This window comes from Rutilus rutilus (genome assembly GCF_951802725.1).
Source record: "Rutilus rutilus genome assembly, chromosome: 1".
Lineage (NCBI taxonomy): Eukaryota > Metazoa > Chordata > Actinopteri > Cypriniformes > Leuciscidae > Rutilus > Rutilus rutilus.
The window spans coordinates 52,430,599-52,574,777 of record NC_140209.1 but is presented as its reverse complement, the minus strand read 5'-3'; the positions used below and the strand labels follow the sequence as shown (position 1 = coordinate 52,574,777).

Here is a 144,179-nt window from a genome sequence, read left to right as displayed (position 1 = left end):
AGGTCAAATAAATATTTAACTTCATGATGGAATTGTTAACCTAAACAACTGATGTGTATTTTAACTATTTTTAATATAATAAATATAATACAATACCATCTATCATCAGTCAGATACTTATTCACCATATTTTTTAAACCTTGCCGGTCTCCATGCGCATGACATGAAAGTTTACACATTAAATATTCACGGAACGTTCTCAAACATCATGCCTCTAACCTGTGATATTGTGCAAACGTGGTGTTAATGTCATCATTGGCAGTGAGTAACTGCTCTATGAGCTTCTCCTCGGTCAGTCGGGGTATGAGCTCCACCATCCGGCCCTGCATGTCCTTGCTCATGGAGTACAGCTGCTACTGGCCGTCAGAGAGAGTAGAGAAACAGCAACAGCCCTTCACATTTATACACTGGAGGACGAGTGTGTACATGCAGGAGAAAGTAACGGTGTGTGTGTGTTTGTGTCCGTGTCTGATTCCAACCTGTAGCAGCTCTGTGTCTGTCGGCTCGAGACTTCCAGGCTCCATCTGACTCATCATGTCTGACATCACAGATATATTATTACGCGCCACCTCCAGTTCAGCCTTCAGTGTCTTCATCTGAAACCAGCAGTATTCAATATTATAGTAATACAAACAACAATTTTACAGCATTCACATACTTTTAGTTAGAACAAACAAGAATTACAATGAGCAATAGTATGTTTATTTATAAATGAACATGAACCCATTTTGATAAATGCTAAAAAGTTACTTAATGATATATAATACATTAATTAATGGCAACAAATTAATATTAATTTAATATTTAACCACCATAATTCTTAATTGGTCAGTCACAGAATTCATAATATATATATATATACAGTGCTATGCATAAGTTAAGACACCCATGCTAAAGTTGACTAAAAAGAGGAATAAAAAATCATCTTTTGGAAACTGAACTTAATGCCTTAATTTAAAAAATTAGGAAAAATCCAACCTTTAAGGACACCAATTTTCTTTGTGAATGAATAATGTATCGTGAATAAATAAATGTTCTTCCTTAAAATACAGGGTGCATAAGTTTGGACACCCCTATGTTAAATTCCCATAGAGGCAGGCAGATTTTTTTTTTTAAAGGCCAGTTACTTCATGGATCCAGGATACTATGCATCCTGATAAAGTTCCCTTGGCCTTTGGAATTAAAATAGCCCCACATCATCACATAGCCTTCACCATACCTAGAGATTGGCATGGTTTTATTTCAGTTAGCCTAATAGCTAGTTTGATTTGCATTGAGAGATGATCTTATGGAAAGTACCCCATGCCAATCTCTAGGTATGGTGAAGGCTATGTGATGATGTGGGGCTATTTTAATTCCAAAGGCCAAGCGAACTTTATCAGGATGCATAGTATCCTAAAAAAAAAAAAAAAAAAAAAAAAAAAAACACCTTTAAAATAAAAATCTGCCTGCCTCTATGGGAATTTAACATAGGGGTGTCCAAACTTATGCACCCTGTATTTTAAGGAAGAACATTTATTTATTTACAATACATTATTCATTCACAAAGAAAATTGGTGTCCTTAAAGGTTGGATTTTTCCTAATTTTTTAAATTAAGGCATTAAGTTCAAATTCCAAAAGAAGTTTTTTTAATTTTTTATTCCTCTTTTTAGTCAACTTTAGCATGGGTGTCTAAACTTATGCATAGCACTGTGTATATATATATACAATTTTCAAATAAATTTAATAAATAAATTTGAGCATGACTGTGTATCACGATGTTGCCAAAGCATTAACATGTATATATAAAAACATGTATAGATCATGTTGTGTAGCATAGTAAATAAATAAGTAAAATCCATCTAAATAAACTGGTTGGAGGTTATTTTTGCAGTGACCATCACACCATGTAATATGCAAATTACTATGTATATATAAATTATTAAATAATATTAACATTAAACAAAGTATTTATTTATCTGAGGCCCTCTGGCGGGTTACTTTTGTAGTCTGTTTAGCCAGTTCAGTCAATCCATAACAATTTGTTCATTTCTAAAATCTTTAAGAGCAAGTAGAGAAAATGTAAGAAATATATTGAAGGGAATATGTCAGTATGTTCTCTAAATGTGAATGTCTAGGGAGAAAAATAATGAGTTGTGTTAGCAAAACTTTATAGTTTGAAAATACAACTTCCGACAGCCATTACTTTAAGATTGATTTTACAAAATATTATACTCACAACCAATAGAATATGCACATAACTTTTACTGTACCTTCTGATCACACACTGCACAAACGTGACATTCTTCCTCAGTACAATTGTCAAAAGATTCTTAAATCAAGATGCATTTGATAAATTGAGTTTATGCTTAAAACAAGAACAAATATCTGACAATGGGCTCAGAAAAATCAACTTAATTCAAAGGGAAGTTTTAATAACTCATTGACTGATATTTGCATAAACTCACTCCATTTTGTTAAACTTTTCAAGACTTAATTTTACATTTGCATCTCAAATAAATGTATCAAAGATGTTTAGATATTTGTATTGGAAAACAGGACAAAAATACTGAGGAAGATATACAGTTTGTTCTGATTTTTCTCATGACTTAAAGGGACAGTTCACCCAAAAATGAAAATTCTGTCATCATTTACTCTCCCTCAAGTTGTTTCGAACCTGTATGAATTTCTTTTTTCTGCTGAACACAAAATAAGATATTTTGAAAAATGTCTGTAACCAACAGCTGATGGACCCCATTGACTTCCATAGTATTTTTTTTCCTACTATGGAAGTCAATGGGGTCCATCAACTGTTTGGTTACCGAAATTCTTCAAAATATCTTCCTTTGTGTTCAACAGAAGAAAGAACTTAATACAGGTTTGAAACAACTTTAGAGTGAGTAAATTATGAACATTTTCATTTTGAAGTGAACTATTCCTTTAAGTGTGACATGCTAGTTAGCTTTGCTATGTGCGTGTGTTACCTGTTGAGGTGACAGCGTGACGGGCGTCTCTGTATTCTGTGGCTGTGAGGATTTGACGAAGTGACTTTCTGTACGCGCTGTTACCGAAGGCACGGACTCAACAGTCTGTTGGCATCAAGCATTAATTAATAAATAAAAAAATAAGCAAAAGCAGTGCATGCTAACTCTCTAGAGATGATCTACTGTGTGCAGCTTTTTTTGTGCATTCATAATTGTTTATAAAAAGCTGCTTCAACAAGTATTTGAAAATGCAGCAGTTATACCCTGTTGGGAGTGTGAATAGGGGAATACCCATTCAGTTCAGTCATGGGAAACTCCAGGCCTTTTCTCCTGAGATCCTCATACACGGTTACAACACCCGTCAAATCTGGAGAGCTGCGGAAGGCATCGGACCACGCCTAGTGAGAGAGAAAGACACACACACACACACACACACACACACACACACACACACACACACACACACACACACACACACAGCTCTGTCTGAATACTTCACACTGCACCACACAGGCACAGAGCCACATACTGAGCCAAACCTTTCAATGCCAGTGGAAGAGTTTTCTTTGAAAGAAATTAATACTTTTATTCAGCAAGAATGCGTTAAATTGACCGTAAAGATAATAATGTTGCAAATAAATGCTGTTCTGTCATGAAAACTCTCAGAGTGTTTGGCATGGTAATGGATATGTTTGTTTTTTGCAATAGATGCCGCTGCTGTTGGTTATTGCTTCTGTTGCAGAGCAAGTACGGGACTTGCTACTACCAATACATACACAGACACTTTACTGTGAGCAAGTAATGCCGGTACACAATGTACGATTTTGGGCTGACCCAGACGAAAGATGACCAATCGTGGCGATTTCTGAGGTCGTGGCTCCTAAACGGTGGTCCTACGTTGTCGTTGTTATGATCTTGCGACAAAAAGACAGCCTGCGATAATTTTCTGACGGTGTCGAATTCATCTTGTTCTATTTGTTTTCCACTAGTGCATGTAACAAATACTTGACAAATGCATTCACAGCCTTCCAACTATGCTATTGAACATTAATACATAAAGTAATACATCCTTTCCTTTCAACTTTTGGCCTGCAACATTAGTATACTAACAAACAAATAAAAAATTGTTTAGCTTTTAACAGCTTTTACATGACGATACTGTTTCTTTTCATGGCCATAGCCATAGCTAAAATAAAATAAAAAAATCCCACTATTTCAGTAAAAAATTATTTCAGTCCTCCAGATGGTCTCTTGTATACTTTCCTTATGTAGGCTTCTAGGTCACTAGCACCTTTATTTGACACTGACACGTTCGTGCCAGCTTTGCAGGTCATGCATTCGGCTTCATACGGATCCCGACCGAGACGAAAACAAAGGAAAATTTCTCTGTAAATCATCTGTGAATTTACATTTGGGCTTTTTTTTACGTTGTTCAGGAGCCACTGTTGACAAGCAAGCGCTGCTCTGTCTCTAGGCTGTTGCTGTGGTGCTGAGGGTAATGATTGACATGCAGTTTGACCAATGTTTGCGTTACGTACATGAACGACCGACCAATGGTGGCGTGCGAGAAGGCGGGGGGGGGGGGGTCAACGGAGTAAGGGGGGTCAACGGAGTAAGAGACCTACCCATCTCCACCCCCTGATCCCTAAACCCACCCCTAAACCTAGCAATCTCACCCCTTATATCTGGATCCAACTCCACCCCCTGGATCTTGTGTGCAGTGAGGTGCTACTGACTGTAGAAAGCAAAAGCCGAATCCCGAAACATTTTGGGCGATTTTCCGGCCGGACGCATTATTTTAGGTCCAAAAAGAGGACATGTCTGGGAAAAAGAGGACGTATGGTCACCCTATCTATACTAACTTGCGTCATAGCCTATGATTCAATAGGTATCATCATCGTACAGTCTACATACATGTCGTTAATTAGATCCATGTCGTACAGTGTGACTTCTAATGATCTTATAGGATTGCCGAAATCGTACAGTCTGTTAGCCTGACGTCGTCATACTCAGATTCTAGTCAGAATGTGAGTCTGATACTGCTCCATTGAGCTTTGATTATGGGGCGTGTTTTCAACCGAACCAGGAAGGAAAATGCCTCTGCACTCAATTGGATAGACCTACAACCAATCAGAGCAACGGAGTAAGTGACGTATGTTTTTCATTCATGTTTCCGATCGACAAATGCCTTGATCGCGGTTCTCTGTTCCTCTTTTAAAATGCATGCGCTGTCGATATCTTCTATAACAGACGCGATGGCGGAATCTACACATGATGTTTCATAAAGTTCGAGAGGAGCACGTTCAAATAATCAATCCAATCAACCGTCTACGGTCTACACTATCTGCATGAGAGGAAGCATATATTTATTCACACTGTCAACTCACCTAACATTCCTTGACAGTTTTCAGCATCCCTCCACTCACTCTCACGCCCGGAGCCTCTCCTCGGACAGCACGCCAAATATGCATTTATTCTATCTGACTTATTTGTAAGTGTGAACTCGTGAAATCTCAATTCTCCAGCAGCAGCAGTCATCTTTGTTCTAAACAAATTCAACCCAAGCGCTCGTTGGTGACGTGGATGATTACGTTACGTTGCTCATCTGTCCATCATCGTATAAAGCCCGCCCTGACAATTTGATTGGTCAGAACAATTTTTGTTCGGGCATAATAGCTCCTCAACGGATCGAGTCCAGACCGAACTTCCCGACCTAAAAATGTTGTGGGCGGGGCTAAGTTCGGCTGGCACCCAGGCTAACAGTCTGTAGCAGACATAAGACATGCTGCTGCTGCTGTACAATATAACATGTATGAATTACCCGTGGCAGATCTATACAGGTGGAGCTGGGGAAGGTGGAGGGTTTCTGAAGGCGCACTGCAACTGCTACAGCAAATGCTTACAAGTATTTGAAGGTTGAGCAGCGAGCTCATTGGCTACTGATACAGCAAGAACCAATCAGCTGTGCCCTATGGAGAATGATGTGATTGCTAGCAGATTGAGTTAAAGTCAGCCTGCGCCATTTTCATGTCAGTTTCATGACAGAACTTTGTATTTGTTTTTTTTTGTACTTTCTATTGATAAAAGAATTTGTGAGCAGCAAATTAGCATATTAGAATGGTTTCTGAAGGATCATGTGACACTATTTACTCTGAGCACTAGCTGAGATGACAAAGGGTTTATTTGCACCTGTATCATGCTCAAGACTCTGTCCTGAAGAGTCACTGGTGCGTTGTTTTTAGGCAGGATCGTTTGGACCAAAACGTTCTCCACAAAGTCTCTGGTGGACACGTAGATGTGGAACTTGTGCCCGCAGTTCTTCACACACGCCTCCAACACCTGCAGCAAAAACCAAAGCGGATACTGAAGAATACACAATTCAAAACGTAATGTGAATTATTAATGTGTAAACATGAGGAAGAGGCTTTGATGGTATTGACAATATGTTTGACACTTACACTCAAAGCCAGCATGACCTCTTTGAAATTCCTATTACCCAGAATTCTCTTCTTTATTGCCCTGACTGCATCTTTAGGTCTGCAAACAGAGCAGCATAACAAAAATTATGTTAAACAATGTATGTTATACAATCTAGAAACTCAAAGTTGAATGAACTATTTCGTTTTGGACACTATTATTTTATGCAAATAATGACAGCTTACGCAAAATTAGAGGTTTTAAATGTTAAAACATTAGCTATACAGCTCAAAATAAAGCATGTGTTGTTCAATTTTTGAAATGTCAACCTGAAAATCTCGGACAACAATTGTGGGAATCCTTGGTCTAATACGACATTCAGATGTTTTAAGTGTAGTTTAGGTGTCCAAATACATTTGGGAAAGACTTTTAAGAAAAAATCCATTGTCATGACTACTTAAACAGAAATCTGTTGTCTCTGACAACATACACACCCTTCGTCTGTTTCATTGACAATGTCACAGATCTCCATGTTGAGGCCCCAGTCCTCTGACGGGAGAGAAGAACTGGTGGCATGTTCTGAGAAAGAGACCAAGAAACAGTCAAACAGTCATAAAGGGTTCACCCTAAAATAACTGGATACAACATGCTGTAGTTATATAATAATAGCTATTACATGCATACTTTGATCTCATACTTATCATTCCTTTTTTTTTTAAAGCATAACTGAACAAAATGCAGATGAACTCAAAGCAATTATGTAGATGTTTGCAAGCTAACTAGTACTGTTCTTTATCAACAGAATCCACAGCACAAAATAAACTTTAGGATAAAATCACTGAACTGTCTGTCTGCTGAATGCCCTGCTATTACACCAGGACATTATTGTTATCTTACTCATCAGCCGAGCGCTTTATGATTCACAGCAACACTATCAAAGTTACAAGCACTGAACTTGTGTTGACATAATAGCTGCTTATTATCATGAAGAGCCCAGACTAACTTTATAAAGAGGTCTCATATTTACACTCCACTCATTCTGGATTAGTGAAATCCCACCCATATGCTGAATTGGAAGTTTTAACTAGCTAACTAGTTAGTTAAGTAACGAACAAGCTAGTTTAACATGACTTGTCGCATTGTTTACAATGCTTAAGGCTCCACACCTGGGCACCTGGGCAGGGAAAACAGGCTTTTCAACAGTTTGAAAGGGCAAGCTCCATTACATAAGATGACTATCCGTCTTTAAAGTCACCATGAAATCAAAATGGACATTTCTGGAATTTTCTGGAATATTGCTGTATTTATTATAAATGATTTATCCATGCATAGGGTTTATCAGATTTAAATTCATGAGCACTCATAATTTTTAATCAAAATAACTTGTAACTATCAAGTTGTGCATTTTTACTTGTTTGAGAAGCCGTTTCACTCGGATATACATCACAATAGGGAAAACGCTAAAGGAGATTATGATGTGGATTACAGTTCTTTTAAAATGTTCCACAGAAAAATATTTAGACAATCTGACAATTCGAAGGATAAATCTGGGATGAGCAGAACATTGCAGAGATAATTTAGCTGCTAATGCATAATTACGGCGTTTGGCAGAAACAAACAGTTCCTCCCCAACTAATTGCTCTGTGCTGAGATGAGACTAGTCTAGTGCACAGCAGAACAAGAGGCCACCCCTTAAAATGAATGAAAAGTAGCCCTATTATTGTATTTCTTACGAAAACAGCATTAACATCGGGACTAGGTTACATAACCGTTTTAATTCTCAGATGTAAATAGTTCTTTTCTAAACAAGAGCTACAAATAAATGGGTCAAAACGTTATTAGGATGCACTGAGACGTGCAAGCAACATCAAACAAGCCTCCTCGTCTCTATTGGCAGATGGCGTTTGATTGACACGCGGCTCCGCCAATCACGAACGCGTTGATGGGGCGCCTCCGATTCTGGTTCGCACGAACATGGTGTCAATCTTAGTTTAATCGTATCATTTGCTGTCATCCGTAATTAAACGATGTATACGTGTTCTGTTCATGTGTGTCTTGCAATAAAACCAGAAGCGAATATACAGATATATGTGATGTAGGCTAAACATCAAGCAGTCGTATTCCATACATCAAGTTAAAGTGCACTTGCTGATCTGTGCTAAACTGACGCCCGCTTAAACATACTGCCAGTTATTTGCGACCTCATCCAGCGTGTTACTCACCTATAAGTTGACCCACGGGTGAAGAAAAAGGGTTTCCTATGAAAAACTCCATCCTCCGAGTGTCTCTGCTGCTCAGTGTTTCGGCTTCGGTCTAACCAGCTGGAGAGCTAAACAAACTTAACCGATTACATCATCTCTTAAAGTGACAGTAGCACTATGAGAATACGGGGCTCTCCCAGGTGTTTACTGTATTCTGCGTACTGTTTTCATTTGTATGCGAAACAGAATGCGTTATGCAACAATAAACGTTTTAAACTGTCTTAAACAGATTACAGCAAGCATGCATGTTTAGTCCAAGTAGGCATGTTCTTATCTTTCTTAAAGGGACAGTTCACCCAAAAATAAATTTTAAAATTTCACGTTTAGTCATCACTCAAGTTATTGCAAACCTGTATGAATTTCTTTCTTATGCTGAACATAAAAGAAGTTTGGTTATCCAATTTCTTTATATGTTGAACAGCATAACTTGTTTGGATACTTGAGTGGCCTATGTCACGAAAAAATTGAAGACCGGAAGTACGTCTTTTAGTAGGGATTCTATGGTAACAGCGAGTTGGACCAATCAGCAGACGTTGCTGCTACGCTTAGGATTGTGGGTAGTGTAGTTTTTTTTCCATAAGATCGCAGATAAAACATGTTTTTCTTAAAACAAGGTTGATTTCATACGAACTTATAGCTTCTACAGGAGCAAAAACCTTCGTTTCACAACCTCATAGCTCGTGGTCTGTCTACCTCGGATGGTTTAGACATTATGGCTGATAATCTAAATCCTTATCGAGAAATACTGTTGACCGGAAGTTCTGAATCCCTACTCCGCGTTCCGGAAGCAGGAAGTATGACATAGGCCTATTGTCATTTTTGGGTGAATTATCCTTTTAAATTGGATTTTAACTCAGTTTTGTATTGTTTTAATCTAATTAAATAATTAAAAATGAAAACTGCCACTGATATTACTCACTGATCACAATTGGAAATGGGAAGATGTGCACGTCAGGCATTGCATTGTGGGATGCAGTATTCCATGCTCTTTAAATATGTTGTCATCCATATATTCAATGCATAAAAAACAATTCACGCATTATACACCTATAAATACTGCATATTGCATACTGTAGTATGATTAGCATGGTTGAACACTATTCTGAACATAGCCATGGAAAAACACAACCAACATTCTTGTCATTTGGAACTGCGTAAATGATAAGGTGTGGTGCTCTTTAACCAACTAAAATACAGGCCCTGCCCTAGAGTGACTTGTTCCCTTTAGTGATGCATTCATTATTCCATAAGATGGACTTGTGTGGAGAAAAGTTGTGAGAATGACATAGTTTCCAGGCCAGAAGAGCTTGTTGATCAAACTGGGATAGTTTTAGCAGCAATTTAGTAATATTGTTACATTTCAATAAAAATGTTAGGCCTCCTACACTCTTAAAATGTTGTTGGGGATAAAGTGCCATAAGAGAGTATAGGGCACTATATGTCACTTTTGAGTGATTTATTGCCCCAATAAAAAGATTCACACGATCCACATTTGAAGTTGTACTTTTCACAATCACATATAAAAAGACATTAAAACAATGTATATCATTAAAATACAACAGGTGGTACACACACACACACACACACACACACACGCGCGCGCGCGCACACACACACGCACATTTGTAAAATGTAAAAAATTGTATAAAGTTCGAATTGCAACCATGTTCTAGAATTAAAACATCTGAAACAACATGTATTAAAATTATATCAAGCAAATAGTTCTATTTTCTAACATACATTTGAAGAAAAGTTGTACTTACACAATTACATAGTGTTTAAAGGTGTATAAAAACGTTGTATAAAGTTAAAATACACGTCTTTAGCGTTCATACATTTGTAAAATGTTACAACATTAATGAAAAAGTTTAAATTGCATTTTCTTAAAGTTATCAAAATGTGTTAGTATTAAAACATCTAAAACAACATTTTATGTTAAAACATAAATGTTAAAACATAAATAAATACGTTTACTGTCTATGTTTCAACCCAAGCCGTCAAACTGACGTCATCAGAAAAGGAACGCCATTCCAGACCTAACAAAGTAAATAGGGTACATTTTGATTTCATGTCGACTCTAAAAATAGCTTTCATTAATTTCTTGTAGAGAAAACCAAAAGTTTACAGTATCACCCAAAGCTCACAATGCCATTCAGAGTTCACAAGAGATCATTTCTCGTTATCTAGGCATAACACATCATGGTACAAAGTGATGTTCTCTCACTATGATGTCGTAAAAGTTTAGACGTTCATCCGTGTGTGTTTTTCTCATTTTCTCAAACTATTTGACACATTCCTTAAACTAAATGTATTGCTTAGAAAATAATTAAACAGATCCAGAAGATAAAATATGATGCCCTCTGACAACATGCTATGTGCATTTTTACATTATGACTACTTCAGATATTTGTGTTCATTGTTTTAAAATTAGCTTGGATTGAAGCAGTCAATGTGTAGTTTTTTAAAGAACCTAATATAACAGTTAACTCAGTCAATATGTACACAATACATGGTGAGATGGATTTGTTTGTTCAAAGCATTAATCATTTTTGAGAAATCTGTAAACTCATCTTACAAAAGCTAATGTGAATGTTCTGTAAATATTGAATCTTTTTTGTTGATCATGTGTAAAGTCCTGTCACATGTAGAGTGGTCTATTTAGCTTTTTTAAAATGTTTATAATTTATATGATCTAGGTGTCGGGAAGAGGACTGTGTGGTGCATCACACTGATTCAAACTTTTCTTTCAAAGAGGACATAGATGTTGTGCATCAACTGGGAAAGCTGAATGAGCAGGCCAATAGACCAAGACCATTGATCATTCGCTTCGTAAGAAGATCTACGCGGGACCTGATCTGGCGGCAGGCCAAGCAATCTGAATATCTGAGGTGTCACAAGCTGAGATTCATTGATCACTTTTCCCTCTGAACTGTTCTAGGCCAACTTGTAAGTTTGCGCTAATGTTTTGCCTAATGCAAGTTAATTGTGGGTGAATGTTATCTATAGTTTCATAACTGGGTTTATTCTTTTTTTATTTAATTTTAATTCGTTTCTTTTGTTCATCATATATTCATGTCGTTTTCGTTAGTTACACTTAATGTCAGGGGTTTAAGGTTTAATGTTAAACGTAAAGCTTTGTTTTTATTTGCTAAACAGCAGAAATGTGTTTTTTGTTTTTTTCAAGAAGTTCATTCAACTCCTAAAGATGTACATTTCTGGAAAGCTCAATGGGGTAATGATGCTTGGTTTGCTCATGGGTCTGAGCGTACAGCTGGTGTTGCAATTTTAAAAAACAAATTTTCTGGGGACATTTGATTTTCTGAGGGGGATCCCCTTGGTCATTTCATTATTTTAGTTATTAAACTAGATCTGGTGACTATAATTAGTATACATTTTTATGGGTACAATTCTAAAATTGAAAATGATGCTCTACTCAAAAAGTTAGAGAGTCGTATTACACACTGTTTATCTAAATTCCCAAATTCACTTGTTATTATAGGAGGAGATTTTAATATCACCTTAGACAACTCCCTTGACCGATGGCCACACTGAAGGCCTTTATGCTGAAATTTAGTGTAATAGACATTTGGAGAGAGAAATTCCCGGGTATTCGTTCTTTCACGTGGAATAATAAGGCATGTATCGTTATGTCTCGTATTGACTACTGGTTAACTCCCTGCAATTTACATAAAGATATTTCTGTTAATATTCTTTAAGATATTGAAAGATGACCATTCGCAGTTTGATTGCACAATATTGGAATATAGCTCAGATTAGTAATAACTATTACACCAATTGGGAGTTATTTAAATTTGAAGCTTGTAAATTTCTTAGAAAATTTGGTAGTCTATTATCTAAAGCTAAAAAACTTGAAGAGGAGATGATGATTTCTAAAATTATGTCTTTTACTCATAAATCTCCTCCAAATTTGTCGGATAGTGAATATCTTGAGTTATACACGCTTCAAAGCCAAGATGATAGTTTTAAAAGGAAGGCAGAGGGGGCTTTCATTAGATCTAGACAGAGATGGTTGGAAAAAGGTGAACAGAATTCAGCATATTTCTTTCAATTAGAAAAATTCCATGCAAAAACAAATACAATTTTGCATTTGAATATTAATGGTACGATAACACATGATTCAAAGGTGATTGGTGAATCACCTTTTATAGCACTCTTTATAAATCAGGATTTAATGAAATTTATTCCTCTGTTTTTATAGATAGTTTTTCAATTAGTAAGACTATCAATGAAGATCAAAAAGAACACTGTGATAGTCCAATATGTATAAAAGAAGTCAGAAGAGAATGAAGCAGAGGTTTGATCAGAGGGCTGTTTCCCGAAGTTTCAGTCCTGGTGATAAAGTTCTTGTGTTGATTCCTGTGATGGGCTCTGCTTTGCAGGCTCGTTACAGCGGGCCTTATCGTGTTGAACGGCGAGTGAATGATTTGAATTATGTCATCTCCACTCCAGATCGAAGGAGAAAGACCACACTATGTCATATTAACCGTTTGAAGTTATATTGTGATCGAGAAGGTTCAATTTCTGAACTTAAATCTCCTTGCACTTCAACTGTCATAAATGATGATGCTCGCGCAACGAAAGTGACGCTGTCCAAGAAGTGTGGTGCTGAAGTTGTTTCTTCGCTGGTGGTTACGGCACCAAAGCAAAACAAAAAAAGCCTACAAAATCGAGGAGGTCAAAGGGCATGCTTCCTGCTATAGCTCTACCCAAAGTCTGTTCATGCGGCCACCAGACAGATTTTAAACACCGGATTTAAACAAATATATTTTGAGTAGATAGTATATCGTCAGTAAAGGGTTTCACCCTGTGTGATTCCACACTGATTAAGGATAGTTCGGGAGATACAAGTAATAATTATCTTATACGATCTTATACTTATACTTTGAATTAAGACGAGTAAAATTAAATATTCGCTCAAGACCAACTTTACTTATGCCGCGTCCGGACCATCAGCATCTCTGAAAAATGTGTGGTGATTTTCTAAAAGATACAAACTTAGTCTAAATAAGAGCAATGTGGAGTCCTCGGATTTCTTAAAAACAACAAAACATTGTGACAAACTTTGACAACATGTTGTATGGACAAAAATACTGTTTGAAATATTTTTGTATAAATAAGATCTAAGACGACTAAGTACAGTTTTTCAACATTCTAAAGTTTTTGAACAGACGCTGTTTAGTAAAAATAATACCTTAGGTTAAATTTAAGCAAAATCATTACAGAAGTCTTCTAAGAAGATAAATAGAAGATATGATTTTAATAAAACTTTAAAGATTTGACTTAAACAATCTTTTAAATTTGAATTTGAACAGTCTTTTAAATGAATTTAGGATAAAACTCTGGATATACTCTGGAACGCAGACTAGATTTACTGTGACATTGTCCCCCGAGACTCATCTGGTCTGTAACTACTCTCGTCTCTGGACGGGTCTGAAGCTTCAGTTCACACTGTAGTTTATCCCTGAAGGATCTGGGGGTGTTTTGTTTATGAAAATCTAAACTATTTGCTTTTTGGATTGTTTTTTATTGTTGCATAAAAAACTACTTCACCTCTCTGGAAATGTAAGGTGTTTTTATTTATATATTTATATAGCTAAAACTTTGTTTACATTTTAGTAACATAATATGTTATTATTCATTGGTTATATATTTTATTAATAATAATTTAATTTAAAATAGAGATTAGTTAATTTTTTAAACCGTGTGTGTGTGCACACACTCAAAACAGCTTAGAAATATTTATTTATTTCATTTTTTTTTTTAAATGTACAAATGTAGTTTTCTGTGATGGTCGTGTTTAGGTGTACGGATAGAATATACAGTTACGGTACAAAAATCATTATGGATATGGAAAGTCCCCGCCATAAAAATTTAAACCCCGCATGGACAAAAAATGCTGATTGAATCTTTTCATATAAATGAGATTTAAGACGCCTAAGTACAGTTTTTCAACAATCTAAATTTTTTTGAACAGACATTGTTTAATAACAATTATAATTTAGGTCACCGTTAAGACTAACATTACATACACTCTGACATGATGCACAGAGGCCCCTCTGAGTCAGAGAACGACAGATGGAGCTGAGAGAGAGAGAGAGAGAGAGAGAGAGAGAACCACTCTGTGATTTTATATTATAAGCAATTTATTTATATACTTTTAAAGAACAGAATGTTTTTCAACTTTAGTTAAATTAGCAATATAATTATTTTATATATATTTTAATTTATATACTTTTAAAGAATAGAATGTTTTATGTAATATAATTTTTATTCTTTTGTTTATCTAAAACTGAATTAAATGGTTTCAGTAGATTTTTAGTAAGATATTATTGTATATTATTTGTGTGAAATATAAAACATGATTAGGGCAACTCTCTTTTTTCTCACTTTCGCTGTTACCTCAGGAATGTGGAGGGGATCATGTCAGAGGACGCGTGCACAAACACAAACAAACACACAGACAGACACATACACCCACACACACACCCACACACACACTACTCTGGCTGGTGAGGCATTCAGGAAAAACAGTCTTTTTCTTCTCACTTTCCACAGGGGCCCACAATGCTCTGGAATGCGGAGGATATGCTGACACATATCCTATATATATATATATATATATACTGTATATATATATATATATATATATATATATATATGTCCTATACTAACTTCAAAAGCCCAAAGCTTCTGTCATAACCACATGATCTAGGGCTAAAAAGGTTCAAATAGGGCAAAAGCTTCTGTCAAAACCACATGATCTAGGGATAGGTAGGTCAATAGGGCAAACCATAACAACATATGCCGGAAAGACACCGGAAGGTCAATCTGTCAAAACACATGATCGAAGGGATAGGTAGGGTCAATAGGTCAATCCATAACAATATAGGCCGGAAGGTCAACCGGAAGCCATCAATCATTTTGACACATGGTATAGAGTATCACTACTCATCGGGTAGCCATTTTTCCAGGAAAGCAGCTGCATCGCCCTTTTCAACTTTCTCCGGGAGATTCACCAGTCTGAGATTTGAACGACGGCTCCTGTTTTCCAGGTCATCTACCTTAGAGGTGAGCTCAGACACCTGCTTCTCCAGTATCGTGATTCTGGTTTTCTCATTGGCAATATCATCTTCCATGTCACCAATACGGTTCTCTGCTTGTTCCAGTCTCCATGAGAAAAGTCTTTAAAGTCTGACTTAATCTCGTTGATTGCGGTCAGAACTCCGTCAAATTTGGAGCTGAAGTAATTTTTCAGGGATGCAATAGCCTCTAAAATCCCCGCGGCTCCGGGAGCGTGCACATCAGTGGTTAGCATGCTAGCATCTTCCCCTGTTTCTTCTAGCCGGTCGGCCTTATTCTGAGCCTTTTTTTGGTGGCCCGAGTTGGTTTTAGATTGTTTGGTCGACATGTCTTAGATTACAGATGCACTAAACTTAAGTTTGATGAAGGAGTGCGTTCGCTTTTAACTCAGGATAAGTAAATTTAGCCGATTCCTACGGAGAGATCGAGAATGCGACCGCTGCTCTCTTCTCTGAGCTCACGGCCAGCTTTCTTATGTACAGAAAGCGAACCCGCCCTTCGCGCCTTCCCGTTCACATGGCGGGGCTCGAGTATTATGAGCGTTTTAAACAAATGAGTCCACGCCGGCCCTGCTCCGCGTGGCTCACTTTTTACAGAGATGGACTCTAAAACATGACGCTCTCTTCTGCACCCGCTAACTGAAAGCTTATGTCATTTCCCCCTGTGGCGAAATCTAAGGCTTTCGCGCCAGAGACCCGTGTTTGAATCCTGGCTCTGGCGGCAGATAAAAATTATACTGTGCTCTTCTCTGAGCTCGCGGCCAGCTTTCTTACGTACAGAAAGCGAACCCGCCCCTCGCGGCCTCCCGTTCACATGGCGGGGCTCGAGTACTTATGAGCGTTTAAACATATGAGCCCACACCAGCCCTGCTCCGCGTGGCTCATTTTTTACAGAGACAGACTTTATTCTCCTGTGCTTATCCACACACCTTCTGTGGCTCAGTGGTGGAATCTGAGACTTTTGCGCCAGAGACCCGGGTTCAATATCCATATCCAAATATCGCCTCATCACAAGCAATTTCTGAGATTCGCTTTCGAGGGACAGGCCTTCCAGTACACGGTTCTACCGTTCGGCCTATCGTTGGCTCCCCGTACATTCACGAAGTGTATGGATGCAGCACTTTCCCCCCTGAGACAGCAGGGAGTGTGCTGAACTACCTCGACGATTGGCTGGTTATAGCACAATCAGAGGCACAGTTAATAACGCACAGATCTTGGATCATCAGCCATCTAGAACTTATCCAAGAGCACACTATCTCCCAGCCAGAATATCTCCTTTCTGGGTATAGTAATAGACTCTACGCATATGAAAGCGCGCTCTCTATTCGGCGCCTAGCGGCATCTTTCAGAGCGGGCACCCATGCCCCCCTCAAAAGATTCCAGAGGATGTTGGGTCTTATAGCCTCATCATCAGCGGTACTCCAGCTCGGATTACTGCACATGCGCCCTCTCCAACGCTGACTAAACAGCCGTGTCCCAGCTCACGCGTGGCCACTTACTGATCAAGGCGAGTCAAGGCTGCATCAAAGCCCTGACTCCCTGGAAAGCTGTCGACTGGTACCAGTCGGGTGTGAGTTTAGGTGTGATTTCGAGGAGAAAGGTGGTCACGACAGACACCTCCAACCCAGGTTGGGGAGCCCTTTGGTCAAGCCCAGAGAAGCGCTTACACATAAACTGTCTGGAGATGAGAGCTGTGACAATGGTGGCTTACATAAATCACCAGGGCGGCTTCAGGTCGAACACCTTGCACGCCATGGCCAAGAGTCTTATTCTATGGGCTCAGCATAACCTGCGCTCGCTGAGGGCAGCGCACGTGCCAGGCATTCTGAGCCAGGGTGCGGATATGTTATCCAGAGGCAAGGTTTCCCCAGGGGAATGGTCTCTCCACCCTCAGACGGTTTAGCTAATATGGAGCATCTTCGGCGAGGCAGAGGTCCACGAATGGCTGAATCGTCCGCTGTATGCTTTTCCCCTGGTCACGATGCTACCTCAGGTCATCAAACAGATCAGAGAAAGCAAATGTGCAGTGCTTCTTATAGCCCCTCTCTGGAGGAACCGGCTCTGGTCCTCCGAGTTGAAACAACTGCTGAAATCATCCCCGTGGCCGATTCTGCTGAGGAGAGATCTCCTCATGCAGGCGAACGGGAAAATCTGGCATCCCCGTCCCGACTTATGGGCCCTTCATGTATGGCCCCTCAACGGGTACCCGGGTGCATCCCGGATAGGGTGCTGAAAACCATCACTGAAGCAAGAGCACCCCCTAAACCAGGCGCCTCAATGCTCAGAAATGGAGGGTGTTCTCTAGCTGGTGCGCCGCTAGAAACCTGAACTCCCACTCTTGCGAGATACCGAGTGTACTCGCCTTTTTACAAGAGCTTTTGGACGCGGGTCGCACTCCCTCCATGCTTAAAGTATATGTGGCGGCCATAGCAGCATCATAGGCTGCCCTTCATCTGCATGCCATGTAGGCTAGAATTGCGAAACATTATTGGATAATTCTTATAATTGACATTTCTCTGGGCCAATCGGAAACTTAGCACTTGCGTCAGAATCTTTAAGCACACAGCGTCAACTGAGCTCACCATTGGATGAGACGCCTGGCTACCACGCGAGTCTGATGGAAACTCATAACGTGAAGAAATCTTATGTTAAATTCGAGGTAAGTCAAGCTTTTTGGAGTGAAAACAACAGCTATTTGTTTGCTTGATTCAATTAAAGGGATAGTTCACCCAAAAATGAAAATGCTGTCATCATTTACCCTTCCTCAAGTTGTTCCAAACCTGTATGACTTTTTTTTTCTTCTGCTGAACACAAGAGAAGATATTTTGAAGAAAGTCGGTAACCAGACGACTGATGGACCCCATTGACTTCCATAGTAGAAAAAAAAAAATCCTATGGAAGTCAATGGGGACCAGCAACTGTTTAATTACCAACCTTCTTCAAAATATTTTCTTTTGTGTTCAGCAGAAGAAAGAAAGTCATACAGGTTTGGAACAACTTGAGGAAGAGTAAATTATGAGAGCATTTTCATTTTTGGGTGAACTATCCCTTTAATTGAATCAAGCAAACAAATAGCTGTTGTTTTCGCTCCAAAAAGCTTGACTTACCTCGAATTTAACATAAGATTTCTTCACGTTATGAGTTTCCATCAGACTCGCGTGGTTAATGGTCTGTTCCCAACAACTTCCACTCCAATATATATATATATATCAAAATGTTCCTTCACTTAAAAGAGCTTAATTATCATATAGAGACAATTACATCCAATCTCAGTAATATGTAAATAGTATCACAGAGGGCAACCAACAACCATCTTGATTACAGGGACTTCAAATAGCTTGTCACCTTAAACATTTGACCGTTCTGTTTTAACAGAAGATCAAAGATGTGACCACTACAGATAGATCTTATCACCTAAAACATTTGACCGTTTTGTTTTAACAGAAGATCCACTTCAGATAGATTTGATCACCTTAACCTTTTGCTTTTCTGATTTCACAGAACATCAAAGATGTGGGCACAGAGGAAATATCCTCAATTTACATTTAAGACAGAGTTTCAGCCTCATGTTGAGAGGGAAGACGAATCTGTTATTCTTAAATTACACTTAAAAACAGAGCTTCATTTACATGCTGAAGGGAAAGACAATGTGCTTAATTTACATGTAGAGGGGGAAGACAAACGAAATAGAGGATAAATGTTTGAGCTGAGAGGATGAGATTCATTCTGTTTGACTCCGAAGTGCTGTCTGTATTTTGTTACTACTTTGCTGTAATAAACTTCATTTTTGAGATCTTCGACGTCCACATCATTTTCATTTCACATCATTACAAGAGCGAGAGTCTGGACATTCAAAATACCAGCAGATTTGATTTCATCACCCATTTAATTCCTCGGTTCCTTCCTGCCTGCTGTAATAAGGAACCTGTCAATAAAGCCACACACTCAGTGACCTTGGCTTATTAAAGCTGGTGCACAAGATGAGATTTGTTGGCACTTTTCCTGGGCTATGGAGACTTCACGAATGTGAAATCAACATAAAATCAGAACATTTTTTTCAACAAATGGTCAATAAATGTTCACATTCAAACTTAAAAGTGCAGAATATTCTACAGTATGTTTTATTGTTTTATTGCATTCATAGTTTTGTTATTTGTATAGCAATAAAAGATCTAAAAGGCAATGAAGCATTGGTTCATTCATCAGAATTCCTTTTTATTCATTAGTGGAAAAATATCATTTAGAGGCATGAAAATAACAATAGAAGCATCAGCACACATAAACTAAGCAGCATTACACATGTCAAGTGTCTGTGAGCATTATATTAATACACATTTCTCAGTTTCACAATTTGATTTCTTTTGTAAAGATAAAATACTTTCATAACTGTTCTTGCATAAACGCTATTTAGTCAAAACGATGCATCACAAACACACTACCATTTAAAAGTTTAGGGTCGGTAATTTTTTAAAATGTATTTATAAGTCTCTTCAACAAGACTGCATTAATCTGATCAAAAATACAGTGGAAGCAGTAATATTGTGAAATAATATAACAATTTGAAATAAACTGTTTTCTATTTGAATATATTTGAATATGTACTTTATTCCTGTGATGGCAAAGCTGTATTTTCAGCATCATTACTCCAGTCTTCAGTGTCACATGATCCTTCAGAAATCATTCTGATATGATGATTTAATGCTCAAGAAACATTTCTGATTATTATCAGTGTTGAAAACAGTTGTGCTGCTTCATATTTTTTTTGGAAACTGTGATACATTTTTATTCAGGAATCTTTAATGAATGGAAAGTTCAAAAGACCATGCAGCACTTATTTGAAATATCTTTTGTAATATTATAAAAGTTTATACTGTCACTTCAGATCAATTCAGTTCATCTTGTTGTATAAAAGTATTAATTCCTGAAAACATCTTACTGACCCCAAACTTTTAAACAGCAGTGGACATGATTTATACATAAATAATATGCTAAAGCACTCAACAGTGGGCAAAGATAAACAAACTAAAACTGGGTGAAATATAAATATATCTACTTTAACTTTCAAACTGCATTTATATTGTGTCAAGCTGGGCACCACAAAACTATAAAGCTTTCATCAACATTGTAGTTAAAAATGCAGATGTAAAATGTGAAAGTAAAAGCAATGGTGCATATTCACCTAGTACGCAGATCTTCTGGCTGTCTCTGTTGTTCAACTGTATGGCATAATTTTGCTTCAGTAGATCTAAATTTATGAAACATTAGGGAAGGTTTATTACTGTATCTCTAGTCACTTGCTGTATTACTTTAGACGATGCATAACAGCGCCCCCTACCGTTTAACAGTGAAACCTGGGATTTCCGGAAAAACTTGTTGGCTGCATCCAAAATCGCATACTTCCCCACTATATAGAAGGCGAAAAACAGTATGTGACAGAGGAAGAATGTCTGAATTGCCAGTACTCATAAAAGAGTAGGCAAAAAGTATCCGGATGACCTACTTCCAGCGAGAATAAAGTGTGCATACGATGGATTGGACATATGGACATATCCCATGAGGCCACGGGAGACGATTTGTAAATGGCAGTGAAGCGACGCAACTGTAGGTCACATGATAATGACAGCATGGCGAATGTAGTACGTAGTCCGGATTACATTCATACTACACACATGCATACTATATAGAACGTCCTTTTCTATATATAATCGAAAAGTATATTTCTATCTAGAAGTCGTGAATAACTTATTCAAAGTAAGGACCAACTCAAGAGAGTATGCGATTTTAATTATAATTGACGAAAATCTCGTAAATGGCGAGGACAGAGTTAAAGGAACCGTATGTAAGATTGTGGCCAAAACTGGTACTGCAATCACTTTCAAATGACTGTAGAGCGGTGTATCCCCTCCCCCTCCCCCCTGACTCGACGTTGCCAGCTAGGCTGCAGGATCCAGCAGGAACGTAGGCTGCTACAAGGAGCTTCCAATAGCAAGTGACGAGTCCTACACAGTACGTTTTTTTTCTGTTAATTATGTTTATGCTTCATGAGAGATGTTTTGCGAAGTAATTATGTATCGCAAAAATGTACTAATGGCGATTAGCCAAATATAATCGTAAAGATGTACGCTCGTCGTTTCAGCCGTCTCCATCTTTCAAAGGCATCTCCTATACAAATCCTTGTTTTATTTCGGACTTTGTCACGACGGTTTTTAGGTTTCGTAACTTTAGACATTTTTTATCCGACACGTTTGTAGCTGCAGCTGTGGTAACTAGAGCAGAGCTGGCAACCCGGATGCCGAAACACTACTGACTTCGTGATTGGTAGATAGGTGGAGGGTGGCGCATCAGGCCAAAACACAACATGACAACATCAACATCAGCTGAGGGCTGCAACTTCACTTTTAAATGACAATGTCCTGGCCGGACTACTGTTGTCAGGGATATAACTATTTGAAATGAACATGATTTCTTAATGTCTAGTGACCTATCAGGGCCATTTTATGATTCATTGAAATACATTTCTTACATACGGTTCCTTTAATATTTTGAATTAGTATTTATTTGTCCATTTTCCATTTTCATTTAATCTTAGTTAAAGTTTTAGTAATTAATTTGTGTGAAATGTGTTTAATGCAAATGAGAAATGTCACCTTGGTTTAAATAAATAATATTAACTACTTTTAGGTTTTTTATAGTTTATTTAATTTAACATTTATTTTATTTTAAGTACCTACATATATTTTGTTTATCAATTCTCAAAGCTTATCTGGTGATTTACCCTGTCCAAAATCTGCTTATCATCGTCCTTCTCATCAAACACTGACTACATTTTTGGGTGAACTATTCCTTAAAAACCTAAGGACGACGTCAGTGTTTTTGGTGACACACTTTGTGGTTGGCAGGTGGAGCAACCCCACAACAGATAATTTGCTCTTTTGCAAGAAGGAAGGGAGAAAATAATGTGCTAGCAAGCGAAAGAGTTACAATTTAACAAGTGCTCATGGGAATCCAGCACTTGAGTCTGACGTTAGTCTTGTGATTTTAGACAGCTCAGTGTTAATTGTGGAAATGAGGAACCGTACCATCTAATCACACTCCTCATTTTGGATATCATCTCCATTAGGTTAATGCAATAATTCTGCATAATATGCACATCAGTTGGGCACCCATGTACTGCCGTCTGTTATGAAATGAATGTGAAAGAGTGTGGGTCTGAGGGCTTGTTTACTTGTCACTCTGCTCTACTCTCTCCTGTTTTACACCGGCGTGTCTACATGACGGAGCAGGTGAAGCCGCAGCACTCTTTCAGCAGGGTGACGCCTGTCTTTGTCACATAAGGAGACGAGGTCTGCTGGGCTCTGGACGTCATTCTCTTGTCCTTGGTTTGACCTGAAAAACAGAGAGAGAGAGAGCGAGAGAAATGCAGTGACCTTCTCTGAATCATTCTCAGCATCTCTTAACACCATCGAGCACGAGCGCTCCGCTGAGGTGTTTAATGTGCGATGCAGAACATTTGCAAATATACGGTGTTGTGCTGAAATCCATCATCCAGTTTTTTTTTTTATATTAATTTAAAATGATTTCTAATCATCTGTGTATAGTGAAAAGTGCTACACAAATACAACTGAATTTAACTGAGGAACAGAGTTGAGTTGAGTACTTTAGTAAAACTGAAGTGACTGAATTGAATTTAGAAGTCAGTAGAACAGAGTTGAATTGAACTGGACTGATTTGAGGAGCACAGTTAAAGGTGCAGTAAGCGATCTCTGAGAAACGATGTTGAAAGTGGATCGGACTGAGCAGCACAACACTTGCAGCCAATCAGCAGTAAGGTACGCGTATACACTCATTAGGGGGCGGGGCTATCAAGATAGGGGTGTGATCCTTTTGGGACCACATCCTTTTGTGTGATTTCAAATAATCAACAGCATTTTTCAGAAATCGCTCACTGCACCTTTAAAGGGATAGTTCACCCAAAAATGAAAATTCTATCATTGTTTACTCACCCTCAAAAGTTGTTCCAAACCTGTATGAGTTTCTTTGTTCTGCTGAACACAAAGGAAGATATTTGGAAGAATGTTTGTAACCAAACAGATCTCGGTCCCCATTGACTACCATAGTATATTTTTTTCCTACTATGGTAGACAATGGGGACCGAGATCTGTTGATTACAAACATTCTTCCAAATATCTTCTTTTGTGTTCAGCAGAACAAAGAAACTCATACAGGTTTGGAACAACTTGAGGGTGAGTAAATGATGACAGAATTTTAATTTTTGGGTGAACTGTCCCTTTAAGATGATTTGAGTTCAGTTAATTTGAGTTGAACTGAACTGATTTTAGGAACATAGTTCAGAGGAACAGTTCAGCTCAGTCTGATTTGAACTGAATCAGTGAAGTTCAATCAAGCAGTTGAGAAACACAAATATGAGTTACTTTTTCAAATAAGTAATGCAAGTTACTTTGTTTTCCCATTTATTGACTGACACGTCTCCTGTCCCAATGTTGAGAAAAATCATGAGTAAGTGCAGAGTTAAATTACACAAATATACTTTATGTATTTAATCTCACTATATAAACCAATGTCTTTGCTGTTGACTTTCGATGATCTAATTCAACCATACTAATAAGAAAAAATGTAAACAATATTATCGCCCAACGATGAAAAGTCCTAATTTACCTGCATACATAAATCTATAATATGTTTATTTGGGTGGAAAGCTCAGTTTGTACACTTTTATAAAGCAGCACTAAAGATTATGAAAGATTTTTGTGAGAAGTTTCAAATTCTCACCATAACACTAATTAGTATTTGACTGTTCTTTCTAATTTAGTCAAACATTCCCAATTCTATTGACATTCATGTACTTCTGCACTATTTATCCCAGTTTTGAATTAGCTCATTAGTTGTGAACTAAAAGAAGACAGCTTATTAACACCCTGAGAACAGAATTAACATTCACACAGGTTCCTTATTAAGTTCTATAGTTTCAAAGAATGTAGGCTATTATTATGTTAATTCATGTAGAGGTTTAAGAGACTGGCCTTGAGCTCTCACACACTCACACACACACACACACACACACACACACACTTTTACATACTTTTCATGCAGCACCTGTTGGGAAATTTTGTCTGTAGGAAGTCAGCCATCTCCTTGTCTTCCTCTCGCTCTCTGTGTGAAGAACAGCATGTATCAGAGGGAGGCAAAAGCACAAACACATACATAAGTCAGGATTCTGGGAGCCCCTTTCACACAGAGATTCCGGAAAATACACGGATAAAGTGACCCGGGATTTGACCCGGGTTCATTTGATTTTGGTTCATTCACACTGCCAGTGATTTTCCGGAATCAGAGAGCGCGTTCACACACAACCCGTGTATGTCCCGGAAAGACACGTGACATCGATGTGACTTGTAATGTCTCAGCAGCATCTTCAGTTTGCTTATGAGCTGCGATTTCTCTCTCGAGAAACCACGCTTGTGCATTTATTTCTCTGATTCGATCATAAAATTGCGCATTTCGTACCGTTTCACAGCTGGCGAACGATCCCGGCTTCAGCGTCATCACTACGACACGGCATTATTACAGCTTTTGTTCACACAGCGCGCGTTCCGGGACTGAACACGGCAATGTTACTAGGTCCCCAACCCGGCATCGATCCCGGCATTAAACCCGGGTCGTGTTTGCGTTCACACAGAAGGCGTTCCGGCAATTTGCCGGCAATCTCCCAGGTTCAATGCGCTGTGTGAAAGGGGCTCCAAGCCAAGCTCCAAGGTTTGTTCAGAAGTTTGAGATCGGTACGATTTTTGTTTTTGGAAAAAAGTTTCTAAAGCTCACTATATTTATTTGATTAAAAACAGTAAAACAGTGATATTGTGAAATATTATTATAAGAACTATTTTCTGTTTTAATATAGGCTATTTTAAATGTAATTTATTCCTGTGATGTCAAAGCTGAATTTTCAGCATCATTACTTCAGACTTCAGTGTCACATGATCTGTCAGAAATTATTCTGATATGATGATTTGCTGCTCATTTATTATAAAAGCTATATTATTAATAAGTTTGAGTTTTTGCTACTTATTATTTTTGTGGAAACTGCAATACATTTTTCTTTCATTGATGCATAGAACTTAAGACTCAAAGAGCCTAAAAAAACAACTTTTTTTAAAATAATATTTTATAACATTATAAATGACTTTACTGTTTCTTTTGGTAAATTTAATGCATCCTTGCAGAATAAAAGTATTAAAAAATTCTAATAAAAAATATCGGTTACACTTTATTTTAAGGTGTCATTGTTACAGTGTAATATATTTAAGTATTGTGTAATATTAAGTAACAACGTACAACCCCAAATCAGAAAAAGTTGGGACACTGTACAAATTGTGAATAAAAACAGAATGCAATGATGTGGAAGTTTCAAATTTCAATATTTTATTCAAAATACAACATAGATGACATATCAAATGTTTAAACTGAGAAAATGTATAATTTTAAGGGAAAAATAAGTTGATTTTAAATTTCATGGCATCAACACATCTCAAAAAAGTCGGGACAAGGCCATGTTTACCACTGTGTGGCATCCCCTCTTCTTTTTATAACAGTCTGCAAACGTCTGGGGACTGAGGAGACGAGTTGCTCAAGTTTAGGAATAGGAATGTTGTCCCATTCTTGTCTAATACAGGCTTCTAGTTGCTCAACTGTCTTAGGTCTTCTTTGTTGCATCTTCCTCTTTATGATGCACCAAATGTTTTCTATGGGTGAAAGATCTGGACTGCAGGCTGGCCATTTCAGTACCCGGATCCTTCTTCTACGCAGCCATGATATTGTAATTGATGCAGTATATGGTCTAGCATTGTCATGTTGGAAAATGGAAGGTCTTCCCTGAAAGAGACGACGTCTGGATGGGAGCATATGTTGTTCTAGAACTTGGATATACCTTTCAGCATTGATGGTGCCTTTCCAGATGTGTAAGCTGCCCATGCCACACGCACTCATGCAACCCCATACCATCAGAGATGCAGGCTTCTGAACTGAGCGCTGATAACAGCTTGGGTTGTCCTTGTCCTCTTTAGTCTGGATGACATGGCGTCCCAGTTTTCCAAAAAGAACTTAAAATTTAGATTTGTCTGACCCCAGAACAGTTTTCCACTTTGCCACAGTCCATTTTAAATGAGCCTTGGCCCAGAGAAAACGCCTGCGCTTCTAGATCCTGTTTAGATATGGCTTCTTTTTTGACCTATAGAGTTTTAGCTGGCAACGGCGAATGGCAATGTGGATTGTGTTCACCGACAATGTTTTCTGGAAGTGTTCCTGAGCCCATGTTGTGATTTCCATTACAGTAGCATTCCTGTATGTGATGCAGTGCCGTCTAAGGGCCTGAAGATCACGGGCATCCAGTATGGTTTTCCGGCCTTGACCCTTACGCACAGAGATTGTTCCAGATTCTCTGAATCTTTGGATGATATTATGCACTGTAGATGATGATAACTTCAAACTCTTTGCAATTTTTCTCTGAGAAACTCCTTTCTGATATTGCTCCACTATTTTTCGCCGCAGCATTGGGGAAATTGATGATCCTCTGCCCATCTTGACTTCTGAGAGACACTGCCACTCTGAGAGGCTCTTTTTAAACCCAATCATGTTGCCAATTGACCTAATAAGTTGCAAATTGGTCCTCCAGCTGTTCCTTATATGTACATTTAAATTTTCCAGCCTCTTATTGCTACCTGTCCCAACTTTTTTGGAATGTGTAGCTCTCATGAAATCCAAAATGAGCCAATATTTGGCATGACATTTCAAAATGTCTCACTTTCAACATTTGATATGTTATCTATATTCTATTGTGAATAAAATATAAGTTTATGAGATTTGTAAATTATTCCATTCCTTTTTTACTCATAATTTGTACAGTGTCCCAACTTTTTCTGATTTGGGGTACTTTCTATTGGGTTAGGGAAGGATTAGGATTTGGTTGAGGGCTATTTGCATGTAATTATGCATAATTTACTTATTACTATGGTAAGTACATGTAACATATGTAACAAAGACACTGTAAAATAAAGTGTTACCAAAATATCTTACTGACCACAAACATTTGAATGGTATACAAGAGAAAACGACAATTTAAATACTCTGTTAAAATAGTCCTCATAAAAGGTAGTCTAAATGTGCGCTGTTATCATTTTGAGGACAAACTGCCCCGAACTTCACCAGATCAGGATCTGTATGTAGGATATGAGCACACATCTGTTTTCAGTGTCTAACATCAGGCAGCTTCATGTCATCTACTCACTCACTCGTTATATTCTAAGCTCGAAATGATGCTAATTTGAATAGAAACACCAGAAATGTAAAGGATAGTACCGCCGGTACGAGACTTCCACATTCAGGAATAAGGTAGGTGTCAACTCTGTTTCATAACAATATTATTAAAAAAAACATTATAATACAGGATTTGTGAATAAAACAGAATCTTATTACTGAATTTCTTCTTATTTTATTATATTGCTGATCTAAAAGATTTAAATTAACACTCATTCTTGAAGCTATGGATACAAAATCATTGCAAATGATCCTATATACAGTTATTGTATTGGCACATCCACTACATTAAAATGGATGTGCCAATACAAGTACAGCAAAACATACTGCTAGTCACTTAAGCACATCTGGATCACACACACACACACACACACACACACACACACACACACACACACACACACACACACACACATATATGCATATATATATATATATATATATATATATATACACTCACCTAAAGGATTATTGGGAACACCATACTAATACTGTGTTTGACCCCCTTTCGCCTTCAGAACTGCCTTAATTCTACGTGGCATTGATTCAACAAGGTGCTGAAAGCATACTTTAGAAATGTTGGCCCATATTGATAGGATAGCATCTTGCAGTTGATGGAGATTTGTGGGATGCACATCCAGGGCACGAAGCTCCCGTTCCACCACATCCCAAAGATGCTCTATTGGGTTGAGATCTGGTGACTGTGGGGGCCATTTTAGTACAGTGAACTCATTGTCATGTTCAAGAAACCAATTTGAAATGATTTGAGCTTTGTGACATGGTGCATTATCCTGCTGAAAGTAGCCATCAGAGGATGGGTACATGGTGGTCATAAAGGGATGGACATGGTCAGAAACAATGCTCAGGTAGGCCGTGGCATTTAAACGATGCCCAATTGGCACTAAGGGGCCTAAAGTGTGCCAAGAAAACATCCCCCACACCATTACACCACCACCACCAGCCTGCACAGTGGTAACAAGGCATGATGGATCCATGTTCTCATTCTGTTTACGCCAAATTCTGACTCTACCATCTGAATGTCTCAACAGAAATCGAGACTCATCAGACCAGGCAACATTTTTCCAGTCTTCAACTGTCCAATTTTGGTGAGCTCGTGCAACTTGTAGCCTCTTTTTCCTATTTGTAGTGGAGATGAGTGGTACCCGGTGGGGTCTTCTGCTGTTGTAGCCCATCCGCCTCAAGGTTTCACAAATGCTTTGCTGTATACCTCGGTTGTAACGAGTGGTTATTTCAGTCAAAGTTGCTCTTCTATCAGCTTGAATCAGTCGGCCCATTCTCCTCTGACCTCCAGCATCAACAAGGCATTTTCGCCCACAGGACTGCCGCATACTGGATGTTTTTCCCTTTTCACACCATTCTTTGTAAACCCTAGAAATGGCTGTGCGTGAAAATCCCAGTAACTGAGCAGATTGTGAAATACTCAGACCAGCCCGTCTGGCACCAACAACCATGCCATGCTCAAAATTGCTTAAATCACCTTTCTTTCCCATTCTGACATTCAGTTTGGAGTTCAGGAGATTGTCTTGACCAGGGCCACACCCCTAAATGCATTGAAGCAACTGCCATGTGTTTGGTTGATTAGATAATTGCATTAATGAGAAATTTAACAGGTGTTCCTAATAATCCTTTAGGTGAGTGTATATACTGTATATATATATACAGTATATATCCCCTAATTTGAAACCTAACCATTACACTAAGCTTTATGTATTTTTATATTTTCATTAAGATATTTAGTGTTTATTAAGCCATTTTTCTTGTTCAGTTTTTGCCCAAATTGCAGCAAGATGTACTATTTTTCCACTCCCTGCAATGTCAAACTAGACCCACACACAAACATCTGTGAAGTGAGACACTGAACATTCACCAAACATTCACACCCAAACTCCAAACAATCAGTTATTCTCTTAGCACATGGGTTTAGTGTGCAAACTAAGAGTGTTGGACAGTTTTTCGCGGTCTCTCTCTCTCTCGCTCCACCATCCACCCGTGTAATAGCGGCTTGTCATGTGGGTGACAGTGGCTCATTTATCCCATGAATAAACTGTGAGGACTTAATTCGTGTTGGGTTCTGATGCGTGCGTCACTCATGATTAAACACACACACACACACACACACACACAGTCGTGAGATCTTGGCAGATGACAATCAGCCCAACCCATCGAAAAAAACATCTCTTTTCTTCTTTCCATTTCTTTCTTGCCTGCAAATCAATCTCTCATTTCTCAGAATCAGAGCCACTGGGACCATCTGTGAGTGTGATGTGAGGTGTGTGTGTGTGTGACGGCCGTGGTGAGGTAAGGGTGGATTATTGGCTTCAAGAGGAGGGTAATTGGATTGCAGTGTCTTCACAGATGAGGGAACAGCCACAAGAGGGACAAAACACATTCTTGGGGCAGATAGTCACGCATGCTAGCCGGCAATCTAAAGGGTTGTGGCCCACGTTCCTGTCCCTGAAGGCTGGCGACTCTTTAAAACTGACCTGAGCCTCTCAAACTCCATGTCATCCACTAGAAAGTCCCGCGTCTCCACCAGCTTCTGGATCTGTTGAAGTAGTTCCTCCTCACGCTGTCTGTCCTCATTAGACTTTTCTTTGTCTGCAGAAAGGAGACACGTGTGGAACGGTTAACCCAAAATCAAAATGATCATTCACTAATCCTTATGTCATTCCAAACCTGTATGATGCTCATCCATGCAACACAAAAGAAGATATTTTACAGAATCTCCTGACTGCTGTTGACTTCAAACTTGGTCTGACACTCTTAGAATATACATATTTTAATATATAATGCAACCGTTCAAAAGTTTGGGGTCAGTAAGATTTGAATTTTAAATGGGTGGTATAATACCCTTTTCACAAGATGTAAAATAAGTCTCTGTTGTCCCCAGAGTGTGTATGTGAAGTTTTAGCTCAAAATATCCCACAGATATTTTTATATAGCATGTTAAAATTGTCACTTCTTGAGGGTGAGCAAAAACGCACCGTTTTGTGTCTTTTAAATGCAAATGAGCTGCTGCTCCCGGGACACAGAGGGTGGAGATACAAGAGCTCATGTGTTAGCAGCTCTGATTACCTCACACAGACACGCACTGAAAATTTCAAAAACGTTTAGCCTTTTTATGTTCAAACCGGAGAAAGTGTCTTTATGTTCATCGGACAAAGATGGAGAGACTCAAGAAAAAGTGACAACGTAGTAATGCAGTGGTTCTCAGCGGGCGAGGGAGATCAGCAGAAATAAACAACCCAAAAAATGCCGTTTCAGCAGCGTTCAAGTGCGTGAATAGCAGTTAGCGCTCTGCCGTAATAAAGCAGCTTTGAACAGCAATTTCACTAAAATCGTTCTTCTTCAGACCATTGATTGTCGCTATTGGAACAAGCCCAACGTAGAAGTTGCTCGCCATAGAAAAGCAGCTCTTCAGTGGACCGAATCACAAGCTGCTATTGTGAACGGGCAAACAACTCTGTTACTGTGCGCGTTCCGGTGAGAAGACGAACAAGAAGCTGAGCTTGTGACGTGAGGCGCTGTCAAAATCTGTTATATATTGGCGCTTTTAATCTTTTATATATTGTTCATCCAAAGCATAACTGAAATATTTAAATGTTTTTGTCAATTTAAATTAAAAGTTAAGCTCTGATCTATTATTTTCTCTTACTGTTATATGAATTAATGACATTACAAAGTGAAACTATTTTGAAAAAAAAATTTCAATTTAAAAAATCTTTCCGTTTTTAGATTTTTTTAAAGGTTTAAAGGGCCACGAAAAAAGTTTGAGAACCACTGTAGTAATGCAACAGGACATTTCTGAATGGTTAGTTGATGAATTTATGTAGCTGATGTGGAGTTAACTATCTTCTAGTCATTGATTATCATATTCTGTCATGATAATCCAAAAATTCCCGGGGGCGGGGTTTATGTACATTTTAGGGTTAGTGATGTCACCAGCCGTTTGTTGTAAAATTACATTTTAAAGTATATTCAAATAGAAAACAGTTATTTTAAATTGTAATAATATATCAAAATATTGCTGTTTTTACTGTATTTTTAATTAAATATATGCAGCCATGGTGAGACTTCTTTAAAAAAAAACAAAGACACATTTCAGAGATTAGCGTGTCCTTTGTGGAGATTTTCAGTATCAATGTCTGCTATTTTGCTATATGGAAAATAAGAACCTTCTTCAAAATATCAGTTTTTGTTGTTACATTGAAGAAGGGAAATCATTCTGGTCTGGATTAACATGAATAAATGATGACAGATATGAGTTGATACCAAAGCATATCAAAATCCTGACTCCATAGATGAACCAGAAAGAACCTGAAGGTCTCAGAATAAATGGACATCACTAGTACTGGAATGTGATTTGTTTCCTGCTTTGATGGAACTGTATAAGACAATATTATCTGCCGGTTTGGATAAATAACCTCTTCAGCTTTGTATGCACTTGCGATATGAGGTTTCAGCAGTAAACAAAACGTGGTGTACGCTTCTTCATTCGTGCATCTCCTTGGAAACAGGAGACCTATAGTGAAGTATGTCACAAGCATGTGCTGAAAAGAGGCTGACATGAAAGAAGTAACTATAAATGATGCAATTAAAGAGAACCAGAAGAGAATGCAGAAATTAAAAAGTAGTCACATAATACTAGGGGAGGCAATACATTTTTTTCATTAGCTGAATCTATTTATTATATACTAACTGTTCAAAAAGTTTCAGCTCACCAAGGCTGCATTTATTTGATAAAAAATACAGTAAAACCAGTAATATTGTGAAATATTATTACAATTTAAAATAACTGTTTTCTATTTGAATATATTGTAAAATGTAATTTATTCCTGTGATGCAAAGCTGAATTTTCAGCATCATAACTCTTCAGAAATCATTCTAACGCGCTGATTTGATGCTCATGGGTCACAAAGGGCCTTTAAGATTAGCTTTGAATGTACCGAAGAAAAAAAAAACAATATTGATGGAGTATCTAACAGACATGATATTCGGTTTAGAGAAAAACATATGCACCTGAGAATGAGATCCATATCATCTTCCAGCAATATATTAATGCTTAATATTTTGGTACAGCATCTTTTTGAGAACATACCTGGGATGGAAACCAATTTCTGGAGTTCTTTTTTGAGCCTTGTGATCTCCTTACACAACTGGATGTCATCCATCCTGAGGAATGAGGAACAAAATTAATAAAAACTTTTGAGATTTTTTCTTTAAACCACTAATCAAAATTTCTTTCAATGGAAAACAAATGCAAAAATGACCTCAGTAGGTCTAGATCCTAGACCTAGAAAAACTAGATCCACAGTATTGCATGTCGCAAAACATTTTCCAGTCGAGTGTGAAAACCATATTTTATCAAAACAAATTTCACTGGTTGATGCCAAAGTAGTCTCTGTTCGGCAATGAAATAACAGATAATATGTTTTGCTAGGTAATATTCACATTGCTATCATACATACGCACACAAATAACAACACAGGCACATACATTTGGAGTTGATGTCTAACTCCAGACTCCCATCAGAAGCTATTGTTGTAAATAACTGCAGTGAATCCCTATCAATAAATGTCCTCAACAATTTCCCCTGCTTTTATTTAGTCTATGTATCTCACACTCCCGCTCTGCACGGATCTTTGCAACATTTATTTTTGTTCAAACTGTTATTGAACAAAAAAAACAAACATCGTGGAATGACAGTCATTGTGACACTTTCTCTGATTTCTCATACTTTTCTATGGCAGGAATATTGTTTCACTGTTTCAGAAATGTTGTTCATGCTATTTTCATGTCCAGGTTCAAGCCTATCCTTTAGTTCTGTATCTACGAAAATACCTCAATTGAGATTTGTAATTGTTGACAGACAGTGTATGTCAGTTGCCCCATTATTACTTGATGATATTCACACACTGTAAAAAATATTGTTGGTTTAACTTTAAAAAGCAAGTAAACTGGTTGCCTTAAAATGTTAAGTTCATTGAAATGAAAAAATTGAGTTAATACAATGAAGGAGATTGGTTTAATCAACAGAAACTCAAAATATTATGTTATCTGAACCACATAAATGATCTAAGTTGATTTGACAAAAGAAAAAAAATGGATAAATCATGAAAATAATGCATATGGTACAGTATGGTATGTTTTATTGGGTTATGTCAGCTTGCACTGCATTATGTGATAATATATAGCCTTCACCGTGTTGCACTGAATTATGGAACATTTACTTATCTTTTCTATTGATGTCTAATGTATTGAACAGAAGGGATGAATGCAATGATGCAATGCGACACAGTAAAGGATACATGACATCACATGATGCAGTGCTAGCTGACATATTGTATGATTTTGAACACCATTGTACTTTTGACCTCCTATATAAAGGAGCCACCTCAGGTTCTACCATAGTAAAAAACCTCACTCACATATATCTGAGCTCAGACTCTTTCCGGACCAGCGCATCCTTTATCCGCTCGATTTTGAACAGCTCCCCCTCGATGTCCTCCACAGTGATGGTGGAATCAGCCATTGACACCACATCCTCTTCAGCTGTGAGGAACAACACATGAACTATGAGTGATGTATGGCTCACATCAAGCACATCATTACATTATGCCCATCTAAAGAAACAATTTCGGAAAGATGCTACCAATCGCTCTACTAATTTAAATCCCATTTTTTTGTTGAATGAATATGAATATGCAAATTAGCCCCGCCTCCACTCACTCACACCAGCTCAGAATACCTGATCCACTCGGTCAACTTTACTGTAGTAAACGCTACACAATGGCAAGTGGAAATACTGGTTTAATTCAGCCATTTATTTTTGAACTAGAAACTGATTCAGAACATGAAGAGGAAGAGTGAATTATACAGGCTAGACTACAAGTCGATGTATCAGAATGGCAATGCGTTTTATGTATCTCTCTCTACATCGTCGGACAAATAACGGTAATACATATGATTAGCCTTTTGCTTGACTATGTTATCAGACAGCTAATAATGTGTTGCTAGCGTCCCGTTCGCCATGCATATCAGAGTCAGACAGCTGCCTTCTAACAATCAGCAATATTTGATAGGAGAAGATGGATTCAAAGAGACCGGCTTCTAGTTCATCCCAAACCCCAACGCAAACTCCACATAACCGCGTGCACAACTCTGGTTGCAGTTTCGCGTGTCGCCAGAAGGGGGCATAGTTCTGCAAAAACTCAGAGACTTGCGCAATGCACCTTTTAAGCATATTAAAAACACCACATAGAGATATAAAAAACTTGATTTTCACCACAGGGGGTGTGGTGTTCATCTTAATTAGGGTTGCAAAGGGGCGGAAAGTTTCCATGGGAAGTAAGCTGGGGAATTTTTTTAATATTCCAAGTTGGCAAATTAATGGGAATTAATGGGGATTAACTGGAAATTTAGGTAAATTAAATAAACCGTATAAGTTTTTTGCAACTTTTTTCAACGTTGATTCCCATGTAAAGTTTCCAACTTTCCTGAAAAATTCCTGGAATTCCTGCTTTGATCACAGCAATAAATGACATTTTAAAATATATTCAAACCTGGAATTTAGGCATAATTGAACTGAAATCATGAAGTATTAAAATAAAATTAATTTATGTGAATTGCATATTTGTAACAACAAGAAATGTAACGATGAAGTTTGTCATTTTGTGAAATAAAAAGAAAATGCATGTAAAAACAAATAAATGAATAAATCATTAATATAATATAATATAATACATTTGCATTTCAGGACATGCATGATGATATTCCAGATAAACTGACAGCGATATACTGTTTTTCCAATTTTGTGCCCTTGAAGACAAAGATGAAAAGCATCATCACACATTTCTTCAGAAGCAGGGCTTCTCTTATCTGAAAACAGCTAACAAGCACCCCAGCCACATTTCAAACCAGGCTGAAACCAATGCGTCGGTTAGTCGCGCAGCATGTGTTGTGTATATGACGCTCGACACTGTGCTAATTGGGCTTGTGTTATCATCACTGAACTCTGCATGAATCCGAGGGTGGGTGAGAATGTTCTGGTCAGTCAGTCTGTGACAGACCAACATCGTTTCGTCGCATGCAGCATTTATTCAGAGGATCAGTGCTCTCTCTATTTATAGTAAGTCTGCATGATATGTGACTTACAAAACAGTACAGGATGAATCTGATGAATCAGACACTAATAAAACAAAGAACATCTAAAAAGGTATGAAGGACCCCAACCCTAAAGAGTAAATTCTGACCTTGAGTTTCATATTATACATTAAAAACTGTTATTTTAGAAACTGTTTTAATTAGTTTGTTTCAGTTGATGATTTTTTTTTTTTTTTTTGGGTGAATAATTTAATTTGTATTTTATGTGCACATGCATTGCTCATTCATTTTTAACATTTCAAGGTCTTTTAGTCTTGAGAAGAACAGCAGAAAAGGCCAAGAATTTTTGCACCCTGAAAAAAAAGGCAGTCCGTATCCTCCGATGACTCATTTGGCTTATCCTATGATGCGTTTCAACAACTGCAATGCCTCATAAAATAAAGTTCTGTCTCTATGGAAACAACCCAGGCCTTCAGTTTTACACAGTTATTGGATTTCAAAACTATAGGATTGACCCCCAAACCCAGTGACGTCCTAGTTTAAGCCACTGTGATCCCTGGTGCAGATCGACCAAGAAAACACACACCATGGCAACAACGCAACACAACCATTTCTCTTATTTGACACCTTTGCATGGTAAAGTAAACAAAACTAAAATGACCACGAACTACATAGTAAGCTAGTTTTCAGATGTATTTACCAGAATCATAAATGGGTTGTGGGTTTTGTTCAATATTTTTCATTGCTGTCCTTTTCAAAAATACAAAAAGCAAAAAATGAGTTAGAGGAATATTACTGTTTTTATGATTTGTTTTGCACATGCAAGCTTAAAAAAGGTATGTGTAAGCAATCCGGTTCATATCCTTTGGGTAACATATTGCATCTTTATTAAGAGAGTCTGCAGTTATACTCAATACTTATCAGGTTATCATGATTTAAGAGTCTCCTGTGAACAATATCTCTCTGTTATAATGGACAAACCTGATTTATGTTTGATATTGAACAGATTTACTTACCAAAAGGTTAGTGCGATGTTAGTCTGCCTTACGGACTCAACGAGAGCCAAAATAAAGGTGATTTAGATTAGGGTCCTCGGGCAACAAGGGGATGCTTATTAATTTAATCATTTATTTCTAAATATTATATTACAATATTCTAGAAAAAGAAAATTAACTTTATAGCAAATAATTTCCAGATGATATTTTAATTGGTTTTAATAACATAAAAGCCAGCATGTTGTCTTTATGATATTTTTTAACACAGAATAAATGGGTTTGTTACTACCTTTCAAAAGTTTGGGGTCGGTTTTTAATGTTTTTGAAAGAAGTATCTTATACGCTGACACCTTTCTAAGGCTGTAAAGAGCGAAAGAGATTGTTCTGATATAAAGTACATCTTTTATCCCTCCAATGCTTAGGCTACTCTCTCTCTCTCTGCCCTCGGAAACACTACAAGCTATGACTCACCTCAGCGCAGAGCAGATATTGGCTTTTAATTGCCTGACAGTCAGGGAGAAAAGACGTCTAAACAAACCACATCCTCATCCACCAGGGGAAAACAACAGGGTTGGAAAACAGTGCTACTAAATCAAGAGAAGGATTATGGGATATCCTAATGTGAATTGGTCAGTGTGCTGACAGTCATCGCCGCCCTGCACCCAAATGTTTCAGATCAGTCCTGACAGTTTTATTCTCACGTGTCAGTTCACCACAGTCTCACTCAGGGCTCATACATGACTTCACAGCTTCATGAATAAAAACAACAGTGATACTCTGACAGGGAACAGGTAAGGTGTCAGAGAGGATTCAGATGGAGATGGAAGAATTGCTGGATCCCCACGAGGCTGTCGTGCAAGACTGTGAACCTGAACTTGATAAGGACCATTCAGTGCACCGTACAATTATTTACACTACAACTAGCACTTTTAAATCTCCTTTCTCCTTTCAGTTCTCAGTGTATATAAAATTTTTGTTTTTTAGCTTTTAGTATGAATATGTTAGCCTTAAGGTTATGAATAAGCTGCGTGTGTTCCAAAACAATGACAAAATTCACATTTAGGTGATATAAGCATTCAAAACTTACAGTCCTTCACTTAAGCTAAAATGGATTGTGGATTTTTATGACATCACCTTCAGCTTCGCATCAAATCTTCTGTCCAATCAAATGCTCTCTAGAATCTAAAGCTCCGCCCCCTATGCTATAAATAACACCTGGCCAAAGCGACCGTTGACACGTCACGGAGCAATATGGGTTGGAGATGTGTGTGTGTTCGGTTGCTCAACGCTCAAGTTTTATTCCGTTTTCCAACTGTACGTTGGTTAAGGATGAAATGGCTAGAATTTATTCATACCTCTACTATTAAATCCAACGTATCATCAGCACTCGGATTCGCTTCGGATTCGCTTGCAGTCTGTGATGTAAACTTAACGCTATTGGCTATTTGAAAAGGGGGAGGAGCCATTCAATATGTCCCGCCTTAGCTTCCTGTTTCAGTGGAAATACGTCAACGCATCATCATAGACAGTATATAAACTGGACACAGCGACCCCATTGGATTCAACGGAGACAAGTGAAGTCAGATAGAAGCTCTCACTTCCTGGGGGTCGAGCGTACTGCGCAGACTCAAACTGAGCTTGACGACGTAGATGTGACGTGAGCAACCCGTCTGTCTTCTAGTAGCTGTGCCAAGAGAAATCTGAATCATTCCCTTCCGAATCTTGCAGAGACGGAGAGCGTGAGTAGGAGCTGTCCATGAGCTAGGAGCAGGAGCAACTTTTGCTAAATATTCTGATTAATTATTTTGTAATTTTACCTCCACGTCCCCCCGATTGCCCGCAAGCTTCTCCTCCTGTCCATACGGTAATCTCTCTACTGTGCGACAGAGAGTCGCGTGGGTATGACGCAATCGTCAGCCTATTTTTAAAAAAATTGCTTCTACGGGGCCATAACGTAAGATACAAGGTAATGGAGACTTTTATACATTTTTGTGTTTCTTTAGAAATAAATAATGGACAAATGGAGTCTTTAAACGCCTCAGATGTAAAGTTATTCGCTGTCAAAGTGACGCCAAAATGAATGGGAGTCAATGGGATGCTAACAGCAGGTGGGGGTCTGCTAATCAATGGCGGCGCCCGGGGAAGCTTCAAGAAAATATGAAACAGTGCCCCCCTGCGCATCATACAAAGCTACGTGTTGCAAGGCACTTCAGTGGGGCTTTAAGAGTCCTAGAAATACTTGTTTGGCCCAAATAGACCGATTATTTCCTAAAAATTTCAAAACAAGATTCACCTGTGAACCAACAAGGAAATTCATACTGGTCTAAGCTGGTCTTATCAGCAGTGTCTGAACTATAGCAAATTAAAAAGAACAGTTCTTGAATACACAATAATACATTGTAAATGATGATAGTAGGTGAGTCAACAGCCTTTAAAACATTAATGCGACAACAACCGATGAGGCTGGCACATCTCCTACGCTCGAGAATCCCTTAAACCTGGAGATTGTAAATCTACGTCAATCCCCGTTGGAACAGTGGAGGCGTTGGGATCTCACACAAACTCACAGTGTCAATCAATCTTCACAGTTTCAGTCACAATGCCTGGAGATAATCCTACACCAGCTCATGCGGTCTTACAACACACACGCATTTGATCACATTTTATTGTGATTGTCATTGTAACCAACCCTCAGCGTTTAGATCATTAAAACAACATGTATTTTCACCCGCACACCCGCTGCGCAAACCGCATCAAAGTACTACGTAACATGCACTCTGGCCTTGTTATCCAGCTAAACCCAAGAGATGTGAGGAAAACAGCACTTATCTCATTGTTTGTATTTAGAATGTCTACTGAAAGGTGAACCCTATAACCGTTAATGTCATTGCATCTAAATAATGCGTCAGATTTAAAGTATTATTGTGCCCAAGGATTGGCGGAGCTTCTTACACTTTTCTATGCAGATTCTGTCAAGATCTGTCAGATTTCATGTGAACAGCGGTCTTCGGATCTTACCACAGATTTTTTATATGGGTTAAAGTTAACGCTGTACTCTGAAACCCTCAGAGGCTTGTCTAAAAAAACACATTTAAATTTTGTATCTTTTCAGCTGTATTTTTCTGAAAGTCAGAGCTCTTTTGTAGCTGATACATGCCAAAGTATTGGAGTGGAAGTGGATTTGCATGATTCTGCCTGGAGCGAAGAGCGTTTGTTTGTAGCGAAGTCAGCGCTGGTGTTTTATCTCATTCTGACACTGCAACGATACAGCTCCTCCATGAGAAAAACACTCTACACTCTTAAAAATAAAGGTTCTTTCTATCGTTGATGGTTCCATCCATGGAATCTTTCCATTGCACAAAAGGTTACAATGTTTTCACTATTGTTTAGTCTGTAACAGATCGTTTGATTTGTACTCACTTAACTGAAAGTTCCTTTACTTTTATTTTACTGAAAATGATGGACGATGAATGTTAGAACGTCAGTGCGACAAACGATTCACTCGTAATACGTTTACACTGTAAGAAAAGTTTGCTGCCTTAAATTTTTAAGCACAATCAACTTGGATGTTTAAGTCATTTCATCTTAAATTACATTAAACTGACTTAAAAATTAGTTAAATCTTGCTTAACTTATTTTGATGACCAATGTAAAAACATATGTTGTCAACTTTTTGATAATATCATTTTTTACAGTGTGTAACTGTGGTAACTACAAGTAGCTACTTCAACTCTATTTCCCACAACCAGGACTTATAAAGCATGTGTAATGTCTTCTGATTCGGGATCAGACTAGAATTTCACTGGTTGCCATTTTTCAACATCGAAAGTTTTTTAAAATGCAAAATTATAATATGAAAATTACTTAATATGCAAAACTGTTACCCAGTCATAGCAGTGGGCGTTTACTTGAATGCGGCACGCCCATCAAAAAGGAGTGTTTCAAAGAGAGGGTCAAAACCAGGATAGAAAATAGCCTATTACTTCTAAATAGTTTTTTTTTTTTATGTAAAAACTTGATAATATTATAAGTGGACCTCAGTGAACATAAAAAAAAAATGCAGTTCATCACCCCTTCAAATTTAAACAGACATGACGAAAAAACAATGAAGTGGACTTAAACTACAGATGTGTTAAACCATGCGTTTTGTGTTTGTTTTAGTCAGAATAGCAATAGAGCGCCTTACTTAAGCTGTGCATGACGGTTTGGCTCAACAGTTGAGACTCCACAGACCACATTAGATTAAACGGAAAGCCTTTAACAGACTCGTACATCTGCGATGAGCCTCCTCTGACATCTCTTATTCAATTTACTCAGATATTCACTTACGCAGAAAAGCTGAATCACAAAGACAGTTTCCAAATTGCTTTGTCGCTTTGCATAAAAATCTCTAGTGCTGATTTAAACATCCACACGGCTGTTTGCTGAGCCATATTGTCATGCGGAGAACTGAATTCTTTCAGTCAATGAAGCTGAATGTTTCCCTAACAGTTTTAACTGCATGATCCAGATTTAACGTCTTGCAATATTGTGCCTCGTGATTAAAAATATAATGATGGGATTTTAACAGAATGGTGTTGGCATCATCACACTATACAGAAGGGACCCCATCTGTTTTACAACTTTCTCATTATAAGATACACAATCATCTCACATTCTTCCAACGAATCATGCTAGTGATCTAGTTTACAAATCAGACTGTTCTAAAGTTCAACTCACTGACGTCCCACTGGAGAAGATTATCAGTAAATAATGACTTAATTTTGCTTTGTTCTTCACACAAAGCTACAAGTGGCTGTACCACATTTAGTATGTTTGTTAAAACTAATTATCACTAATTATCACTTCAAATCTAATAGCCTTTAGTTAAATAAACTGAACACACCCTGAGTAAAAAACACATTATGCTTAAGTATAATCAACCAGTAATCCTTTAAAGAACGAAAAGGTCACAGAACGAGTCTGTGAGAAGGAATATATTTGAAGGAATAACTCCTGAACGGGCATCACAAACCAGTATTTATTGATAATCAATCTCCATTGGTGAGCATTCAGTTCCCACAAGGTCTGTTTATTGGGATTTCTTTAGTCAGGATCAGTCATAACAGCAGAAAGAAACCACAGTAGTCTCTAGTTCCACCCTGCTGTCACTATTTCTGTATAATGATGAAAACATTATTGCATTTCCTTTGTTGGATCATAAAAAAAAACAGGAGTGAGACAATAGCATTCCTGGGGTGAAAGTGATACTGGGACCTGACAGGAAAAATAACTTTAAAATGTAATCTACTGTTAAATGAGGGACAAATCATGCCTGTCACTAGTCCTAAGAAATGTATGTAGGCTACACTTCAGATTGAAACAAAAAGTAATTGAGCAGTCAGCTATAGTGAATTTTTCATAATTCATAATAAAAACAGTTGTAAAAAATTGTATCCTGTTGTCTATTTGTATTAATATAAATGAGTCAATTGCACTCTCAAAATATTTAATTAAAATAATGTCTTTACGTTGCATTGCATGTAGCTTTCTGTAACTATTAGTGGCACTATAAATAACTTAATTTCTAAGCAAGTTGACAATGTGAAAGAGAACTGCAGCAATGTAAAAGTAAGTTCTTTCGTGCATACAGTACGTCAAAATGAAGTCAAGTAGCCTATGCAATGTGAACGCACTCAAACACCTTCATAAACGCAGAGACGTATGAATTTTATCACAACATTCTTCCCCACCTTGTTTTCCTGTTTCTTCGCAGAGCTCTGTTTGATCCAGAGATCCGTACTGTTTCGGGGTGCTTCGCCCTTTCTCCATTCTGTGAAGCTCCACCACACACTTGAAGTTTGAGCTGGAGCAGAATGTCGCTGCTTTGCTCCTCGGCCGGTGAATTAAAGCGCAGTTTGACTGATGGAGGGTTTTAAGTCCATGTCATCGGTGATGTAGAGTGATGCGCGCGCTCGCACCTGCTGCCGATCGATGCTGCTGTGAGTCGGTGTGTGAGTGTGACACACTGAAGAGATAGAGATGCTCAACACGATTATTCTCCCATTACCTGAAAGCGCCACCCTGTGAATAACGAGAAAAGTGACGTTAAGTTAAATGTTCATTAATTGAGATCAAATATAGGCTAAGTTACCTAAACATGTCACAAAACATTTTTGCGTTGTTACTTCACCCGTTGAAGTGTTAAAAATATGCTAATTACACAACATCTCATTGAACATATATGCACATTTGCATATTATAAAAAAAACTAATATGGCTCCACTGAAAATATGATATGGAAAACTAATATGACTGTTTTTCGATTTCACGTAACCTTGAAGGTAGGGTAGGCGATTTCGGAGCGGCTAGCAATAGCAAGCTAGCTTTGAAACTGTTGCTAGTTTGGAAATGTCCAAGTATACCAGAAGCTCAAAGTTATCATATTTGGAATAAAATTATCGTACACGAGCCAAACGTAGGCTACAGAATACAGCCATTTAGACCAACAGCTTTTTGACATGACCTGCAAATTAATTTATTGCTAAACTGTCAACCTCAGCTTGAAACAATTCTGACCTAAGCGCTGTGGCAATTTGTGCTTGTGAGAGAGAATCATTTCTCCACGATGACTGACTGAGGAGACGTTTATTTTTATTTTCGCGAGAAGACATAGTTCATGTTCTCCTCACAATCATGATAACGTTAGCTGTAGGATTCACAGCTAGATCAATGAGTATAGAAGTCATGATCATATGGATGGATGATCATACATTATGGGATTTTTTTTTCATTATTGATCGTACATCATACAGATGTCAAAATGATCATACAGATACAATAGTTATGGTATGTCTGGACTCTGGCAGCTTTGAAAGCATAAGATCCCACCCTCCAGTCACTCACTTCAGGGAGAATCCAAAGCCACACCTCCTCCCAAACACTTGAACGAGCACAGCAGCCATAGTCTGCAAAGTGTCACGACACAGCGTTAAATTACTTAATAATGTCTTAAAGCACGTAACATTGCAATAATAATGAATGTAAACAACTACAGTCTGGCTGTGTCCAAAATTAGCCCCTGGCTATACCCTCATTCACTCTTTCCTTCATTACTCCACTAATAAAGTCTACTTGAAGGAGTGAATGAAAAGGAGTGAGCGAATTCGTACACTGCCCGGTGCTTTTGCACCTGCTTGGTGTTTATATATAATAATTATTATAAATCTCATCAAACTAGCAGCTCCAGTAGTAATACAAATATTCATCCTGAACTCTGCCATGGAAACTAAACCTCGTTTAAACTATTTAAAAATCAATCAAAAATCAATGTATACCTGCATGATATTATGCTGTAGCCACATTGGGCCGGATGGATGGATGATTGAGCTGCGGGCGCCATCTTCTGGTCAGACGTGGGAATTCACAGTGCATTGTGGGTATTCTCCCACATAAAATAAAATTCTTGGCATATGTATTATATGGTGCATGGCTTAAAATGCCAGTTAAAATATTTTTAAAATCCCTGTAATTACCAATTAGCAGTACCCAACAATATCACTTGAGAAGCAAAATGGAAAATACCACTTGAATAAAAAGCCTACTATTAGCTACTTATTTACTTGCTAGAGGTAAAAATTCATGTTGTTTTCTGTTAGTTCAAGTTGACATTAATGGAAAGTCAAAATTCACATATCTAAAAGTAACACGACTGTAGTAGATCCCTCAGCATTTGGGTCATTTAACTTGATGCCTTTGTCATGTTCATATTCAAGGTTTACAACCAGACAACATTAACGCATCTACAGGTTCATTACAAAAGCATAAGACTGGCTATACACTTTTAACACTGTCCCTGTCTGTAAAAAAATGATCCATGATTCACAAATTCTTAGAAAGTTTTATAAAAGCAAAGTAACGTAAATCTATCATCCACATGATACAGGCTTTCCTCTATATGTGTGATAATATGAGCATGCGCATAAATCAAGTGGTTTAACAGTCAGGACATAAAAGTTAAACATACATACTTCTGCACTGGGAATGAAGCCTACAGAAAATGTTGGGATTCAGCTAAAGAATGTGTTACGGTATGAAGGCATCTATTGCTGAACCATTAACAATGATAGATTATGCAATTGAGGAGAAAACATTTTTAGTTATGTGGTCTGACTATGTGTCTGCTATGTGTCAATGCTTGCTGTTATATTAAAGCAGCATCAGTTCCGATCTAAAGGAAATTACATCAGCACTGACACACAATGCTATGCCATGAAATGTCAACACGACAAATTCAAGGTTATTGATTCCATTATATAATAATGTCATAAAATGGTCAATGCTGGACAAACAGGATCAAAGTACACCACTTTTTTTTACGATGCAGGGCTTATCAAGACATTTTAGAAAAAAAAAAAAAAAAACACAACACTTGACTTTATGCATTTGTTGAAAGTGGAAATAATCATTTAATAGATGTTCTTGATTTCAAATATGTGAAATGTAAAGAATATTTATTCCAATCCTTCCTCACATTTTAAAAAAAAAGAGTTGTCAGTCACAACTAGACCGCTCTGCAGTCAGACCAGCTCTACAGGATAATTTACTTAAGTCAAGAACAAGTTTAGGAAGCTTCCCCCCACCCCAATACAAGTTTGGCAAACCTCACATCTAAGCTAAGTCTCTTTCTCAATCCCTTTATCTGTAAATATGACACTTTTATTATGATTATCTTCAATAAACCTCTCCCCCTTTTTTAGTGACACCTAATAGTGCAAAACATGAGTGCCTCATGCACAATAAATACAAAAAAAGTCTCTGCATAACAGGTAACTGAGGCTTACCTTCAGATCACAAATCTATTCAAAGCATGAGAATGAGTGGGAAAGAAAGGGTGTGAAGATGTTAAACAATAGGCACTATTTGCTCACGTGATTATTGCCGTTTGCCAGAGACGACACTTACTGTAAGCAAACAAACCAGATCAGCTCGTCTAGAGTCTTAGTCCATCAGTTTACCAAAGAGCTGCCGTATATAAAATCATAAATCTTCACAATAGAATGATGTACATTTTAGGATGTTCAAGTGTTATACTGGTGTTGGAGCTGTAATGCCTCTCTCAAAGCCTTAAATGATCCCAGAAAGAGATTTAGCCGGCTTGAAAGAGTACTGATGTCTTCATCGCTGATGGACTTTATGATGATTCATCTTCACAGCACTCTCAAAGTCTTGCAATGCAAAAAAAATATTTTCTTACTTGGTATTTTTGTCTCATTTTCCATTACAAATATCAAGACATTCTTTCCTTGAGAAGGAAAATGACTTAAGATATTACTCTAAGTCTTGTTTTCTGAAAATTAAATGGGGTGTCAGTGCGGTAAGAAAAATAATCTTGTCTTCCCTTTCAATTAAGTTTAGATTTCTTGCCCCATTTACATATTTTTGTCTTGTTTTAAGCAAAAAAGTACTTAAATTTGATCCGTTTTCCAGAAACAAGTCTTAATATCTTAAATAATTTTCCTTCTCAAGTAAGCGTATCTTGATTTAAGAATATTTTGATACTTGATATATGGAAAACAAGACAAAAAAATACTTTTTTTTTTACAGTTTAATGAACAATTTTAGTGCCGTTTTACTCTCAGTTCTTTTAAATTGCTCTCTGTAGATGTTTACAAGTCACTCTTTACTTTACTTTCCATTGTCCACTTGTTTTGCCTCTGTCATCATCCATTGCCGTCTCCAGCCAATCTTTCTCCTGGTCCGACTCGGACTCACTGATCTCGGTGTCGGCGGCCAGCAGCCGTGAGTAGTTTATCCGCCGCTGCCGAGGAATCTTCCACTTGAGTACAGCAAGAGCGCTACTCCACAAAGCCAAAACCACCCCCGCACCTTGGAAAAGCAATATGACCCCAAACCTTTGCACAATGAACCCGGCCGTCAGACTGCCAAATGCAGCTCCCAGCTCCAGAGAAAGTACCTCAAACAGCCTTAAAATGGTCTTTTCGGTGCCAGGAGTGGCGATGTCTTCGCTTTGTGATGTTACAGACCACCAGAGGGCGCCGGTGCTGAATCCCGCCATCAGTTGAGCGGGTATTACTGCCCACGGGGTCCACAAGAAGGAATAATAAAGGCATTGCAGGGCTAAAATGACAACGGCGAGTACTAGTAACCAACCGTGGTACTTAAGAAACCGGGAGAGAATCCCAGAAAGTGGCGCAAAGGCAGTCTGGCTTAGGTGCACCAGGGCTAAACAGATTCCCATGTGGATTTCCGTTGCACCGCAGTCCTGCATCTGCCAGAGGAGGAAATCCGACACAGCTGAGCTCACCATGCCCATCAAAACCAAAGTGATGGCACAAAGTATCGCCTGTGAGTTCCCATGCACCAATTGCAGTGCCTTAAAGCCGCCACTAGTGAGGCGCTCACGCTTTCGTAGGTAGATTGGTAGTAGGGCGGCAGTAGGTATGGTTAGGATCATGAGTACGGTGTAGGAATAAAACTCCACTGAAGTTCCTGTAAGACAAAACAGGCTGGTTACTAGAACACCAACTGCACAGTTGCCAAAAGCGGCCCCAAGTTGCTTCCAGACCTTCACGCCACTATAGCGGTCGGTGGCATCTACGAAATCCAAGTATTCATACAGTCCATCATCTGCCGTCCATTCCAACGGGGCGGCCATGCACTCCCACAAAACCATCACTATGAGAACCAGAAAGAACATCTGGTGTTGGGCATCCATAGCTTTCAGGCTCCCCAGGAATTCAGTATGAAGACCTTCTTCCTTTTTCAAAGATCTCAATCCTCTTGCTGACCGGTTCGGACTTACAAATGTGTTAAATCCGACAGGTTGTTCGGTACTTAAAGAAGTTTGGTTCACTGAATAAACAGTAGCGTTTGATTGGGACGAGACCGTCATCTGCTCTAGCGTGGCTAGAAGCGCGGTAGGATCAGCATCGGGTTGACTAGCGTTACACCGTCCGCTTTCAGCTTGGATTCCTGCGGACGGGAAGAGCAGAAGAGTCAAAACCACCAGTGCCGAGCTGAGCAATGAGCCCACTATGACCGTCCGCCGTTTGTCGTACTGCCTGGCGAGGACACTGGAGAACGGCCGCCACACCAGGGCGAGCAGGTGCTTGGACGCCATGATGATTCCGATCATGGCGGCGTTGAGACCCAGGTGCCGGAAGTAGAGCGTCAGGAAGGGAAGGAGGCAACCGGATCCACAGGAATGGAGGAAGTGAAAGATGCCAGCCATCCACAAGGCTCCCTTCACGTTCCACTGCCTGCTCTTCTGCATTGCTCCCTTCTTCATGTTTGTCGACTTGAGTTAGCGTTCTGTGTGGTTTAAAGAAAAGAAAAATAACCTGAAATTAAAAAATATTGTCAACTTTACAGGCTCACTGAATGATTGACACATTCACTGAATTCACATACTGCCGGTATTTAAAAAAAATAACACAGTATGTTATTATGGTGATAGATTGGTAGCCTACTTCTTGTGGAAAGTTTAGAATTTTTGCTACATATATGATGTAACTGCATATTTTTAATTTGATATTATTTAGTATGTTCCAAAAACGTGGTGCTATAAAAGTTTTATAGTAATATCACAATGGTACTTTTTCTTAAGTTTAAATTATTATACTACTTTTTCTCTTTCTAATGGGTCACATGAATTGTCACAAAAGACAAATATGTAGGCTTCTATAGCATTTAAATGGTACTTCGAGGCGCTTCATAGAATGCCATGATATGATATCGTCACGTAACATAATGGGTTAATAAATTCCATATGGAACAAGACTGATTTCTTTAACGCTAGTCCAGTAAACTGCCTTTTAGTCATATGTATACATCCTATCATCATGATTTCTTTAAAAAGGGACATTTATAGAAAACGAAACATATCATGTCAAATCAAATGAGAGCAAAACAAATAAAAAGTAGGCTATCTATTAAAAAAATACGGAAGAGAACGTGCAGTCAGTATCGCAATTTCATAAAATGAAACCTATACGTAAGAATTATAACAGAGTTTAAGCCGATGGTTTCTAATAAGTCTGTAAAACTTCATTTTAAATCGCGTGTGTTGGTTTAAAAAAAAAAAAAAACTTCTCTTTTCAGTATCTAAAAGTACACGACACACTCTCACTAACAGGTTAATCGTAATCGTGCACCTGTTGTAACACGTCATGATGTTGCTGTGCGTTTAACTACTATTTACCTGAGATCTGTCGTATCCGTAAAAGCATGTTTGCTTGACAAAATATCGTCGATTAAAGTTTTCTTTGACTTTTCATGTTCATACCGTATCCAGTTGAGGTGTAAAAAGTTTTCCTTCTCTTTGACAAACAACCAATGGCCGACCTCCGATCTGCAGCAAACTGAGCAAATTCTATTTATTGAGATTGCAGCGCCATCTGTTGGTGAGAGGATGAACTCACAGTTTAAAATTAAGGAATGGCACGGTCACATGAGCGCTTTTGAAACTCATTTAAAAATAAAAAAAGAAGTTGTATTTCGAGCAAGAAGTTCTGAATGACAAGTTTTTTATTCATAAACGTCGAATGTCAAAATCCCCCGTCTTTGTATTAGGATTTCTGAAACGAACTTGCTCTGTCAATGAAGTCACTTCAGGCAGTGAAAAATGTAAACTGCACATCTATTGTAAAAATTGTATACATTTGTATGGTGCCTATTTTATATAACCTAATGTTTTCTTTAGTTCTTTAAAATCCGATCAAATCATGAGTCAAGAAGAAAATGTTAAACAAAATAGCTCAGGTTCATTTGTCTTATAGTAAATAAAAATCGTGAACATTGTTGTGAAATTCAACATCTCACATATGATACTGCACATTTTGGTAAACGTAACAGGTTTCCAAACTTGCATACTGCACAAAGTGTTTAGGCCTATACGGCAGAAAAACTGTGATAGCATGCTATTCTGATCCAAAACAACACAACAAAATAATCCAAGCGTTTACAAGTGTAACATGAAAGTCTAAGTGCTTCCAAAGTGTTAAATGTCCAAAGTAATAAACAAACACATTATTGTCATGCATGAAAGTATAAAAGTAGTGTAAACATGGCATATTAAAATGTGCAGACTGCAGGACGTTTTACAAATATCATGCATTTTAGATCAAGATGAATCCTCAGACAGTATTTTAACATAACTCACTACACATACACACAATATAAACAGAATGTGTTAACAGTTCAGCAGGAAGTCACGGCCTCTTGAGGTTACATGTATTTTAGACAACAGAGAAGAGGCAAAAAGAGGAAATGCACACGTACAAACTCTAAAAGCCTCAGAGAGGTATAAGGTTTCAGTTCGTCTCGTGACTCAAGAGCTAATATCATGAATTGGAGTCATTATGTCATTGCTCATTTCCACAGAAGGTGTTGATTGGTAGCGTGAGGGTTTTATTCAGATATTTGCTCAGTGATTCGCCTTCCTCTCCAAGACTGTACTTGGACTTGGCAGTCGGCTGATGGCAGTATCCCGGGTCCAAGCATGGAGAAACTTCAATGCTGTGGGCAAAAGATCACACATAATGGCTCTGGAATATATGATTTACCTAATAGGTAATGCTTGACATTAAGGTACATTTTTTTAATAGTTTATGTATAGAAAGGCATAATCTGACTGTTCACCTCTGGACATTCTTGAATGTTTTATGTGGGTCTTTATCCAAACACACTGTGAATGTTCTTTCCTCCAGAACCCTGATATTGGCACTGACAGCTCTGAGTGAAGGCTAGAGAGAAAATACAGTTTTTACTTTACTATTTCATTCAAGATCACTAAATACAACATCTAAAATGTAACACTATTTTATAAGCGCTGTCCAAACGTTCACTCACCATGCTAGGCCTTGTGGGATTTATATCTTTGAAACTCATGCAGACACTATGTAGACCTGTGGAACCAAAGCGCCACATTACAAACAAGGAAACTAACATCATTATTTATTTTCCTCATCTAAAATATGTATCAGTACCTTATTGTTGATGAAAGTACATTTGATAAGTCTTTAATAAATACTGTCAGCCATGACCCAGTGTTGTTATCGTGAACTAAAACTATATAAATTCTAAGAAATTAAATTAAAATTTTGAAATTAAGTACTAAAATAACAAGAACTAAAAAATAAAAAACAACAAAAACACAACAGAATGAAACAGAAAATAAAACAGAAAAAATATTAATATTATTAATGAAATAAAATCTAACTGACATCATGTCAATTCTAAGAGTTTTCCCATAAATAAACCGAAAAGAAGAATGTAGTATTTTAAATATGTGACGTACTTCTGACTCTGCAGGAAGGTGTGACCCTCATCAACATGCCACTTGTTGACAAAGACATTCCCTTCTCAACTTCTCGGTCACTTATTGAGGCCTAAGAGAAATGTTAACAACAAATCTTTTATTACATAGATTTCTATTCAAAAGTTTAGGGTCAGTAAGATGATTCAATGTTTCTGAAAGAAGTCTCTTATGCTCACCAGCGCTACATTTATTGAATCAAAAATGTAAAAAAGAGGAACAGAAAATGAAAAAGAACAGAATTTATTTGAAATATAATAAAAAAGTCTTTGCTCTCACTTTTGATTAATTTAATGAATCCTTACTAAACGTTGCTTTAAAAAATAAAATAAAATCATATTGACCCCAAACTGTTCATAATACTAAACCATTGGATTAAATCTTTACATTTTTTTATATGTTTTCCAAAATAATGTCAGCTAGTTAGCTTCCCTTATTAACAGTCAATAGTTTGAGAGGAAACTCACCTTTCTATAATTTACTGACACAACTGCACCATGAAATTCTTGTAGGTTGTATTTTTTGTAACGCACTGAACCTTCAAGGCAAAGACAAACATTTAGTGCAAGCAGATGAAACAGCACCTACAGTAGATATACTGTGTAGTAAAAAAAACCCTGTGGTGAAAATCAAGTTTTGAATGGTTTCATATGTCTATGTGGTGTTTTTAATATGCTTTAAAGGTGCATTGCGCAACATTTCATGTTAAAAATACCCGTTTTTCTAACCCATACATGCTTAAACAATTGCCTGATGGGCTGAATGAGCCCTTCTATGATCACTGCGATTGCCTCTATAATCCTGTACAGTAAAATAAATAAGAGGGATTCGGGTCGGAATCGACTGGGCGTGACGTCATGCGCGTTCACGCTCACCTGGCTATGTCTGGCAGGTTTGTGTATTCGCCGCCATTATCCGCATCAGCGAAGACAACTCGAGCGACTTTTGCAAAAGTAGAAGATGGATTCAAAGAGACCGGCTTCTAGTTCATCCCAAACCCCAACGCAAACTCCACATAACCGCGTGCACAACTCTGGTTGCAGTTTCGCGTGTCGCCAGAAGGGGGCATAGTTCTGCAAAAACTCAGAGACTTGCGCAATGCACCTTTAAGACAAGCTATGTGAAAATTCATAAGTCGACACCATTGCTGAGTATTTTCTCTTTAAAACTGCAGTGAACCAAAGACAGTCTCAAAAACGCGGTTTGAAATCGCTGGTGTTTCTGACGTCACAAACTAATATGTAACCAATCAGGTAAACGTGATCGTCCACAAGTAGATCTCTTAGTGAGTGAATGGAGGCGGGGATAATTAGCATATTCATAGAACCGCGTATAAACTAAACGGGGCAAGGGTGTAGAGTTACATTCAAGCTATTTTAAGGCATGAAGAATGATTAAATGATTGACTACAGGGGAACTTTTCAATGGCATGAGCACCTTTAATTGTGTCTTTAAATGTAGCTCTGTAGCGTTTGACCTCGGGGAAGTCCATCGCGAGCTGAGCCACAAACACTTCCTCCACCATGTGGGTGCTGAGGCCAGAGAAGCAGATCTAGATGTGACAGCATACAGATATTCAGCTTTTGTCATTGATAACAACCCACAATTTATACAATATTGATAAACTTTTTGGAAAGAACAAGGTCAATGTCCTTTTCACACAAGTATTCATTCACTGGTTTGTATGATTGAATGTAACCTTGACAGAGTAGACGGGAAGGTGCACCGGATGCTGGCTGACACGCGTGTAGTACGAGATGATATCTAGCAGGAAGGTGTTGGGGTCTGAAGATTCACTTTGACTGATGCTCTGCTATACAAAGAAACCAATTAAGAGGAAGGTTAAAAAAACCCCACCCGTATTCAAACTGCTCTTGAACATGTTACACATGCATCAAAACAATTGGTAACACTTTATAATAACTGCACACTATTAATCATTAGTTAAGCATTTGAAAACAGTTAATTCATCATTTATAAAGCATTAATAGACATTAATAAGCAATTTATAAATACAGCTATAAATGCTTTATACTTGATTTAAAAGCATATCTATAATGTGTTTAATAATTGTATTTTCATACTTTTTTAATGATCAATTTATCATTTCTAAATGAAGTATTGCATTATTTACACACCAGTTATTTAAGAGTTGTCAGTGGTTCATAAGATCACTTAGAAATTGTAAGTAAATGATTAATAAACTATTTAAATGTACATTCATATATCTTATTATTCAGACATATAGTAATAGTTACTTAGTGTGTTAATAAATGCTTTAGTAACATGTATTTCTACTGTAATTCAGGGTTAATTCAGGTAGTTATAAAACATTTAGTAGTTGTTAGTTAACTATTTTTGTGAGCTAATCTAAAGTGAGGACTAGTTATGCCTTGTAAAGCATTTACAAGGGAGATTTAAAGGCTGTTAATATTTATATGTTCTGTATCACTGTGTTGTGTTTGTTTCCTTTTTCTGTTTAGAAGATAACTGAGTCTTTAAATATCCTTTATACATGCTTTACAAGGCATAAATAGTCCTCACTTTAGATTAGCTCACAAAAATAGTGAACTGACCACTACTAAATGCTTTATAACTACCTGAATTTACTACATTTACTTACAATTTCTAAGGGATCTTATGAATCAGCTGGCAACTCCTAAATAACTGCTTTGTAAATAATGCTATACTTCATTTAGAAATGATAAATTGATCATTAATAAAGTATGACAATACAATTATTAAACACATTATAGATATGCTTTTAAATCAAGAATAAAGCATTTCTAGCTGTATTTATATACTGCTTATTAATGTTTATTAATGCTTTATAAATGATGAATTAACTGTTTACTAATGCTTAATTAATGATTAATAGTGTGCAGTTATTATAAAGTGTTACCAAACAATTTCTGGCAAGCAAGTGAAAAAGTGTGTTCTGAGTTTCAACTCAATACATTAATATAGTAATCAACTCTCAGGGCCAGCACATTTACATATGTATTTTCATCCCAAACGTTGTCAATGTAATGCAATTCACAGATAATGAATGTCAACATATTGACACTCAAAAGGCTGGAGTTGAAAATGGAAAAATATACATTTTTACTCCATTCTTCAAGCACCAAGACAGTACAGTAAGCCTCCTTTCTCTACACTGCTGCACAGATGCTTTTGAGCTGTCAATATTTTTCTTGCACTTAAAAACACAGTTATGCTCTCACTTTAAGTTAAATATTTAAGTTGGAATCGAGAACCGGTTTCATTACAGATAAAATGACTCTTATGAGCCGATTCTTTTTAGTGAATCAAAAATACAGCACAACTAGTGAAGTTTAAAGGATTAGTTCACTTCAAAATTAAAATTCTGTCATCATTTAAGTTCATCAAGTTGTTTCAAACCTGTATGAGTTTCTTTCTTCTGCTGAACACAAAAGAATTTGAAGAATGTCGGTAACCAGACAATTGACTTCCATAGTAGGAAAAAATACTATGTGTCCATCAACTGTTTGGTTACCAACATTCTTCAAAATATCTTCTTTTGTGTTCAGCAGAAGAATGAAATTCATACAGGTTTGAAACGAACCATTCCTTTAACTTCAGAATGAATGACTCTTATGAGATGGGTGGTTTTAGTGAATCAAACTCATACGAAAAGTGCTCCCAGTGTAGTCCAACTCCTGAACGAAATACTTTTATGAGTCGATTCTTTTAAGTGAATCACATGTACAACTAACCGCGAGACATTCAGTGTTGTTTCTGACCCGTTGTTTATATAACAAAAAGATATGTATTATGCACTTTGCCAGTATAAATGAAAGAAAATACTGTAGTACTGTAGTTGAATATATAGTTAAGTCCAATAATTAGATACACTTTTGTTGTATATAAAAACCTGTCTAGGGTTTAAACATTCAATATGTAAACATACCTTTTGCAATGATTGTTTTAAATGTATTTATTATTGAAATGATATCATCATTTACCAGTGGAATCACATGTATTTTTATCCCATAAAATCATTTAAAAGATTGTTAATGGAACCACTAAGAAACCAGAATAGATAAGAGGAATTGGAACCGGAATACACTATTAATTACCATTTGGGCCAGTTTAAGAATCATGGGCCCCAAACCGGTGATGTTACAGTCATACCACAGATCCACGCTTCCCAAGTACCCTGCCAGTGTCAGCATGTCTTCAGGAAGACCCCCCTGGTAAAGACATGCATTACAATGAAACACTGTTGAGATGTCATTGCTAGTGCATTTTTAAAGGAAATCTAAAAACACAAAATCTATTACCTGAATGGAAGGCGGCGACTGGTCAGTGACTGGAATGTAATACATCTCCAGATTCACTCTCTTTGTCAGCAGCAGATGTCGTGCCTCCCTTTTCCTGAGCACAAACGCAGCAAGACGAAATCATTAAACTAGACTTTTTCAAATGCAAATGAAACGTACAAAAGAATACATGCAGACATCTTACCGTATAGTGTGAAGAGTCTTGGCTAGCCGTCCTAGCGTTCTGTCGTCACCCATAATAACAATACGAGCCGTGAGGTTCCTTTCCTCTTTATTGAGGACGTATCCTCCATTTCCCTTAATGGCCTCCATCATGAGCGTCATTTTGTTCCCAGCTTTAGGACATCGCACACACGGCCTCCTGTAGAAGGACTGGGAGCTGCTCAGTTCCTCTGGGCCGCCCTGAGACTCTATCATTATAGAGGAGAACTCACTGATGGGCATGTCTCCCTCGATGCCACTGTCTGTGGACACGGTGGACATGACAGAGTCACGTTTCAGGTTATCCTCGTCCATATAAGCAGAGTTTCCGTCGGCAGGAACCATTAGTGCAAAGTTAACCAGCTCATTCCCTGTTTTAAAGAAAACATAAAACAATCAAACTACGTCCAATGTCAGATTTGTACAGGTATTAGTTGAAATAACAGCAGCTGAGCTCACATATCTCATCCTCTTTGGTCCAGACATGGAAGCTGACCTCAGGACAGGGCAGCTGAGTTTCCACTTTCGAGGCTGGACATGATGGATCTGAACAGACCAAAAGTGTGAATATTAAAAGACTATCCCCCTGAGGCCTAATCCTGGCTTAATTTAAGCCCTGTCTGTGAAACCGGGCCTATATGTTTGAGTCTCTCTATTTGTGTCTATAAATAGTGTCTTATTGGATTGTGGTGAGGACATTTCTACCTTTTGCAGCAGTCAGGATGTCTTGGTAGATCTTTTGTAATCTTGTTTTGTACTGGTTATCATCAGAAGCGCCATCTTCCGTTCTCTGCTCTAGGATGGTGACAACATTCTGGAAGTGCAGCTCCAGGTCTTCACCTAAATGCTGAAAGAAACAAAAGACTTAGGGCCAGATTTACTAAACATGGCAAATTAGTGTGAGAGCGCAATCCCATAAAAGCGTCGATGGAAGTGGAAAGTTCTGCGCAAATTAGCGTCTGGTTTAAGACGTGCTTTTTTTTGGGAGGCAAATAATGCTGCAAATACCAGTAAACTGACGAGCGCAAACCTTAGTAAATCAACTTGCGTGATTCATTTAAAGGGGACATATCATGAAAATCTGACTTTTTCCGTGTTTAAGTGCTATAATTGGGTCCCCGGTGCATCTACCAACCCAGAAAACATGAAAAGTGACAACCCAGTAACTTTGCTTTGGTAAGGCTTTCTCTGCAAGCATGTTAAAAATAAGCCGATCAGATTTCACTTCCCTTTTGATGTAGGAAGGGGATCTTATTATAATATTACCGCCCCTTAATCTGCACATTTCCACCCAAGGTGCCGCCATTTGGTTTACGCAAGCGACAACATTGTAACCAATGGCAAAAGTTAAATATATTACATCTTGTGGAAAGGGGCATAATATGTCACCTTTAAGCTCTCCTCCCATAAATTTAGCATCTGAAAGTGAAGCTCAAAATACGACAAATGCATATGCAATAATTTCAGCCGCAAAAATAACCCTGACCATGCCTTTTCAGCGCTTATTTTTCACTGCATGTCTTGAGTATATCTTGAGTAAAATATTGTTTTTAACACCAAAACAGGGTTTGCGCTGGCGTAAGCTGTTAGTAAATCTGGGTCATAGTGTTCTTTAGAGCAGGAGATTTCAATATTTTAGATGCCAAGGGCCCTCAAATATGAGCATCCTTGTGTGAGGGAATCCCCATCCCGAAAGGCGTCTATCTTTTAAAAACACTGAAAAATTAATATTATAAATCTAAAATTAATTTATATTAAGCTACATTATTGTATATTTTGTATACTCACTAGAAATATACTGTTAAATGTGAAACTTTGATCAAATTTTTATTTATTTTTATTATTCAAACATTTTATTTGTTTATTTTAATCTAATTTATTTATAATTGAATAGATGAATAACCCCTGCTTTAGGGTATAGTTTTTTTCATTAAATACTTTATGTATGTCTTAGACTGATTAAAAGGTTTAAACCTGATTATATATATAAAAAAAAAAAATTATAAAAAAAAAAAAACACATCCCAATTGATATTGCTGTTATTATCCCATTTGTCAAAAGTTTGGAGCAGTAAGTTTTTTTTTTTAAATAAACATATTTTTTTAAAAGAAACTTTTCAGTAAAGTAAAACTTGACAGTAAAGACTTTACATTGTTACAAAAAATCTATTAAAAATAAATAGGGCCCTATTTTAACGATCTGAAACGTAAGTATCAAGCGCGAAACGCAAGTAACTTTGTGGGCGGGTCTTGGGCGCTGTTGCTATTATACCAGCGGGATAAATGACTCTTGCGCCCGACGCAAATCTAAAATGGGTTGGTCTGAAGTAGCTTCATTATTCATAGGTGTGGTTTGGGCGTAACGTGAAATAAACCAATCAGAGCAACATCTCACATTCCCTTTAAGAGCAGGCGTGCTTGTTCCATGGCGGATTGCTATTATAACGGCGGATTTGCCAGGCGCACGCCAGGAGCGGTTCACAGCCGAGGAGACCGACGTTCTCGTCAGGGCCGTAAAACACAGAGAAGTGACGTTGTATGGGGATGGGAGAAACCCACCCAATTTAACAGGCGTATAAAAATTTGGGTAAATGTGTAAGCTAGATTTATGCCTATTTTTTTCACATCTTCATGGACACAACAATCATTTCCCTCGTGTGTTAATATTTTTCCTTGTAATAATGTATGGTTTTCTAAAAATGAGAACTGCTGCGTCTGTGTAGATGAGATAAGCAAAGTGCATGCGCGTTGTGCACACGCTACACTGATTATGGCCAAGCATGCGCCCTTAAAATAGCATATGAATAACATGCGCAACGCGCCACTGACTTTAGACTAGGTTTTTCCTGGTCAGTGGCAGAATTGTTTTCTAAACCTGCAAAATAGCATGAGGGAACGTTTGCGCCGGAACACGCCTCCTCTTTGCGCTGAACCGCCCCCGGGAGCGCAAGTTCATTTCCTAGTTTACCGACGTGCGTCTGTGGAGGGAAAAGTCATAGGAATGATGCATGCGTCAGTGTACAAAGTCAATTGCGCTGGGTGCAAGATAGGGTCCATGCTGTTATTTTGAACTTTATATTCATGTATCATGGTTTCTACAACTTTTTTCAACATTGATAATTATTAGAAATGTTTCTTGAGCACCAAATCAGCATATTAGAATGATTTCCGAAGGATCATGTGACACTGAAGACTGGAGGAATGATGCTGAAAATATTTTTTACTGTATTATTGATCAAATAAAATGCAGCCTTGCTGAGCATAAGAGACTCTGAGTTTATAAGAGTTCATAAGAGTTTTGAACAGTACGGTATATATAAATGTAATCATTTGAAATCCCACGGGATGTGTTGTGAATACAGTGATGCTCTACAGGTGTTTTTAATCGCACACAAACCTCTAGAGCATGTGCGAGCTGGTCAACATGGCACTGCTTTCCTAATCCAGCTATCACTGTGTGCAGTAAAACCCTGCGTTTGCAGATCAGCGGGTCTCCACCACCAGCGTCCGCAGACTCCACGTCCGCCTTGAGCGCATTCAGCAGAGACAGAGGAAACACAGCGGGATCTATGAACACAAACACCCTGATCAAAGAAACACAGAGAGTTGCACACAGTGAATACAAAGACCATAAAGCACATTTACAAATAAAAACGATTAGTCACTAAAACTGCCCTCTTGTAAAAAGGCATCGAAACACTTTCATTTCATATGCCTAAAATAAAAAGAGGAACGCATACTACAAATGAGGTGACATTTCTTAGAATGTTAAAAAAAAGTGTGACAAAATCGTAAATGAGTCACTACAGTTTGACTTACTGACCAACGTGGGCAGATCACATGGGTAGGATTTAAATATGTAGCTATTCATCAAAGTTAAATTCAAAGTCTTCGCTGTCACTTTTGACCAATTAAATGCATCCTTTCTGAATAAAGGTATTAATTAATTTAAAGAAAAAATCGTACCGACCCCAAACTTTTTAACGGTAGCCTAGTGTATAAAAAAAGTACAGGAATCTTAATAGACTGGCATCATCTTACTTCTCATGAAGTGGATAAAGATCATTACGTAGGCTGTGTTCAGCAATGACTCTCCTCTGAAACAGTATTCCTGGAACAGATTGTAAACAGCACCTTGAAAACCGCTGCAGGACGGGATTTCCACAGAATGAAATACACATATGAAGTAGCTATCGAAAAGGAAATAGCCATATTCATGGATATCCATATTTTCTTTGGTGCATCTTTTGAATGCCGTATTAACCACATCCAAACTTGCCATCTCCTCGCATGAGTTACAGGTGAAACAATGGTGGTTAGTAAGAAATACCCATGCACGCCAAACTGGGTTAAATGAGTGTATGCTAGTAACAATGTTACCAGATATGAAACTGAAAAACACTCCAAAACTCCAGTTTAACAATTAGTTCGATGCATAGAAGGCATCCCAGTTTAATTCTGATCAAATGCACAACACATAAAAATCAACACCAGAAATGCTTTTATTGGTTAGTAAGAAATACCCATGCACACCAAACTGGGTTAAATGAGTGTATGCTAGTAACAATGTTACCATAAATGAAACTGAAAAACACTCCAAAACTCCAGTTTAACAATTAGTTCGATGCATAGGCATCCCAGTTTAATTCTGATCAAATGCACAACATTGCTTTAATGTAACTGTATTACCTGGTGCAATTTGTTCCATTTTCATCTGTTTTGCATAGTTGAGTGCAATTGCACAGTAAGGTACAGGTAATGTAACTAAACTTTTCAGGCAAATGTACATCCTTCGATAGAGGTCTTCTGGAATAAATACAGACTGAAATAAAGCAGAGAACCTGATGAGCAACATGCATCACACATGGCTAAAAAACAAACCATTAATGTTGATTTCCAGATATGCAACAAGGAACTGTTCCTACAATAACAAATCTGCCGGGAACCTGCTTGCAGATGTATTCCACATCACTGACTGGAAACAATAACATAACAAACAAAAGGATTCACAGAAATCTGACCTGCAGGACTGCGTAGGCAAGTGTGTGAAGTAAAGGAATGATGCGAATCTTGGAATCGATTCTCTCCGCCTGGAATAAATCATATAAAAAGGAGAGAAATAATCAGATCATCATTCACAGAGTGAATCTAAAATCTTTGGATGTTCCGCACAGACCTTTGACATATTTAACGTTAAAGAAACAAACCTTTTCGAGCTCTTTTATCAGAACCCTCACCAGAGGGACACTGATTGATGGGTTTCTGTCCACCTTGTTATGCAGAGTCCATCTCAACATGCCTAAACAAAACAACATAACATATTAACTTAAATCGTATACTTTTTTGGCCCTTTTCAGATGTGATTAGCATAAACTATAATATTGAGCTGCAAGAAAAGTCTTCAAAAATGCTTAGGTTTGGAACAGTTGAGCATTTTGGGGTGAATTGTTCCATTAACCCACTGAAGCATGATGAAGTCCACTGCGAAAAGTCATAGACAATTACCTTTGACCCTTTCCCATAATTCTATGTGTCTGTCTTGTTCATATTTTATTGTGAATTGTATATAAACATTGTATATTTTTGGTTATAAAAATACTACGTTAAAAGAAGTTTCCACAAATGTTATGATTCGGTTCCCAAAGAAATAGCCAAGAGGAAACCCAAACCCAGAATACACTATTTTGATGGAATAAAAACATTAGGAATTATTATTATATATTATTGTTTTGAAGTAAAATGCATCTGAGGGTTAATCTTCACATCTTGGACAAGGAAATAGGATATTATGGTAAAACGCATGATATCTCAAGGCACATTTTGGAGATTTAACATGCATTATTAGTTTAGATTGTTAGAACAGCGTCGGTACCTTTATTGCAGGCTGATCCAGCTTGAGGTTCACAGTCCAGTTCTCTGAGGATGGAATGGACATTGCGGTAGAGACTAGACTCCATGACTGAGGAGACGCCACCAACTGCAAAACATTTCACACAACCTCATGAAACCTCAACAATACAGATGTTTGAAAACTTCAGTCTTCAATAAGCAGATTTAGACTAATAAGAAATGAAACAAGTACATATATACAGTACACTACCCGTCAAAAGTTTGTGGTTGGTAAGATTTTTGAATGTTTTTGAAAGAAGTCTCTTATGCTCACCAAGGCTGCATTTATTAAATAAAAAATATAGTAAAAACAGTGATTATTGTGAGATATTATTTCATTTTAAAGTAAGCGGTTTTCTATTTGACTATATTTTAAAATGTAATTTATTTCTGTGATGCAAAGCTGAATTTGCAGCATCACTTCTTCAGTCTTCAGTGTCACATGATCCTTCAGAAATCATTCTAATGTGATGATTTGATGCGCAAGAAACATTTCTTATTATTATCAGTGTTAAAAACAGTTGTGCTGCTTCATATTTGGAAACCGTGATACATTTTGTAAGGATTCTTTTGATGAATAGATAGTTCTAAAGAATAGCATTTATTTGAAATAAAAGCAAACTTGAATAATCCATTACAGTAAAGTACTACAGTAATATATGGTAGTACTGTATACTCCCACTGCATACACACTACTAAATAAATATTGTACTATGGTAAAATAATTGAAATTGAAACAGTAAATTTAGACTTTAAAATACAACTGAAATAAAATCAAGCCTTCAGATGTTTCCGTGCAATAATAAAACTAACATAATGTATAAAATGAGTCTATAACAGTAAAGCAAGTGTTAGGAAATAGTGTTTTAGTACATGTTTCTTCCATGGTGGGGTTCACAGCTCAGATAATTTCCACATGTCATTGAGGTTTCTTCATGTCTGCAAGCACAAAATAAAGAGAACACGCTTTTGTCAGGTCAAGTCAAGTCAAGTCACCTTCATTTATATAATGCTTTTAACAACATAGATTGTTTCAAAACAGCTTTACAGTGATAATAGGAAATGAAAGTAACAGAGATTGTTTTGGCTTTACAGCAGCTCTAGAATAAAGTTACTGTCAAGCTAAAGTTAGTTTTGATTAACAGAAAACCCTTAAGTTCTCTCTGCGCAAACTTTAAAAATGTGAACCTGTGAGAACACTGATGGCATGCACATGCGCATTACGTTTAGTTTATAGGTATGCGCGTTTGAATGTGTGCAGGCATGTAGTCCTTCTTTACAAACCAACCCTCAACAAACTACTTGACTGGCCTGTACAGAGGTAAAGGGAAGGGAGGGAGGCCTTCACAGGGGACTGTGGTAAACCTCGGGATAAACAGAGAGACTAATATTAGCGTAGACGCCATTCTTCTTATGATGTAACAAGTACATCAGGATTTATGGGAAGTGTTCCCGGTTCCGGCCGACCTAATCTTATAGAAGTCTATAATGTGTTATGTGTATGCTAGGTCAAAGAGATGTGTTTTTAGTCTAGATTTGAACTGACAGAGTGTGTCTGCTTCCCAGACAATGTTAGGAAGACTGACAGTTTTGGTGCTAAATAGGAAAAGGATCTACCGGCAGCAGTCGATTTTGATATTCTAGGTATTATCAACTGGCCAGAATTTTGAGATCGCAATAGACATGAAGGACTATAATGCGACTATAAGAGCTCGCTCAAGTACTGGGGAGCTAAACCATTTAGTGCTTTGTAAGTAATCAGCAATATTTTAAAATGTATACTATGTTTAATAGGGAGCCAATGCAGTGTTGACAGAACGGGGCTAATACGGTCATACTTCCTGGTTCTAGTAAGAACTCGAGCTGCTGCGTTTTGGACCAACTGGACTTTGTTTATTAAGCATGCAGAGCAACCACCCAGTAGAGCATTACAATAATCTAGTCTTGATGTCATGAACGCATTAACTAATTATTCCGCATTTGTCAATGAGAGCATATGACGTAATTTAGATATATTTTTAAGATGGAAAAATGCGGTTTTACAGATACTAGACACGTGACTCTCAAATGAAAGATTGGTATCAAAGAGCACAACCAGGTTCAGACGACGACGAAGACTTGACAGAGCAGCCATCAAGTGTTAGACAGTATTCTGGGTTAATACGTGCAGAGGTTTTTTGTCCAATAATTAGAAACTCCGTTTTTTCTGAATTAAGTTGTAGGAAATTACTAGTCATCCAATTTTTTACATCAGCTATGCATTCCGTTAATTTTGTGAATTGGTAAGTTTCGTCAGGGCGTGAAGGAATATAGAGCTGAGTGTCATCGGCATAACAGTTAAAACTAATTCCATGCTTCCTAATGATATCTCCCATGGGTAGCATGTACAGGGTGAACAGCAAAGGTCCTAGTACTGATCCTTGTGGTACGCCATACTGAACTTGTGATCGATAAGACATCTCTTCATTTACTGCTATAAAATGATAACGGTCAGATAAGTATGATTTAAACCATGCTAGTACAATTCCAATAATGCCAACATCATTTTTGAGTCTATTTAAAAGAATGTTGTGGTCGATGGTGTCAAATGCAGCACTAAGATCGAGAGACACAACAACGATCAGATGATAAGAGAATAATTTGTAACTCTAATGAGAGCAGTCTCAGTACTATGATATGGTCCAAATCCTGACTGAAAATCCTTGCAGATACCATTTCTTTCTAAAAAGGAACATAGTTGTGAAGATACTGCCTTTTCTAATATCTATGACAGAAAAGGTAGATTCGAGATCGGCCTGTAATTGACTAATTCTGTAGGATCAAGTTTCGTTTTTTTAACAAGCGGTTTAATCATAGCCAATTCATTTTGTGTGAGCGCATACACACATCAGCAATTTAAATATATTGCATTTATGCCCATTTCCTGCATTGAGGTTACAGTTTGTAAATTTAGAGAGCACAACACGGATGCAGAAAAGACCCCACAGTTCTCGGCACAGGAAGCAGATTTCAAAGGGGTGAAAACCTCACAGGTTTTCATGTTGCGAGAGAAATGTTGTTGTTTCTCATAAATCATGTGTTGGACATACTTACATATTTGCATTTTACAAATGAATGAGCTTAACACGCACTAAACCAGCAGTTCTCAACTGGTGAGTCGCAACTCGGAAACAGGCCGCTGATTTGTTCTTATAGGGTCGCGGACAGCAGGGAAAAGACAATGTGAAATACAAATAATAAAATGCAATTAATCGTATAATCTTGGATGGCACAATAAATAGGCAACTTTTAAAGGGAAGAAGAAAACACTTCCAGTATTCCAGTAATTCACGTCAAAGGATGTATGGCACTTTTCCACAAATTAATTCACCATTTGATAATATGAATAATGCTGACGCAATACTTAACCTAGTGTTCGTTCCATGTGTTAGGCTAGCACATTGTTTTAGTGCTAATGTTTTGAGAACACCATTAAAGACCAGATAACTTTGTTTGAACAAAACATTATATTAATGTTACTGGAAGAATGTTTGTTCATAACATTGCCATAATGTTCGCTACCTAAGAAACACTGCACTAAACAATTTTTTTTTTAATATATATATATATATTTTTATAATAAGACTAAAACAAATGCTGCTGCTTTAATCCTATGGCTAAAATAGTACATTTTAATAAATGATTCTTTGCTTATTATTGTATTAACCAACACAAAAAATGATGAGCAAAAAAGAAATGCACAGTAAATTTACATAACACAAGCCTACCTTCCATGCATAAAACTGCAGTTCCTATAAGGAACAGTGAAAATGTGATAATCCCAGTCCTCGAGCGAGAGCAGAAGGTGTTTGAATAATCTTGACAACAATCTTGCTCATAAGTAAGTCTCTTTTCCTCAGTCTGATCATCTGTGTGAACGCCTGCCTGTGATGAAATGAAGAAACAGGCTCTTTACTGCCAAGATATTCAAACGCTGTCTTTCTCTTTTGAACATAGGCAGACTGAAGACTAGACTGAGTTGGTTTCCGGCCATACCAATGTGTGGCTAAATGAAGCTAAGCGGATATATTTTTAGCACTGGCATTTTTTTCACCTTTCGTCCAGAAAAGCCCACATCACTCAAAACCTCATGCTCATCACACGTACTTTGTTTTTATCTCCCTTTATTGTGCAAATAAAACCGGACATCACACTTTTTTTGCAGAGACCAAAACCTGAGCTCCACCCCTGTTTGATCTTGTGAAGAAAAGGGAACTGCCAGTAACATTAGATATACTGATAAAGATGACTCCCCCAGCTAACAATTTTTGGTTCCCATAACGTTAGTTTTTGGTACCCAGAACATTCTCAGAATGTTAGTTTATGGTTCCCAGAACGTTATTTTTTTATGGTAACCACCCAGCAACGTTCTGGGAACGTTATTTTATTGTTACATAAAAATAAAACCAAAAAAGAACGTTCCCCTAACGTAAGTATTTGGTTCCCAAAAAAATAACCAAAAAATAACATTAGGGGAACGTTCTGTGTTAACTGCCTGACAATGAGTTTCTGGAAAAACAAACAAACTAATAAATACCTGTCAGCACATTCATCAAAAAAGGATGTGGTCATTCTGGTTTTACATTACTGACCAATTAAATCTTTACAGAAACAGAACGAGGACAACAGTGGTTTAAAGAATTACCCACATCGGGTTTTCAAACATCGGAACCTATACTGTAACAGGTTTCAGTCACAAAGTCATATAATATTTAAATTGTCATCTTTCCTTACTTATTAACGACAATGGTAAAAATGTCTCTCCTACGCCTTGATGACCCTACATGATGTCTGTGTTTAAGGTTCGTAAACTTGGTCCAGTTTTGATTAGGAGCTGTTTATATCTAACATTTTGGGTTACACTTTGTTTTAAGGTGTATTTGTTACACTGCAATTACACATTTAAGTACTGAGTAATATTGAGTAACATGTATTTACTATAGGGTTAGGATCAGCGTTTGGATTAGGGTTAGCATGCATAATTTATAGTTAAAGTAACTACAAGTAACATATGTAACAATGATACAAAAATAAAGTGTTTCCACATTGTGCTTAATCAGACATTTCTATATATTAATTAGACTTCTTTTTAAAAATCATGTTTAATGTATTTGTTATAGCCAATTTCTTTCCTAATTTTCTCTGAACGAGTGATTAAAAAATGATTGTGAGCAACACTTGTTCTTTTACATAAATATATGAAATACTATAAGCTTAAGTGCTAATAGGCCTATGAATATAGGCTTAATAGCATATATTTTGAATCACTATATTAAAATGTCAACAATAAGCAGCAAGATTTTTTAGATCTGTTACGTTGACACCATGTAAAGCATCTTGACTGAGGCAAACAACAACAACAAAAATAAATAACCAAATTTGCATCGCTATTACTTTAACTCTTCTCATACTTTGGATCTTAAAAGTGTCCTACTACACAGTACACAACACATAAGAATGAAAGTTATAATAACCGTGACAACATAACCGAAGTTCATAGGAAGCAGATTATTGAGCCATGAGAGTCACAAAAAGCAAGTTATGAAAATGCACAGAACATATTCAATCGTCCTACCTCTCGTGTTTGTTTTATGCAGATCCGCTTCAGTTCATTCACACTTTACAGATGACAGATGAGCGTAGCGTTAGTGTAGCCCCGCCCACATCCATCACGTCACTTCCCATTGGAGCGCTCCCATTGCAATCAACAATGCAAATTAATGACGTCTTTGAAACCGTTTGATCGACTGATAAAATGTTGAGAAATGACACACATAAGGAACTCTTTTCAAATAAATAAATAAACTAAATGAGGACCTCTACTCAAATAAATAAATAAGTAAATAAACAAATATATAGGCTGAACTACATAAATAACTTTTACCAAATTAATAATATATATATACAATATATATAAATATATATTTCAATGGAAAAAAATACCACATATAGGCTAATGTATATATAAAAATATATAAAAAATATCATTTTTGCCAAACCAATCCAATATGCATGTCTGCTTTTCTAAGATTACAGACTCCGCAAACCCCCCTATACATGAGTCAGATGTACATAAAAGGGAAAACATTTTTGTACACAGTTATATTTGCACACACAGCTCTGTTTGTATGCGAGGAAACAGTCTACTTCCTATTCATATACCACAACCCTGCCCTGCACTCAGAGAACAGCTCACATGTATAGCTTTTAATTCTCATTTCACCCCAAAACGAGATGATAAGCTGCTTTATAGATGACCATCTATCGTGCTTTTTACATGCACAAATGTTGCAGTTACAATGACAACCACAATACCAGCCCCAGCTCTTAATCCATTCATAGCACATGGGAACTAAAACACTGGTTTGCACTAAGTGACAAATAACTTCCACCTGAAGTAGCCAGAGTTATGACATTACCACCAAAGAGTACAATAAGAAGTTAATTTGCGACATTAACATTTGCTGATGTAAAAGAGGACATGAGAAACCTGACTCTAATTGCATGCACATGCATTTCCTTATTTCAGTGGTTTTAAACTGACCTATGAGTGACTCACACATGGGCCAGGTGGCATACCATTGTCATGCCATTGTGCCTACGTGAATCGAATGAAACCCGACACTAAATGGAAAAATCTAAAGTCATTTTATACCACGCAAGTGGGAAGCAACCCACAACATCAGTGCTAAAATAGCGTCTGTATAATGATGTTTTAGATGGATGCAGTTTCAGTGAACCTTATTCTTAGCTATTTGAATATTAAGACAAATCTTTGGTAATGATGGAAAACCTGCTATTTCTATGAGACCTGTGCTGTGATGATGACATTATTCCAGTTTGTCCGTGACTTCAGCACCAAGGACAGTGGCATGGAAAAATGACATGCAGAATAAAACAATAAAATAAAACAAATACATTCATCTGCTGCCAGGACACAAAAAGAACACATGTAATCCAATTTAGTGATTTTAGAAGATGCTCTGCTTATGAATTTGTTGCTTTTTTAAAGTCGGCATAAAACCGGAAGTTGTGATAGCCTTTACTTCCCTATTGTGACGTAGGCCTATATCTGAGTGAAACGGCGTCTCGGACAAGAGCAAATGTTGGGGGCGGGGCTTGATTTTGTCCATGAGGAATTGATTGGATGGTTGCGGTTTGCTATTGCTGTGATGTATGAGTGACAGGTTGTCCCGCCCTCGCGTCAGTAAACATCAACAGAGAAGAGATGTTGTTACAAGAGCGAGGATTAAACATTACGACTTTGACAACGGACACATAAATATAAAAATAATAAGAAGTGTCAACTTTGATTTCATGGTGACTTTAAAGTTGCCTGTGTTGTACTTGAACGCAATACATAATGACGCCAAGAATACGAATGCTAATGATTGTTCCCTGTTTAATTCTTTACTCTTCAGCTTCTTTAGAAGTATCATACACTCTGTAAACTCTGTAGCCTGCTAACAATATAGATAATTTTAGGTGGATGTCAACATTGGGAGCATATTACAGTAGGTGTCTGTTTGCATGCAGAGGCCTAACATAAACATTTGAACTGCATTGAAGGTGGCAAAGTTCTTATAGCTTGAAACCTAAAACTATGGAGCAACAATGGCACATATATTTGTTTTTAATAATAAATAAAATAAAAAGACTAAAATTGACATTTCCTGAGTGATACAATCCTATAAAACAGGTAACAAGTTGGGAGCTGCCGAATATTAAATGTTAAACAGAGTAGATTCATTTTACAAACTAGCTATTAGAAAATGAGTAAAAGTAAGTAAAGTAGTAAGTAGAAAGTATTAGCTAAGTAAGTAGCCTACTTAATTCTCGTATAAAGGTAAGTGAAGAGAGACCTCAGGTCTAGTGATTCGCTGTTGATTGGACTATTCTCGACTCTACCACACGGTGTCGTTGTTTCTTTATTGTGAGGAACCGTGAATCAACAACTGGACACGGTGGGTGGCCAAGAGTTGCGTAATCAGAACTGCGTCTGGAATTTAATGTAGCCTACATGTATGATGTGCATATGCTATTTATTTCCGTTTTCAAAGATGAAAAGTAGCATTCTGTGAAAAAGGGTTAGGGTTTATAACTCAATATGCAATGTAGGCTAAAACTTTGCAACTGTGTAGCTGGAAAGTTCTATTTTGCATGCAATGTTAAAGTTTGTCAAGAAGATCTGTCAATCTGTATGTCCATCCATCCATCCATTCTTTTTTTTTTTTTTTGTGCTTTAGATGTTTTGCAGTGTATATTGTCTGCTGTAGTATGTGGTTCGTATTTATGGGAAATGTTGTCCTATACGATATTTAAATTAAATTAAAAATAACTTTAATAAAAAAAAAAATTATTTAGTTGTATTAAAAAAAGAACACAGATCAAGACATTTTATTGTGTCACTTTAATTCTTTTTTCATAATATCAGGTGTTGATATTTGCCAGAATTTCTCTATTTCGCGCTTGTCCCCAACACCGACTTTTGAATCCCCATCTACAAATTGACAAAAGAAAAGTGTTAGTCAGGGGAAATTTTACTTTGCCCTTTTCACAACAACTTTAAAAATATACATATTTTTGTTCAATAATTTGGTGTGCGTGTTTTCAAATTGCATTCCTTAAAATGCTCTCCACAAAACTGCTGTCATCGCGCGTAAATAAAACGGTTTAAATTGGAAATTTTCAAGACTGAAAGTAGTCGACCGTTACCGTATAATTACGAATAACTCAAAACGCAACTAGATAAACGTACATCAGAATTCCATTGTGCTTGCACACAGGGCAATAAAGCGCTTTACTCATGCAGGCGCACAGAGAGAATGGTGAATGACTGAACCCCCTTCCTATTGAATACAGACAGAGCAGCAGAAAGAGAGAAGGGCTGAGCTGCGACACTCAGTCACAGAGAGGCAGAGGTGTGAGTGAGTTAGGCAGAGGAAGAAAGGAGACTTGGAAAGTAATAGCAGGTTTTCTGTTTCATTTTGGTTGAAAGTGGGAAAGAGATTACAACATATCCGGGAGAGAGAAAAGAAAGGGAGAGAACCCTATAATTTATTTTTTAGACGGGTTTGACATACTTCTCCACCCGAATAAAGCAGTCTCTCTGAGGTATAGTGCACTTTGTGGATTTGTCTTTAAGAAAAGTCGCCTATAATTACGCACAAATCTTTCACACACTTTCAACATAGCATGTAGGAAACTCCATGCTAGATTGCATATTGCATTGCAAAACTAGTCCTTTTTTACATGCAAAAACGATTCTTTTCTGTTCAGTGCAGTTTCAGGGACACTGAGGACCAGGGGTTGCAATGCTAAGGATTTTGGTAACTTGCGTCTCCATGGTGTCTATCACCGCGATGGTGGCTGGTGGTCGTGGTGGATACGGAATGAGTATGTTCGCGGCTCAATCCTCTCCTCCGGACCCGTGTTACGACGAGAACGGCAACCCCAGACGCTGCATCCCCGACTTTGTGAACTCCGCGTTCGGGAAGGACGTGCGCGTCTCCAGCACCTGCGGCACCCCGGCGTCGCGGTACTGCGTGGTGACCGAGAAGGGCGAGGAAAGATCGAGGGACTGCAACATCTGCGACGCCACGGACCCCAAGAAGACCCATCCACCTGCGTATCTCACAGACCTCAACAACCCTCACAACCTCACCTGTTGGCAATCGGAGAACTACGTGCAGTACCCCCAAAATGTGACTCTGACGCTGTCCCTGGGGAAGAAGTTCGAGGTGACATATGTGAGCCTCCAGTTCTGCTCTCCACGACCTGAATCCATGGCCATCCTCAAGTCCATGGATTATGGGAAAACTTGGGTGCCCTTTCAGTTCTACTCAACCCAGTGCAAGAAAATGTACAACAAGCCGAGCAAAGCTGCGATCACTAAGCAGAACGAGCAGGAAGCGATCTGCACGGACTCTCACACGGACATGCAGCCGTTAACAGGTGGGCTCATCGCATTCAGCACGCTGGATGGCAGACCTTCCGCGCATGACTTCGACAACTCTCCCGTCCTGCAGGACTGGGTCACGGCCACCGATATCAAAGTGACCTTCAACCGGCTGCACACGTTCGGGGATGAGAATGAGGATGACTCGGAGCTCGCCAGGGACTCGTATTTTTACGCGGTGTCTGACCTGCAGGTCGGCGGTCGCTGCAAGTGTAACGGGCACGCGTCAAAGTGCGTAAAGGACCGAGAAGGGAACCTAGTGTGTGAGTGCAAGCACAACACGGCGGGACCGGAGTGTGACAGGTGTAAGCCGTTCCACTACGACCGGCCGTGGCAGCGCGCGACGGCCAGAGAGGCGAACGAATGTGTCGGTGAGTGCTGAAGGTTCTTTGAAAGGAAACACTTCATAATAGGTTTCGTTAATAAATGTTTTAATGATGGCATATTCAAATATGAGAATATATTAATTAAATATCTTATTTGAATGTGCTAATTTTGTATTTACTTTGTCAAGTGTTTCCCCGGTCCAAAAGTCTGAGAGACCACACATATAATTAATTCAAACCTGGAAATGAACGGGTTTCTTGGATTTTGAAAGCAATTGTCAATTAAATTGTAATGATGGCATAGTTTGTGATGGAAAAATTGTGTATTAAATTAGAAAAAAGCTAAATAAACACCATTTCATTAGTGGCCTCAGATTTTTGGACCTCACCAGAGGTAGACATCTCCAAAATGTTTAAAAGATTGGACGAAAAGTAAAAAATCGGTCGCACTTTAGTTTAGGGTCCAATTCTCATTATTAAATAGCTATTAACTATGACTTTTGCCTCAATAAACTCCTAATTACTGCTTATTAATAGTTAGTAAGGTAGTTGTTAAGTTTCAGTATTGGGTAGGATTAGGGATGTAGAATATGGTCATTAATAAGGCAAATAATATGTGGTTTATAGGTACTAATAAACAGCCAATATCCTATTATGCATGCTAATGAGCAACTTGTTAATAGAATTGGACCCTTAACTAAAGTGAAACCAAAATAATCATAATGTAATGCCTTGCAATGTCAAGGTCATGGGTTCCATTCCCAGGGAAAGCAAGAACTGATACGAATTTAAAATGTGTACCTTGAAATGCAATGTAAGTCACTTTGGATAAAAGCGTCCGCCAAATGTAAAATGAAGGTAATATAAGACGTTTTATTATGTTAGGCAAATCATACAGGGTTTGTTTTAATGAATTGTCAGCTTTTGGTTTCATTCATTCTTTTTTCTTGATGAATTAATCAACTTGCAAATGGAACATATCAGATTCATCTTTATTAATTTCATGCAATCAATTCATATTTCATTTTCTATCAGCAAACAGAATCTTACAAACTTATGATTTCAAATCTTATGAGTTGTACTTTCATATCCGACCTGAAACACACTGCTTTACTGAAACAGTTTGTTATCAATGCACTAAATAAACTGCATAATTAAAAATATCGACATCAGTTTAGATTGCAACTTTTTTTGCGAGAAAAAAGTGCAAAAAAATTTTTTTCCGCGACTTATCACATTTATTCTTTAGTCAAATCAACTTCCTTCCTGTTGATTAAACCAATCTCCATTTGTATTAACTCAAAATTTTAAGGCAACCAGGTTACTTACTTTTTAAGTTAAACCAACAATAATTTTTACAGTGCCTTTTCTTCACATTTTATGCCAGGAATACTTCAGAAAAAGTCACCTGACTATGTCTCCACATAAGGCATATTATATAATCTTTGCTCTTACAACAGTAATAATTTGATTAGATTTGTAACATTTGATTGGATTTCCTTGCATTTAGTTAAATGAAAATCATCTGATTTTCAAACCTGTTGCAGCTGTTTTGCATCAAATTTAGCTTGAAATCTTTCACATACAGTGAGTCTACCATATACACTGTAAATCGTTTTTGTTGGTTTAACTTAAAAAAGTAAGTAACCTGCAGGGTTGCCTTAAAAGCTTAAGTTCATTGAAATTAAAAAAATTAGTTAATACAATGAAGGAGATTGGTTTAATCAACAGAAACTCAAAAAATGATGTTATCTGAATCACATAAATGATCCAACTTTTTTTTTTACAGTGTCCGTAGTTCTATTCAGTTCAATGGGTGTGTGGGTGTAACTGAGTTTGGAAGTGCCTTTCAACATCCATTCTGTGGAAGGAAACATTTTGAAGGGAGAGAAAAGGCTTGTGGTGTTATTTCAAGGCAGGTGTCATTATCAGATTGAAGGAAAGATTACATCAGTTGTGTTGTTTGTTTTGGTAAGTTGAAAGTAAACTGCTTGTTTCCAGATGAAAAGTTAGTTTCCCCAGTCAAGGAAGAAAATGATCTATATGAGCATTAAGATGTTATTGCGAAAGAACTTGGGCAGACCAAATGATTCTTCTCACTTTCTCAATTTTTAAAATGGGCTTCAGGTGTTTGATCAACATCTATGATTTTAAATTTCATGATAAGTTGCTTTCACGGTCTGTCACGTTTGCTGCCGTAAAAAGATTTTCTCTCTTCCATGCATGCCGTGTTAAGCACGACTCCATAACAAAAGCATCAAGCTGTCAGCAAAGGCTTTATTTGATGAGGTTGTTGTCACTTGGCAAAGTCAAAAAGTAAATTAAAAATGTGTGAATAGATATGAAACACTCCCGACAGATGGCCGTCACACATATGCGAGCATTGTCGTGCAGCAAATGAATGTGTGTCAGTAGGCTTGTGGTTATAAATAAAAGTTTGTTCCCATGAATGGAGAATGAGGGCACCATCATGATATGAGAGATGACTGACAGAAGCTGTTTTCTCACAGTGTGCTTTTGCACGCGACAGTGTACAGCAGAACAGGAAGGCTTGATGATGAAGCTGTAAATGAGATCTGTGACAGAATCCAAAAAAACTAAAAAAAGTTTTGTCTCAAACAGTTTCAAAGAGATTGTTACATCTGGTACGAATTTACTTGCTTTGATCAAATGATTCATAGTTAAGATTAAGTCTCTCAGTGCGGATTCTTTCCATTCTTCTCGGTGGAATGAGGTGGGCAAGGCAGGTATTTGAGGGAAATTAGGTGTAGCGTTCACAGGATGATAGGAATGTTATCTAGATAGATTCTTCCGGGATTGATGAGTTCTGTACAATTCTTGCCAAACTTGCAAAAACATGCATAAGCCATCACCACATATCAGACAAAAAAATTATAATTTGTTAAAATACGTCATGTTTAACAGATAAATGTATTTATTTTAGAATGATATATTACATTGTGCATTATGATGATAATATAACTTGATAGATAACTTTAAAGATCTCACCTTAGTTCATTAGCAAACACTAAAACAAGTCTTGCTGTTTGAAAAAGCATTAAATATCACCACAATATTTTAAGAATAGAGAATAGAATGTCTTCATTTAGTTTCATGGCCACACATGATGGCAATGGTTCGTCCTAATGAGAGAACAGGAAGTCTATCCTCAAATGCTGTGGTTAAAATCAATGTCACTGATATTGTCAATAAATTCTATAAACGATTTGATAGGAAATACTTGTCAAACATCTCAGCTGTCAATGATGCAAAATCATCGTCACACAAAAAGTGTTTAAAATGAGTTTTTGGATTTTCACAAAATGAGTTTTTGGATTTCACATCATTCAAACGTGTGCGTTAATTTTAAATGCAACTTTTAAACATGCTTTGCGTGCATTTTTGAAAAATGCAATTATAAAAAAAAGCTCTGATATGCTGTGACAGAAATCATTCATTTGCATGTGTACATCTAATCAAGATGCTTTGTTTCAGATGGAAAATGGTGCTACACGAAATAGTTGAAGAGTTCAGATGTAAAAGTGCCATCTGAAATTTTCATTCAGTAATTTCACTTAAATGACAATTAATAGGTAATTTTCAGTGCCATTTAAGTGAATTTACTGAACTTAAATATACAAGCTTGATAAAAAATGATCATTCTAGAAGAAAATTTCAGATGGTTTCAGATACTGTAGATTGCATCTGAACTCTTCAGTTTAAAAAAAGTTTTTTGGTAAAATAATTTTTTTGACACTGGCGCCTCCTCAAAAATCAAGTGCATAAAAAGCGTTTTGATGCATTTTACCTTTCATAACCTGTTTCAAATTTGAAGAGATCACAGTATACTATACTGGAGTTTTCAGAGTACGTTCAGAGCTTGGTATGTGAACTTTGCATCTTTGTAAGATATGAGTAGTGATATCAAGAAAATATTTGGAAATAATCTGCGCATGACTTAAGATCCCTCAGAAAGATAATCATTTACTGTACATGAACAATTTTTGTGTGGTTTAAAAAAGTAAATGTGCCATTGCATTTAATATATCCCACAATGCAGCTCATCTACCGTGTTAAACTTTAGATTTAAAAGGGCTACAGTGATAAAATCTCTTTTGATAAAAGCTGAAAATTTCTACATATCAGAAAACTTTCAAGAAGTCAATTTTTATTGTGCATAAATATGTCTTCAGCAGGCAGGAGGTTTTCAACGTGCCGTGTAGTTTGAATGTAAATGTAGTTTAGACAAAATGTTGTCATTGACTAAATGTTCACATAAGCAAGTTGACCCGCGGGGTGGAAGCTGATTGAGCCAGACGTGCGTCGCAGCCCTTGACACAGAGCAGACGGCTGGAATTGTCTTGCCGTTGGATCTCTCTGCATTGTTCCACTCTGGTCCTCTGAGTCGTAGTGTTTTTGGCCTGCTGTGATGTGAGCAGACTAACAGGAACCGTGAGCAGATTTCTGGGCTACCATGAAGAGCTGCTTGAGGTCTGTGGACCATCTGTGGGTTTCTCAGTGGTGTTGCCGGACCATAAGTCTGATGAAAGAATTGTGCAAAAGGGTGATGTCATAAGACCTCTCGGGTCCCCCTGCAGAAAACAATGACTTTCAGTTCCTCATGTGTGTTTAAATGAGGCTTCAGGAACAATTTTCATTTTAGCAGCTTATAACTTTTTTTTAACATAAAAAAAAAAAGTCCAGCTTTTTTTTTTTTAGCAGTTATTGGTTTTCCAATGCTGTAGCATCACACTAAGTAAAAAGCTCAGACAATAAAGCATGGCGCTAGCAACGCAAAGGTCACGGGTTCAATTCCCAGGGAAAGCATTAATGCTGTGTCTGAAATCAAATATTTCCCTGTAGTATGCGAAAATCAGTACGCCAACAGAGTAGTATGTCCAAATACATAGCATTTGAAAAACAGGTGAAAAGTTCCCGGATGACCTACTACTTCAGGAGAGATTCTGAAGTGCAGACAATGAACACTTTATTATCTCTTGGGGCCACGGGAGAGGATTTGTGAATGACAGTGAACTGACAACATGGCGGATGTAGTCGGCTACGTCTGGATTTTATTCATTCTACCCATATTCATACTATATAGCCTATAAAACGGATTTTTTTAACGGCCGTTAAGTACCTATTGTAAAATATAGTATGCAAACATAGTACCTACTCAGACAGTATGCATGTTAGTGTTGTCAAAAGTACAGACTTCGGTACCAAGTCGGTACTGACATTTAAAAAATGTGACGCTTTAAGCGCTGTTGAGCGGAATCGTAAACGCCTCTGATTGGCCATTGTACCCACGCGCTCATCGGATATGTCTGTGATTGGCTATAATGATCAACGCTTCAAAAACATGTTGTAAATATACATCGCATTAATAGAGCTGGTAAGTCCCGCCCCTTCCGTAAAACCCCGCTGGACCTCTAGGTTGAAAAATCGTCAATGCAAGTGAATGGGAGAAAATAATTATTTTCTGGTCCCGTTTGAATTGTGCCATGAATGTGAACATAATGTTGAATTTTTTATATAATCTTTCATGTTACGAGTTTGACAGTATATGGTATGATTCTTCGGCTAGCAGTTGTGGAAAAGACATAACGAGAAAGACTACATGTCGCCTATGTGACGTCACCCCATAAAGTTGACTTACCCGTGGTTTTCGCCATCCTCAACGATTTTGTCCTCTCCCTGAAAGAAGGCGGTGAAGTGCACCAAAGACACAGTCATGTTTAGCGGGATCCGTGAGCTAGAGCCGTGTGCGAATGGTGGTGACGTTTCAAACGCGTCGAAAGCAGCGAAGAGTTGTAGTCCACCAGAGCCCGTCTACGGAGAGCCTTGGCACTTCCTATTAGCCCCATTGTATCGATCTTGGTTGCAGTTCCATTAGAATTCCACTGGAGGTGATCGCGGGCGAGTGCAGACTGAATGGGAGTCTATGGGGCTAGACGGCTAAATGTATCTCTCTCACCCGATTGCTGTTGAGAAATCTCAGATTTTTTTGTAGGTTTTGCAAGTTCAACATGGGTTATAGGTCGAAAGTTGAATGAACGAGTACTTATTTCTTTTCGATTTCTCACAGGTTGAGTTGTTGTTGCCCATAACACGCTAGCATTCTGCTAATGACGTCAGCATTCTGACGTCATTGACATTTTAAAAGACTTTTTAAACCAAATAAGTGACTCTAAAAAATTCACTTTCAAAACACTTTCAAACGCTCCCGTGTGTAGATCATTGTAGCCAATCACAGACATATCTGGGGCATGTTCAAGTTCAAAACGATGCGCAACGTTTTGCTACGGTTTCCGGGTTGAACGTCATGTTTCCTGGAAACGGCGTGCACGTGCAACGGGGTTTGAGATACGGTTTCTCTTGTTTGGTGGGTGTGTCAGAACTGCAGTCCAATCAGCAGCAACATGTATATAAAGCACGTGGTATTAAAGTGAACTCGCACAATGGGTTCAAGGAAAGTAATTTACAAATGTGTTCGATGCAGCTCGGTATACGCAACAACTGAGGATATTAGAAGACATGTTTGTCGTAAGTTTTATTGTAAAAATATAGGATATCAACATAATGATGTAGTTGTTTATATTTTTAGCTTCATTGCAAGTGTATGACATTTGGTATAGAAATAAACAATGGTAATTAAGTGCTTTTCCTAAAAATGAGAAAGAAAATACAGGGTATTAAAACAGTATGAACTACAAATAAAGTCAGTATGTGAGGCTAAATAGATGTGTTTTAGTCTGAATTAGGTAAGATGTGTGCTTCCATTTCAGTTTCCACAAATCCCTTCACTCGATTGGGATGTTCTCTTTTGTTCTGGGCGGCAAGTGCAGTAACTGTAACATCGGGCATATTTTGTAGTATTAAACACATATTTATACCGACTTCATCAGGCTCCGAAAATTCTTCACAAAGAACACAAAGAATGGCCTTCTCAGCTGCCATAGTTCCAACTCTTGCGTCATAAGAACAGTGTGTTCAACGCATCACCGTTTCTGTTTAAAAAACGTTGTGCAACGTTTTGTCGGGACTGAACGCAGCCCTGATGAGCGGATTAACACAATGGCCAATCAGAGGTGTTTATGACTCCGCTCAACAGCGGAAATTAAAATTTCAGTACCGACTTGGTACTTTTGACAACACTAATGCATGTTCGTGTATGTGTTTAAATGTACACCTTAAATGCAGTGTAAGTTGCTTTGGATAAAAGGGTCTGCCAAATGCATAAATGTAAATGAGTACAGCCCCACCTACTGTGAAATCTGATTGGTCCAAAATCCTTCTACTCATAACTACAATCATATCCTCTGATTGGCACTGATTTTTTCTTGGCACGCAGCAATTTGTGGATGGAAAAATTGGTTATGACTTTGTGTTACCAATGTGCTTCAAGAAAATCAAAAGTTATTTGTTAAAAACAGGAAATGAAATTGTTCAAATCTCATAAAACTACCTCGATGTGATCCTTTTTCCTAAATGAAAAGAAAATGAAGCCACAAAAATGAAAACATGCAGAGATAGGAAAAAAAAGGAGAAAGAGAGAAAGAGCTGCTAATCAGAAGCAGGTGGGCTGCTGGTCAGTCCTTTAGAGCTGCTACTGACCCTGAATACATGTAAACTCACACATCTCCTGATATACCCCTGCGGGACCCTCGATGACTCACTCAGGTTAAACCATTCAGTTCTCAAGATGATTGTTGGACATTTGCATCAGAACAGAAAACAGAAATAATCTGTAGTGTATTAAGATTTGCCATTGCTACTTCTTGAAAAGACAACTCGATTTCAGAAGAAAATATGAGCCGCCATAATGCTAGGCTGTTGTTGATGGTTGCCAAGGTGTTGCTATGTGGTTGCAAAGTGTTCTAAATGCTTCGTTGTTATGTATGTGGTTTTTCAGGCTTACTACTCCAAAGTAGGTCCCTCCTTCAGTGCAAGTCTATGGGATTTTTTGCCTACTTTATCCACCAAGTGAGTTGTGACACATCTCTCCTCAACACAAGTTATGCACTGTAGTTTAACACTTAGCTTAGAGTATGGGTTTGCTCGCAAGTAAAAACAATGGCTCTATAATATTTATGCTCTTACTTGCTAAAGAGTTTTTATGCTATTTTTGTCTTCTACAGAATAAGCCTTTAATGTAACATTTTATTTATTTATAGCCATTTTATAAAAACATCCTCTAAACCACAAGCATTGTTTGACAAACCAAAACTGTAGGATCGCAGGATTGTGCTCTTGCGGTGAAGAAAAAAACCCAAAACAGAACAAGACAAAGACAAAAGGGATGCATTTTAGGATTTCAAAATCCAAACCCGAGTGTATCTGCAGTCCTCTGGGCAAAGAGCTCCATGTTTTAGGGATTTTGATTTGTTGAGCTCATAATTCAAAACACACTTGACTTATGAGCCAAAAGGCTTTGTTTGGCTTTATGGGAGTTCAGAGAAAACACGATATATCCTGGGTTTAGAGGCTGGTTAGGAGAGGTGGTCCATTTTCTGGTGGAAGGGTCTGCTTGCTTTGGCCTTCTGCTTGTTTCCCCACTAATATTTATGTTTTGAATCCCCTGTCAGTCAGTGTATATTTGCGATCGGCCTTTTGGGTATTATTTGAATCTCTTTTTGGATGTCTGTGCCGGTGTTTCATCCCAGGGGTTGAAACTCTTGCCAAAGCTTTCCGGCAGTTTTCAGGTCCTGTGATGATGTCACTTTTGAAATACACTTGTTTTGGGAAAATGAAACATCATCTGTGAAATGCTGAAATTTAATAAAATGGTTCTGTGGCAGCACTGTAGTACAGTATGGATATCAAATGGTAATGGTAATACCATGTCGCTTTGATCTTTACTATGATACTGAATGAATGACATGGATATACTGTATAGGCCAGGCAAATAAAACAGCCCATATTTGAGCATTTTTTTGTATTTTGAGAGGCCAATAACCATAGGCTAATGCAGTGGTTCCCAATTCCAGTCCTCGTGACCCACTGCTCTGCACATTTTGTAGGTCTCTCTTATCTGACACACTCCGTTCAGTTCATGGAGTCTCTCCTAATGAGCTGATGATCTGGTTCAGGTGTGTTAAATAAGGGAGACATACAAAATGTGCAGAGCAGTGGGTCACGAGGACTGGAATTGGGAACCACTGGGCTAATGAACAACAAAATAAACAAAAAAACACACACACAAAACAAAACAAAACAAACAAACAAACACACAAAAAATGTAAACTTGATTAAAGATTATCTTAAAGGGATAGTTCACTTTGAAATTAAATTTTGGTATGTTTTAGCTTACCTCAAGGGCATCCAAGATGTAGGTGTCTTTTTTTCCGCAGTAAGTTCAATAATTGATATTTTTAGGTCAAACTGTTCTTGTCTGACAGTCATATCATGCAGGTCTATGGTCACCACCTCAAAGAGCATGCATAGAGTCCAAATTAAAACAATTCCCCATCGTCCAAATTAAACAATTCCCCATCGTAAGTACACATTGATGGCCTAAGACACGAAACGAGCGGTTTGTGCGAGAAAACGAACAGTATTTATATCGTTTTTAACTCTTGTAACACAGCCACGTCCAAGTGATCTGAGGGCGCGGGCGCTTCCTGCTATGTGACGTGTGCACAGACTTGTGCATAGATATATATACACTAGATCCGCCTTAAAGACATTCGTTCCAATGAACTGCCGTAGCCAAGGCGACGTCTAGTGTATATATCTATGCACCAGTCTGCGCACACGTCACACACCAGGATGCGCCCGCGCCCTCAGATCACTTGGACGTGGCTGTGTTACAAGAGGTAAAAACTATATAAATACTGTTCGTTTTCTCACACAAGCCGCTCGTTTCGTGTCTTAGGCCATCAATGTGTACTTACGATGGGGAATTGTTTAATTTGGACGACGGGGAATTGTTTTAATTTGGACTCTGTGCATGCTCTTTGAGGTGGTGACCATAGACCTGCATTATATGACTGACAGACAAGAACGGTTTGACCTAAAAATATCAAAATTGAAACTACTGCGGAAAAAAAGACACCTCATCTTGGATGCCCTTGAGGTAAGCTAAAACATACCAAAATTTTATTTCAAAGTGAACTATCCCTTTAATAAGTCTTTATTTGGTTTTATCCATTTTAAGTCTCATTTATTAAATTGGAGTATTTATTTAGAGTAGGCTAATATATCTGTCTTCAGCCTTCCACATAATCACCCATTAACTCATTATAAACCACGATGCACATGTTCACATGTCCAAAAAATGAAAAAAGTCACTTAAAAGTATAATTTCAGTATTTAAACACACCATATGCTTAAGTATTGAATTAAACTGATGACATTGGCAGACCCGGGATTAAATAAGATTTAAGGAAATAAATAAGAATGGTAAAAAAAAGAAGTTCTAGGTATAATTGCGTATTTATGAAGTATTTAATTTAAACTTGAATATTTTATTTTAAAATGTGCACACATTCACTATGTATGTCTATTGTGTCAAAAACGCAAATGTTTCTTGTGTCGTCACATTCATTTATGAATCATGATCACATATTTTCAATTCAAAACGGGTAAATTTGATTTCATTGATGAGTGCTGTATAGACTGCTGAGGTAGGGCAGCCTAAAAATGTAACTTTTACAACTTTTTGTCATCCTAACAACAAACAGCTTTACTCATTCTAAACAAAAATTATATGATAAGACAAATAAAAAATAATATATATATATTTTTTTGTATTGCTCAGACAAAATCATTGGCTCTCGATGACGCAGTATGTTGACCGAGCTCACATTGTTTCAGTGGGCAAACACAACAGCAGCTCAGAAGTAAACATGTAATTTGAGGTTAAATGGTCTTGCATAGTTGTGTATGTGTGAGAAAGTCAAAAATCTGCTTGTGCATGGTGAGATGCATGTTTCTATTGGTTTTGTTGTGCAGGTTTGAATCTTTATGGCCTGCATTTGTGATAAAGGCAGGACCACCCTGAGCTAGAGAGAGAAAATGTGGAATAATGAATGCTAGAGTAAATGGACACCTTTTCTGCTCTCTCTCTCTCACACACACACACACACTTTTTTGGATTACACACACTGGCACCCACCAACAGAATTCATGCTTCACGACTTAACACAATGGACACGCCGCCAAAAAACGTTTTGTGCCGCCACATGACCAAGCCAGGGTTAGAAACACACAGATGATCAGATTCCTTTACTAATACACACTTTTTTTTTTTTGCCAATTACCCCAAATTCCTTTCAGATCAATCTGCTAGGAAAGCTAACATTTAGCTTGACTGTAGTTGACTTACTTTAAATGATGAGTAGCTTCAAACCAGCCTTCCCAACACTGCTGTTACAGTCACTACAAGCAACATCAATGGCTGCGTTTGCAGTAAACGCAGAAATGAATGCATTCCAATCATGACTACATCTGCGCAATGGCTGCCAATGAGGAGGAAATGATGGATGAAGGTCTTCTGTCATTGGCTGTTGAGAGATGATTCAGGCATACTTTTATACTGTCAGAAAGTAGAGGCAATTTCAAGCCACAATTACTTTTCTGCATATTGTACCAGAAGATCAGATTTCTGTCCGTAAAACAAGTTTGGGATCATCGCTGTGTATTTGCGGCTTACTTGTCGTGCAAGTAAAATGAAACATTTGCAATGCATTTAAATTCCATATGTTATTTATTTCAAGAAAACAAATTTCACTCTGAAATACATCACATACGGATGTTAAAATGCAGATACTATTGGTTCAGTGGTCATTAGATTATTTGTTAATTTTATCCATCTGCCTTGGGTTACATCTGCAGAAAAATGGTTTAAAATGGGGAAAGATATAACAAATCTGGAAAGATTTAGGTTTTTATATTTGGTTACACTTCATTTCGATGGCCCACTTTAGACATTCTATACTGACTATAAATAACTTTGCAACTACATGTCAGCTAACTCTCATTAGAGTATTAGACTGTTAGTAGACTGTTAGGTTAGGGTTAGGTAGGGTCCAGGGGTCTCATTTATAAAGCGTGCGTACGCACAAAACGGGGCTGGAAACGTACGTACGCCAGTTCCCACGCAAAGGTTGTGTTCTATAAAAAACAAACTTGACGGGAGAATGTGCGCACCTTTAAGCAAACTTTGAGCCGTGCGTACGCACATTCTGGAGACAAAGGGAATTGGCGACACCGATGGTGAGCTGGAGTTAAATGTCTTTTTGGTCACTTTTAGACAGAAAATCTAAAGAAAATTAAACATATACAGAAAGATAATACATATATAATTTCACTCACCAAGCCTGCCACTTGAAGCAAATATCCATCCCTTCTTAAATGTCCGCGCCAGCGAGCGCACTGGGCCGTTTAGTGAAACTGACGCAAATAACAGTTTAAATAAATAAAATAATGATTTAAACTATGTTTTACTTCTGATATAAACATTTAGATTAAATATGCCTTTAATATTTCAGGTTAAACACTTAAACATGAAATCATTACTTAGAAGTTACAACATTTTTTATATTCAAATTCAATCAATAGAAATATTTGTTGTGGATGCGATGTTTTTGAACACTTTTCCTGTGGCGTGCTGTGTTTCAATGTTTTAACCACAGAGATAATTGCTTATCATGATAATACCAGATTGTCTGAGAAAATAGTTTCGTGCAAATAATGCCCAAGGCCTATCTGTTTCCATTAAAAATATTAATTAAAAATACAATTCGGCCAGTGGAAAAGATTGAGAAAAACTTTCTCTGAAATGTATTTTACACTATTTGATTTATGTATTCAAAAACAAGGCAAGGATAGGCAACTACATGATTTTTATTAATGTAATGTGTCTTGTACCGTTAAACGTTATCACGTGGATGAATAATCATATGCAAATGATATGCAGATGAGGGTATGCATAGTAAAACAAGGCGTTGTAAGCTCCATATATGGTTATTTCGGGTGGAGATGCATTTGCGCACAATCTTCCGCTGACTGGGATTTATAAAGTGAATTCTGCGCAGGTTCTGGCGTACGCACGGTTTTATAAATCCGAATATTTTTTTGCGTACGCCATTTTTGGCTTTCGGGCGCACGTACACTTTTAGTAAGGTTCCTACGCACAGTTTTATAAATGAGACCCCAGGTCAGTAGAATAAGTTGATGCAGTAGAATGTTTGTTGGTGAGCATCAAAATAAAGTGTTAGCAGATATTAAGCAGACAGTCTATCAATACTCTAATGAGATGTACTGTAGTTGCAAAAAAACTTGTAGTTAGAAGAATGTCTAAAGTGGACTATTGAAAAAAAGTTTTACCTTAAATTTTACTGGTGTTCCACCCATATTGATGAACTACATCCCACTGGATCATAACTTTCATCGCTTCACGTCAGCATGTAGCTTTCAGTGTGGAACATCATTTTTCTGTTCGGTAAATGAATACAGAAAAACATACTTTTTGGAAACTGGTGAATCCTTCCTGTGTAAGCGAAGCGTTTAGCTGGAGACATTTCAAATCACGCCAAAGTCTGGAGCCCTATTACTGGTATATTTGTCCAGATAGCAAGCTCTATTTCCGCAGGATATCTCTGTTGAGATATGCTATTTGCCCTCTACACTCTCTAATGGGAAACGGAGTGAATTCTGTGTCCTGTGTTCGACACAACAAAACACAAACGTCAAGATCACTCGACAGCTGCTCCAGCTAAAACACTCGCCATTTCCTTAGCCCACTCTTATACACTATAAATACCCCAAACTTCAATGCATGTACAGCCCACAAACATACATACAGCTTAAAAGTCAACTACTTCCAGTGTAAATACTGCACCTTGTTAATAGGCATGCTGATGTCATGATGTGCCACTTACACATACAGTGCAAATTTTCGAATCTACAACTCATCTGGTGTTCCAAACACTTCAAATATTCCGTGGAGCTGATGCGCCACATCGTGTTGACAGATGCGGAAAGCCGGTCCGAGAGCGATGATGACATATTGCATGTTGGTGTTTCCAAGGGTTACCAGACAAACAGTTGCGCATGTCAGATCATTGTGTGTGCTCTCTTGCTCAGGATGCAATTGGCTATAGTGTGTTTCCTGGGACAACACACTTCTGGCTCACAGCAGGAAGCTCTTTCCCTCTTCCTTTCCCACCCTGTTTCTGGAAGCCACCTAGCTACAAGTGTGTCTCATTATAAAGTGTACTGTATGTGGCACAGTGCGGCTTTCTTTACACAGTTGCCATTTCATATTATAACAAAATTATTACATATTACATATTATTAACAAATAATGGTGCTAGCTGAAAGCATATGGCTTGTTTCAGAGGGGTGCTGTTACTTTTAGAAGTGATCAGACTTATTAATTTTAAATAATTTTTAGGAATGCACAATATATCGATATATTAGGGATGCTACCATATTCATTTTTAATGTTATTGTAATCGGCCCGAAAATTTTATATATATATTAAAGCAGAAAAATAATGATTTTTCCTTCAGATGTGCACTGTTCGCCATGATGGTTTTGAATTGCTTGAAATATGATTGGAATCACTTGAAAAAAGGAAAATACAGTAAAGTACAACATGCGCATCGCAAATATGTCATATAGGCTACATAAAATTATAATGAAAACATTATCATTGTGTGCTTTGTGGATGGATTTTAAGGGTGAGACTTTTGTTTTTGTAATCAAAATTATATAAAAATTTGGGTTTAGATTTATCGGCCAGTATATCGGTTATCGGCTTTCAAATATAAAGATTTATCGGTTATTGGTATCGGCCATGATTTTCATATCGGTGCATCCCTATTAAATATTTATTTAGATTAAAATATAGAAGTGCCGGTACTGTGTAGAGGCTATATAACTCACACAATTCAACATATGTCAGGAGGAGTTTGTAGTGTTATGTACAACAGGCCTGCAACAAAACAGTCAAAGCACAGTTGGAATGAATGGCCTCCTGAAGTTTGTAATTTACAGCTCTGCTACTCGGCTTCTTGTCCGCGGTGGGGTAACTGCAGCTAGAGCGTGTGGCAGATTGGTTGAGGTTCAGCCCGCTGTGGCGTCTACTGAAAATACACCTCCAGCCTCCAGAGATTCATCTCATTTTCTTGGTGCTTCTATAATTGAGTCTGACTGACAGCAGGCTATTGCTCTCTGTTCCTCAGGCAAACTTTTAATCAATAGCTCTAGACACACCTTCATATTCTTTGTCTTAAGTTGGGTTTTGCTTATGGATATGTAGCTACATCTCCTAGTATTGTCCTTTTTTATAGCTCCTTATTGTAATATACTTAAATGGTAAAAACAGAGCACTTACATGCTATAATACAAATGGCTAAGACCTTAAACGGGTCATATCATGTCATTTTTTTCATTACGAGTTCCATTTTGGAACAAGCCTTTTTTTGCAGCTTATAGCTTCAATAAAAGACTTTTTCCACTGATGGTTTGAGTTCTGAAATTACATTATGTTTTCAAAGTCCATTAAACTGTCTTTTTTAAAAATCTTAACAGATCAAGGAAAATTTGATTTCACATGATATGACCCCATGATATGACCCACATTCTTGTGCACTGAGACATTAAAAAGGACTTTTCCCTGCATATTCTGTGCAGATTTTGGAGGAAAACCGGTGCAATGGATTTAAACATAGTAAAATTTAAAGCACAAGTGAAAGCATATTCAATGCTATGGATGTTCACCAATAAATGGCTCATATAAAAATGACTGAAAACCATAAAAGGACTTTGGTTTTGAAGAATTGTTTATTCTGAAAATTTAAAATGGAGACTTGTATTGTATTATGTTGCAAATACTGTTTGAATGCTGTTTCCAATAAAATATATGAAAAAAAAAGACTGTAAAAAACAATCTAATTAACAAAATGCAATTTTATGCAAGTATCCATCAAAATGCCAGTGTTTCAATAAATTGCATGTTGTAAAAATTCTTAATTTTATGCCCCAAATGTGTGACTTTTAGGTGTAACAGAACTGTAACATGCTCATTTAAGTTTGTTTTTTAATGCATCTATATAGATTACTGTAATTAATAGTATACCTGCAAAATCATTTCTGCATTTGTCAGTCACTTTTATCCGAACAGAATTAAAACGCATCCAAGCTCTGTTTTCTCATTACCAGAATGAATATTCTGAGGATTTGACTAAATTGCAATTCAACATCCATCTCCTTAAAGGTGCATTGCGCAAGTCTCTGAGTTTTTGCAGAACTATGCCCCCTTCTGGCGACACGCGAAACTGCAACCAGAGTTGTGCACGCGGTTACATGGAGTTTGCGTTGGGGTTTGGGATGAACTAGAAGCCGGTCTCTTTGAATCCATCTTCTACTTTTGCAAAAGTCGCTTGAGTTGTCTTCGCTGATGCGGATAATGGCGGCGAATACACAAACCTGCCAGACATAGCCAGGTGAGCGTGAACGCGCATGACGTCACGCCCAGTCGATTCCGACCCGAATCCCTCTTATTTATTTTACTGTACAGGATTATAGAGGCAATCGCAGTGATCATAGAAGGGCTCATTCAGCCCATCAGGCAATTGTTTAAGCATGTATGGGTTAGAAAAACGGGTATTTTTAACATGAAAAGTTGCTTAATGCACCTTTAAGAAAACACTCTAAATAACTCAAATTAATAGTTTTTGTCAATGTCAAACCAATGTTATTAATAATTAAGTGAATTTATGCATCACAATATTATCATGTACAGTATGAAATATGAATGACTGTTAGACCTAATTTTGAGATGAAGTTGATAAAATGGTTGAATAGTTGAAATTAAAATAGTTAGCGAAATGAGCATCCACAAGTTGATGATTATCCAAAATTGACAAATGCAAGTCTTGATAGGCCTGCATCCCCTCTGAATTCACACTGAAACTTAATACCACTAAGTTAAGCACACTGTAGTCATTCATTGCCTTTCAATCATCCACATCAACTGCACACCTTGTAAAGCTCATCGGAGGCCTTTCCTGCAGCGTGGAGCTGCATTCCAGTAACGCAGCGTCAATGAGGCTTCGTAGTGCCGTTCAAGGGCTGTAAATCTCAGCTGGTCAGAGACAATGAGAACAGAGTGACGACACCTGCAGTGGAAAAGCACAATCCCTCCGTCCCGTGCCACATCACAGCGTGATCCGAGGGAGATTCCTATTTACGGATCATTTGGGATTTGGACCCCAGACTCCAGCTGTGGTGGAACCGATTGGCCACACATCTGCAGCCCGGGCCTGTCGTGAGGATGATTTACATAGGCTCGAAAAACAGAAGGAATGCCAAAAAGATGGGAAGCGCTCACATTGCGGTCCCCCTCTTTCAAACTGATTTATGTTCCATGGGGAAGCCTATCCAGTCCTGCCAAATTCTTCAGCGTCTGGTGTCCAGCGCTGCTTCAAATGTCTTTATCTTTTGCACTCAGCTCCAATCTATAATTTTTTCCATTCCACCAGTTCCACTTGTCTTCAGCTTTCAACTCTGAGACAACATGAGATATTTTATTGAAGTTTACTGAATGACTGAAGGAACATTTACTCAGGGTAATACAGTAAATACAAAGAAGAACAGGCTTTAAAAACGTGAGAAATCCAAGCAAAACTTGCGTTAACTGTAAAAAAAAAACTAGGATAATGTTTATGCTGGATCATAAGGTGTTCCTGTTGCTCAACTTGATAGAATATGGTACCAACAACGCAATGGGATGATTTCTCTGGAAGTACAGACAGTATCAAGATAAAATATGTCTTGAAATAAAAGCCAATCTGACAAATGCATGAACTGGGAGAATTACAGTCACAGTCTCAAATACATTGTACTTGCCAATCAGATTGGCATCAGATTTCGATTTCCAATTCAAGTAGTTGTATTTCACAACTGTTGGAAATGCAACAAAATGCAATTTCATGCAAAGTACCAGAATTTCACTAGCCTGACTTCGTCATACTCATATTCTAGTCAGAATGTGAGTCTGATACCGCTCCATAGAGATTTGATTATGGGGCGTGTCTCAATCGAACTAGGAAAAAAAAAAACTCTGCACTCAATTGGATAGACCTACAACCAATCAGAGCAACGGAGTAAATGACGCATGTCCTTCATTCATATTTTCAACCAACAAAATGTCGCGGGCGCGGCTCTCTGTTCCTCTTTTAAAATGAATGCGCTGTCGATATCTTCTATAACAGACGCGATGGCGGAATCTACACATGATGTTTCATAAACAAAGTTCGGGAGGAGCACGTACTCAATCCAATATCAACTTGTCATCAAACAATACCATGTCTAACGTTACCGCGGAAGCATATTCACTCTGTAAACTTACCTAACACTCCTTGACAGTTTTTCAGCATCCCTCCACCACCCCGAATCCTCACTCTTGTCTTGTTCTCTCACAACCAGGAACACGGGGGGAGTATGGCTACCGAGCCCACAGCCCTCTCGGACAGCACGTCATATACGCATTTATTCTATCTTACTTATTTGTGTGAACTCATGACATCTCATATAGCCTACGCATTTATTCTATCTGACTTATTTGTAAATGTGAACTCGTGAAATCTCAATTCTCCAGCTGCAGTCGTCTTTGTTGTAAACTAATTCAAATCAAGCGCTCTTTGGTGACGTAACCGCAGACCATCTGTCCATCATCGATTAAAGCCCGCCCTGGCAATTTGATTGGCTCGGCCTTCTGGGAGCCGAGCATAATTACTCCTCAATGGATCGAGTCCAGACCGAACTTCCCGACCAAAAAATGTTGTGGGCGGGGTTCGGGCTGGCACCCAGGCTAGAATTTCACAGTACCAGAATGAATTCTGCTAAATGAATTGAAATGAAGAGGAATTTGTTGAATAGGGGTTATGCGCAACATTCTTCCGGGTTCTACAAAACAGGTTTAACTACTTCCGGCCGTCAGCTACTGAGGTAAACACGGCGTAGTAATGGCGACCTTCTATAGCCGGTGTTTACAGGAGCTACCCCTAATATCAATTTCAGATGTACACCGTATTGCCAAACGGACGTCCAGAGCCCAGAGTACTCTGTTAGACAAGGGATTTAAGTTTTACTCATTTATTCATAATTATGAAGGTATGTAGTATAATTATGTAGCTTTTGCTAATGGCACCCGATATAGCGTTAGCTAACTATCAGTAAACAGTTAGTTAGTTTAGACTTGTATTCTATCAGTAGTTTAGCCTTTTATTTTTGATCGCAGACGATTAAAACAGTCAAATGAAGACTGCATTTTAGCGATGGGGTTATAGTACCAACAGTATAATTACTACGATGTCCTGTGTGTTTATGCTGGTCAACCTTCAATTATGTATTATTGACCCCCGGTGCCCCTTCCCGTTCCCGTCCGAGGTCTCGGTGTGCTCGGACCCTCTCCCCCCTCGGGGGGCCGGGTCCCCGGTCTCGCCGGCGCCGAGGCGTGCTCTCCGGGGACCAGGGGAATCCGACTGTTTAATTAAAACAAAGCATCGCGAAGGCCCACGGCGGGTGTCGACGCAATGTGATTTCTGCCTAGTGCTCTGAATGTCAAAAGTGAAGAAATTCAATGAAGCGCGTGTAAACGGCAGGAGAAACTATGACTCTCAATTTTCCCAGACACAGAGCAGATCGGCACACAACAAAAACTGCTGTTCGGATGATCTCGTTTCTGAAATTTCAACATTCGTGACATTTTAATTAAAACAAATACACTAAAGTTTGATCAGAAATAAGAATTTTATTATAATAAGCGAACATTAACAGTTACCTCAGAGATCACCTACCGCTGCAGATGTGTACAGAAGTGAAAAGCGGAAATGCTTAGACCTGGTTTCCGGTTCGAACGCTGGGCGCTCTGCATAACCCCTACTGTACTTCAAAGCAACGCATCAATCTGCATACAAACTTGATGATTTTAAGCTTCTTTTTAGATTTTTTCAAAACTTTCAAACAAGGCTTTGCTAGCCTTTTAATTACAATTTAATTTCCGAATTTCTTTGAATTATTAGTCACATTCTAATTACAATTCCCCATCCCTTTTGCTACCTCAAAACATTCTCAGTTCAATTCTGAATGGCGCACAACCCTGCTCAAGCACTCACTGGGAAAGAAACCCCATAACCTTGGCTTTGCTAGCGTCATGCTATACTGGTTAAGCTACAAGAACGTCAGTAAAAGTCCAATTAGACATGTTAAATCTTGGGTATGGATGCTGCAAGATTTCTATATTCCTTGATGTTAGATGTCTTAATTGGACAGGATGTTTTCATTTGAATTGGAAAAGCATCTGACGTTTCCTAAGGCCACTCTTGCTGCAAAGTTACAGCGCAACAGCTCCGTTGGCAGGTTGACTGTTCCCTAAGATTTGCAGCTGCTCTCACACTCTTAACACTGTACATGTAAAGAAAAATTAAAGTGCTGCAAATTAATCACCAATTACTCAATGGGTGTGTTGCGTTTATGAAAACAAACAGGCAAAACTCGGAGATAAATCAAATGACTAACAAGCCGCGCAATGATTCGCTGATGCAATAAGTCAGCGTGGTGCGATGAGTTTCACCCTGGCACATTTCGCCTGTGATTATATTCCAAAAAGAAACATACTCTCCTCAACAGAACATGCCGACACATCCACCTATTTTGTTTATTTTCCCAAACTGCTCAGAAGCCCTGAAATATTAGTGCGACTAATGTGTCAGCCAGTGATTTAATTGGAAATTTTTATGGGCCAGTGTTTTCCAGTGCCGCCCGCCCAAGCAGTCAAGTCATTCTTACTGTAAGGTCTTGTATACTCAATGCCATTTTGATTCAGTAAGCCTCAGAGAGGTTTAATAACACAGCACAGGGGTTCTACGAGGAGTCAATAGAGTGTGACATGAAGATACACAGGCCATGAGAAACAAGTTACGATTCTAAGAACAGTTGGACCGCTTCCCTCTGAGAGTTGAGCGTAGTAACGGTACCAGCCGGATTCCTTATGGGATAACCTGGGCCAATTCCAACACTCTAAACAGGAGAAATTGCCAGAGATATTCTGGCTATTATGTATTATTATCCATTTCATGTTGTTATCATTGGCACAATGCACTAGCGAGATTTATTCATGAAAGAAATGGAGACCTGGACATCAGCCATGTGCACAGATAGACCCAGAGTGGTGCTCAAGCACCTTCCTTTTTGGTCTCAGACTAGATAAGTGCCCTTTTCTAAGGGTACGTTTACATGACAATAATATGCTTAAAACGGAGAAGTTTTTCCTTTAAGTTTTCCACGTACAGACCATGGTCAAAACGATCCCCATTCACAGAGATCCGCGAAAATGTAAAAAAATGCTGTATTCTGCTGCCAGGCCATTAGATGGCGATGAAACACTATAGACTGAACATGTAATACGCATGTGCATGACGTCATCGTCTTCAGAGATTCACATTTGTGTCGTTTATACAGAGACCGTTTTCAAAAACTTGCACTTTGAAATCTGTTTTCAAAAGTTTGCGTTTTCAGGCACCCAAAATGCCGTTGTCGTGTAAATGAACGGCCAAAACGCATACAAAGTTTTACGTTTTTAGTTGAAAACGGTCTCTGAGTAAACAGCAAAAACGTGAATCTCTGAAAACGATAATGTCATGCACATGCGTAGTACTGTACGTGTTCAGTCTATAGGGTTTCATCGCCATCTAATGGCCTGGCAGCAGAATACAGGGTTTTTGTTCGTTTTCGCAGATCCGTGTGAATGGAGATCGTTTTGACAATGGTTTCGTCTGTATGCAGAAAACTCAAAGGAAAAACTTCTCCGTTTTAAGCACATCTTACCCTAAGACCTAAGTAAAAAAAAAAAAAGTTTGGCCCATGGCATCAATTCTCAATTAAATGTGTGCCGAAAATTGCATTAAGATCTAATTCTACGTCCCTCATCATATAGCCACCTTGCAAATCAAGCAGAGCAGCATTCTCTGGTAACAGCCAGGTAACGATAATTTCAAATTAAACTTCTATCACAGTATCTTAGAGCCGCCTAACTAGGCAGTAGCCCCACACTTTACAACAAAAAGGCGAGTCTGGCATTAGAGTAAAATAGCGTTTGCAATGCTAGACTTACAAGACTTTGCAATGAGTGAGTAAAAACACAGAGCTTAAAAAGGCAAACACAAACAGGTGGGAAAGTTGATCACACACAGGTGGGATTAATGAGACCATAATGAGTCCAGGCAGGCAGTGGGTTTTGGGAAGTGTAGTTCATGATTGGAAAGCACAGGAGACAGGCCCTCTGGGGGTTATCCTGGGTACTCCAGCTGGCGGGTGTAATGGTTTCGTTCATGAATGAATCAACTGGTTTGAACGAATCAGTGAATGACTTTGACTCACATATTTAGGCCGCCACCTACTGGTGGTTTCAGTTTAATATAAAGATATCATATACAGAAAAGTATAATTTCATTTTTCTATATTAAAAGATTTACATTTAAAACACCAATTTCATAACATTATTCTTGCAACTAATTGCAGTGTAAATGTATCTAAATAATAATATTAATAGTAATAATAAATTGTAATTTCTGTCAGTAATGCACAACATCGATTTAGCTCATTTACCAATTCCAGCATAATGCCAACAAAAGACATATTTAGGATGTAACTATCTTCATATTATGCATTTTGTATAGTAATTATGAGAGGGGTGCCCTTTTTTCTCACTTAAACACCTCCCCCCTAAAATGTCTGTCCAGCCCTGCTGCACATTACTTATACTTACTATATATTTTATATATGTAATATTTTTATATATTTATCTATATAAATCTTTATTTTGCAATGAGTTGTCCCAAGACACCTTAAGAGGCTCTTGACCTCCAGAAGCCATTTCAGGAATTATTGTGAGTAAGCCTAAAAGAGTATATACTATATAATGTTGTCTTACAACTTTGCTACTGGCACGTGTCCCTGTGCTGATCCCTAAGATAGTATTTTTGGCTTTTTAAAGCATTAAACATCACATGAACTAGTAGGCTGAGTAACAATCTACTTTGTAATCCAATAATACTTAAGCAGGTTAAATGATGATGCCATTCAAAGGTCACATACATTTTTGCTTTAAACGTGCAAAATCATACCGATTTGTGATGAATGCTGTAGCAATTTCACAGCCAGTTAGTGGCAGAATAAGCTCTTTGTTGTCTTTTGCTAGTTAAGCGCACGCTGTGGCTTTATTTGGTCAGATCGTATTTGTTGAGACATTGTATATCACTTTCACTAGGCAACTGTGGCAAGCAGTTACACAAACAAAAAGCAGGGAGGTCCGATTGCCCCGCTAATTGGTGCTGGCAAACTATTACAGAGGCCCGTAACGGAAACTCCCCCTTAATTCTCACCCGTCATTACATCACAGCACACTCGGGCGAACAGAGGCTCTTCCAGGTGGCCACGCGGGAGAGGAAAGATCTTTAAAAATGAGAAGCAGCAAACCTATTTGAAGAAGAGCGTTTTGTTTGTGAAAGCATTTGCATCTTTTTTTAAACAGTTCTTTAATCATTACAAATAGTGAAATTATAACTGTGACCTCTGAAACCTTTTCCAATTAAAAAAAAAAGGTTACTCAAGGGGGCAATATGTTTTTATAGGCGATATAAAAAAACGATTATATATTTCATAATTTAATCAGAGCTGATTTTTTGCTAACTCAAAAAAGTACAGCCTAATTTTCACCGAAAATATATAATACATAGTTCAGGGACTTGATTCATGAGGAGTTTTAATTTATTTATTTACATTTCCTGAACCAGACGAATAAACTGATTCACTAAAATGAATTGGACTTTTCACTGCTGCATATGAGAGAAAAAGAGTATTGTTTAGGATTAATCGATTCACTATAGAATTAATCAGACAGTGCAAAGTATGAGAAAGAGATTCGTTTAGGATTAATCGATTCACTAGAATGAATCACACAGCGCAGAATGAGAAAGAGAGAGAGAGATTCGTTTAAGATTAATCGATTCACTAGAATGAATCACACAGCGCAGAATGAGAGAGAGAGAGAGATTCGTTTAAGATTAATCGATTCACTAGAATGATTCAAGCTTTAGCGCTACAGTAAATGAGAGAAAGCGAGAAAGGACTGTTGAGGTGAGTGTTTGATTATTCCCTAAGCTCAGGCATTTGAAAAACAATGTAGCTAGCGTTTGGTTGTGGAAAAACTCATTGGAAAAACTAGCTTGCTACTGGAAACACAGCAGAACTAGGTAATTTAGTAGTGTGTGTGTTTCTAACTTGGCAAACCTAGGGTTAATTTTACCCCCAAAGCTACTCAAATAGCTGGTAGCAACTAAAATCATGTGTTTTTATACCTACATAAAACTCTATTTACAATGAAAAGTAGCTAAAGCCTGCTCAAAAAGTCGCTAAATGTCTCTAAAGTTAGATGATGTCGTGCCAACGGTCTTTCTCCCCTAATCCGTGCTCACACAGGCTACTGTATTTTAATATTAATATAGCCGAATATCCAATAAAGTTGTTTCCATTTACATATTTAATGGGTTGAAGTCGCTCGCTACAGCCAGGTGTGTGAAAAGTCGAAAAGTCACATCTAGTGACAAAGTTGCTAAATTGTCAACCCAGATACTGTACAGTACATCCACTTCTTTCCACATAAATACATATTCTCAACTTACTCACACATGGCAGTTTATGATATCAATGATCATATTAGTGGCTCATGAGTAACTCTCTTTTTCCCTTGAGCTTACATTTTATCTAAGGCCATCAAAAGCATTCCAGATAGATAGATACATATGATTCATTATTGTACAGTCATTCTCCTGGAACCTTTGCTACTTTCCAAAAAAAAAGAGAAAAGATGCTGTGGAAATGAGCTGTAGTTTAAACTCTTAAAGTAGGTAGTTAAATGTGCAATAAGGGGTATTTAGTGTATATATATATTTGGGCACAAACGATGTGCAAACACTGATGGGTCGTCTTTTTTTAACCAATGTATCTGCCCTCTTTGGTCCACATGCACCATTTGGAATCACTCAGTGGTAACATTAATGGCAGGATTCAGTTCATTTGACCATGTTTAAACCATCTAAGTTTAGCCTGATAATTTGCCCCATTTCTACACCTCTTGCTTTAGATTTTCAGTTCTCTGAGGATTACCAGTCACTCACCCAAAAAAACCCTGCAAGGCTTTCGTAGTGAGAGGAGCTGGTCTCTGTTGTGAATAATGGAGCCATGCTTGGCTGAATGTCTTTTCACATGCAAGCTTGGCGTGCCTGGATGAATGACAAATGTAACAGACTTTTTCCATTTCCAACTAGTTTAGGCAATCAATAATACATAATCTCCTCAATGTCTGATTAACTGACATTGTGACATATTTGTAATAATATTGTGATCCTATCAGAAGATAACGGAGTAAAAACAAGGAAGAGATTTAATGTGCAAACAATGTTTTGACAAACATTACACAAGCACAGATCTGCTGAGTGTGAGGAACAAATTTCGGCGCAAATAAAATCATAATGAATTAGGGTTTGATAATGGAAAAACATGTTCATTCTTTTCAGAAAAAAAAGAAGAAAGTGCCCTGAAGCTGGTGCAAGGAGAGCAATTAATTTCAATTCTAATTTACTGTTACAATATCAATTTGTGTTGTGTTTTTCCAGCTGAAAAAGTCTCAAAAAATTATGTCAACATGAGGCCTCATTTCAGAACTGACTTGACTAAGTATGAGCACACTGTAATTTTTTTAATGCGCTTCTTGAAGCGAAAATGTTGTCGCTATCAGAAGTAGCATGGAAGATCGTGTGGTAAAGAGAGAAAGATAGCCAAGGTCTGGTATGTTATCACTATGATGAGTGGTTGAAGTGTTCTAGGTGTCGGCTGGATAAAACATGACAGCTGCTTAGCACTTCTTTTCTGTGTATGTGTGAGTGATGGTCCATGTCCCTATTTAGTCACACTCAGCAGGTGTGATGGTGCCTGCAGTCTCTGTGTAGCAGTACGAATGTGGCGTCTCTTTTGTGGTTATTTCAATGTATATACTGTATATCAGGAATGGAGTTACCCATCTCTGTTCTATATCGATCCATAGACTGTGAAAAAAAAAAAGGACTACGCAGCTTCACTCTCTTCCATTGTAGAAAAGTAAAGTCGTGTCATCAAGGCCCCGCCCACACTCCTGCAAAATCGGTTAGTACGGTTTACTGCAGAACAACTCATTATGTTGGAGTGAAACAAACAGTTATGGAAATGTAGAAATGAAAGTTAAAGCTCCAATCTCCCCCCAAAAACCCGGAAAAAAGTCCTTTGGTGCCTCAGGGACTAGGCTACTTCCCTCAGAGAAGCTGTCAATCTCAGCTGTCAATCATGACGTCACACCTCCGTTTTTATAGCATCAAATACAGTGAGGAAAATAAGTATTTGAACACCCTGCTATTTTGCAAGTTCTCCCACTTAGAAATCATGGAGGGGTCTGAAATTGTCATCGTAGGTGCATGTCCACTGTGAGAGACATAATCAAAAAAAAAAAAAAAAATCCAGAAATCACAATGTATGATTTTTTAACTATTTATTTGTATGATACAGCTGCAAATAAGTATTTGAACACCTGAGCAAATCAATGTTAATATTTGGTACAGTAGCCTTTGTTTGCAATTACAGAGGTCAAACGTTTCCTGTAGTTTTTCACCAGGTTTGCACACACTGCAGGAGGGATTTTGGCCCACTCCTCCACACAGATCTTCTCTAGATCAGTCAGGTTTCTGGGCTGTCGCTGAGAAACACGGAGTTTGAGCTCCCTCCAAAGATTCTCTATTGGGTTTAGGTCTGGAGACTGGCTAGGCCACGCCAGAACCTTGATATGCTTCTTACAGAGCCACTCCTTGGTTATCCTGGCTGTGTGCTTCGGGTCATTGTCATGTTGGAAGACCCAGCCTCGACCCATCTTCAATGCTCTAACTGAGGGAAGGAGGTTGTTCCCCAAAATCTCGCAATACATGGCCCCGGTCATCCTCTCCTTAATACAGTGCAGTCGCCCTGTCCCATGTGCAGAAAAACACCCCCAAAGCATGATGCTACCACCCCCATGCTTCACAGTAGGGATGGTGTTCTTGGGATGGTACTCATCATTCTTCTTCCTCCAAACACGTTTAGTGGAATTATGACCAAAAAGTTCTATTTTGGTCTCATCTGACCACATGACTTTCTCCCATGACTCCTCTGGATCATCCAAATGGTCATTGGCAAACTTAAGACGGGCCTTGACATGTGCTGGTTTAAGCAGGGGAACCTTCCGTGCCATGCATGATTTCAAACCATGACGTCTTAGTGTATTACCAACAGTAACCTTGGAAACGGTGGTCCCAGCTCTTTTCAGGTCATTGACCAGCTCCTCTCGTGTAGTTCTGGGCTGATTTCTCACCTTTCTTAGGATCATTGAGACCCCACGAGGTGAGATCTTGCATGGAGCCCCAGTCCGAGGGAGATTGACAGTCATGTTTAGCTTCTTCCATTTTCTAATGATTGCTCCAACAGTGGACCTTTTTTCACCAAGCTGCTTGGCAATTTCCCCGTAGCCCTTTCCAACCTTGTGGAGGTGTACAATTTTGTCTCTAGTGTCTTTGGACAGCTCTTTGGTCTTGGCCATGTTAGTAGTTGGATTCTTACTGATTGTATGGGGTGGACAGGTGTCTTTATGCAGCTAATGACCTCAAACAGGTGCATCTAATTTAGGATAATAAATGGAGTGGAGGTGGACATTTTAAAGGCAGACTAACAGGTCTTTGAGGGTCAGAATTCTAGCTGATAGACAGGTGTTCAAATACTTATTTGCAGCTGTATCATACAAATAAATAGTTAAAAAATCATATATTGTGATTTCTGGATTTTTTTTTTTAGATTATGTCTCTCACAGTGGACATGCACCTACGACGACAATTTCAGACCCCTCCATGATTTCCAAGTGGGAGAACTTGCAAAATAGCAGGGTGTTCAAATACTTATTTTCCTCACTGTAACTAACTGAAACTAAACTTATTTAAAGAACGAACACTTGAAGTTACACCAGCATGATAAAAAAACTACAGAAAATGACAGAAAACATCTTTGGAAAAAATTTATTTGAAGTGTAATTTGATTGTTTAGATTGTCTTACGTCCCATTCGATTACATGAAGAGGGCGGGGATTATGACCTATACTGCATCCAGCCACCTGGGGGCGATCGAGAAGCTTTGGCTACACTTTTCAAGACTTGTGTGGCACACTTGTATCAATTAGATAGATAGATAGATAGATAGATAGATAGATGAGTCAGCGAGATGCGCACCAACAATCTGCCTCTTTTGAGCTCTGATATGTCTCCCGTTATGTTGTGTATTGCAATATTTTATGTTCAGCTGTGCTATTGCTCTGCTAATTCAACCTTCACTCTGCTCTTACTGACGGAATGTGGAATCAGTGAAGATTGGCCACCAGGCCCCGCATATAGAGACATGAAACCTCCATTTCTATATTGGCCAGTGTTTCAGTTTCATTGTCCAACCCCTGTAGATAGATGAAGGTTGAACACCATTTGCCAGTAAGGGTTAGAGGTGAAAGCCATGGGCAGGTGTGTGTGTGCCAGATCTGGAGCGATTCGTTTTATGAAGCCATTGTCTCTTAATAAAACGTTGTAAATAGACGGAAGCCCAGAGATCCAATGATGTCATTAAAATAATAAAGCTCTCTCAGGATACTAGTCATACGTCTAGATGAATCTGGCCTGTACTCTCTCGCTCACTGTGTTAAGGGTCTTTTATGATCACCAGGGGACAGAAAATCATTTCACATCACATCAGATTCAGACTCCACATTTACCAGAAGTGGTACACCCTTCAACACCAATAAAGCAATAGTATGATTGTTCACTATAATATATGATCATCTGTGAGAAATGTACTTTTACATGGGTATTTTACAGATATAAGCATTTGTAAAAATGTGGGAATGTGATCTCGGAGTCATTTTCCCATTGCAATTTCCTGTCAGTTAAAGCTCTCAAAAGGAACGTGTAAAAATGTATTTTTAAACAGAAACAGACAAGGGAATGTATTTGTGAGAATTGAACAACTGCCACTGCCACTAAATATATCTCTTGTTTTTTTTTTTATCTTCCCAATGTCCATCTCTTCCAAAGCCTGTCACTGTAATCTTCACGCCCGCCGCTGCCGCTTCAACATGGAGCTGTACAAGCTATCGGGCCGCAGGAGTGGAGGAGTGTGTCTCAACTGCAGACACAACACAGCCGGACGGCACTGCCACTACTGTAAAGAGGGCTACTACAGAGACATGACCAAGGCCATCTCACACAGACGAGCCTGCAAAGGTAAGCAATCACTGCAAATAATGTACTTTAAATCTAGATAAATAAATAAAAACATGTTAATATTCCTCAAAATTGTGTCCAAACTAGCCTAAAACAGCCTAAAAGAGAACAATGCTGTTGATTGAGCATTTTGAGAGTTCACAGCATGAATAATTTAATGTGGTAACTTAACTTTATGGGATTGTTGCTTTGCTGTCTGACTACTATTAGTTTTTTGTTGTATAGTGATGTTAAAAGATCATCTGCACTTAGAGGGCTGGCAAAATGGGCTCTCAATAAAACTTGGCTGCATGCCTATACAGTAGAAAGGTGATTTTTTTTTTACTTTTTTTTATCGATGGTACTTGACTAGAGAAAACGGAGAAAAAAGGCTGTTGTCTTCCTCTTTTACCAAATAGGTGGGAAGACTTAAAACACCCATAATTAGGGGTGGGTGATATTGCAGCAATATCATATCACGATTTTTTTCAGGAAAATCACGATTCACGATTTTATCACGATTCTTTTTCATGTTGGTTTTACTATTTTGCAAGTGACTGAGCAGTACAGACAAACTAATGTCCCTATTTAAAAAACAAAACCTTACAAAGTAACAAAATATAGAATAAAAAAAAGAATGGCAGACATTTAGGCCAAAGTGGCGAAGATAAAAATCTTTGTCGAAATCGACTGACATGAAAATTTTGATTGTGATACTTTTTTTGGCCCTATCGCCCAGCCCTAAGCCGAAACACATTCCGCTTTATGCAAGGCAGGCCGTATCGTGTGATTGAGTGAGCGGACATCATGTGGATATCGTGTGAATATCGTAGCGGCCGGAAGCTTTTTGTGCTTTGTACACGACCGACCGCTGCTCTGAGGCAGGGAGATGTGAATGAGTGAGCGGCGGGAAATGTTTTCTCTTCTGTACATGGCAGAGACCTGTGGAACTAGAGAACCCTTAGCTGTAGTCTCCTTGCTCAGCTCGCAGCTTCACCACAGAGGGGAGAGCATGAGAAGCCGGGTTTGTTTCCTGAAGGGTTGGGTGAGAGAAATGCGGACACTTTGTAGGCATGAGCTCATCACAGGGGTCAGGAGCAGCGGTGCTTCTGAGTGGGCATCGCCCAGGCAGAAAACACAGCGGTCAGGAAGGAATCTGAAAGAAAGATGTCATACTCACGGGAATGCCAATCCAGGCACCGTCCTCTGGCGAGCATACCTCAACGGCGAGCTGTAGATGGCTTCTTGAAGACAGTGTAGCTGTCTGAAGGAGAACGATTCTGAGAGAATGACGTTCAGCGGCGCCTTATTGAGCGAAAGAGCGCCGCCTCTATTCCGCGCTTGAACGCGTCTGGGTGAAATGAAAAGTCTGCGAGATTTCATAGGGCTCTGAAAAAAGTGTTTACCCATACTAGCATCAGCTACTGACACAATGTCGAGAGAACCAATCTCTAAAGGGAACTGTTGTTCTGTCAGTTCCGCCCAACCCCTCAAAGAAAAACACCGCCGCGTACAGGTAAAAAAGCTATTAGTGTCCTATTTTTACCATAATGTTGTTTGACGAGGAGACAAACAATGCAATTTTCAGTGATAAACATACCCTTACATAATAACCCTCTGTCGATCCGACTGTCTGTGGGCGGGGACACAAAAATGCGGAAGTATATTCTGTAGTTTTTATGAAAGCCCTGAATTGTTGTTGACAAATAACAGGAATTTCTCAGTCCCGGTGACACAGAGAATGAGCACTACCAATTGTAACAATACAAAGCGGGTTGAAAATCGTCAAAGTTATACTATAATGAGGTTTGTAGATGGTCATTGTTATTAAGGTCTGTGTATTTATGTAATATACATTTACATTTAATCAGATGCTTTTATCCAAAGCTACTTAAGTAAAGGACATCACACACAATTTATCATAGAGAATCGAAATTATTCACAGTTTAGCAATTGCTAAGTTACAATAGCAAAAACTAAAATGCAGAAAAGTAGAGAAAAGACATAACACTATTTGCTTTGCTTAAATGAGCGTTTCATATTAATAGTCCATATGTAAAGAATCCATATGTAAGAATTAAATTGATTGAGACATTTTTTCATTTACTTGAATACACTTACTTGGGAAAACAAAAGTAGCAGTACTGAGAACAATTATTAAGCCAGTACAATGTTTTTTTGATTTTATCCAGAAGAAATTGTTGTAATTAAATAAATAATAAATTACACAATTTCTGAATATAAATTATTTTGAGGATCAACTACATAATGAAACCATTCAATTTAAAATGTCCTTCTTCATATGAACAAATAGGCCCCAGGTTCTTTTATATAAAATTGTATTTAATTGCTTCATGATATACAGAACTCTTAATGACTTTGAGCTGAAAGAGATTAGAATAAGACCGTTTTTGTACAATGGGGTTTCCCTGGAAAATGAGCACAGGCCAAGCAGACAAGGAGGACTGCCATGGAATTTGGGACAACAGAGCATATTAACAATAATAGTGAAACAAGCCAATTATTCACTCACCCATGAAAGAAAATAAATGTAAAGACACCAGAGATTACGCACATGTTCTAGACCTCATGTTCACACTTAGTGGTCAGATGGGCTGTAAGGTCCTGTTAAAAAACATAGTGAGCTGCCTTTAAAGCATCATGGGCACACTCCCAATGTTAATTAAAGGCGCCGATATACTCACAGCAAAGCTCTTTTTCGTTCTTCATTTAGGGTTCTTCCAGCGATATTCTGTTATCGAACATCTGACGCCGCCCACACTGCTGAGAGCGACGGTTAGATGAATATGTAAATATGTGCAGCGCGCTTTACTCTCAATAACAAAATAAACAACACAACAAAATTATAAAACTAGCAAGCAATTTAATAAAGCATAAGAAAAGCATCTGATCATAGCAACGTGGATATTTTTGTTTGCACGAGCTCTGTAATCGGCACTCCAGTTTATATCCAGTTTAAGTCACGTCACGTTTATATTATAACTTAGATTATAGCAATATTTTAGCAATAGCAATTTATTATAGCAATAGATTGCTTAAAATCAAGCAGCTTTACCGTATTAAACATGAAAAACAGTAACAGTGTCTCATTACATCAGAAGTACTACTGCATTTTCTACTATAAAGCAGCTCTCCAGTGTTCATGTTTTCACTTGCGAACGTCTGACTTCCACGGACTCGTGAGGAGAAACGAACTGATTTCGTTTGAAATGTCATCACATCAGTTCGTTCTTCGATTTCGTTTGAAGTATATTGTGGCCTTTTGAGGTTGATTGGGCATTGAGATGACTGGAAAAAAGTGTCCCAATCAACCTGAATTCACCCCTATCAAAAGGTACAGTAGGTAGCATGATTATGCTTTATTTTGGCCAATTTCTAAGGCAGCACTGCATATCCTTTGCAAACAAAGCAATGCATTGTGAAAAGCTTAGTGAAAAGAACCATTCAAGATGGATAAATGAGAGAAATGTTGGTTATAAATAATGTTTAAATGCCAAAAATATTGATAATATTCCAGTGTGTATTTCTATGTTTATTAGAGTATTTTGAAATTATCTTGGCAAACTTATGCTAATGCACTCTGTTGGAATCAATCGTGAGTGTAATCTCCCATGCACTTCACATGAGGACCATAATTGGTATGACACACCTGCTGCCCATGTAGAATGCTCCAAATCAGTCACTTATGCAACTTTCCTAGCATTTCAATCAAACTTTCCTACTAGGTTTTGCAACGGGGCCTGATTGTGAACATGAAATGATAAACAAAAAAGATGGGCACACAGTTGTGCAAATACATGCCTAAAGATAAGAATATCTATTATTTTAAATATATATATTATATTATTCATTTTAAAACATGAAATCCGTTCACAGCCTTGCGAAATCAGACATTCCAAGGCGGCTGTAGTTTTAAATGCATGGATTTTATCCACGGTTGGTCCACAGATGAATTTCACAATGTCAGTCCCCCGGGTTCCCATAGTCCATTCACTCGCAAAACATTCTTTGCTATTGCATATTTCCCACCTTCAAGCCAAGATAACTTGTATTCTCATCTGACTCTAGCAGACCCAGAGTTTGACGGACTGAAAGCTTCAACAAACCGCAGCATAATTGATATGAGAGGCTGCTAACCCAATCACTGGGGTAGCTTAATTTTTTTGCGGACTGTCGGGTTCTAATGTGCAGATGTGATGGATGGCAAACACTGCCCATGTTACATCGACATTGCTGTGTGTTATCACAAGAGGAATGCATTTGATTCAGGGGAGGTTACAAATGGTTTTAAACAGCTTTCCCCTGCCAGCCAAAACATTTACTCGGGCTATATATGGGATGCTCGGAGGCCAGATGCGAGGGATACGGGCTTGTAAGGTCTTGTAATGACCTTAACATACAGAATATGGCCGGTAGAGTCGAAGCTTGTCCGGGAAATGCTGAGGAGTTCCAGTCACCACTATCAAGCTGATTGCTTCACTCGTCTCAGGTGACAAACTCCTTAACATTGTGACGTCGTGTAGCGGACTGCTGTATTTATTGTTCGTGTCAGCCAACCATCTCACTGTGCTTATTTTGGATGGGGAAACGCAACATCGTTCCAGCAGTGTTCAGCGCGTACGGAAATTCTATCGGGGGTCGTTTGGAAAAGGAAGGAATATTGCTTGTAAATAACAAGACGGCAGAGCACCTACCAAGACAAATCAGACCCAAAACCAGATCCATTGTCAGTGGCAGTCTGGAACACCTCATGCTTTATATCCCAGATTAACAACTTCATCCCTCATTGAGTTCAGAATAAACACCATGTCACATTTCTTTCTGTCCCATATTTGTTAAAGGAAAAGTTCATCCAAAAATAAAAGATCTGTCACTATTTATTTACTCACCTTCATATCATTATTAACCCCTTTGACTAGGGCTGCTCGACTAATCAAAAAAAAAAACCGAAATCACTATATGCCTTTGTGCAACTAACAAATTGTAAAGGCTGGGGTTTAGAGGCATGATCTAGAGTCTCGAAGTGGCTTGATTTGCAGTAAATGCTGCTCCACACAAACTCAGCAGAAAATGCAAATAATAGTAATAATAATCATTTTATAGTCTTATAGACTATTTTATAGTCATATTGATCTAAAATCAAAAAAATTTGGGCCAAATTGTGCGGCCTTAAAAAAAATAAAAAAAATAATTTCACCTTAAGTCCCAATCACTATTTTTATCAGAAAATTTTCAATTAGATTTTCCCCTAAATCATGCAGCCCTACCTTTGACTTTCTTTCTTTTGTGAAACACGGAGGAATTTGAAAATATAAATAATTTTTTATGCAGTTGCAATGAAAAGAGAATACAAAAACGATGCAAAAATCACCATAAAAATATAAGTATTCTACAGCCCTACAGTAAATTCAAACTTGAAAATGTATTTAAAAAAAAAAATCGTACAAATCCAACCTAGATCTCTGTGCTGATTTCTTTAAAGAAAGTAGCAATATCTGGTTTGTGAACAAATTGTTCTTCTGAGTCGGCTCTTTTCAATTAACCGTTTTATCTTTTAATTAATCAATTCATTCAGTTCACAAAACAGGTCTAAATGAGTAGTTCACTGACTCAATGCAATTAACTGCCCTCTGCAGGACTATTAGTGAATAACTATTACTTCAGATGTAGAATATAGTGCACAAGTCATTTGGACTCTTTTTATCGTGCTTTTGTATCCTTTTTGAAGTCGCCATTAATTGCAATTGCATGAGCGAGCTGAAATAAAAAATAAAAAATGTTTTCCTTTCGTGCTCCACTGAAGAAAGTGTCATATTGGAATGACATAAGTGTGAACAAATGATGACAGAATTAAACATTTTCGGGTGAACTGTTCCTTTAAACACGGAGAGGGGTTTTCAAAAGCCATGAGAACTTACAGTCTATGCCGCATTGCCCCACGCTCATTTCCCCAGCATCTCTTCTTACTACTGCTGAATTATTAGTAGCTCTGGTTTAGATTATGTGCTGTAGAGCTGTAGGGTCGCCTGTGAAGGCGTAAGAGCGGTGTCGTAATTCAGCAGGCGGTGGGCTGGTTGGTGGGTGGCTTAAGTGCAGAACTGTAGCTGCTTTTAACCGAATGTTAAGTGAGCATTGAAATTCAAAGCATCCCACCACTGTGTGTAGCATTTATTAACATCAGCTAAATCATCAGTGATGGGGAATAGCGAAAGCAATCCAAATTAAACTGATGCACTGCTAAAACACTGTTCTTAAATGTGTTTTTAGTGATTTCTACAGTTCTTCCATGTGTGCCTTCTATTCAGAAAACAATATGCAGAGTGCATTCTCTTCTCTTTAGACAAATGCTAAGGCCCAATATGTATTCTATATATGAATGTGAATGCAAATATTTTACTGAAATACTTCACAATCTGAATTTCATACTTTGCGTTCTAAAATGTTTATTGAAATTTCTTCTACAGTCAATTTTCTCAATCAGACAGATAGACAGAACGACAGACAGACAGAACAATCAAGAGAGGGATAGAACGACAGGCAGATAGATAGATAGATAGATAGATAGATAGATAGATAGATAGATAGATAGATAGATAGATAGATAGATAGATAGATAGATAGATAGAGATAGAACAACCGACAGATATAGTTATGTAGGTAGGTAGATAGATAGATAGATAGATAGATAGATAGATAGATAGATAGATAGATAGATAGATAGAATGACCGACAGATAGATAGATAGATAGATAGATAGATAGATAGATAGATAGATAGATAGATAGATAGATAGATAGATAGAATGACCGACAGATAGATAGATAGATAGATAGATAGATAGATAGATAGATAGATAGATAGATAGATAGAACAACTGTCCAATAGATAGATAGATAGATAGATAGACAGACAGACAGACAGATAGACAGACAGACAGAATGATAGATAGACAGACTGAGAGACTGAGACAGACAGAATGATAGACAGACAGAGAGACTGAGACAGACAGACAGACAGATAGATAGATAAACAGACAGACAGACAGACAGACAGACAGACAGAATGATAGATAGACAGACTGAGAGACTGAGACAGACAGAATGATAGATAGACAGACAGACAGAGAGACTGAGACAGACAGACAGACAGACAGAGAGACTGAGACAGACAGACAGACAGAATGATAGATAGACAGACAGAGAGACTGAGACAGACAGAATGATAGATAGACAGACAGAGAGACTGAGACAGACAGAATGATAGACAGACAGAGAGACTGAGACAGACAGAATGATAGATAGACAGACTGAGAGACTGAGACAGACAGAATGATAGATAGACAGACAGACAGAGAGACTGAGACAGACAGACAGACAGACAGACAGAGAGACTGAGACAGACAGACAGAATGATAGATAGACAGACTGAGAGACTGAGACAGACAGAATGATAGATAGACAGACAGAGAGACTGAGACAGACAGAATGATAGACAGACAGACAGACAGAGAGACTGAGACAGAGAGACAGACAGAACGACCACCCGTCAGACAGACAGACGCTTGAACAGTGTCTACAGTATTTAGTGCGTTCAGATCAGTCACTTGTGAGGTTGCATAAAACTCACAGAGAAAAAAAAGCCAAATGATTAACGGCGCAATGACTCGTCTCTTCAGAACAACCATTTCTGTTCTGGCACTGCTAAGACTGTGTACAGCTTCTCCAGGGCAGACATAAATCTGAGACGAACAATTGCCTTTGTTACTAATTCAAGAAGTCAGAATTCATTTTTTTTTAGCTTTCACTACGGCTGGACCCCTTCATATAATTTCCAAATTAATCCCTGGCTACATAAAAAAACGGCTGAAGGCCTGATGGGAAGAGTTAAGTTGAGACTTCAAACAAGCAGCTTTATGGTAAACGTTTGGCAGCGTGAGCGCACAAAGAACTTCTCACATTTTAACGTGTGATCGTCTCGACTAACAGCTCAGCCAGAGCACCTTTGAAGTACACGCCGTTCCGTCATTAATGTGAACATTATTCAGCCTTTATTTGTGAGGGTTATTCGATGCCAAGAGTCAAGAGAAACTTGATCAGACGGTGCTCGGCCTATGCGAATGACAGCGCTGTGTCAGAACGTGAACGCTTGACAGGTCTGTTTCCTCCACACGGCGGGTATCCACCATATCCACATACACTCTCTGGACATGATCCAGACCTAGTGCATGGACACAGGTGTGGGCCATAACTGTTCTTAAAACCCCACTCATTTATTTTAAACTGAAGTTTCTGGTTTGTGATACGGCAAAGTAAAGTACCAGGCTTGATATATCATTTTAAGGGGCATAACCCAGGTATAACCTTGCGCTCCCCCGCTGTGAAATCTTCTATGCCATGGCAACAGAAATAATATTTGACCTAAGTTGCAAATGTGTGTCTGAAGTCTGTATTGAATGCAGTGCAATTAAAGACAGTGATCTGCGAAATAATGGCGAGAGATGTCTTTATATAGAGTTTCCTTGCGGGAGAAAACAACATATAAAGTTACCAGTGTAGTCCGATTCAAGGCAAAATAAGCCATGAGAAGGTTATTTTTTTAGTGAATCAAAACACACAGCGCAAGCAGTAGCCTCATTCACAAACAAATGAATATTATGAGCCAATTCTTTTTACTGAATCAAAAACATAGAGCGCAACTAGTGTAGTTTGATTCCTGAACAAATGACTCTTATTAGCCGGTTCTTTTTAGTGAATCAAAAACATAGAGCCCCAAATTACTCTAATGAGCCAGATATTTTTAGGAAATCAAAAACATACAGCATGACGTGTAGTCTGATTCCCGAACAAATGATGGTACTTTGCTTTAAAAGAATGAATAGCTCAAAACCAGTTCACTATTTTGATTCAGTCGACAATTCTTTCACTGAACTGATTTCAACAGAGCTGTAACTGAATCAACATGCGATCCTTACGCAGCTGAAAGTAATTATTATTTTCAGTGGGTCTCTATATTTTTGAGTTGATACATCACGTAAAATAGTGATCATTTGCAGTGTAAACATGTATGTAGAGCCACGGTACAGTATTACAAAGTGCAAAATCAGGCAAATATGAGTCACTAGATCATTAAAGTGCTGCATCAGTAACCACTGGTTTTATGTTTTCTCTTCAGCCTGTGATTGTCATCCGGTCGGTGCAGCTGGTAAGACCTGTAACCAGACGACTGGACAGTGTCCATGCAAAGATGGTGTGACTGGCATCACCTGCAACCGCTGCGCTAAAGGATACCAGCAAAGCAGATCACCTATCGCCCCTTGCATCAGTAAGATTCATCTGGCTTGTTCTTTTTCTTTCTTCTACCGTGTCTTCCAAAAAATTTTTTATACATTTTTAGTGTCAAAAATGAACAAATTAATTACACTATCCATTCAAAAGATTAGCAAGATATATTTTAAAAAGAAATTAATACTTTTACTCAGCAAGGATGCATTATATTGATCAAAAGTGACAGCAAAGGTATTAATGTTACAAAAGATATATATTTCAATAAATGCTGTTCTTTTGAACTTTCCTGAAAAAAAATTGTCTCCACAAAAATGATTAAATATTAGAATGATTTCTAGATGATCATGTGACACTGAAGACTGGAGTAATGGCTTCGCCATAACTAAATATATTAAAATAGAAATCCGTTTTAAATTGTAATAATAATCATTTGCAATATTATTGTTTTTGCTTAATTTTTGATAAAATAATTGCAGCTTTGGTGAGCATAAGATATTTCTTTCAAAATCATTAAAAAATCTTGCTGACTCAAAACTTTTGAACAGTAGTTCAAGTATATCAAATTCAAGTATATTAAATAAAAAATAGGGGCCGTTTACACAACACCGTTTTCAACTAAAAACTGAAAACGAATACATTTTAGCTGTTCATTTACACTACACCGGCGTTTTGCTGGCTTGAAAATGCACATTCTTGAAAAAGGGTTTCAAAGTGCAAGTTTTTGAAAACGATACAGTTATTGTCTGCATGTAAACTACGAAAACGCAAATTTGTGAAAAAAGGTGACGTCATGCGCATGAGTATTACGTGTTCGGTCTACAGGTGCGTAGTGTTTCTTTACAAAGTGACATCGCCAACTACTGGCCTGGCAGCAGAATACAGCGTTTTTAATCGTTTTCGCGGATCCTTGTGAACGAGGATCTTTTTGATAACGCTTTCGTCTGTACGCGAAAAAGGCACAGGAAAAGTACATCCGTTTTTAGTACATCGTTGTTGTGTAAACGTACCTTAAGAATTAAGAAAGCCTGCAATAAAATGCAATAGACACTTTAATAGAAATGTTGCCTAGGAAACCTTTTTATGGGAAATTGATTGATACAAAATTATTTTATTGAAAGTTAAATCATTACTGATGAATAAATTACAAAACAAAATCGAGATTGTATGTTCTAATATGGGTAACATAATTAGAATAATCATTAGTCAATCTAAGTAAATCTGTTAAACTTTAAGAACAGCTTCATATTTACTAGTCGTAAAAAATAGAAAGTGTATTTCTAAAGCATTTATAAATATTTATGAGAGTACCAGAAGATCAATTGTAGACCTTTTATTTATTAACCACAACAAATAAATAGGAAGCTAATGTTCAGGAAAACATTTCTGAATTATCTTAAATTTCATTGTCTCTACCTCTTGAAAAATGAGTGCGACCTACAAATAAATAACGAATAAGAAAGAAATCTACTATTATGCAGCTTCCTTCAAAAATTATTCTTGGACTAAATGAGGTGGTGCAACATGAGTTGTTTCCCATTACCACCCACAGAGACATTAATAAAAATACTCCAAAGAAATTTTGCATAAACACCTATTATTATTCATGATTTCATGGCCCCGGCCCATTTAATTTCCGTATCGGTCCCCTGTTCCATTATTTCCTTGGATGGACATTTCGCTGATTGCCCTCCGCTAAGTCAAACAGACCATAAAGCCCTGGCTGACATGACCTAGTCTGCCCCGAACCTTGCTGACGGCCTTTCAACTCATAAATCTCACGCCCGCCGCAGGGGCATGATGGGTGATATGTTTATTGGCAGTATCAACAAGGCAGCAGACGGTCTCTGTGGCGATTAAGGACAGGCCCACACAGCAGCTGGCATTTCTCGATAAGATACTCACTGGGAGAGCAATACAATATGTGGCTATTAATGTGAACCGCTTCTATTATGCACTAACTGATGACATGGAAATAAAGATTTATCTGGCCCTCTGACAAAAGCAACTATAGACATGAAGCCATTCAGATTTGCTTGGCAAGGATTCACGTAGACAAATGAAACCCTTAGAAACTAGATTTCCCCTAATTTCTCAGGGTAAGTAACAAATGTGCTGTTAAATCTGGAGAGAGAGAGGGAGCCCCGACAATCGAGTGGAAAATATTTGGTTTCTCATATATTTCGTGATATAATGTGCTTTTGTTTTAATAGCCTGATATTAAATTTTTGCGACATCACACATTTTGCCAACTGCACATTTTAACAAGCCTCGATCCCCCATCGGCGTATATCTAACAGCAGAACGCTTAAAAGAGGAAGAAGGGGCTTCAGAGAGGAAACTCATTAAAACTAGACACCACCACGTCTTCATGTCACCAGTGATATGTCTAATAAACCTGATATGTCTACTAAAATTTATCTGAAAAACTAATGAAAAAAAAAAGGTGCAATGTATATTGAAAGCAGCAATGCCTAGAAGAAAATTTATGGCATTAGGTTTTGATTGTTTGTTCTTGACTGTTTGTTACAGAAATTCCTGTTGCCGCACCCACAGCCACCTACAGCAGTTCAGAAGAGCCTACAGGTGAGTGCAAAATAAATGAAACCATTTACTGGCATTATTGTGGCATCAAGCTCTATATGGTTAAATATCTCAAATACAAATTTGTATTTTCTGCCCGCAATGAGTAACGCAAAGGAATTGTCTTTAAGCGTAATAGTTAATAAGATGAATAAAATGGAATATAATGTTAATAATAATGTAATTAATAATAAATAAATCATTTAAATTAAAGGTACACTGTTAAAAAACAAAACTGCATGTATTTTGCGGAAGAACATTGTTTTGGTTGTGCTTCGGCTCTGCGTGACTATGAGGATGAATATGGTTATCCTACTGCTCATAAAACATTCACTACTAGGCTTAAGAGATATAATCAGTTTAGATGGAAAGGATCTCAAGCTGACTCGCTGAAGACGTCACTGTAGCTTTACCCATTAATAGACTACTAAACAACCACAATAAATTGACCCTTCACAATAGATAATGCTTTACAATAAACTCTGTTAGAGAGCTACATATGGCAATTTATCTGTTCAATAAAATACCTTACTCACCTGTTGAGTAATAAAAACACAGACATCTCTGTGTCACTTTTACAACATTTTAAATCCCTCAGTTCTCGTCATCACCGAAAAGCAAAGTCAATGTTGATTCTTGTTTACAAGCTCTGTCGTTTTCTCATTTTGAACCAAAAAACGCTATTTAAAAACGTGAATCACATATTAATTCTATTCAATATTATATTAATAGTATATTAATCTGTGGTACAAATATGCTGTGTTACTGTAGCTTGTCTCTCATTTCACTCCAAAACAGATCAATATTTCATGTCCATTTATGTTTATCAGCTACCTGTGTCAGTATTACACAATAAACCTTTTCAGGGTAGATACAAGACCTCTCGTGTCTGTACTGCAAACATTTGATTGCCAAAACAGAGCCATAAAAATGTATTGGTGGATCTTTCACACATATGATCTGGTGATATCAACATAAGCCAATGCTTTCCTTCTCCACATGCTTTGTCTCGGTCACCATCAAAACTGGCTGGGACCTTAATCTGATTACATGCTTCATTTGAACACGTTTGCTTTTCCGTCACACTCTCGCAGCGCTGTGCCGTAAGGGAAAATACACCCTTGTACTTTCATTCATACTCAATTACCCAAGCTGCCCGATCACTGTCTGCGCTGTGGGAGTAACGCCCGTGACGTGCAGTCGTCCCATGGAGCCAAACTCAGCTGCTAAACACTTTCTGGCTCTGAGATGTTTCAGTAAGAGTGTTTCAATTTCCCCGGGTTAGCGCACATGCAACAGACACAGTGGTGGTGGTCATTGTGACCATATTATTAATTGAGAAAATAAAATTGGCTGGTAAGTGTATAAAATTCTCTGTTCATCACCAGCCTTTACAATTGTACAAAGCATTAAATCTCGAATGTCCTTCAAAATAACTAAACTCACACTGAGTGAAAAAGAACAGTTCACTTTGCATTCACATTGACATTGGCCTTGTAAGTGGACTCAGACCACTTATTTTTTCTCTTTTTATATCAGCTAATACGTTAGGTTTTCTGTCATACTTATTTTTAAAAGCACTAAAGAGGGGAAAAAAAGAAGAAAAAAAATTATAAAGGAAATGAATTACAGAATGACAACATAAGACTTGAAACATCACTATCATAATAGATAAACGCTACTGTTAAAACGTTTGGGGTCAGTAAGATTTTTACTACTTTTAATACTTTTGTTCAGCAAGGATACAATAATGACAGTAAAGACATATATAATGTTAAAAAAATTCCTATTTCAAATAAATGCAGTAATTTCAGCTTTCTATTCATTAAAAATGTTTGAAAAAAAAAAAGAAATTGTATCATGGTTTCCACAAGGATATTAATAAGATATTAATGTTTTCAAAATTGTTTTCATGAAATCATACATACAATATAGGGCAAAAGGGCAAAACCTAAATGTATTAGTAAATTTAACCTCTCAAGTACCTGTCCTGCTGTACTCTACTGTGAAGAACTCTACTGCGGTGGGGCTGCCCGGTGGAGCAGCACAGTTGTGCTTGAGGGACCCTATTAAGCAGACATTTGTCCCTCCACAGGGTACATCCATTATTTGGGGGACGTGGGTGTAATGGGCAGCGTCAGGCATTGTGCTGCATGCCTAATGGACGCCCAGTCTTATCAAAGAGAAGCAGGATGAGGCGGACAAGGGCCATCGCCACACAAAAGCCGCCCCGTCCTCCGTTCATGCATTAACATGGAAATCAGGCGTGGCTGATATGGACTCGTCAGAATCATTTACTTTGTGCGACTCCACCCCCTTCTCTGCACTTTCTCACTCCCTGCCTCCAGTTCTCCCCCCACGGTCCTTCACATCCTAATTCTGCGCACCACCTTTTTGTGTTACCACCACCCCCCAAAAGCTGCCAGACATCTCGCTCTTCTAGCACCCCCCCTTTTACTTTCCCCTTCAAACTTTTTTATATTCGGGTTGGTGGTTCTTTCCTGCTTCGCCGTTGCCCAGGTAACCTCATTCAGACGGAATATAAAGGGACATGAAAAGGGTGGATTGGACAGAGGGCTGGAGAAAATAATGAAGTTTGTCCATATTCAGGCGAAAGCTGAAAGGTCTTCTCGCTCCCATCTCTTCCAGTCCACCAGAAATCTCGAGGTTATTACGCTATGTGAAGTAGCTGCGACGAGAGACTCTCGGGTTTCGGTTTGCAACAGGAGAACTGAGCCATTTTAACACTCTGGTCTCAGTCCAAGAGTTGCCTGGCGTTGAAGCGACTCCATCGCCGAGGGCTCAATGCGGGGTTCGGGTCTCCATGGTGGTGTCGAATAGATCCGCTGAGCGCTAGAGCTATAAATCATTGCGCGCTGGATGCCGTCCCTGAGGTTTATATGTGGAAAGCTGCGTTTAAATGAGGATTCGGTATTGTGGGCATTGTGACGGGGGTGCTCTGTGTCTGAATGAAGTTTAAATGACCTGTGAACCCCCTGCCCTGACATTGCTGAGTAAGTGGGGGGATATGGGGAGGCGCTTGATAATTAGGGTGAGAAAATGACTGGGTTAAGTGAAGAAAAGATTAAATGATTAAATACCCATTAAGTCTTAATTAGGTCTAACGTAACTCTCTTTAAATGTGTGAATGAAACAGCAGCCCCAAAATCATCTGGACACTTGAGTCGCAGTTAAAAGTGCATGAATGCTATTGCATTAGACAATATCATACAAAACAAGTGGCACTGACAAACATATTATGCTTTTGTAGTAACTTTTAACCAATGAGTCCCAAGATGACTTTTAGTGCATGTATTGAAAACGGAAATAGCATATCAAATTTTTTTTCTTGGAAATTTTTTTTTAAATGCTACTTGGTTTGATATTTTGTTATCTAATGCAATGATATTAATACATTAGTGCCACAGTCAAGTCAATTGATAGTTTATACTTTTTTTTTTTACTATTAAAAAGTAAAAAATATTATACTTTAATATAATTCTAAAAACTTCCCCCTTAAGGTTGTGGTACATGTGTCTTTTTGCTGTGAAATCTTTATTGATTTTTATAAAGTAAATATAATAATAATTTTTTATATTGTTAGTAATATTTCTAGATGAACACTTACTGGACTGCAGCAACATAGGTTTACTTGATTATCAATTCGTCATTTTCTAGAAAAAACATGTTAAGATGATTTATAAGAACGTTTATTTGTTCATCTCTCAATCATCATTGTATTGCATTGCAATATGTTTTACCCCCCAAAATTAAAAACTACAGAGCTTCTTCTTACTAAGACATATTATTGGGAGATTTAGGGTAAAACATAAATTGATATTTATATTCCTTTTATGTCTCTTATACTGTTATAAAGAACTCATTGATTTACATTACAAGCCATCAGAATTTCATCTAACTTTTTGGTAATATAAATATCAGCAACTGCACCAAATTGCACACTTTTGCTCAGTTTGGGCCTCTGAATAAAAGTGTTTTTTTTTTTCCTCCTCGAGTATGATCTTTAGATTCTCATATATCATACTAAATGAGCCATAAAAGCCTGATGTATCAAATGTGATACTCAAAACAAAAAAATAGCATATGCATACTTTTTATTTATTTAGATTTTGTCTCAAGGTTCAATAAATTCTTCCAATCAAAAATGTTTTTTTTTATGTCAGGCTTTACAAGGGAAAGTACCAAAGATGGTGAAATGGCAGATGTTTCTCCACCTGCAAACACTTCTGAAAACCTAATTTTGTTGTTTCTCACAGAAGATTTTACCTGTGTTTCACTAGTTATCTGTTTGCTATCTTCCTCAGACTGTGACTCCCACTGTAAGAGCCCCAAGGGCAAGATGAAGGTCACCATGAAAAAATACTGCAAAAAAGATTTCGGTAAGTAGCTGTTTTTTTAGAAACGCCTGCTGTCTTTTCACTTCACGTCACTAGACATCTTTCTCTTCTAGGTCTATTCTATCTCTCTCTCTCTATGTGCTCCCCCTCTCTCATAGCGCGGACAGCTTATTCAGAGGCTAAAGGTTTATGTTATAGCATCAAAGCGTGTGAACTCAGCAGGTTTCTCCAGATGGACACGCTCAAACTGCCTCGCAGCATCTAGAGGACAAAGGGGACAGCTGGTTCCTGTTCAGAGCAGAGATTTCACAAGTTTAAGTACTAATATAGTTAATATAATAAAGGACTTATAGAAGTTCAAGAATGTAGTTGTAGGTTTTAAGTGGCACAACAGATTCTTAAAAATCTGGTCAATGCAAGTTTTTTTTCGTCTTCTTGTGAAAGTTGTAGTACCACACATGAGAAACAGATTACAAAGAAAAGAAAATATACAAAAAACTCCACATACACTAAATTTCAAACTCTATTCAACTGTAGTAAACCAAAGTAGCTCAACTGGTAGAACAAGGGGTCGGTAAGATTTGTTAATGTTTTAAAAGAAGTCTCTTCTGCTCACCAAGGCTGAATTTATTTGATAAAAAATACAGTAAAAACTGGAATATGGTGAAATATTATTATTAAATTATTAATGTAACATTTTATTTATTCCTATGATCAAAGCTGAATTTTCAGCATCATTACTCCAGTATTCAGTGTCACATGATCCTTCATGAATCAGTCTAATATACTGATTTGGTGATCAAGAATTGTTATTATATAGGAAGTTATTTTTGTAAAAATCATTTTACCCTTTTTTTTCCCGATTATTTGATATAGAAAGTTAGAAAGAACAGCTTTTATTTAAAATAGAAATCTTTTGTAACATAATTTGCAAATTACTTTACTGTTACTTTTGATCAATTTTACTGACTCCAAACTTTTGATATAGTTCTTGGTAGTCCATCGATGTTGATGATGACAATCCTTTGCACAGCTCATCTATATAGTAAATAAATAGTTATAATGGCAAATTGTATACTTTGAATGTTATTTTACAAATTTTTTTAAGTTTCTCTGAATCAAATTGTCTGTTAAATTCATAAATGCACATACAAACTGTATTTGTTATACTTCACCTTTTATGAGGGCCCAATATAAAGGCTCTTGCATGCATATTCGGTAGAGGCAGAATCTGTCTTTGACTGTACACATGTCCTCTGGCTGTTCGCAGAGATGAGAAAAAGAAAAGATGTTTGATTTCACAGTGTGATATCATAAACTCATTCCTTACTGGCCTCAGGTCTGGAAACACATCTGAGATTTGCGGTGTCCAAGAGTGAGGACTGCACTGCCTCTGCAAAAACACACTGCCAAGCTAGAAAGAAAAACTAAAATGAAGAGAGACAGACAGACACACGTCCTAAAATGGTGCAATGCAGTCATTTTTCTGTCCTTACTGAACCCGGAAAATTTATAAACAAACAGTAGCTAGGTTTCCACCCAAAGCTGAGAAATTAACTTTTAAACATTTGTGAATAATGCAGCGTTTCCATGTGTTCAAGAGAGCAAAATCATAACTTCCTGGGATATTGGTGCAAAATATATAATTAAAATGGAAGTTACTGCAATTGCGGAAGAAACTATAGCTCTTTTATCCTACTGTACATCATAAATGACTTGCGTCTGAGCGCATAGATGAAACGCAGTAAATAAACGCGTCATGTTATCTTGCATTCAGAGGCCTGGTGCTTGTGACCGCAATCATGCAAGATGCTTCTGGGAAGGAATTAAACCGAATTATTCTGATGACAGACTTTGGCTCAGGCATTTCAGAACGATCAAACCAACATTTGAGATGCTGTGCAATAAATTGGTCGCTGGTTAGTCAAGTTATCCTCTCACATCCACTGTTGAGGCAAAGTCACATGAGTTTTTTTGTTGTGCATGGGGGGGATTTATTCAGTAAATGTGTTTCTATCTTTTATGGAGTAACGCAATATTGTAACGGATTACTTTTAAAAGTAACTTTCCCCAACACTAGTTAGCATTACATTTTATATTTGAAATTGAAAGTTTAAAGTGCAAAACTCGCTGATCATGTTCTCCAGCATGATTTGAAAATGATCCAAAGAGCATCTTGAGCTTCAGTGGAAGTAAAAACATCTGCACAAAGAAGTTCGCATGTACAAATTTGCTTATTTGATTAGTGACCTAGAAATAGTGCAGAAGCAACTTTGCTTTAATGTGCAAAAACTTTTTTTATTTCCTTAAAGGTACACTGTGTAGGAATTTCTCCCATCTAGCGGTGAAATTGTATTTTGCGTTCAAACGAATAGTGCTCTCTAGCGCCATCGTTTTTTCAAATGCGTGTTGCAACTACGGTAGCCGTTGTGTACCAAGAAGCTATGACAACATGTCTTCCAATAGCACTTCATCAAGTTTAACTATACATGTTCTACTGTTATGCTGCCTATATAATGAATTACACAACCAAGCAATGAAAAAAATCTTGTAATTTAGACCGTAACATTGACTTACTTCAGCGTCCCTTTCAAAGTCTTTCTCCTTCATTAGCTCTTTCCACCTGGGAAAAGCTATCCCGATATTTACCCTTGTTTTTTTAATTCGTCGGTCACGTTTCCTTTTAAATACATTTTTTTGCTTTTTTGGCGACGAGGATTCCTTCTCCTGTGGCTCGGCATAAGTATGATCCTGCATTATGAAGTACCGTGCAGTGCAGCCTTTCAAATTTGCCGGAGCAGTGACAAGCGCCTCTCATTTGTACGTTTCAGCTGGTTTCAGTCACGTGACGCTGGCTCTGAACGAAAACGCGTTGTGGAAACGTGTTGAGGTAGGCTAGTGCTTTTTGTCCCTCTCTGCTATTATAGTTTTTCAAAATGGCGGAACGACATGGAAGCCTCCTTGGACTTACCCGTCAAATGTAAATAAAAATAAGAAATTCTTCGCTTACGAGGATAAGTCAGATCATTGGCAGAGGTAATTTTATATCGATGAGGACATATTTATGAAAAAAAAAGACATTGATTTTAGCTAATAAAATACTTAAAAAACTACACAGTGTACCTTTAAATGAAAAACATTCCAGATTGTCAATGTGGTTTCAGAGTTTTGGGACCCCAGCGTATATGAAGGCCTCAGCATGTCTGCAGCATCTAGTACAAACTGAAATGTGAATTTGCGGCTAAAACTATTGCACACAGAATTAGGGTTATAAACACACAGAGAGAAACACACATTTCCAATTTATCCCAATCACACAGGCCATCTAAAGTGCAATTTCCTCATTAATACAGCACCTTATCTATATTAAGATCTCTGTACTTCTCATTACTTTTAAATGACTCATTTACAATCCCTCTCTGCTATCACATTGGTTCCCAAAACATTTTTAGGCATCTCCTGGGGCGAAGCAGATAATATTAATATAGATAATATCCACAGGTTGAATTAGCAACCACGAAGACTAACTGAACAATAAAAATGAAGCAAAGAAAGAGAGAGAACGAACTATTAATGGCATTGCTGGTCATCTGTAGCTGCTATCGTTCAGGCTGTGATATTAAGTTTCATTCGTTTTTCACTCTCAGCCACAAAGGTTGCTCTCTTAGGGAAGTCATTCATCATGTTGATGTTATATAGGACAGGTAACATTGGCTAAGGCGAGTGTCCTGACTGCAGTATAAATCTCATTGGGTGGGGTGTATGGAAGGGCTAATGGCGTGTCCCCGTTCAACCGGCCCCCATGTGCGAGAGAGACCCAATGATTTTTTCGGTAACACTTTAGTTTAGGGTCCTATTCTTACTATCAACTAGCTGCTTATTAGCATGCATATTACTAGGATGTTGGCTATTTATTAGTACTCATAAAGCACATATTAATGCCTTATTTTGCATGCCTTAATCCAATCCAACCCAATACCTAAACTCAACTACCACCTTACTAACTATTAATAAGCAGTAATTAGGAGTTTGTTGAGGCAAAAGTCGTATAGTTATGAAATAGGTGAGAATTGGACACTAAACTGTGACCAATTTTTCTTTTTCACACAACACAACATAAGCAATATTTGCAAGTCTGGCCTAGACTTATAATGTTTTATTAACACAGGATCCATTTTTTCTGGCATCCATTGGCTAGCGTTACAGTAGGCCTACACTGTAAAAAATGACGTGATCAATAAGTTATGACAACATATGTTTTTACATTGCTTTAACTCACCAAAATAAGTTAAGCAATTTTCAACTTTATGTTATATAAGATTCAACTCAATTTGAAAGTCAGTTTGATGTCATTTAAGTTGAAATGACTTAAACATCTAAGTTGATTGTACTTAAAAATTTAAGGCGGCAACTTTTTATATAAATTACACACCCATATCGGAAACGCAAAATTTGAAGCTTTTAAAAAAGTGTTTTTAATAAGTAACTAGACAAGAATGTTTGGGCGGTGATTGTGTGCAGTTTTTGTTGTAGAACAAAATGTCCAAGTATCATCGACTTAAGTTTACCACAGACCTTATTTTACTCATAAATAATAAAAAAAAACCATAGGAAATTTTTAAGGGAACTCTACAACCTCAAATAAGATGTTGGACAAAAGGTTTCCTAGAAACATTTCGACCTGGGCTCATATAGCACACGACAGACCAGACCACCTTGTGCAATGAGTCTCAGTGAAACTGCAGTGAATGCTTGTATCAAAGAGGTACAAATTGTCCAGAACTCCCAGGACATTTACACTACTGGTCAGTGCTGCTGCATCCAGCTCGACATTTCAGTCCTGGCCTTGGTGAAGTTTTAAATCTGTCCAGCGCTGGCGGATGAGACCGACAGTGTGGCGAGAAAGGAAGAAATACTCCCCGTCGATCCGCTTTTGTTCGGCGTCGCTACGGAGACAGCGGTCCGAAAGGGTCGCATTCTCCTACTCTTGGGTGGGGGGAGAATGACAATGAATCAAAGAACTGTGTATGTGTGTGTGTCAGTGTGTGTATGGAGCTGCTTAGCATTGCCACACACACACGGCGGAGGCAGCAGTCAGTACCCCGGCGTAAGCGGCTGGGCGTAGGGCGTCCCAGCGGGGAGCTCGCAGGAGCTTCAGTGTGGTAATCAGGCGCACTAATTAGATTAGAGCTCGGCTTGTGTACCGCGTGCGGGTCGTGTTCCAGCACACTGACTGCACACACAGAAAACCAGCGGGACACCTGGCAAATCTAGGGGCCTCTTCCTCTTTTTAAATTCATTTCTCTCCCTCTCTCAATCAGGAGAGAAATCCCTTACCTTCTAACTCTTTTCTTTCTCTCTTTCTCTTTGCATTGTCATGAAAGAAAATAAAAGTGGTCTCATCCCATTCAGCTGATCTCATGGAGCTTTGGAGATGGATTGTCTTGCTGGCCTGTGCCGTGTGGCCTCATGCAAAAGAGGGTTTAACTTGCCAGATTAAACAGACCCTATAGACACTTTAACATAGCCTATTCTTATCTTGTGCATCTTGGCTTGTGGTGTGTTTAGCCAATTATTCTATATTATCACCAAGATATGTCAGGATTTTATGCCACATAATATAGAAAGGTCAACCGTTTTAATTTAACGTTAAGATTTAGATTCAAATGTATGTTTTCTTTTTATATTTTTAATATATATATATATATTAAATCTTTGTAAAAAAATAAATAATTTTTTTTTCATTATTCTTCAAGTCACAATTGAAATAAAAATTGACAATTCTTATTTTGTCTTTTATGGAATAGTGCAGAGTTTATTATAAATCATTTGGCTGTGCACATCTTCATTTTTATTTTAATGTGTCCTCAATCTTTTATCACAATAACTTCTCTTATGATGTGTTCACTGGCGTGAGGGCGGGACAATCTGTCACTCACATGACATCACAGCAATAGCAAACTACAACCATCCAATCAATTCCATATAGACAAAATCAAGTTTACAATTTATTATTTTTTTTGTTCGAGAAGCTGTTTCACTCAAATATACGTCACAATAGGGAAGTAAATACTATTACAACTTCCGTTTCATATCACTAGTAGCCTACATTTCTATTGTCCTGCAGTGTGACAAATACATATTTACTTTTTTTGAAATACAAATATTCCATGTAGTCAGTCAGTTAATATGAGCTCATAAAGAAAATATGCTTAATTATAAAATAATTAACAAAATGTGGTTTAAAGTCATGTTAGATGGACCATGGCATGTCAAACCACAGGTGAAAGCATTTCTTGTAACCTACTCACTAATATAAAATGATTACAAAATAATTCATTCCGAGAAATATTTTATTGCTCAAATTCATCTCAAAACTGCATATTTATTGCTATTTCATAGGTCACAGGACTTCCTGGAGTTCTATGTTATTTTTCATTTAAGTCCTATTTAATTTTCATCAATGTTTAAACATTTAATTTATATAAACTTTGTCAACCTAAAATATGTTAGGAGAAAAAAAATGTACATAATTTTTTTTATATAGCATCATTTGGATAATTTATGAAGAGGACTTTGGAAGATTGTGATGAGAAATGTTTGAGCTGATATTTACAAATTAGTTGATGTAAATTAGCACTCTGAGAGACACTCTAAAGGAGACACTTTCTTTTTCTCCTTTTAATTTCATTGCTGACTAGGAGAATCTGTCTACTAATAAGATCTCCTTTCTCTTTCCCATTTTCTCTCTATAGCTGCATCATGGTCAGAAACAAAGTTGTCCAACTAACGTATGAACAAAATCTTTAATTTGCCGCAGAAAATAGTCTTTCTTAGTACCTGGACAAATCTGGAAAGCGTTTGCCACCCGCATGGCGTATCTGAGGCTCAGTACTGGATTCAGACAGGAAATGTGCCAGTTTGGCAGGGTACGATGAAACCAGTGCCAGTGATCACAGCATTAAAGCGTTGTGCAGAGAGAGAGAGAAAGATTTGATATATTATAGTAACATACTCTCAATATAAGCTCACTTCATGCAGTATGTGTAAAATAAACAGTGATGACATCACTTTTAATATATTTTCAGCACAAAGCGTTTAGGTTGGTTCTCCTCGTGTTTGTTTGAAAGTCATACAATAGTACACACACTGCTGTGTGGTTGCTAACCTATTTGTTTAGTTGCTACAGTATGTGGTTGCTAAGGTGTGCTGTCTGGTTTCTAGGATGCTGTTATGTGGTTGCTAAGGTGTATTAGGTTGTTGCCATGATGTTGCTATGTGGGTGTTAAGGTGTTCTATTTGGAGGCCAGGATGATGCTATGTTGCTAATATATTCTGTGTGATTTCAGTTTAACATATTCTTTGTTGATGCCAGGATGTTGTTATGTGGTTGCTAAGGTGTTCTAGGCAGTGTTGGGGGGGTGACGCATTACAAGTAACTTGAGTTATGTAATCAAATAACTTTTTTCAAGAAACAAATAAACGCATTACAAGTAACTCGAGTTATGTAATCAAATTACTTTTTTCAAGTAACAAGTAATGCATTACAAGTAACGCAAGTTACTTAATCAATTTTTTTCAAGTAACAAGCAACGTGATTACAAGTAACGTGAGTTATGTAATCAGATTATTATTTTCAAGGAACAAGTAATGCATTACAAGTAACGCAAGTTACTTAATCAGATTTTTTTCAAGTAACAAGCAACGTGATTACAAGTAACGTGAGTTATGTAATCAGATAATTTTTTCAAGTAAAGTAACGCATTACAAGTAACTTGAGTTATGTAATCAAATAACTTTTTTCAAGAAACAAATAAACGCATTACAAGTAACTCGAGTTATGTAATCAAATTACTTTTTTCAAGTAACAAGTAATGCATTACAAGTAACGCAAGTTACTTAATCAATTTTTTTCAAGTAACAAGCAACGTGATTACAAGTAACGTGAGTTATGTAATCAGATTATTATTTTCAAGGAACAAGTAATGCATTACAAGTAACGCAAGTTACTTAATCAGATTTTTTTCAAGTAACAAGCAACGTGATTACAAGTAACGTGAGTTATGTAATCAGATAATTTTTTCAAGTAAAGTAACGCATTACAAGTAACTTGAGTTATGTAATCAAATAACTTTTTTCAAGAAACAAATAAACGCATTACAAGTAACTCGAGTTATGTAATCAAATTACTTTTTTCAAGTAACAAGTAATGCATTACAAGTAACGCAAGTTACTTAATCAATTTTTTTCAAGTAACAAGCAACGTGATTACAAGTAACGTGAGTTATGTAATCAGATTATTATTTTCAAGGAACAAGTAATGCATTACAAGTAACGCAAGTTACTTAATCAGATTTTTTTCAAGTAACAAGCAACGTGATTACAAGTAACGTGAGTTATGTAATCAGATAATTATTTTCAAGGAACAAGTAATGCATTACAAGTAACGCAAGTTACTTAATCAGATTTTTTTCAAGTAACAAGCAACGTGATTACAAGTAACGTGAGTTATGTAATCAGATAATTTTTTCAAGTAAAGTAACGCATTACAAGTAACGCGAGTTACGTAATCAGATTGCTTTTAGTGTAGGTTCAGACTAATGTGAGCAGGCATTCACTCATCTCACTTAACAGATTCAGCATTTCCCAAAATGAATAAAAAACAGTTCAATTCAAACTCAGAATATTATGAAAACCTGCAATAATTACATTTTAATTTAATGACCTTCTGGCTGCTGACCTTCGATGATCCAGTTCAACCATACTAATAAGCAAAAAGTAGTTTAGTTAATCATCACATTTGTGTTTCATTTTTTTATTGCTGAAGATTATTGCGTCATATTCTTCAGTGATCCAGAACGGCAGAAGAGCTGAAAGGTTTGTTTGAGCTGCGCCCTCTACTGGACAGGCATAAAAATGCATTTCCTTCAGCCTGAGGCTTATTCATTTCACTTTTGGTGTGAAAGTGCCTTAACATTTTTCAAAAATACAACTTAATTTTTTTTTTTAAATAAGCAAGCCCAGGTGAGAAAAAGTAATGCAAAAGTAACGTAATGCGTTATTTTCCATAAATATTAAATAAGAAACGCAAATGGTCACTTTTTAGGGAGTAATGCAATATTGTTATGCATTACTTTTAAAAATAACTTTCCCAACACTGGTTCTAGGTGATCACAAGGACAATGCTGTGTGGTTGCTAACATATTCTAAGTGGTTGCAAGGATTTTTCTATGCGACTGCAAAGGCGTTCTGGATGGTTTCTAAGTGGTTACTTTTGGAAACAAGCATAAAGAGTCAATTAAGTATATGGTATGAGTTTCACTTTCAAAATGGAACTTTTTAGGCAATTTTATCCTTTTTAGTATCAATTCTAATACAAGCTGAACACAATTTAGCAAACACCACTAATGAGTCAAAGCAGTTGTTTTCAACCTTTTTTAAATAAGCTCAACAACACATTTTGAATCAGGTTTCGGCTCGCTGCCGTCTCCCGCTGTGAAGAAACGAGAGCAGGTCAAGAGCGAGACCCGGAGCAGGATTCTCACGCTGCTCTTGGACCGGGCACCGCCGGCCGGGCTCAGATAGCTCATGAGGTCGAAACACATCCGCAATTCTTCTGGCAACTTCTCTGTGGCTGGGATGATAAACAGTGGCCCCCCTCCTCTCTCAGCCGCGCTACCCTCCGCACACCCTTCTTTTCTTTTTATCTCTTGTTATTTGGATGGCGAAGCGGGCTCCGGCCCAGAGAAACACAGGCGATGAATGGAGGGGCTGTGGGAGTGCGTTCTCTCAAATTGGGTGCAATTTGCTCGCAGCCTCCCCCCCTGCTGCTCAATTGGGACATTCCATTCAGCGATCGGGGCGATCCTTGCCTCCCTCTCTAAAGAGAGTGTTCACATTCAAGAGCGCAAAGAAAGAGTGCTAGGAAAGAAAGAGCACTTCCTGTGTCATTTTCACACAATGCTGTAATGGCATATTTCTTAAACATGATGTGCCACTGGTTCACGGGTTACTGGCTGCTGGGTGTGTGTGAGTGTTTCAGGGCAGCACAGCGATGCCTCCCCGTTACACACCGGGTCCATGCTAAATGCGTAATCGAGGTCTTTCCCCCCCCTCTGGGCGTCCTCCCCGTGTGAAAACACTTCATGTCAAGTACAGATTAGCTCGCAATCTGCGAGTCTGATGATAGTTAAAATGCATGACCCGAGGGGATTTCTGCCGACTGGGTTTGTTAGCGGTTACCACATGGGCTGGATGTTAACATCTGATGTAGAACTTTTATGTTTGCTCCATAGCTGTGGATACCTAGTGTCCAAAATACTGAGAACACATCAAATCTTTTTCTTCTTCATTTAAACCTGTAAATAAACCTGTACATTTTAGGACTTTGAATGATTTTCCTGGGAATAATATTGTATAATTATTTGTTTTTAGTTAAACTAAAATGATTATGATGGTATAATTTTCAATAAAAAAAAGTTTTGAATGTTTTAAGATTTTGAACAATTGAAAACAAGGAAAAGTTAAAATACAATTGGTATAAAATCCTAAAACATTCAAAAGTGCTCAGGTAATGTCAATGGAATGACCCATTTCAAGGGTGGCCGAAAATACATATCTTCATATTTACAAGTAAAGCTTCATATAGGTTTTCTATGATTGCATAATTCTTATTATTACACTTTTCACAGATATAGGGACTAATGTATACTCATTCAATAACATTTGTCTGATAATCTTAGATCCTCATTGTTTTTCTATTGTGCATCTGCTGTCACGTTGAACACTTTATTTAAATGTACAGTATTAGATTGTAACTGTTCTGACTGTTCTCGGCCCGCCGGATGTGATATTCTGGCCAATGAGTTCCCCACCCCTCTCTTAAAGTCACATAAAAGCTGAACGTTTCACACTAAAGATAATGAAGAGAACGGAATGGGCGGGTCTCCATCTTTTCCGTTTTATCAGTGTCAGGAGATGGAAGGAAAGCATTTCTATGGCAACTTCCATTGTGGTCAAACATCACTTTAAATATACTGTGGTTTTACCAAATGATACTATGGTAACTGTGGCTCAAATTGGGTCTGCTTCAGGACCCAGATTTTATATTGGACAACAAATAATGACTCTTCCTAGTCCCAAAACTTCTAATCTTAGAAAACTATTTTAAAAAGGTAAACTTTGTGTGTGTGTAAAATTCAAAATTGAATATATTTATTCAATTAAATATATATTTAATTATACTAACCATAATTTGTTATTAATATAATTAAAAATAAAATTATAAAGATAATATTATATATAAATAATGTAAATATTGTATATCTTTTAAAATACGTTATGATTTTTGTGTGTGTATGTGTTCCTTTCTTTTATTATTTCTCTGTGTATAAAAAAGGATCTGACTATTTATAATACTGTTGCATTATACTGACATATAATTGTTTATATATACATATGGATGGACGGACGGACGGACGGACGGACGGACGGACACTGTCGGGCAAAAAACTTGCATCTTCAAAACCAATACTTTTCAGGAAATGGAAAAATACTTAATTAAACACTGTGTTGTCAAAGTTTATATTGTGGCTTTACATGGTCAGACATTTGCATGTGTCATTATATTATTAATATTTTATCAAAATCAAGCTCAAATAGATTTGTCCAGTGTTTTGTCCCTCATTAGAATGGCCGACTTTATTCCGTGGCAGAAACAAGCTTCCATAGGTTTCCGCTCATATATACAGGGTGGGCCATTTATATGGATACACCGTAATAACATGGGAATGGTTGGTGATATTAAAGTCCTGTTTGTGCCACATTAGTATATGTGAGGGGGCAAACTCCTCAAGATGGGTGATGACCATGGTGGCCATTTAGAAGTCGGCCATCTTGGATACAACTTTTGTTTTTTCAATAGGAAGAGGGCCATGTGACACATCATGTAAATAACTCATGAACGAATAAAGTTACGTTGAAACCAAGCACACCATTGTTTTTCTTGTGACATTACCAATTAGTTTGATGTGTCACATGGCCCTCTTCCTATTGAAAAAACAAAAGTTGTATCCAAGATGGCCGACTTCTAAATGGCCACCATGGTCACCACCCATCTTGAGGAGTTTGCCCCCTCACATATACTAATGTGCCACAAACAGGACTTTAATATCACCAACCATTCCCATGTTATTACGGTGTATCCATATAAATGGCCCACCCTGTATATATAAATAAATATATATATATATATATATATATATATATATATATATATATATATATATATATATATATATACATACATACATACATACATATATACATATATACATATATACACTGTATATGTTTTGAATTTTTCCCTGCTGACATATTTTGTGGTCTGAATCGTCCTCATTTCGCTGTTCCCACTTCTCTCTGCAGTGGTCCAGGTTCACGTACTAAAAGGAGACAAGGCGGGCGAATGGTGGAAATTCACTATCAACATCATATCCGTCTATAAGCAGGGGGGACACCGCATTCGCAGAGGAGACCAGTCCCTGTGGGTCCGCGCTAAAGACGTGGCCTGCAAGTGCCACAAAATTAAACCCGGGAGGAAGTACCTGCTCATGGGCTCTGACGGCGACGACTCCCGCGGCCAGAGCGGCGTGGTGGCGGACAAGGGCAGCCTGCTCATCCCGTGGAAGGACCTGTGGGCCCGTCGGCTTCGGAAATTCCAGCAGCGTGACAAGAGGGGCAAGTGCTAGAGGAGGAAACATAGAGGGATTGAAGAACAGGAGAGAAGGAAAGACAAAATAACGACCCGAGCACCTACAAGTCGGAGCAGGTTGATTGACGATTGATCAGAACCGTGGTGAAGGACAACCACTTTTTTTGCCTTCCGTCATTTAGTGTTTTTTTTTTGTTTTTTTTGTTCCCATCAAGATTTTATTTTTTCATATCTTCAATTTTGCAGAATTTGCACCTACTAAGTATACATATATGTAAAGTCGTTTATGTGTGATCCTTTATGATTTCTGCCTTTTTCCACAAATATAAAAAGAAACAAGCTACTGAGTCAATGTATCTACACGAACGTTTCACTTCAGAGGAACGGTGTTGGCGGTCGACATGTCAAAGCGCATACAGTGGGGTCTGGGGGCTGGAATTATACGTAGTTGCAGAAATGTAACACAAAGAAGAATTTAAATGACAAAATATTCACGAATCTGCAAATTTATTATTAAAAATGATTTGACCTGTGGTGCACATTTGACTCGTTGGGATGACGTTGCAATCCCATTCCCATTCTTTCAAAGAAAATAAAAGAATTCATTACTTTCATTATCTCCCTCAGATTTTTGGGCCCCACCGTACAGTTTTTATGAGAATGCAGCATACGTGATTATGAGGGAAGATCTGTTAAGCCAATACATGCCAAAATTAGATACAACATCCTTTACATTCCTTCCTCTCAGATAGAAAATCTGTTGACAATACCTCTGTTGCTGTTTGGAAGAACTGTGATTGGTTCAAAATTGCACGACACCATAAGGCTTACTTCGTGCCAAAAGCTATGCTGATACTTTTGGCCTTTGATTCTTTGATAACTGTGGTGATCTTTCAAGTGTGAAGTCTACCTTCTCTTCCATAACTAGCTGTAGTATGAGTTTAGAAATACAAATAGAGTATGATTTTTTTTTTTAAACCACTATGATTTTTGATTTGAAAAACAAAAGTGTATTTTCATTATGAACAACAAGTTCCCTCTTTACTGCAGACTCCAACTTATATTATACAGAACAAATCTGAGATTTTCCAGATATTGATCATGCAATAATCACAAAATTCCCCAAAAGTAGATTTGTCATCAGAGAAGCTCAATGTCCTTCAGCATGTCAAGATGACTAGAGTTTGATGAAATTTTAATGTTCTAGATACTAAAATTGAGACATACTGTAAGTCATTGCTCATGGATCAATGAACACAAGCCTGATTGGTCTTCATGGCTATGTTGACCAGTGTATGCAAACGTAAGGTTACATCGTACCAAAATAAATAGGATAAAATGACTCTTATTATTTAGAGAAACAAACAATTTTCTGTGTTATCACTTGTGTGGGACCTTTCTTTGCTCTGGTACTTTACTACAGTGATATGCTCTACTGTTTTTGTATAGTTGTATAGTTTTCTTTTTTTTTTGTACAATATTTAGTAGATTATATTCACATGCAATTAACCATTTTTTATTTTATGAATATTCTGAAAATAAGAAAAAGGAATTTTAGATTTTCTTTGTTTACACGAGTTGATAGTGTAGAGAGAGGGATGTACTATGTCTATGTGACATGAAAATATGCGCGCGCACACACACACAAACACACACTTTAACATCCAGTCACTGTCCAGCTCTGAATCTCTGACAGCGACTACGAACTGAAAGTCAGTGACTTTGGTTTATTAAAACTCACAGATGGTCTAGGTCTTTGGAGACACCCTGACCTCACAAGTAGACTTTGACCAGTTTTCCAGACATTTTGGAAAATGACTCTGAACAGATTTTTTTTTTTTTTTTTTTTTTTTTTTGATGAAGACATTTACAATGTTCATGGTCCTCCTGTATATGATGTTTTACTGTGTACTTTGCAAAAGCTGTGTATTGTCCTGTAATGCATACTAATATATTATGATTCTCATAAATGAACATATTTAATGATACATGAACTCACATGGCTGTGTGTTTATTTTTGGTCCCAAATATGATATTTTATATATTATCTCCGTTTTTTTTTAGTACAACCACTAATGACTAATAAAAAAAAGAAAACTTTAAAACTATATATATGTATACTTGTAATTATATTCAATTATATTGTGGCACAATAATAAAAAATGTCCATTAATAGTAGCAAAATAATTTCTAAGATGCAGTTATTTTATTGTATATAATTATAAATGCACTTTATAAACCCCAACATTTTTTATATGGATGAACGTAGTTAAAAACTATAATTATATAATAATTATTTTAATTTCATAATAATAATTATTATTATTATTGCTGTAGTAATTATTATATTGAAATTGTTATACAATTTATTATAACTTATAATGATAAATAATAATAATATAATAGATTAATATATATGTGTGTGTGTGTATTTATATAAATAAAATGTATATATACACAGACACACACACACACACATTATATATATTATTATATATATTATATAATAATACTTATTATTTATTTATTCTATAGTAGTAGTAATAGAACATCATAAAATTTCAAATGTCCTAGTGATATTATTTTGTTCCCTCATGGCCAGAAAGAGACTACACAGATGAGCACTCTAGGCTAATTTAACAGTACCAACTAAATAACAATAAAAAATTATAATTGTAACAATTCCGAAAGCCAGAATCGTAAGCCAAGTTAAACACAACCAAATACTGTACGTCAAGTGCCGCACGGATGGAGGTCCTGTTAAATGCGAAGCGAAGAGTTAGTGTGAACAATAAATGTCAAATGGAAGTAAAATACAGTTCTGTTTTTGCGACGAAACCCAGCAGCAGACGCGATAAGCTGCATCATCATTTACTTTGGCTCTCTGGACCTCAATAAAGACCAGAGCCTTTCAGAAGGGCTTCAACATGTAAATGTCAGGGCCCGTGTATTTCAGCTTTAACTAACCCAGTGATATATCAAACACATAAAACAGACCACTGGTAACAGGGTGGGCACTTGGTGGTTCTTATTCAAATGAAAACTAAGCCATTTTCAGAAATCTTCTGCATTGAGGAGGTTGCCATTTGTCCTAAACATCCATTTGAGCAATACAGCAGGTGTATAAAAGTACAAAGGCATTTTCTTAAAGTGGATGTATGGTGGAATCAAGCAAATATACTGAATATACTGTTAAAGAATTACGTCAGTCAGTGTCAGGACAACCAATAGCAATAGAGGAGACAGTGACATTTTAAACAGATATGACTAAATGGAAAGTGTACATTTCCAATAATTTAGGGGGATATTCTAAGGGAAGCACCAGTTAAACGCAAACTCCCCGGCCTGCTCTCAAAACATTTATCTTAGACACACTCCCACCATTGTGTCTCTGTTAACAGCCATCAGGCACCTCCTAAAACAACGGCTTCCGGAATGTCTGCAAGTGTGTGTAGGGCTGGAAAGGTCAAATTCAGATCACCCCAAGACACGACTACACCAGCGCAAGCACCAAAGAGCATATCTTGTTCTCAGAGCATCAGATGGGTAGCTGAACCTCAGCCGTGTGCTGTTGTGACGGGAAGGACGGATCAACGCTGTTTGTCTGGGTTTCTCAGCCTCAGCTTCTGAAGCCTATGGCCTAATGAAGCCTAATGAAACCTCATTAAACTTCTTGAGGTTAGTCAACATTGCCCATTTACTGTAGATCACATTCATTCTGCTTTCATTTCAAGGAGAAATGTTTAATTTGGTTCTAGTATGAAGAACCATTCCCTTTCTCTCTATCTACAATTTTGATCTCTCTCAGTCCTGAGGGGCCCTTGGACTTTCATCTACAGTATTAACCCTCAGCAAACATCTCGTCTAGTTTATTGAGTTTCCTTTTTTTGCCATTAATTTGCAAAGATTTTTTTTATTTTTTTTATAGACATGCAGATGTCATCTACAGTTGCAATCGACAATATTCAACTCCCATTGCAAACCAGGTTTATTGGCAGAATGTACAGACTTTCAGCTGTTTGCAATGAACGAATCAAACAAAAGTAATTGAAATAGCTCAACACAACAAATGTTTCAAGTGGTTTCCCCAAATTCAACTGAAAATGCAATAATTTAATAACTTCCACAGTTTCAAAATTATTCAACCCTCACAGAATCAATAGAATCCCTCACAACTGCACAAATCTGCTGTCTCAAGCACACCGGATGCAAGTAATCAAGGGCTTCATTAGTTGCACCAGGTGTGCTTGAGCTAGAACACATGAAATACATGATCTGGCTAGGTTTTTTTGAGTGTCACGTTTGACTGATATGTTAGAAGTATGGTTAAAAGAATGGTCCAAAAAGTTGAGAGAAGATATCATCGCCCTTCATAAACAAGGAACAGGATACAAAAAGATAGCGAAGGCACTTAATGTTCCTAGAGACATCGTTGGAAGCATAGTTCGTAAGTTCGAAGTTAAAGGAACAGTGGTTATACATTACCTGGACGGGGTAGAAAAAGGAAGCTATCAACGGCTTGGAGATGGAAATGCATTTACTGAATAAATTCTGAATAATTAATTTACCGAATAAATTCTAAATAATTCGCATTCATTTTTTTTTTTTTTTTTTTTTGCAAACTTTGAAAAGATTCAGTTCACGTTTGGATGGAAACCCAGCTACTGGGGGTTCAGCTTCCACAGTAAGGCACGTACTAAATGCATGCCAGAGCTCCAAGACGTACACCACTACTGACCCAAAAGCACAAGAAAAGTGCAAAAAATTCACGGAAGATTTTAAATGGGGTTGAATAATTTCGATTACAACTGTATATCTTGCTATGTAACACAAAACAACTTTATAATTTATCATTGGGCAACTTGGTAACAAATAAAGTGATTAAGCTAGCAATTATGCTATAATCATGAAGACTGCAACCAAAATTTCAAAATATTTTAGCTGAAGTACAGACACCCTGCTGGAAAGTTACTCAATTTCAAAGATAAGTAATTCAATTCAATTCATGTTTATTTGTATAGCGCTTTTCACAATACACATCATTTCAAAGCAGCTTTACAGAAAGTGCATGAGTCCATATTACAATTTAGAGTGTTCTGTTATCAGGTAACTGTCTGAGTTATGTATTTCAGAAATGTACATACAAAATCACAGTTAGCTAAATATGTATTACTTTAAACAATGTAGTAATTTAATGCAGATACAATGAGCTCATTGAAGTAATGAATACTTGTTTGTTAACAAATGATTATGACATTTAGAAAATATAGCATTGGTGCATGTTGATTCAGAGTTTGCGTCATCTGAAGTCTTCGCGGGGGTTGGAACCGTCTCTTCACAGGTGTTGGGCATCTGAAGTCTTCATAATAGGCTGGATCCAAACTGGAGCTGACAAACTCAGGATGGGCATCCCAAGATAAAACAGAGAAGCAAATAGAAAATAATCAGCGTAGCTGCTGTTCATAACATTAATCAAGGATAATCATGTGCATTTGATCTGATATAGCTGTATAAGGTTAGGAGAGGCATTATATGAATGCTAGGCTAAAGAGATGCGTCTTTAATCTTGATTTAAACTTGGAGAGTGAGTCTGAGCCCTGAACATTATCAGGGAGGCTATTCCAGAGTTTAGGAGCCAAGTGTGAAAACGCTCTCCCTCCTTTAGTGGACTTAGATATTCTAGGTACTATCAAAAGCCCAGAGTTTTGTGACCTTAAAGAGGATGATGGATTTTAAGGCGATAGAAGATTAGTTAAATAAAAATATTTTATATTATTATTATTATTATTATTATTATGAATAAGGGTGGGCGATATGGCCAAAATCTGATTTCACAATATGAGTAATGTTAAAAACAACAGGACAAATACAATAAATGAAGAGTTCTTTTTACACTCTATTTAACAGTAATACTAACTACAGCGAGAAATACTAGTAATTAAATAACCAAACGTAAAAATAAATCACTGCATAGACTTCACTGTTTGAATTGAATGTAAATTGATTCTTATAAAGCCACAAGTTATTTAGCCAAGAGCAGTGAGTGATTTTCTCTTTGACTTCTGTAGTTACAATACTGTGTTGCTCTTTTAAATGGACTTTTTATGGATAGTAATGCATTACATTACTTTTGCGTAACTTTGTCCTCACCTGGGCTGGGCTTGCCATACTGTTTTTTAATAACAACAACAAAAAAAGTTCTGTTTTTGGCAAATGCAAAGGCCCTTTTACACCAAAAGTGCAAATGCAAAAGGAAATGCTAATTCACGCCTGTACTGTACTTCATAAATAAAAACAACAAAACAAATTAGTTTATCTAAAGTAATTTTTTCTCATTAGTATGGTTGAATTGGCAGCAAAGACATGGGTTAATAAAGTGAGATTAAATACAAATACAAGTAAATTTGTATTATTTAACATATTTAATTATTGCAGGTTTTCCTAATATTCTGAGTTTGCATTTCACTGTTTTTATTCAATTTGAGTGAAATGAGTAAATGCATGTTCACATTAGTCTAGAACTACAATAACACATCATGTTCACCCAACACTAGGATTGATTAACATTAATGACACAGACAGTAGCAGCAGTTTATTGTGCTCTCACTTTAAGATCCAATGCACAGATCCAATATACTGATTCACATACGCTTTCTTTTCTAATTCTTTATGTTTATTTAAGACAGAGATAGAGATATTATTAAACTAAAATGTCCTGTTATACTTGAGCTGTGAGGAATAATACTGTATGACTCCCGATTCTTGGAATTGTTGACTCGCTCCAACTGGATCACTGAATCAGTGAGTTGATGCAATCGAATCAGTCGGATTCATAAATGAATCATTCAATGCTACTTGTGAATGGGTTCAGTCCGTTCATTGACAAGAATCGGCTCCAAAGAATGATTCGTTCACAAAACGGACATCGGTTGCAATTTCTTCACCTCAATATAAGGATGGCATGTTTTTTCTGAAATGTAGCTAAGCAAAAAGTCGTATATCACGTTTTGAATGTATAGGAGTATACTTTTCCCAAAATCAAATGATTTCTTTTTATGACACAGAAATCTATATGCAAAGCTACGGCAGATATACTACAAGAGGAATTAAGGTTACCTAGCTGGGACGTTTTGCACTTTCAACCTATTATTTACTTTTTATTCAGTAATGTTCCAGATTACCCTAATTCACCCCAGCAATCATGTAAGGCAGAAGCAGGCCATCAACCCTCTTTAAACCCCATACAAATGTTCATTTAAGAAACAAACCAAACAGTCGCAATGCTTTTCTGGTGTCTTGTCTCGTGAGCATCAGGGTTCAGCGTTTTCTTGTTGCCAGTTTGGAAACAAAGCGAATACACATTGAGCATGTGCACTTCCCAGTTCTCCTTCTCCCACCCCTCTAATTCTCCCCGTCTCTCGCTCTCTCTTCTCACATCGTTTTCACAGAATGGCCCAAAGCCTTTGAGAATTGCTCCATGAGAAACAAATGCCCAGGCGCCTTAATGGAGTCCAAATCAGAGCAGGATTCAAAGAGGTGCTCAATATCAAGCGCTTCACCCAGCCACACATACACATGCACACAAAATAGGGGCCCAAGTGTTTGACACCTACGCCCTTGGCATTTCTCTCTGTCCTTTTCCCTTATTCCTTTCACTCATTCTCTCCATTTCCCCCTCTCTTTCAGTACTAATTTCTGGCTTACGAGACACGGGCACAAAGCCGCCTCTTATGTGCATAAGAGTGGCTGGGATTCCTCACCGTGCACAGGAATGTGAGGTTGGGTTGCTTTTATCTCATTAACATTTCCATACAGGATTAAGCCACTTGGCCCTCAAGACCTGTATGTTATATATGTCAGCCATTCCCTGGGATATAAGCTCTCGCCAGCTGCAAGTAAACAACGAAAAAGACAATTGGCTAATGCTCAAGCACTCTTAATTTTCATTCACACGCTGTCAAGAAAGGGCAAAGGCAGGTGTGAGCTCGATGCTCTTGTTTCGCCAGTGGGACGACAACTAAAATGTGCTCTTCACATTCCAGGCCATAATATACAATCTTAAGTGTTAGTGCTATAAAACAAACAACAACATTAAAACAACTTATACTTAATCAATTAAAATTTAGGGAAGACTGTTTTACCTCAAAACATTTTTTTAAATAATTTTATGTCATTTCCACCTGATTGAAAGCACGAGTTGGATGCTACATACACTTTTAATTGGATTCCTTTTGTTAAAACTTTAGAAGATCAAATTTCTCAGTTACTTACCGAAAATAATTCTATATAATTGCCATTTTCAACCAGAATGTAGGCTAAAACTGATCTGACCAGCATGCAGACATGGCTATATTAAATTATTACAGTAAAAAAGTCACAATTATGAGATGTCATGTCACAGTTATGAGAAATAACATGTAAATATTGATATACTGTATGTATCTATTGATGTACTGTAGTTATCAGTCATATCAATATCTTTATGCTGCCTTATAATTTCATAACAGTGGCAAACCCAGTACTGTTGCTACAAAGTGGTGAATTGAAATTTACAATATGACATTACAACATTTAAAGGACAAGTTCGGTATTTTACACTTAAAGCCCTGTTTACAGATCGTTTCTGATGAAATAGAATGGTTAAGATTAAAATTTGGACTCATGCTGCTGTCCCGAGAATTTTAGGTTTCTTTCGCTTTCCCCAAAACCTCTAGAATGGGTGTATAGGTGCACTGGAACAATCCTTCATAAAATGCATTAAACTTTCGTTTACAAAGACGTGAAACTCACCGAGTGGTCAGGGGTGTTCACTGATATGCTCACACAAAAATCGCTGCAAAAGATGCTTTCCAACAGGTTTTATCGTAGTTTTTGTCCAACTCCATTGACTTGTATTGAATGTGCTGTGTGAGGTACGGTATTACTCCGCCGCTTCTTCTTCTGCTTCTTCTGTGTATTCAATGAAATGCCAGCGGTTTGCTTGCAATTGGCAAAGGTGCATTATCGCCACCAACTGGGCTGGAGTGTCTATTATTCAAGCTCTCAACGGAAGAATCTACGGGTGTGAGACGTTTGGAAAAATAGATCCACAGTTTTACAACGAATGGTAAAACACCTGTTGGAAAGCATCTTTTGCAGCGATTTTTGTGTGAGCATATCAGTGAACACCCCTGACCACTCAGTGAGTTTCACGTCTTTGTAAACGAAAGTTTAATGCGTTTTATGAAGGATTGTTCCAGTGCACCTATGCACCCATTCTAGAGGTTTTGGGGAAAGCGAAATAAACCTAAAATTCTCGGGACAGCAGCATGTGTCCAAATTTTAATCTTAACCGTTCTATTTCATCAGAAACGATCTGTAAACAGGGCTTTAAGTGTAAAATACCGAACTTACCCTTTAAGGGCAATTATACATAACTTACAAAACTGTAACTTCAGCACATTTATACCACAGGGCTGTTGAATGCTTGAATCTGATTGGCTGACGAACGTTCTAAGGTCTGCATTTATTTTCAGAGAAATGTAGGCTAAAGTAGTTCCAGGCAGGTCTTGACCGCACTACAGTTCCATATCACTTATTTCAAAGGTCTTTACAGATAACAACAGCAAAAGAACCGAAACCCACAGTGACACTGACCAAATAAATAAATGTAGTAAACAATAGGATAAAAACGACAAATTATTTCCATGTTTTTTTCCTTGTTTTTTACCACAAAATTACGTTTTTATTTTGTACGGAAAGCACATAGCCGGAAAGCACACACTCTTTCTCCCACTCTCCCACTCAAACACGCAAACACACATACAGTACGGACACACATTCGCATAGAAAAGTGTTGTCAGCGCTGCTCTGATTAAATAGTTCAACAACTTAAAATCTACATGACATGATTCTCACTAGTGAGGTAATAACGGCACTGTTCTTGGAGAAGATAAACGTACACTTCCGCTATTATTACAGCTATTATGCTGCTGCTAAACAATGTTGAGAGACACACTTAGGTAATTCACATACTCTCTCTCTCTCTCTCTCTCTCTCTCTCTCTCTCTCTCTCATTTCTGCATTAATATCAGTGTCTCAAGCCTCCGTTACTAGCTCTACAATGACATTTTGGAATTAGCGACGGATGCTTGGTTTAGATGTGTAAGAAATGAGTCCTATACACAAGAGCGTTTTAAGGACAAAAACCTAACAAATGTCTTGAAATACATGATCTGAAGAATTTTAAGGTGTGGTTACAGTAGTATAAGCGGAATAATTGACTCAGGGCCGTTGAATTAGTGAAAAAAAATGCACACCCTCGGCCCTGAGTCAATTATTCCTTACATGGAATATGAACAAGAGAATCAACTTGCAACTGCAAGTACAAAAGTCACAATTACTTTAACTCTGATACTGAAATAAAAAGATTTGTACATTGAAAAAAAAAAAACATGAGTGCTGCTTGCCCATGGAAAAATTGCCAATATGCTACATTTCAAAAATATTTTTTTTAATCACACAACAAATTTAAATAATGAATTCTTAAGTGTAAGTCTATGGGATTTCTTCACCCGTTTTATCATCCACGAGGCAAAAAAGGTTTGATCTCTTTCCTCAAAAAGCCTTTAAGATTTAAGGTGACATTCATGACTGTAGCACAATAGTACAAGTAAAAGATCTTCTCTGAAAGATCTTCAAAGAATATAACCACTGAAAAAAAGCTAACCAATCAAACCACGCATTACTTAAGAGCATGCAGCGCAGGTCCAGAGAAGATAAAAACTTTAACGCACTGATTCATCGGACATTAAAAAATATCAGATCGGAGTGTTCCCTGTGAAAAAAAGGAAAGTCCACTGTCAAGCGCTGTTGGATTAACAGCCCAATGGGAATACAACAAAAGTGCGGACAGAAATACAACAGTACGGTGAGAGCATGGAATTTTCCATCCTTCACAGGCAATCCCTATTGACCCCCATTTCATCAGAATACATTAATATTCCCAAGTATTGGCACTGGCCTGCGGCACTCACCAGCCGAACAAAGTACTCGGTGACTTTGACGTCTGGGATCTTCAAATAAACCCCAGCTGGGAGCCATGGGGACAGGGAAGTGGAATTAACTGCTATATTAGCTGACCTTCATCCTGTTGTTTCTCCAAACTTGCCTGGTGGAGGCCCCTCGCTCCACCGTAACCAGGGTCTCCCAACTCAACAATGTGGGCATTTCCCTTCATGGCGCTACACAAGACTGTGAGGTTTACTGTGCAAACAAGACCCAGTTCTGCCAAAGGATTTCACTCTCCGACATTCCTACATCATTCTTTCTTCTTCTCTGCCAGCGCTTCTGGATGATGGAGGGAGTGTAACACTAGATGAAGGCTGGCTTGTTGCTGTTGAATTCATTTCGGGCAACTCTGAGGGTGAGTCATATTGCATCATGCTTCTTTTCACCTGATGTTGGCCATCACATCAGAACTCACACTATATCCTCTCAGCGGGACTGACATCTCAAACGATGAATACTAAATCAGCACGAGAGACCTCTGGACGACTTGCTGAACGAGTTTAGATTCGAAATTCAACGCCTACTTAAACTTTCATCCTTATCAACCTCTTTCATCCTATAGCTAGCATTTAGAAGAAGCACATGCAAACTTGTTAGCATCAACACAAACCTGTCAAAACATTTCGCTCTCAGTCGTCTCTTAAAAAAATAAAGGTTCCAAAACAGCGATGCCATATAAGAACCATTTGTGGCTCCACAAAGAACCTTTCTTAAAAGAACCATTTTTCTAAGTGTGAAGAACATTTTAAAAATCTAAAGAACCTTTTGTACAATCAATGCCAATAAAGAACCTTTATTTTTAAGAGTGTATAAACTTCAAAATAGCATATATAATTTAGTCATTTATATATATTTTTTATATTGTATAATTTACCCATTTCCTGACGTTTTGAGAAAAAATTCTCCCATAAAAACATTGTATCATATTAGAACTAGCCATCATAAGACTATGCGAACCAGTCAGCAATCAGATCAATTTAAAAGTACAAAAATAAAAGACACAGAGACCAATTAGAAAGAAAAATAATAACTTGCTAGTATGGAAAAGCATCATAAAAATATCATAACTGATAGTTAATTACTAAAAATTTGTTTTTTTTATCCTTTTTATATATTGTTTATCATTTTCTATACATATTTTACAATTGTTTACAATTTTGGATTCAATTTTATACTTATTAAATATTAATTTTTGCTCACTACCCAGGTCAAACAGGTTTGGAATGGCTTAAAGGCAAGTAAATGATGAATATTATTGGATGAACTATTTTTTTTTTATATAAATACGTTCTCATTTAGTGCCTAAATGATTTAACATGTTTCTGAATGTACTGTGGACTACTTTTCTGACTTCTTATTGTAACCTCGATTTACTACTAATATTTTTTTCTTGCTTTGTTTACAGTTTATGCTTTTTATTGTCTTCAGCTAACCCGCAACTGCTTAAGCAGTACACATGTAGCGTATCTTGTAATGCCAATAAAGCAGACTGAAACACTGAGAGGCATAGTAATAGTTCCCATCTGGCCTTGCCTCAGTTTTTTCTCTGTCAGCGTAACGGAGGATAGACTCTGATAAACACATACGGGAGGCGATGTCCTCTGCTAGCTGACGATGAACAGATCGCTCGCATCTCCATTTGGTGCCTGACAAATATCACCATCCCATTCACATCCCTCCTAAACAAAGAGCTTGAGATATGCATGACATGACTTTGAAACAAACACTGCATATTTAGCAGCGTTTTCCTGAATGCTTCATAATCAAATGATGATATCGACCTGTAGATGATGAAAGAACTGAAAAGGACTGAATATAACAAGATTCCCCTCCCTAAACTTATTGGGAAATAATTGATAATAACATGTTCCTAAAGTTCCTAATCCCAGGTCTAACTCCTTCCTTATCCCGAAATTCTGATTGGTCGAGAGGAACTTTGTTCCAGGACCAGGACATTGATCCAGGAACATGTCCTACTTGCTAAAATCACATTAAGTGCCAAGATGCATGAAAACATAATCATAAGACACCTGTTTGAAATGTGTCAGAGTTTCTCTCTCCTTCTATGCCAGATTTATCATGAAAACACTAAAAGATGTTTGTAATTTTCTCTGGATAAGAGCAAGCAAAATATTGGATAAGATCACCAGCAAAATGCCTTAAATGTCAATATAAAACTGTTACTAGCTACTACAGTGCTTTAAGAGAAGATTCCGGGCCTGTTTGGCCAAAGTCTGCACTTGTAAAGTGTTACAAGTCAGGCATTGATCATTGCAAGCCAGAATGTAGAAACCTTTTGATTGATCCCAATTCTGCTTAAAAGCTCCCAGATTTTCAGGATTTGATGTCAAGCCTGAACTATGATCTAAAACAAAGTGTTAAGACAAGTATTATGGGAAAATGATGACCGCATAGAAGTGCATAAAAATCAGATGGATTCTGATCAAGTTCCTTGCCAACAAAGTACACGAGGTAGATTAAGTCCCGCAAAAGGACCTTTTACCACATCAATTAAAAAAAAAATCTGCCCGAAAAACATTTTGTATTAATCACTGAGAAAGTTCATCAATGTTTTTATATGATCA

At 37.6% G+C, this 144,179-nt stretch overlaps 5 protein-coding genes across 11 annotated transcripts in view; 1 reads left to right on the top strand and 4 right to left on the bottom strand.

Moving 5' to 3' along the window:
- tom1 (target of myb1 membrane trafficking protein) overlaps positions 1-8,770 on the bottom strand; it is a 19,492-nt gene extending 10,722 nt beyond the window's left edge. The window contains exons 1-8 of one of the 2 annotated variants that reach the window (XM_084419620.1): positions 8,604-8,770; positions 6,876-6,960; positions 6,423-6,501; positions 6,154-6,303; positions 3,228-3,362; positions 2,965-3,069; positions 480-596; positions 220-353 (exon numbers count right to left, since the gene is read on the bottom strand). In XM_084419620.1, coding sequence (XP_084275746.1) covers positions 220-353; positions 480-596; positions 2,965-3,069; positions 3,228-3,362; positions 6,154-6,303; positions 6,423-6,501; positions 6,876-6,960; positions 8,604-8,655 — 857 coding nt within the window. In that variant the 5' untranslated portion in view covers positions 8,656-8,770. The remainder of the gene's footprint in view (positions 1-219; positions 354-479; positions 597-2,964; positions 3,070-3,227; positions 3,363-6,153; positions 6,304-6,422; positions 6,502-6,875; positions 6,961-8,603) is intronic. The other variant, XM_084419621.1, reaches the window with a different exon arrangement.
- Positions 8,771-22,463: 13,693 nt separating this feature from the next.
- On the bottom strand, positions 22,464-43,179 carry LOC311287895 (bMERB domain-containing protein 1). The gene is made up of 6 exons (XM_084405011.1): positions 42,921-43,179; positions 34,519-34,642; positions 33,189-33,262; positions 30,574-30,688; positions 24,843-24,913; positions 22,464-23,128 (listed from the first exon to the last, which is right to left on the bottom strand). Exons 1-6 carry the CDS (start codon positions 42,997-42,999, stop codon positions 23,010-23,012), a joined length of 582 nt encoding a protein of 193 aa, XP_084261137.1. The 5' UTR covers positions 43,000-43,179; the 3' UTR covers positions 22,464-23,009.
- Positions 43,180-45,711: 2,532 nt separating this feature from the next.
- On the bottom strand, positions 45,712-49,594 carry mfsd6l (major facilitator superfamily domain containing 6-like). Of its 4 annotated transcripts, none has more exons than XM_084404978.1 (2): positions 49,391-49,594; positions 45,712-48,501 (listed from the first exon to the last, which is right to left on the bottom strand). In XM_084404978.1, the coding sequence occupies exon 2, from the start codon at positions 48,476-48,478 to the stop codon at positions 46,850-46,852; it is 1,629 nt and encodes a 542-aa protein (XP_084261104.1). In that variant the 5' UTR covers positions 48,479-48,501; positions 49,391-49,594; the 3' UTR covers positions 45,712-46,849. The 4 variants fall into 4 exon arrangements, with proteins under 4 accessions (XP_084261104.1, XP_084261107.1, XP_084261106.1 ...); XM_084404981.1 differs by having other exon boundaries at positions 45,712-48,530; positions 49,475-49,594; XM_084404980.1 differs by having other exon boundaries at positions 49,475-49,594.
- Positions 49,595-49,932: 338 nt separating this feature from the next.
- pik3r6b (phosphoinositide-3-kinase, regulatory subunit 6b) lies at positions 49,933-67,555 on the bottom strand. Of its 2 annotated transcripts, XM_084404961.1 has the most exons (21): positions 67,513-67,555; positions 65,666-65,822; positions 62,772-62,837; positions 61,882-61,986; positions 61,217-61,308; positions 61,031-61,099; positions 60,699-60,831; positions 60,051-60,120; positions 59,407-59,593; positions 56,716-56,857; positions 56,470-56,556; positions 55,994-56,381; positions 55,810-55,903; positions 55,606-55,719; positions 53,205-53,318; positions 52,943-53,057; positions 51,973-52,043; positions 51,488-51,578; positions 51,040-51,095; positions 50,830-50,933; positions 49,933-50,706 (listed from the first exon to the last, which is right to left on the bottom strand). In XM_084404961.1, exons 3-21 carry the CDS (start codon positions 62,782-62,784, stop codon positions 50,553-50,555), a joined length of 2,199 nt encoding a protein of 732 aa, XP_084261087.1. In that variant the 5' UTR covers positions 62,785-62,837; positions 65,666-65,822; positions 67,513-67,555; the 3' UTR covers positions 49,933-50,552. The 2 variants fall into 2 exon arrangements, with proteins under 2 accessions (XP_084261087.1, XP_084261088.1); XM_084404962.1 differs by lacking the exon at positions 67,513-67,555 and having other exon boundaries at positions 53,205-53,315; positions 65,666-65,824.
- A 3,233-nt stretch (positions 67,556-70,788) lies between these two features.
- On the top strand, positions 70,789-131,866 carry ntn1b (netrin 1b). 2 transcript variants are annotated; one of them, XM_084404941.1, is made up of 7 exons: positions 70,789-71,051; positions 71,217-72,266; positions 101,423-101,611; positions 110,783-110,932; positions 113,425-113,478; positions 117,801-117,875; positions 130,260-131,866. In XM_084404941.1, exons 2-7 carry the CDS (start codon positions 71,252-71,254, stop codon positions 130,580-130,582), a joined length of 1,806 nt encoding a protein of 601 aa, XP_084261067.1. In that variant the 5' UTR covers positions 70,789-71,051; positions 71,217-71,251; the 3' UTR covers positions 130,583-131,866. The 2 variants fall into 2 exon arrangements, with proteins under 2 accessions (XP_084261067.1, XP_084261068.1); XM_084404942.1 differs by having other exon boundaries at positions 70,802-71,051; positions 71,222-72,266.
- The last annotated feature ends 12,313 nt before the right edge of the window (positions 131,867-144,179 follow it).

Coding starts and splice junctions, on each gene's coding strand:
- LOC311287895 (XM_084405011.1), bottom strand. CDS start 42,999: ATGGAGAAAGGGCGAAGCACCCCGAAACAGTACGGATCTCTGGATCAA. Junction 34,643..42,920: donor CGAAGAAACAGGAAAACAAG/GTGGGGAAGAAT, acceptor TGTTCCTCACAG/CTGAAGAGGATGTGGTGTCA. Junction 23,129..24,842: donor CAACAGGTGCTGCATGAAAA/GTATGTAAAAGT, acceptor TCTGTTTTTCAG/GTCAAACCAAGGACAAGAGA.
- mfsd6l (XM_084404978.1), bottom strand. CDS start 48,478: ATGAAGAAGGGAGCAATGCAGAAGAGCAGGCAGTGGAACGTGAAGGGA.
- pik3r6b (XM_084404961.1), bottom strand. Junction 60,121..60,698: donor AATGGAACAAATTGCACCAG/GTAATACAGTTA, acceptor AATCTGTTCCAG/GAATACTGTTTCAGAGGAGA. Junction 53,058..53,204: donor TTCCCGTCTACTCTGTCAAG/GTTACATTCAAT, acceptor TGTCACATCTAG/ATCTGCTTCTCTGGCCTCAG.
- ntn1b (XM_084404941.1), top strand. CDS start 71,252: ATGCTAAGGATTTTGGTAACTTGCGTCTCCATGGTGTCTATCACCGCG. Junction 72,267..101,422: donor AGAGGCGAACGAATGTGTCG/GTGAGTGCTGAA, acceptor TCTCTTCCAAAG/CCTGTCACTGTAATCTTCAC. Junction 101,612..110,782: donor ACACAGACGAGCCTGCAAAG/GTAAGCAATCAC, acceptor TTTTCTCTTCAG/CCTGTGATTGTCATCCGGTC.